This window comes from Lissotriton vulgaris, chromosome 11 (genome assembly GCF_964263255.1).
Source record: "Lissotriton vulgaris chromosome 11, aLisVul1.2, whole genome shotgun sequence".
NCBI classification, from domain to species: Eukaryota; Metazoa; Chordata; class Amphibia; order Caudata; family Salamandridae; genus Lissotriton; species Lissotriton vulgaris.
The window spans coordinates 974,676,995-974,821,173 of NC_141699.1; the positions used below are offsets into that span (position 1 = coordinate 974,676,995).

At 42.9% G+C, this 144,179-nt stretch overlaps 1 protein-coding gene across 2 annotated transcripts; it reads right to left on the reverse strand.

Moving 5' to 3' along the window:
- Positions 1 to 6,245: 6,245 nt before the first annotated feature.
- Positions 6,246 to 110,254, reverse strand: P2RY1 (purinergic receptor P2Y1). 2 transcript variants are annotated; one of them, XR_015300971.1, is made up of 4 exons: positions 110,048 to 110,254; positions 107,421 to 108,605; positions 9,249 to 9,517; positions 6,246 to 8,494 (listed from the first exon to the last, which is right to left on the reverse strand). XR_015300971.1 is itself a non-coding variant. In XM_086944158.1 (2 exons), exon 2 carries the CDS (start codon positions 108,555 to 108,557, stop codon positions 107,454 to 107,456), a length of 1,104 nt encoding a protein of 367 aa, XP_086800284.1. In that variant the 5' UTR covers positions 108,558 to 108,605; positions 110,048 to 110,254; the 3' UTR covers positions 97,436 to 107,453. The 2 variants fall into 2 exon arrangements, 1 of the variants encoding a protein (XP_086800284.1); XM_086944158.1 differs by lacking the exons at positions 6,246 to 8,494; positions 9,249 to 9,517 and having other exon boundaries at positions 97,436 to 108,605.
- Between the last annotated feature and the right edge of the window lie 33,925 nt (positions 110,255 to 144,179).

Consider the following 144,179-nt stretch of genomic DNA (forward strand, 5'->3'; position numbering starts at 1 on the left):
TGCTGGCGGGGCGGAAAAATGCCTTTTTCCACCCGCGAGCTACAGGAAACACGTCTGCCATATTAGTATAGTAAAATATAGGTCAAATCCCGTCTGCAGCGGAGCGACGTGCACCGCCATCAAAGTGCGCTCGCTACGGCGGCGGTGCGACCAATGGAGACTCACTGCCGTGCAGAATGACGTCTGCCCCGCTCCACAAATTAGGATGGCCCAAACAAGCAGACGCACCGCAGCGGAGACACCGCCCAACCAGAGAAGGCGGAAACTCGACAGCGGAGCACGACAGCAGAGATCGGGTCCATACCACCCAGTCACGACCGCCATGGACCAAGCTCTACATGTGTATCCGGTGCTGTACCTGCTACAGCACTATCATCAAATGGGCCGCCGCAGGTACGCAACTACACAAATACAACATACGGGCTGCTGGGGGCAACAACACATCCACAAGGGCACCCACACATGACCCACCTGCCACCATGTCACCCCACTGCATCCTAGACACACATCGACCGCGAACTTGCAGCAACGTCCCGGTCACATCACCGCAGTGGTCAACACATGCACACAATGCAGAAGGTAGGGCCAGTCCAAGGCAAGGGCAGGGCCCAAAGACCACAGGGACATGCCTCCCACAACCACACATCAACACACCCCATCAAGTCACAGGCCAGGTGCCCATCCTTATGCATCCCCATGCACAACAAGCAACAAGCACAGCAACAAGCAAGCACAGTCCACACCCTGTACCACACAACAAACAACCAGGGAGACAGCCACTGCAGGAGTGGCTGCACAGGAACACACAACACACAACACCAGTGCCACACACACTGAAGACTGCAAATACTTGCCAGTACATACACACACAAACAGACACAGACACTGGGTGAAGCCACAAATATAACACACACACATGGATGCCTGAATAGATGCCTGCCCAAAAGCAACACACAAACACAAGAGAAACACACACAGAACTCCATCAGAAACAGACATACCCTGTCAGCTAAACTGTGGAAAGGCAATGGGAACATTGACACAACAGGAGTGCACAACCCCATCACTCAGGAACAAAACGCACACAACATACCACAAATCACACAAGAAGTGCACCATCTCAGAACTACATTGCCACAGAAATCAAAAATGAACAAACACTGCAGGACATCAGGGGATGCACATCAGGCAATGCCAAGGCCACAGGAGAAGCGTGGAGAAGTGTGGCTCAATGGTTAGAGCGGCAGACCCTGATGCAGAGGTCTGGCCCGGGACCAGGGTTCAATTCCCGCCTCGGCTGGTCTTTGCAGATCTTGGGCTCATAATTCCTTGGACCTGATTTCTCGCCTTGGTGCCTATTCTAATCATGGGTCCCACGCTGCAACTTTGGGCAATAGCTTGCTTAGTCTCCACAACGGCCCCCTACAGCGCTGGGTATGGCTGGATGCACACTGGGGATGCCCAGGAGTGGACATTTCACGGGGAAAAACCAGGAAGGGTTCCCTAGCGGTATGAGTACAGCGCCAGGACACTCAGGAGTATCAGTGCGCTTTACAAGTACGGCTACATTTACATTTACATACACACAGCACTGTATGCACAACAAGCAGTGTGTGCACACCAAGCAGAACAGTCAAACACAGACATGACTGACACAACATCAACACACACAATACAAATCAGCACAGCACAAACACAACAGCACACCCAGGAAGTGAAGCAATACCACAGCCAACACACCTACATCCAACACAACAACAACAGATGCACCACTCTGGGACACAAGAGCAGAACCATCTAGACAAAAGCACTGGGCAGCAGACACAGCTGAAGTGCATATGAGCAATCCTCACTGATTAATAGCACAAGAACACCACGCATAAACCATTGGGGCAATTTCCATTTGCCGTGGCCCAAGAACTGCACCACAAAGCACAGTGTGTCAAATGAAGTGATGTGGAGGCACACACACATGTAAACCAAGGGGACAGCTGACATCTAAGTTAACTGACTTGCATGTCAGGGGGTACCATACACAAATAGAGGGAGACCAGACCCACAATGGGTAGGCATAAGTGCCACACATAGGGGATGGCAGTACACCACACACTAGAGTTGTGTATGCAGATGACTGCAGGTTAAGCATGGGCGAATTTTGCGGATCTCGCGTTCGCGAATTTTGCGGATTTGCGGATTCGCAATCCGCAAAATCCGCGAATTCCCGCGAATTTGCGGATTTTTTTTTTTTGTGTTCGCCCGTGTTTCTGCCAGTTCGCGAGGGTTTTTACAATTTTGCAATTTGCGAACTTACCTGTCGGGTCGCAAGTTTTGCGAACTTGTTGTTTCTACGTGTCCAGCCAGTTTGGGACACTCTTCTTCATCACTGCCACTCTCTGTCACCACTGCCACTCTCTGACTACTCATGCAACCCTCTGGCCCACCCATGCCACCCTCTGTTTCTTCACCACACCCTCTGGTTGTCCAGTGTACATTATTTTCAGCAAAGCAAAGCACACCTTCCCTGCCTCAAGTGACCTGAATTAATTTGGGGCTGATTAATGTGTCACAGAATATTTTTTTAGCTGGCACCTGCTTCCTTAGTGCGCCCTGATTAGTGATCTTTTGCACTTGCTAAGTGCTTTCATTGTTGCAAAATTAGTTACAACACCTGCCCTGCCCCAACTGACAATAATGAATTAGGGGCTGATTAATGGATTTTAACTTCCAGCCTGGCTCCTGCTTGTCTCCCTTAGCTGTAATTCAGGACCTTTGTGGCATATGTGTAACTATTCTGAGGTTCAGAGCAGGGTCACATAATAGTTTCAACTGGCAACTGAACTCTGGAGGGGCCCCTCAGGAAGCACTACAGGAAATGGCTACTAATGATGAGCCTGAACTTTTGAACCTGGTAAGTAGTTACTTTCAGTTTTGCTAAGAGCGTATTTCTGCAATTTTGCACTTATTCGCGGGGCGCGAACTCACGCGAACAGTGCGAGCAGTGCGAGCAAAATCCGCTGCTCGCGGATTTGCGGATTTTGCGGGAGATTCGCGAATCTCGCGGATTGCGAATTTCCCGAAAATCCGCAAAATCCGCGAGCGGAACGGATTTTCCGCCCATGCTTACTGCAGGTACATCCCCTGAGGAGGCACACCAAAAATGATCAAACAATATGCTTCACTGTTCATTTAGAGGTGTTATTTATTTTTCATAACATTCTTCTTTTGGTTTCAACGATTTTAACTGATATTAGCAGCATATCAGAAGACAGCGTACATTGGTGAACATTAGTTTATGAACTCTTACTCCAATGCATTTCGGGCAGAAATGCCCTTGGTCACGGAGAGCTGAGGAGGAAGGTAAAATAAACGGGTGTCAGAAAGCGGTACTAGCGCAACGTGTGGGGAAATTATTTGTGCTAAACGTGTGCGGACTGAGTCATCACATACACTGAAGTGCTCAGTACTAGAGTGAAGGTTCAGGGTGTGCAGGAGGATTTAACGATAGTGAACCTTAAAGTTAGAATAACGGGTGACAAGGAACACATTAATGACTATTTACACGAAGACTTACTTCATTGTAACGCGTAGCGCGCGAAAACGCTATCTGCGGGTTTGTCAGGTCGCTGTTACGAGTGCTCGTGTTTGGGGTTGATAAAGTTTGTTACACCACACACACCATGCCATACAAGAGGATAAAGGCACCATGTGCCTGCAATGCATGAGTAACACAACCACAATGGCAGTGTGGAGCAGCAGGGCTACACAGTCTACATAAACACACTCAAGACACATGGATGAACAAACACAACACTGATGTGCAAGTCACACACTTTGCACACACATAAAGGACTACAACTACAAGGAGGAGTCAGACAGAACAGCACAGACACACCAACACACTGCACAGTGCACAACAGATGACTCACACATGTGCATACTACTATATCCACAGGGCAGAAAAATCCAAACAACAGGCAAACAACTCCTGGGTGACACATATGTGTCTTTCACAATCCAGTGGTACAAAAGGGGGTGGTGATGGACGGAGCATCTGAATCAATCAAACACTCACATCCAGTCAAAAGATCTGGGTTTAATCCATCACCGTTCTTTAGCCCACTCTGCCACCCCAGTTCAGACATGGCTATATGCAAATCAGTTTGACCCTGTGCCTAATGGGAACAGTCCAGCCCGAACTGCCAAGCCATGTCTTCCCTGGACCGGAAACAAGCTTCTGATGACCGGTTTCTGGCATTCCAGCCGTCTTCAGCCAGGCTTGCTTGAATCCAGTGGCAAAGTGAGCAAGGGACTCACGTCTGAGCATATCCTGCCACACTTATGGCGGCCAAAAGCGGTACAAAAGGGGGTGGTGATGGACGGAGCATCTGAATCAATCAAACATCTGGGTTTAATCCATCAACGTTCTTTAACCCACTCTGCCACCCCAGTTCAGACATGGCTATATGCAAATCAGTCTGACCCTGTGCCTCATGGGAACAGTCCAGCCCGGACTGCCAAGCCATGTCTTCCCTGGACCGGAAACAAGCTTCCGAGGACCGGTTTCTGGCATTCCAGCCATCTTCAGCCCGGCTTGCTTGAATCCAGTGGCAAAGTGAGCAAGGGACTCACGTCTGAGCATACCCTGCCACACTTATGGCAGCCAAAAGCGGTACAAAAGAGGGTGGTGATGGACGGAGCATCTGAATCAATCAAACACTCACACCCCGTCAAAATATCTGGGTTTAATCCATCACCGTTGAGGCACAGGGTCAAGGCTCATTTGCATATAGCCATTGTCTGACCTAGGGTGGTGTGGAGTGCAAATAAACAATGCATTTAGGCCCAGATCTTTGTACTGGGGTGAATGTAAGACATTGTTCTACATTCTGTCCATCTACTGTGGTTTTTGCTATTTTCATCCCGAGTGGGCTGGGTATGCTCAGACGTGAGTCCCAGGCTCTCCACATCACTGGAGTCAAGCTATCCAGGCTGAAGAAGGCTGATAGCCAGAAACCGGTCCTTGGATGCTTGAATCCGGTCTAGGAAAGACATTACTTGGTAGTTCGGGCTGGACTGTTCCTATGAGGCACAGGGTCAAGGCTGATTTGAATATAGCCATTGTCTGACCTAGGGTGGTGTGGAGTGCAAAAAACCGATGGATTTATGCCCAGATCTTTGTACTGGGGTGAATGTAAGACATTGTTCTACATTCTGTCCATCAACTGTGTTTTTTGCAATTTTCACCCCGAGTGTGATGGGTATGCTCAGACGTGAGTCCCAGGCTCTCCACATCACTGGAGTCAAGCTATCCAGGCTGAGGAAGGCTGATAGCCAGAAACGGGTCCTTGGATGCTTGATTCCGGTCTAGGAAAGACATGGCTTGGTAGTTCGGGCTGGACTGTTCCTATGAGGCACAGGGTCAAGGCTGATTTGCATATAGCCATTGTCTGACCTAGGGTGGTGTGGAGTGCAAAAAAACGATGGATTTAGGCCCAGATCTTTGTACTGGGGTGAATGTAAGACATTGTTCTACATTCTGTCCATCAACTGTGGTTTTTACAATTTTCACAATCCAGAGGCACACACACATCCACACTCCCTACAAAGTCACACCCTTCACACTGCACACCTCTTGACTACCAAAGAGGACACATCTCATGTAGGCCATGCCATGGGACCAGGACTAAGGGCCAACACAAGATGACCTACAACATACATAGCTGGGCACACATAAAAGAATAACACACATACATCATGACATTGCCCAGCCTGCATGAAAACCTGTGCACAGCACCACACCCTGTGCTGGCAGTGTCCCCCAACCTGACATATGAACAATGTAGCCAACAACAGAAAACTACGAAAAAGAGAAATGCATGACAGGTAAAGTAGCCATCACAGATAGCACTAGTATTAGTGTCTGAATGTGATGCGGCCAAAAAGCTTGGCAATGTTTAAGTGACACATAGAGCATGGGGCACAGGCAACCAAATGCACACACCAAAATAACTTTAATCAGCAAAGACAGTGACAAAACAGACAACAGGAGTAACTGTCTTTATTCACATATTGCATAGATGTGACAGTAGAAAAACAGTAGACAAGAGCAAGGCACAAAATGCTGATCATATGCAAGATAATCTGCACAGGTAAACTCCAAACAGGAAGGCCAGTGTCCAGGGCACAGGTGAGAGTACAACATAGCAGAGCAACAGGGCCAGTGTCCATGCCAGGTTGCCCAGCAAGTACTTGAGACGCTGCACAGGGGAGACTCCAACACAGCAGAGCAACAGGGCCAGTGTCCAGGGCACAGGTGAGAGTACAACACAGTAGAGCAACAGGGCCAGTGTCCATGCCACAGGTGGCCCGGCAAGTACATGAGAGGCTGTACAGGGGAGACTCCAACACAGCAGAGCAACAGTGCCAGTGTCCAGGGCACAGGTGAGAGTACTGTACAACACAGCAGAGCAACAGGGCCAGTGTCCATGCCACAGGTGGCCCAGCAAGTACATGAGAGGCTGCACAGGGGAGACTCCAACACAGCAGATCAACAGGGCCAGTGTCCAGGGCAGAGGTGGGAGTACAACACAGCAGAGCAACAGGGCTAGTGTCCATGGTATAGGTGAGACGCCAACACAGCAGAGCAACAGGGCCAGTGTCCAAGGCACAGGGGAGACTCAAACACAGCAGAGCAACAGGGCCAGTAGGCATGGCAAAGTGCAGAGTCGGAACATGAGAAGCTGCACAGGCAAGGGTAGAACTGCAGTGAATGACAAGGCCAGTGGGAATGGCAAAGTGCAGAGTCAGGACATGAGAAGCTGCACAGGCAAGGGCAGAACAGCAGTGAGTGACAAGGCCAGTGGGCATGGCAAAGTGCAGAGTCAGGGCATGAGAAGCTGCACAGTGAGTGTGTTTGACTGTATCATACCATGGCCTGCAACACACCCAGGAGGTAAACAATGGGCAGGACTAGCATACCTGTATGAGAGACAGGTGTATGAGGGGAACTACCACTCACTCTTGGCTGTCAGGCGGACTTGGAGGTGGCTGTGTGTTGGGGACAGCAGGACCACTTGACTGGGGAGACAGAGGCCCAGGTGATGTAGGGCTATCAGTGGCTTGGCAAGTTGGAGGGCTGTTTGGACCAGGTGGTGTAGTGGCACGTGGAAGCGGAGTCATGCAGGCCTGTGACACAGTGTGGGTGGGAGAGGTTTGAGGGGTGCATTTCCACTTCTTCGGAATTCGAAATGGCTTTCCTGTACTGGGGTTAATGGGAACTGTTGTGGACACAACAGGCACACACACCAACAGAGCCGTTTCAGGTGCAGACACTGGCACTCCCTCTGGTGACGTGCTGGATCCTGCGGAACACTTTGTCTGGCTATGCCTCTGCACCACCTTCCCCTGTTTGCCAGGTGTACCCCCTACAGTGCCCTCCTTCCCCTGTTTGCCAGGTGTCCCTATAGTGCCCTCTTTTACCTGTTTGCCAGGGGTAGCCCCTACAGTGCCCACCTTCACCTGCTTCACTGGGCTTGGAATTGGAGTTGATGTGGTGTGGGAATGTGGCCCTGACCCCTTCCTAGGTATACCCTTGTCATACAACAACTCCTCAGTGGGCATAGACACTACACACCTTTGTCTGCGTGAAGTCTCAGGGAGAGGAGAGTCCTTCGCTGGTGATGCCTCTGAGACATGTGAGCCTGATGTCTGCTTCATTGCTTTTTCGGCCTTGCTCTTCCCTGACGGGCTCTTGTCTTTGCATTTCGGGGTGGCTCTGCTCTTCTGTGGGGATGGTGTCTGTGGTCGGGCTCGCTTGGGTGGTTTCTGCTGGGTGCTTCTTGTGCTGTATCGTGACTGGAACGCATAGGAACCGTGGTCACTATCATCCGATGTGGCCACTGACTGAGGGGTGGACAAAGGCACTAGAGCAGGAATGGAAGAATGTGCCTGTTGAAAGGCAGATGCCACTGTGGAAAACAAAGCCTGGACTGTACGGTGTAGCTCACCAACGTCAGAGTGTATGCCCTCCATGTAGGCAACCACCTGGCCTAATTTTTTGTCATGGTCACTTAAGGCATTAAGCAGGGCTGTCTGGCCCACACAAAGCTGGTGCAGGAGATCTACAGACTCAGCACTGAGGGCAGCAGGGGGGACAGGTGCAGGCTCAGAGGTGCCAGGTGTGAATCTAACTCGTCCCCTCTTACTGACACGGACACGGGCACACCAGAGGAAGTGGATGTGATGGTGGGCACTGGCCAATGTGTGGTAGTAGATGATGCAGAGTCCCCATTCCTTGTGCCTTCCAACATGGATGCATCCCCGCTGGCATCAGATGATGTTGTACTCTGTGTCTCAGGCAGGGATTCCTCCTGCATACTACGGTCCCTCTCAGATGCACTGGTGAGCTCTGTGTCACTGGGCTCCAGTGCAGCTGTAGTGCTACTCTCGCCACCACTGGTTTCCGGCTCCTGTTCCTCTGTGTCCACTGGCGATTCTGCATGAGAGAGAGATGCAGGGTTGTGTTAGTGTCATCGGCAGGACAAAGCAATTCAATCAATGCAGTACAGGCGATGCCCAAATCGACATGGTGACCACCACACCCTGCAATCACATTGCAGCAACACACTACATAGACCACAACAGTGCCTGTAACCCTGAATATCTGCCATGACTGAGCCAGTTTACGGCCACACAGCACAATACCCTGCCCGTGGATGAAGTCTACCAGACACAAAACTTGCTCTGCCCACACCTTGGGACATGATGTGGGGACACCACTTATTACCACTGACAGACCTTGAGGGAACAGAAGGGGACAACACACACACCTATTAGGACCTCACAGTCCACAATGGCAAGTAGCCCATAACAAACACCATGTGGTACTCTGGGGCACATTGTTGTCAGATGTGTGGGCCTCAACGATCATGGTGCATGCAAAGTAGGCATACATGAAGTCACACTCAGATAGTGGACACTGCTGTTCACCCCCTAAAACATTGCCCACACTATCCCAATGCTGAATGATCATGTAGATACTAACACATCTTACTATGGGAATTCACAGCAGGTAGGATCAGCTTTGTAAGGCCAGTGTGGGCCAATGCATGACACTGACACCCATTCCAGCAGCCACTCACATGACACAGCACTGCTCTATCCCACAAACATCACATGAGCCACCACAGCCACAGGCCCTGTACACATGCATCTGCTCCCAGCCAAAGTCACTCTCCCCAAATACTCACCCCTGCCTTGCTGCCGATGATCCTTCAGGCGTGCCTCAAGCTCTGGATGAGTCACAGCCAAGATGCGGCCCATCAGTGGTGTCATGCTGCGCCGTGCCAAACGCCCAGTGTGTGTGCAGCACCAAGGTCATATATGCCACATTCTTTGCCAGCCGGCTGATGTCATCCCCCCTCGTGTGGCAGTGGGTGCGTCATCAGTTAGATACCCCCAGGGCTCGCACCTTAGCTGCAATGGCCCTCCACACGGCCTTACGCTGGTGTACCTTGAGCTGCAGGCATGGGAGAAAAGAAGGTGACACAGTGTCATGTACCAACATCTATCACTACAGTTACAAGACACAGGTTCATTACCAAATGTAATCTCCCTCCATCCCAAACTGGGGTACACTTCACAAGGGCACTCTGCATGGGCCAAGCAGATGTGACTGCATGCATTTAAGAGGGCGTACATGGTCCCTGATAATCTCACACACATGGCGGATGACTGTACTGAACCCCCTCTGTGGCTTGCACACATCTCGAGTCCAATGCATGTCTGACCACTACATCACATATCGAGCTGTGTCTGTGCGTAGAATGACTGTGTGCATGACTGGGCAGCATTCAATGAGCATGTCCTGTGTACATATGTGTGTGTTATGTGTGTGGCATCTGGGTACATGGACTCACCAACAAAATATACATCTACACAAGTGTGGTTGTGTGCAATCATACAGGGCTGAGATGGTGCATAATCCTATTTCAGTGTGAATGAACAAGAGTAAGGGCACAGTAAGTGCAGTGATGTGATCTCGTCTTGGTGTACACAGACACAATCAGCTGAGCAATTATTGTCCTGGCACCTGCATGTCCAACATCCTGTGGCTCTGTATGACTGACAATGTAACACACTCCACTCAGACATACAACTGCAAGCAGGGAAAACCGTGACATTGGGACACACACACTCCTTCGCCCTGGAGACAGTATGTTTGTCAGTGTATGACACAACCCCAAACCCTCAGGAATATACTGCAGCAGTACAACCACATGTCTGCCCCCCGCACTACACCTCCCTTTACGATAACTTACCACAACATTGGGGGCACCAAACAGCCTTGGGTACTATGTGAGCACCTCGTCCACCAGGACCTCCAGCTCCTCGCTTGTGAATGGACTGGCATGGATCGTCTCTATCCTTGCCATCCCTGTGGAAATGGAACACCTGTGGTGGAAGTGGGTGGTGAGGGGTCCCAGGCAACAGGCCCTGTAGGCAGCAGCAGGAGAGGATCCCCGGCAGCAGGCTCTGTAGGCAGCAGCAGGAGAGGGTCCCAGGCAGCAGGCTCTGTAGTCAGCAGTAGGAGAGGGTCCAAGGCAGCGGGCTCTGTGAGCAGTGGGAATGTGAAGCTCACTCCCACAGATGTATAGCCCCCTGGGATCATTTCTTTGGTGCCAAACTGCAGCAATTGGTTGTTCAGGTCTGCCTCTTTCAAAAGCATCCAATGACCGCCTCCACGCCTTCCGCGATTTTCAAAACTGCATCATGCCACCGCAATCATCGCTCCCATGGGCTGTAGGCAATGCTCCATGGCGGTGAGGCACCGCAGGGGTCCGGGGTGCGCTACCCCGATGGTGCATAGTTCGAAAGCATCCAATGACCGCCTCCGTGGTGGCGGAGCATGCCTTCTGCGATTTTCAAAACTGCATCATGCCACCGCAATCATCGCTCCCATTGACTGTAGGCAATGCTCCATGGCGGTGATGCACTGCAGGGGCCCGGGGTGCGCTACCGCGATGGTGCATCATTCAAAAGCATCCAATGACCGCCTCCGTGGTGGGGGAGCATTCCTTCGGTGATTTTCCAAACTGCATCATGCCACCGCAATCATCGCTCCCATTGGCTGTAGGCAATGCTCCATGGTGGTGACGCACCACCGGGGCCAGGCGGTAGCTACCGCGAGTAGGGTGACAGAACATGCCCACCGCCATTTGGGCATGTCTTCATGCCAAACGGCCACCGCAGTTGTGTATGGGGTGGTGCTGGTGACACACCGCCGGGGCCAGGCGGTAGCTACTGCGAGTAGGGTGGTGGAGCATGCCCACCCCCATTTGGGCATGTCTCCATGCCAATGACTACCGCACTTGTGTAAGGGGTGGTGCTGGTGACAGACTGCCGAGGTCGAGCGGTAGCTACTGTGAGTAGGGTGGCGGAGCATACCCACCGCCATCTTCCCATGTCTCCATGCCAATGACCACCGCAGTTGTGTATTGAGCGGTGCTGGTGACACACCGCCGGGGCCAGGTGATAGCTACCCAAGTAGTGTGGCGGAGCATGCCCACCACCATTTGGGCATGTCTCCATGCCAATGACCACCGCAGTTGTGTATGGGGTGGTGCTGGTGACACACCGCCGGGACCAGGCGGTAGCTACCACGACTAGGGTGGCGGAGCATGCCCACCACCATCTGGGCATGTCTCCATGCCAATGACTACCGCAGTTGTGTATGGGGTGGTGCTGTTGACACACCGCCGGGGCCAGGCAGTAGCTACCGTGAATAGGGTGGCATGCAATGGGAATGTCCATCAGGAACTGTTGAAAACGTATACAGTGGCAACATGGTGAAGGGCACATCAATCTGCACACAATGCCATTATTCCATTGATTCCACAGGTGCCCGCATGTGCCATGGTTGGGTATGTGGGACGTACATTGGCCTGTAGTCCCTGCAATGTCAATTGTGCATTTGATGGTTGATGGTGCGTGACAGTGTTGAAGTGGACTCAACAATGTGTGCACTATCCAATGTGTTGTGGGTCAGTGATGACCGTGGCAAGGCTTGTCTCACTGTATGATGTTGTTACTTACTTGTGCTTTTATATCTGTACATACACACAATTGATAGTTTGCGCACTACTGTGTTCATTGTGTTGTGGATGTGTGCCAAGTTTACATGATGCATTGAGGTGTGACAGGTACAGCAGATGAGTATGAGACAGTCATGTTCATTTTACACACGTTGGCTAGATGGTACGCTGCAAGGCGTGCATATGTGAAGTGTGGGGTTTAGTATGTGTGCATTCACATCGACCTATGTGTTGTTTGAGGCACTTGTGTATGGTAAATGGAGAGGTGTGCCCTCTGTGTGGCTCAAACGTCCACCCATGTAACCTGGTGTGTCACGCATTTCTCAGGGGAGTGGTTTTTTTTCCGTGACATCCTTAACGGGATGTGCTGTGGGCATCTCTTGATGGTTGTCATTGACATGTGTCCATTTTCATCTCAACTAGGAGAAGGCCTAATCTCCTACGTCACTCGACACTGCTGGAGGACATGGAGGATGTTGCAATCATTCACAAATTCCACCTCGACAGACCCACCCTGAAGACTCTTTGTGATCTGTTGGAGCCCCACCTGCAGCCTCGCCGTTGCGGGCGGTTTTGGTTGGCCCGCTACCACCGCAGTCGGTCTTTTTTGGCGGGTGTTCCTAATTTGACTGCCGGTTTCTCCACGGTCCCGGCAGGCGGTTGATTCTCGCCTCCATTGCGGTTGGGGGGGTGTTCCGTCCGTCATCCTAAGGCTCCAAGTGGCGTGTTCTCAACTGCTGTGGGGTCCGACCACCTTGTGCATCCGAAATAAAGTTCTTGTCAGTGGGGAGAGTTTCTTTGCTGCGTCTTGAAAAGTTCGCTCATGAGTTTGCAACCTGGTTTCCTTATGTCAGCATTTACGGCATTTTGCTTTCACACAGTCTCAGATACTTCACTAGGCAGCAATTAAGTTGTGGATCATTGGGTGCAAAGCATGCCAGCAGGGCTTGCCTCCTGGTACGAATCCCCCGCTGGTTGAAATGTCATTTCAGCAGTTGTTTCCGTTCCTTAAGAAGTTTTTTGCAGGAGCACAGTAAATGCAGTAGATCTTCAAGAGCTGATCCACACAAATGGCACATAGGTCCCGCTTTCTCTCTTAACCAGGGTGGGCGGTGTTGCGTACAGGGTAGCAGCCCAGTCTGTACTTCATGTAAGCAATTTTTATTTTTATTTTTTGCCGTAGCCCAGATTGAAGTAGGCTTGGGTGACCAGCTCTGTGTATGACTTCAATTTCATCCAGCCATGGGCCCTTTTGGCCAATGAGGCTTTGTCCTCCAGCAAGGAAAGATGGTTCACTGTCTTCCACACTAGTTTTTAAAAAAATGGTAGTAGTTGTTGATGTTGCCCAAAGCTAACATAGCCCCATCCTCTTTAAACTGCTGTAGAAGTATTCTGCAGCAGGTAATTTTGCGTATTGTTGTAACTCCTTCCATAACTTTTCATTGAGTGTACCGTGCTGAGCTTTTCGCAGTTTATCCCACGCAATGAAGGCCCCTTGTCTAGCAACTGTTTGTTTTTGTATGCCAAATTCAAGCTTAATTTACACAGGCGAGGTATTATTGGGCGGTAAACACCCAAAATATAGAATAAAAAATATCGAGAGGACATAATATCAAATCAAAAATATCGAGAGGACAGAATATAGAATGGACACAGTATAGTTGGAAATAATATCGACATTTAGGTAAGTAATATGGAATGTCATTATATCGAATGTCATTATATAGTATGTTATAATATAGAATGTCATAATATAGAATGTTATTATATCTAATTGTTTTAAATTATATTATTTGTTAGTGTATGTGTTAAAAGTAAATAATATTTTTTTAATGTATGTAATTAATTTGATGTTAATTAATTTTTATATTAGTTCTGTAGCGGGTTGTGGGTTTATAGGGGAATAGGGTGGGAAGTAATTTAATTTAAAAAATAATAATGTATTAATTATTCATTTTTTGTTTAATAATTAATATTGGTAATTCATTTTTGCGTATATTAGTTCTGTAGTGGGTTGTGGGTTTATAGGGGAAAAGGGTGGGAAGTAATTTAATTTAAATTAAAAAAAAATGTATTAATAATGTATTGTTTAATAATTAATATTGGTAATAAATGTTTGCGTATATTTGTTCGATAGCGTGTTGTAGGTATATAGGGTATAGGGTGGGAACTAATTGAATTAAAATAAAATAAAAAGATATATATATATATATATATATATATATATATATATATATATATATATATATATATATATATATATATATATATATATATATATATAATAATTAATAATTGTATGGTTAATAATTAATATTGCTAATTCATTTTTGCATATATTAGTTCCGTAGCGGTTGTGGGTTTATAGGAGAATAGGGTGGGAAGTCATTTCCTTTAAATTAGAAAAAATATATATATATTAATTAATAATTGTATGGTTAATAATTAATATGGCTAATTAAGTTAATTAATGTATTTTTCAATATTTAAAAAGTTATTAATAAAACATTTTAATTAATTGATAAATATGTAAATTGTGTACAATGCTATTAATTAGTAATTAATTAAATATTGATAATTTATGTATTAATATGTTAATTATGTTAATTTTTGGAGGAGTGTTGAGTGTTTATAGAGGAGTATGGTACTTATTAAAATATTTGAAAATACATTTTTATTAATATTTATATAATATTTAATCAACTTTATTTTATACTGTTAATTGTGTTAGTTTATATATCATTGTTTTTATATTTTTGTTAATTGTGATTAGCTAAATAATTAAATGTTAATTAATTATGTTACTTTATTGAGGTGACGTTTATAGTGGAAAATAGTGGGAGGTAAATTAAATCTAAATAATTAATTAAAAAAAATTATTTTAATTAAATTATAGGACTCGGTGTACTAAATTATTCCCCTATGCTATCCAACACTTTCCCTACTGTTGCACTCTCTGGAGTGGGTATAGTAATTTTACCGCTAGGCTATACAACTCTTTCCCTACTGTTGCACTCACTGGAGTGGGAATAGTAATTTCTACCCCTACGCTATCCAACTCTTTCTCTACTGTTCCACTCACTAGAGTTGGAATAGTAATTTTTACCTACCAGCTATCCAACACTTTCCCTACTGTTCCACTCACTGGAGTGGGAATAGTAATTTTATCCAACAAATTCTCTACTTTTGCACTTGTTGGAGTGTGAATACTAATTTTATTCCCTTAGCTAAGTAATGTTTTCAATGTTGTTATATTTAATGTAGTGTACATTTTTAATTAACATAAAATGTATTACTTCAATTATTTAAATGATTATATATTATTTATTTTTATATTTATATAATAGGTTTATTTATATTTATGTAAATATATTTTTAATAATGTTTTAAATATTTTATAATTAAGATTAAGAATTATTTTATAATATTATTAAGTAAATATATATGTTTTAAAACAAATATGTTTTTTACATTACATTTATTATTTTTACATTTTAAGCTTTTTAAAATTATTTTAACTATGTTTTAGTTAATTGTGTTTATTATTTAACTACTTTTACATTATTTTTAATACATTTAAATGTGATATTTTACTTAACTATATTTTAAATATCGATATTTTGTACTCAATAATTTAGTACTTAATGTTTGTAGATAGGGATTCTATATTCTGTCCCTTGCTGTTTTGAATCAATATTCACTGATCCATTTCGGCAGTCCAAAGATGACCCTATTAACTGTTGTTACTGTGGCATCAAGTATTTTAGATTCTCTGCCTTTCTGGACCTCACTGCCATAGGCGGTTTTTGGCAGCAGTTTTGCCCGGACTACCTCAATCAAGGGAAAGATCGATGGTCCTGTCAACTTTGAATTTAGTGTTTTTAGAGTGGTAGCCAATACTAGGCCTTTATGCCTAATGCTATTCTTCTGTGCCAAACAACGTCCCCCTGCGCCCAGCTTCACTCCCAGATATTTGTATTCCACTGTGTCCTCGATTTTTGTTTCTCCCCCTTAACCAGGCTCCGGTTTGTCTCTTTTTTTTCCTGATTATCATGGTTCTCATTTTATCCAGATTGATCGTAAGATCATTTGCTTTGGAGAAGTCCCATGTTACGTTTAAAAGATATTATAGACCTACTTTTGTTATGCTGATCAGGACTATATCGTCTGCATACAGGAGGCAGGGTATCAAAATGTCTCCTAGTTTTGGGACATGTGAATTACAACTGATCAGGAGTGGTTCTAAGTTGGCTATATATAGGTTAAACAGAGTCGTTGTTAAGACACAACCCTGTTTCAGCCCTTTTTCCATAGGTATGCGCCTTGACAGGGAAGATCCATTGCCCAACTTCACCTGCAACCATGTATCCGTATGCACGTTTGTTAGCAAGTTTAGTAAGGGCTATGGCAGCCCCCATTTGTGCAGTTTGGACCAAAGTTTAAGACAGTTAATGTGGTCAAAGGCGGTCTTATAATCAATAAAGCATAAGTCTTGGGGTGACAGTGAAACCTCAGCCTTATATATGAGCATAGCCATGCTTAGAATGTTGCTTATTGCCCCGACTGACTTTAGGAATCTAGTCTGCTGTAAAGGAATTGCAGATTTTTCTGTGGCCCATTCCTGGAGGTCTTCCAGGAATGTGGCAGCAAAATACTTTGCCTCATTATCTAATAAAGCTACTAGGTGATAGTTCTGTGGTAGCGACTTTTCCCCAGATTTATAGATTGGAGAAATGATTGATCCTTTCCAGGTGCTAGGCAGGGTGTTTAACATCCTTATTTCTTGAAACAGTGGTTCCAATGCTTCTGCCCAGAAGACTGCCTCCTGTTTGTATAATGCTGGTGGGATTCCATTTGGACCAGAAGCACCTTCCCTTCTTCTCTTACGTATCTGCCTTGTAATTGCTGTTACATCAGATCTCTGGAGTTCTTTCATTGATAAGCCTCCCCTTGTTTTCTCAGAGTAGATGGGGTTATTTCCAACAACATCCTTGGTTGTCATTCAGCATTCTGGTTCTTTTTGAGCAATTTGGTCCTGTTCCCTGTGCTCAATACTTGTTTGGAAGTGAGATCTTAGGTATTTTACCCAATCTTCCTCTGCATTATTCGAGGAGATACTGTTGTGATTCTGATGGATGAGTTGATTTATGGTATTCCAGAATCTGGTGCTGTTGTTGTGTTTGACATCAGCAGATCATCAGATAATTTAACCCAGAATTCCTCCTCCATAACTCTGTTGACATTGCTTTCCAATTAGTTAAGATAATTTTTTTTAAAACAAACAATTTTCAGGTTCTTTGTATTTGTACAGCTGTCTAACATGTGAGTGCCCCGAAAAGAATTGTCATACTGAAAAAAGAAAACAAGGGTTTTTTACAGTAGTAAATAAATTCCAAAGAACAGAGCTATTGAAAAGTTGTATGTGAGTACCTAGAAAAATGATTTAATGGTGGACCGTTACTGAGAAACCATTTCATATAAATTATGTAATGGAAATTTTCAGGATGAATGGCATTGACCATTTCACATAAACCAATTCATAGAAAGCCTTTTTCATATAGGTGAATAGTAAATATTATGCCTCGAAACTCCAACCCTTTTGCTACTGTTGCAGGGATCTGGTTTGGGAATAGTAAAGTTAACCCCTTCGAAGTCCAACACTTTCTCTGCTGTTGCACAGACTGGAGTGGGAATAGTAAATCTTCCCCCATCTGAAGTCCAACGCTTTCCCTACTGTTGAACAGTCTGGAGTGAGAATAGAAAATGTTATCCCTGTGCAGCCCAATGCTTATCCTACTGTTGAACAGACTGTGGTGGGAATAATAAGTTTAACCGCGCCAAAATCCAACACTTTCTCTACTGGAGCTCAGACTGGAATGGGAATAGTAAATGTTACCCCTCCGAAGTCAAACACTTTCCCTACTTTTGTATAGACTGGAGTGAGAATAGTCAATTTAAGCTCTCCAAAGTCCAACGCTTTCCATACTGTTGCACAGACTGGATTGAGAAAGGTCAAGTTAAAAACCCCTTAAGTCCCACACTTTCCCTACTCTTTATAGTATTTTTAATAAATGCATTTTTGGGGTTTTGAATTTGTAACATTTACTTTGTCTAAATGAATTCATATATTTTTGCTATTAAATATTTGAGTTTTTATGGTTGTGTTGTGTATGTATTAAAAGGATATATATATGTGTGTGTGTATATTTGTTTTATATTCATAGTAATAAATGGTAAATATTAAAAAACTGTATGTAAAATAAATAATTGTATTAATTATGTTGCAATATATATATATTTGTGTGTATACATTTATATAAACAAATATATGGATCTATATATATATATATATATATATATATATATATATATATATATATATATATATATATATATATATATATCCTTTCCACGAGTGCTGGTAGTGGAGAAGCACTGTCAGCGGGCGGTCCGAGCTGGGCACCAGCGGTCCCGATAAATTCTTTCCACAAATCACCTCAATAAGAAATGATAGCCCGGACACATCTTCTGTGCATTAAATGATAGATTTAATGGCAATAGCAACGCGTTTCAGCGTGATCAAGGCTTAATCGCCGAAACGCGTTGCTATTGCCATTAAATCTATCATTTAATGCACAGAAGATGTGTCCGGGCTATCATTTCTTATTGAGGTGATTTGTGGAAAGAATATATATATATATATATATATATATATATATATATATATATATATTCAACCCAGGTTGGTTCAAGTCTCCTTCCGTGTTTATATATATATATATATATATACATATATGTTTGTGTGTCTATATAAATATATATTTATATATATAGTATTATATATTAGTGGAATTTATTTAATTTACATTATATTATATGTATATATTCAAATGTTTATCATTTAGTACTTGTAACTCTATTTATATTAACAAATGTATATATTTGTATATTTTTATGATATTAGTGCCAACAATATTATTTCCCAGTATTTTTGTACTTACCATTATAATTATAGGGAGATTATGGGCCTGATTAGGATGGCAGACGGACTTCTGTCCGTCCGCCATCGTCCCGGGGATAGGGACTGACAGCGGTGGTCCCACATATGCAATTATAATGCGCTGCCACACGGCAGCCGCAAAAGTTATTTGTTCCATTGCGGCGGGTGCTGCTGGCCACAAAAACAAACTGCCCCTGAACAAGGGAGGCCCACAATGGGCCCCCAAAGGCCATACCCACCAGTCTTTCCATGGCAGGTGAACCGCCATAGAAAGGCTGGTGGGGAGCCAGCATCAAAATCTGACCGGCAGTGCCTGCTAGGCACCGTCGGCATGCATTACATGCTGATGGCCTCTGCAGCACTGGCGGGTTCAAGGATCCCGTCAGATATGTGGTGGTCAGTTTTTCCGACCGCCACGGTACCACCAGCCATCATAATATGGCGGGCGGAAAATGACCTCACGATGGCGGTGAACCCGCGACCAACAGCCGGTCGTTGGTGGGTTTACCGCCATTGTAACGGCCTCCTATATTTTAGTAAACAATATTTGTGTCAAACGATATTGTTTACCTCAATATTGTGTCAGTGATCCTCTGATGGGTTAATGAGTGGTAGAAGATTGTTATACCATTTCTGATTCATACTGATAAGGGACATTTTCTCAAAGGTACTTTTTCCACTCATGTTATAAAAAAGATGATTTCAGCATGAAATCTGATTTTCTAAATTAAGCAGGAAATACCTTTGAAGTAGTTTTCTAGCATTTTAACAGGCAGCAGTATAATATTAAGTAATTTAATCTTTCCTAGGCCTGTGTTATTGAAAATGCTGCTGGATGTACACAATGAAATAGCTTTTAGGTCTTCAGTCACTGGGACAACATACCCTTTAAATATATAGGGGCTTATTTACAAGCTCTTTGCAGCGCCAATGTGTCACTTTTAATATAGAAAAAAGTGGTGTACCGGTGGCGCAAGAAGCTTGTAAATATGCCCCAGAGTGTGGAAGATGTTTATATATTATGTACCCTGCCTTGAATACAGACTTACAATGTACAATTTAGGTAGATTTTTTAATGCATTATTATAGGTATTCCCACTTAGCATTAAAACTTAATCTTGCCAAAAAAGAGCAGTGCTGCTAGAATATAGTGGAGATACTGCCAGAAACATATTTGTGTTATATATGTGACTGGTGTAGGTGCACACAGCAGATCAATTATGATATGAAAACTGCAATGACAGAAGTGCATTTTAGGCACCCTCTACAATGGACCTAGAGGGAACTTAAATAGGCTAAAGAGAGAGTTCCAATTGCACAGCACATGCCTAAGTGGGAAGCATAGGCACTTTACAACTGTTTAGTAGAGATAAAGCACATGCACTTAACCATAACCAGACAGAAGAAAATCTGGGCAGTAACAAAAATTATGCTTCTCCTGGCAGTAACTATATAAGAATTGCATATTGAATAAACAGTGGATTTAATTCCTTTACGTGGTTTGAGCTAGAAGCCTGGGAGTGCACAATAGTCTCTAGCACGAAACACGAACTCTAGTCATTTGGAAGTAAAAGGTGTTGTGAGTTGGGGCACCATGTTAATGCACACACAAATCTAACAAAAATCTACATGTTGGAGACACCTCATCCATAAAGATGCTATTACTCGATTCAACATACTTTCTTATACTACACAGCAGTGAATATAGGAGCAGACCATTTGATAACAGATTAGATCTCCTCAAGTCACATAGAAATGCTACTGTAGTTTCATGACCACTTTTAAATATATTCTTTTACTTCTGACATTCACATGACCTATTTAAAAAATGAATTAAACACTATGGGAACATGGCCTAAGGCTTGCCTGCTCAACATGCAGCTAGAGTAATTTCCCTGTGGCAAATAAGAGACTTCTCATAATTGTTTTATTTTGCAAATGACTGACTGAAATGCACATTCTTTTACTCCACAAGGTCATTACGTTGCTATACACACTGCACTTTATTGAAGTAAACCTCTCATATTATTATTAAGCTATTTAATATTTATGATTTCGTTTTCTTATAAATTAAAAATTGAGAATGAAATTTCCTGGGCAAGTAAGACTTCTTCTTAATTAGAGAAATGTTTCTGAGACATGTTTGCTGCCGTATTGAAATCATAATAATATTAGGGAAAATGAATGTAATTTGTGTACTTGGAAACAAGGAGGGCCTGTTTTACAAACTTTATTTTGTAGTATATAAAGTAATATGGCAGTAGTACTATTCACTTACTATAAAATGCAACTCAAAACCTATGGATTAAAAAGTTCTTGTCTTTTTTATGATGAGATCTCAACCTACTTAAGCATATTACGCTAAGTAAACGTGGGGGGCACTGGGGAAGTCATTGACAAATAGGGAATATTACTACAAAAGTGAATAGATTTGGGGAAAATAAGGAGGAGCTTAAGGGGAGAAAAACTACTACAAATACTGCCACAGGAAAGTACTCCAGCCCAGTCTTAGACTGCCTACTTACAGGTACTGCAAAACACATTCATATATATATATATATATATATATATATTATTCACTGAAAAAACCATAGGTTATAGACCATATATAGTTAGGAATTAGCATTTACAAAACCTTATTTTACTCACACAAAACCATTGAAATTCGCATATATAGTTAGTTGCACTAACTATATATCACGCACCTGCAATCCACTGCTGATCATGTCACATATTATATCATTCATGACATGGTCAGTGACATCACTGATGACATCACTGATGACATCTCAAATGACACACTGATGACATCACTGATGACAACATCCAGTGACTGTATGTTTCTGTAAAGTTAAAAAATGTCTTACATATTGAAGAATGAGTGGATGTATAAGTGTCTGGATGAAGGATTTAGTAGGTGCATGACTGACTGTATGAGTGAGTGATTAAATGTGTCTCATTGAGTGCATGGGTTAGTGACTAAACTGTCTTAATTTGTGCATCATTATGTCTGTTGTTCTGTAAACCGCTGCATGTGTTGATCAGTAGCTGTATGAGTAACTATATGGGTTATTGATTGGTTGCCCAAGTATTTGTATGGGAGACTGAGTGTGTGTGTGGGTGGCTGGGAGGTGTATGACTCTGTGCATAGATGTGTGAGCAGTTGATTCACTAGATGTATGGGTTCAAAAGTGCATGTGGAAACAGCTGTATGGGCGGTTGACTGTGTGCATGAGTGTATTGGTGAGTGAATGGATATCTCAGTGCTACATGTCAAAGTAAGCACATATGTAAAACACAGTACATGTGAGAGTTGACATATATAAATAACTGTGCATAAGAGCCAGTGAATGTGTGAGTGGCTGTATGGATCATTGTGAACTTGTATCAGGGATTGTATAAGAGAGTAAATATGTGTTAGTATATGTTTGAATAAGTAAGGTGTGTATAACTGTATAGTTGAGGAAATGGAGGTGTGATTGATTCTTTGCATGACTGACTAGGTGTGTGAGTAACTCCATGGATGAGTGACAGTCTGTGAGTGTCTGTTTACACTGAGTGTATCTAAGGTTATATTAGAGTCTGAAGAGGTTCATCGTATTATCACATGAATTATGTCATCAGTGATGTGATCAGTAATGTCAAATGAGATGTCATCAGTGATGCCATCAGTGATATCATTTGAGATGTCATCAGTGATGTCATCAGTGATGTCATCAGTGATGTCATCAGTGATGTCATTTGAGATGTCATCAGTGATGTCATTTGAGATGTCATCAGTGATGTCATCAATGATGTCATCAGTGATGTCATCAATGATGTCATCAGTGATGTCACTGACCATGTCATGAATGATGTAATATGTGACATGATCAGCAGTGGATTGCGGGTGCGCGATATATAGTTAGTGCAACTAACTATATATGCGAATTTCAATGGTTTTGTGTGAGTAAAATAAGGTTTTGTAAATGCTAATTCCTAACTATATATGGTCTATAACCTATGGTTTTTTCAGTGAATTTTCAAGGTTTTGTAAATGCTAATTCCTAATTATATATGGTCTATAACCTATGGTTTTTTCAGTGAATATATATATATATATATATATATATATATATATAACATTTCTATGGCAAAATGAAACCCCTCATTTTGTTCCTTTTCAAATTAAATGTTTTAAGAATTAACACTTTATTCCAATCAAGATGACTTCAGGTGTGCCATACTTTTGTCATAAGTAAGACTGTTAGCGCTCTAGTTGTTCTTTAGAACACTCTGGGACATTCTGTCACTGGGCTATAGTTGGGCTACATCTGGCTGATATTTGGGCTACATTTGTTTTTTTTGTCTCTGGTGGCCATCTTTGGGCTACATTGGGCTACATTTGGGCTCTAACATATATAGCCCAATGTAGCCCAATATATATTTTTCAAAGTTAATTTTCGTAAAAACCACTGGAGCATATATCTTGAGACATAGCAAAGGCACATCGGGCTACCAGTCCCTACAATTTTGCCAACTTTTGTGGAAATCCATTCAGCCGTTCGAGCTAAAAGTGAGTCCAACCGCCCTATGGAAAACTCAATGTTAAAAACATATTTTGGGACCCCCCTTTTTTCTCCCCAAACTTTCAGGGGACGCTCAGAAACATAATGTGCCATTTTCCTGAAAATTTCAGCCAATTCCGTCCATCAACGCCAAAGTTATTCAACATAGAATTTTCAGAAATCCCTATTCAAAAAAATCCTAACTATATATACCTACTGGCGACCGCCAGTAGGTAAAAAAAAAAAAATATATATATATATATATATATATATATATATATATATATATATATATATATATATATATATATATATATATATATATATATATTCACTGAAAAAACCATAGGTTTCACACCAGTTATAGTTAGGAATTAGCATTTAAAAAACCTATTAAATTCACTGAAAAAACCATAGGTTTCACACCAGTTATAGTTAGCTGGAAATTTTACTGATATAAAACCATTGAAATTCCCACGTTATAGTTAGTCGGACTCACTATAACTTGCGCGTGCAATGCACTGCTGATGACATCACATATTACATCACTCATGACATGGTCAGTGACATCACTCATGACATCACTGATGACACCATCCAGTGAATATGTGTCTTTCTGAAAAATAAATATTAGTGAGTTATGTTTAAATATTTAAATATATATATTAGTGTTTCACTTTGTGTATAAGTGGCTACATGTGTTGGTAAGTAGCTACATGCGTATGTATATGGGTTATTAGATATTTTTATTAGTATCAGTATGACTGTCTATATGGTTTAGTGGGGGTATTACTTAGCACATAGATGCATGAGTGACTGACTCTTTGTTTGTATGTGTTTTGAAGACAGCATATGTACAGGACTGTATGGGTGGATGAGTGTCTATATGTGTTTGTTAGTGAGTGAATGACTGTCTCACTAGTGTCTTTATCAGTACCTACATATGTTTTAATCTAGTATATATGAATATTGATGTATATAAGTGAGTATATGTGAGAGTAAGAGATTGTAAGAGTTCCTGTTTAAATAAGTATGTGTTTCTATAAGTGATTGTTTAAGAGAATAAATATGTGTAATTTTAAATAGAAGTAAGGTGGAAGTGTGTGTATAACTCTATATTCAAATAAATGGATGTTCAATAGTTTATTTGCACGTGTGAATATGTGTGTGAGTAACTTTTGGATGAATGTCGGTGTGTAACAGGATGTATAGGTGTATCACTTCATATGATGAGTGAGTATATGTATGAGTGACTATATAGAACTGTTGGTGAAAGAGTGGATGTGTATATAGATAGTGGAATTACTGAATTGCTTGTTGTAACTGATATAGGTATCTCCATTTTTTTAAAAATTTCAGTTTCTATTTTTGAATATGTGTCTCAAGGGTTACATTATAGTGAAAGGAGGTCTGTCACTATGTCACAAGGATGGTGTCATGAGTGATGTCACTGACCATGTCATGAGTGATGTAATATGTGATGTCATCAGCACTGCATTGCACGCGCAAGTTATAGTGAGTCCGACTAACTATAACGTGGGAATTTCAATGGTTTTATATCAGTAAAATTTCCAGCTAACTATAACTGGTGTGAAACCTATGGTTTTTTCAGTGAATTTAATAGGTTTTTTAAATGCTAATTCCTAACTATAACTGGTGTGAAACCTATGGTTTTTTCAGTGAATTTCAAAGGTTTTTTTAATGCTAATTCCTAACTATAAGTTTCACTTTATAAATAAGACTGTTAGCACTCTAGTTGTTCTTTTTAACACTCTGGTACATTTTCTCATTGGGCTACAGTTGGGCTACATCTAGTTGAATTTTGGGCTACATTTTCAATTTTTGATCTCTGGTGGCCATCTTTGGGCTACATTGGGCTACTTTGGGCTACATTTGGGCTACATTTTGGCTCTAACATATATTAAGCCCAATGTAGCACAATACATATTTTTCTAAAGTTAATGTTTTTTACAAACCACTTCAGAATAGAGCTACCTGTCCCTACAATTTTCCCAATTTTTTTTTTAAAAATTATTTTGGGGAGCGCTCCCGGAGCGCGCCCCGGGGAGCGCCCCGAAAAGCGTATTTTTACAAAGCGCCCCGGGGCGCGCTCCGGGGAGCGTCCCGTGAGCGCCAATATCGCAAACGAAAACATAATCGTGACGTATCGCGTAGCCGCGACCGCGTGATACGCACGGCGTAAGCGCACCCGGAAGTACTCGAGCGAATACGATCGCACAACGTAAACTTCCGACGCGCTTACGCTGCGCGACCCGGGGCGCGCCCCCGGGCGCGCCCCGGGCGCGTAGCGTAAGCGCGTCGGGTCATGTGAGCAGAAAATAACACTTTTCATTGGTTCATAACAGTTTTGGTTTCATAATGATGAAGCCCCTGGTCTTGTGACCTGAAAATAACACTTCTCATTGGTTCAGGACAGTTTTTTTTTCTAAATGATGAAAGACCCCACCTTTTTTCCTTATTCTGACTTTGTCCTTTGACTGAGGAAGACCTGTTTGTTGCTCTGTCTACTTTTTTGCTCTTTGAGTAATATTTTGTACTATAAAATGGCTTCATTAGTAGCATCAGCTGGTGCATCTGCCCCACCACCACCACCACAACCACCAAGAGGACCAGCTCCAAATTATATTGGTGGTCAAGAACAGGAGGAGGAAGAGGAAGAGGAAGAGGAGGAGGGGAGAAGAAGATGGCTGCCTGAAGAAAACACACCTTATAAACCCAAACCACACTTCATTTGGCAGTTTTTTTCAATTCCAGAGGGGAAAAAAAAGGTGAATGCGCCCAAAGTCACTTGCCTCATCTGCAATGATGAACTTTCATGGGGCAACCCAAATAAGAAATATTCTTTTGGTAACTATACCATGATTCGGCACATGACAAGAAAGCATCCAAACAACTACTCTCGTGCAGAGTTCCGGGAAATGGCCAGTAACCTCCCCCAGTCATCAAGGACCCCCTCCCAAAGAAACCAACCCACTTCCTCGCAACCAGAAACATCTGAGGTGATGCCTTGCATTCAGCCGAGATTTGCTGATTTTAAAATTACTTGCACTGCTTGTGGCAAACTTATCTCCTATGGGGAAAAAAGTGTGAAACTCATCGTCCTTGCAGGTGATAATCACAAGTGCCCCAAAAAGAAGTAATTTTTTGGGTTTTTTGTTTTTTTGCTCCAGTTGAGCCAGTTTCAATTCCCTTTTTTTGTTTGTCCCCCAAAAAAATACAAAAAAATATATAAAACTGTTTTGAAAAGCCAAAAAAAGTACAAAAAGTTCAAAAAACACAAAAAAAATATAAAACAACAAAAAGAAGAAAAAAAAAAGTTCTTTTTAGAACTACCTCCAATTTCTAAATCAAAACTTCATTTTTTAAACACTCTGTCACCTTTTTTCATCATAGTGCGCTCCCAGGGCCGCTCCCCGGTGCGCGCACCGTGCGCTTCCCCCGCGCAAAACGAAAAAAAAAAAATAATTTAAATGCCCCGCGGGGCCCTTTTATAGCCCCCACATCAAACCTAGGGGGTCAAAGGGGTCTATCCCTGACGCCTTATGGTCAGTTCCCACTTTGTTTTAGCCACCTCTTATGTCTCGATTTTACCGAGACACAAGATGGCGACCGCTCTGGACTGTTTCGAATGTTTACAGACACCCGAGAGCCAATCAGCTTTCCATGCGCACCTCGCGTCACGCGCCCGGAGCGCTCCCTGGTGCGCGCACCGGTGCGCTGCTATAGATATATATATTTTTTTGAACCTAAATTACTCAAAATCCACTGGAGCACATATCTTGAGACATAGCAAAGGCACATCGGGCTACCAGTCCCTACAATTTTGCCAAGTTTGGTGTAAATCCATTCAGCCGTTCGGGCTAAAAGTGAAATCGACCGCCCTATGGAAATTAACATGGGGAAAACGCGTTTTGGGACCCCCCTTTTATCTCGGCCCCCGCTTGACGAATCCCCCCCAAACTTTCAAGGAAGGACCGGAGCTCGACGAGGCCATTTTCAGGAAATTTTCAGGCAGATTCGTCAACCGGTGCCAAAGTTATTCCAAATAGAATTTTGAGATTTAACATTGAAAAAAATCCTAACTATAACTACCTACTGGCGACCGCCAGTAGGTAATATATATATATATATATATATATATATATATAATGTGAATCATTTTAATTTAAAAATTAAATAAACTCAAACTTTGGTAAAAAGTTAATGTAAATTAATTCAATACACATTCATACATTTTGACAGAATGTGATGTACTTTTTTAAAAAGTTACTTTGAATGTATTCTTTAAGAAATGTAATTTGCATTCTAAACAAATAATGTTAAATTATATTAATCATATATATTTACAATGATTGTATTTTTAGCTTTTATATTAAGTATATATTTGTTCGAAAGAATAATACATTTGGACCTGGTTCCCTATTCTTTTCATATGGGGTTCTCCACTAAGATGCTGGAGATCTCTACCTAATGTGAAAATTTACTAATAGTAACTTTGCACTTATAAATGCAATCTTAGGTGTCTCTACACCCTGGTTTCAGGAGTTGGAGAGATATAACTCTGCACCTAAGTGTAAATCAACACTTGGAAATTTGAATAGTAAAAAAGTGTAGACTTACACTAGGCACATGAGTAAATTTACGCATGATTATATCTACGCAAATAATTTTACTTTTGTGACTACTGCTCCAACATTTTATGTAAAATATTTTTTGTAGATTTGTACTTTTAAGGGCTTTGGAAAATAAGTAATTTTATGATGGGTGCTTCATTCAAATTTATTTTGAGTTGAGTTTTGTGCTACATTATTGCATTATGATACTGTTGTATTGTACTGTGGTGATCGTGTTGCATTCTGTTTTGACTGTTTTGTTATTTCATGCTTTGTCTTAATTGTGTTATTATGTGGGTTTGTTCATGTTATTGTGTTATGAGCTTTTGTTTACTTTAGATATATCAACAAATGCTGCTTCATTTCCAGCAAATTACATCTCGTTTGTATAAATTCTGTAAATAGGTGAAAAAAAGAGAACTGCCCAGTAAGTACTGTTCATAAAGGGGCACGTATGAATGCTAACAATTAAAAAATATTTCCCCATTCAACCATTACTTATTAATGATTTTCAAAACTAAAATTAGAATACCGTCATTTGAACATATTTCTCACGTTATACATATTTTACTTCATTATTTTAACTTCATATTCTCCACACCAACTAATTGTGTTCACTTTTCTTTGGCACACATTTATGAGATATAGTATGCCTCGTGAAACCACAATTCCATCACCTCAGTGCTACCAGCATGCAGCATGATCTATTATAACAAATATGTTACCACCAGTAATGTTTCATAGTAGCCAGCATAACATATGATAGATTGTGCAACTCGAAAACAACAATCTCCTATTATGTTACCTGAATCTCTCAGTTGAAACTAGAGGTTCTGATGTCATTCAGTCAAAATTAATTATTCACAATGCCTTTCCCATCAAGATATAATGGTTAACTGCCTGCACCCCGTTATCTTTCCTACATTGCACATTTTGACCTTGCTTGATTGAAACATCATATTCGTAGAGGTCTACATCAGGAAATGATCCCCCACCTATTATCCACCCTTACATGTTCCTCCTGGGAAGGGATCAATCTCACACTTTCTGCTCCTATAAGTATCCGATATTGCGTTCATCTGTCTTCCATGTTATGCCATGCTATGTTTAAACATAGGGCCACGACTTCCCTATGCATGTTGGCAAGTTATGGTGGATTTATGGTCTGGTTGTGGGTTGTGGGAGGGTCCTTATTCTGCCTGCTTGTTTTGAGTCAGACCTGTGATCTGCTCTTGATTGATTCTTATCGTTGTTTGGCTGTGTGATCTGCTGGTGCTATCTGATGGTACGATCAATCCAGCAGCCTTCCAGGATGGTTCATGTCTATACAGGGTCAAGGGAAGCAACAATTGTTCACTGTCTAAGGTAGTAAAATAGCACTGCTCAAGTTGTTTAACTATGAAAACAGCACTCAGCCCCACCCAAAAAATGACGGTATGGGGCCGATTACGATGTAGGTCAGAGGCTTTCCAACCGACTCGGTCGACGGATTACGATGTCAGTGGTCGGAATGTAAACTGGCCGGTCATTCTGTCTCAGTTTCGACCAGATCTCGAAGTTTTCCAGCCGGTCAGAACCACACCGTAATTCCCTATGGACAGCGTTTCCGCCATTGGTATTACAATGTTGATTTTCCACATCCTTACCGTGCCAGCCTTTCCGATGAGGAAAGGCTGTCGGAAAGTGAGTTTGGGGTCCCTAAAAGGGCCCCTTTGCTTCTGTGGTCTATGTTCGGTGGTTGAGGAGGTACCTAGGATACCCCCTCTGTAAAACCCTGCACTGTGTGGCAGGCCCCATGGGGTGCCTGCCACAGGGTGCAGGGTTTTACGCACAACCCCATATCTCTATAGAAGCCTGCATTGCAGTTGGTTTATGAAGCTCCCATAGAGATCAGTGGGAATCCGACCGCACAGTGTTCGGTTGCATCGTAATCAGGCGGTGGGTACCACAGACCTCAGGTCAGTCGGTCCCAACTCCGAGACGGTGTTGGTCACAAGCAACTCCAACCGACATCGTAATAAGCCCCTTAGTGTCTTAAATTGGCACTTGCAATGCTCATGTTATGTGATATGGCACATGGTGTACTTTGACTTGTCAGATTTACCAAAGCTTTTCTTCTGTTCTGTGCAGTTTGTGAACACACAACATTAACAAATTAAATTTCCTTGAATAATGCTCTGCATGAGCACAATTTACCTCACACACATGCAGTTTGCTACAATGTAAGGCTTAAGCTCATGAGTGAGGCAGGAGCAGATCCTAATGCATCATTTAAAGAGGGATAGATTTAACTCTGTGCTTGCTGCATTTTCCCTTCACGTCCTGCTTTACCCTGTGGGTGCAGACCTGCTGCAAGTGAAGTGCTAAATCAGACATGGGGAAAATATTGGCATCATGTATTTTGAAGAACCCATATTTCTCTTCTCATGAAATGTGTAAACTGCACAATACAGATTTACGTTCTTGCCTATATCTTAAGAGTGAAAAGGTAAATTTGAACACTGACACGTACGGGTCCTGTAAGGGCCTAACCTGATTTTCATTCCCATAGGTGACATGGTAATGTGGACAGAAGCATGCTGACATTAACAAGTCACCATAACCATGACCAAGTGACTCATGAAAGCCAATGCATAACAAAGTTGCAGGTGCCTAGTACTTTGTTAAGCAAAAAGTGCCAAGTTCAGGTTGTGAATCAGCAGTCCTGTAGGCAAATCACATATAATCTAATGGAAGTTTGCTCCCTGCAAATGTGTGGCGTCATTTTAGTGACTCAAAGTCCAAGAGTGCTCTTCATGCCCATTACTTCAGTGGGGTTCTGTTGCACACAAGGTGGGCCAGACCAATGCTGGAAGGAGCCTAGCAGCACCGCAGGTTTGCTACAGTTAAATGCCACTGAACAGGTATAGATAACATGTCTGCTCAGCCCAGCATGTTCAAAGCAAAACCAAAGGGGATGATGGAAAGAGTGTTGAACAATGCAAGCGCTCACCCCCAGTCAAATGATCTGGGTGTAATCCATCATCATTCTTTAGCTCACTCCGCCACCCCAGTTCACACATGGTCATATGCAAATCAGTCTGACCCTGTGCCTCATGGGAACAGTCCAGCCCGAACTGCCAAGCCATGTCTTCCCTGGACCGGAAACAATCATCCTGGGACCGGTTTCTGGCTAATCAGCCATCATCAGCCAGGCTAGCTTGAATCCAGTGACAAAGTGAGCAAGGGACCCACGTCTGGGCATACCCTGCCAACTTAGGGCGAACAAAGCAACACCAAAGGGGATGATGGACGGAGTGTTGAACAATGCAAGCACTCACCCCCAGTCAAATGATCTGGGTTCAGTCCATCATAATTCTGTAGCTCACTCCCCCACTCCAGTACAGACATGGCCATTTGCAAATCAGTCTGACCCTGTGCCTCATGGGAACAGTCCAGCCCGAACTGCCAAGCCATGTCTTCCCTGGACCAGAAACAGGCATCCTGGGACCGGTTTCTGGCTAATCAGCCATCATCAGCCAGGCTAGCTTGAATCCAGTGGCAAAGTGAGCAAGGGACGCTTGTTTCCAGCAGGATGGACCAGGCTTGGCAGTTCGGGCTGGACTGTTCCCATGGGGTACAGGGTCAAGACTGATTTGCATTCGGTCCATCAACTGTTGTTTTTGCATTTGTCACCCCGAATGGGACAGGTATGCTCAAACGTGAGTTCTGTGCTCTCCATGGCACTGGAATCAAGCTATCCTGGCTGGTGAGGGCTGAATGCCTGAAACCGGTCCTAGGATGCTTGTTTCCAGTCCAGGGTGGACCTGGCTTGGCAATTCCGGCTGGACTGTTCCCATGGGACACAGGGTCAAGACTGATTTGCATATGGCTGGGTTCAAACTGGAATGGCATGGTGAGCAAAAAAAGCTATGCATTTAGGCCCAGATCTCTGTACTGGGGTGCTTGTATGACATTGTTCTGCATTCTGTCCAACAACTGTTGTTTTTGCATTTGTCACCCTGAGTGGGACGGGCATGCTCAGACGTGAGTCCCATGCTCTCCATGCCACTGGAATCAAGCTATCCTGGCTGATGAGGGCAGAAAGCCCGAAACTGGTCCTATAATACTTGTTTCCAGTCCAGGGTGGACCTGGCTTGGCAGTTCGGGCTGGACTGTTCCCATGGGGCACAGGGTCAAGGCTGGGTTCAAACTGGAATGGCATGTTGAGCAAATAAAGATGGATTTAGGCCCAGATCTCTGTACTGGGGTGAATGTATCACATTGTTCTGCATTCTGTCCATCAACTGTTGTTTTTGCATTTATCACCCCGAGTGGGACGGGTATGCTCAGACGTGAGTCCTGTGCTCTCCATGCCACTGGAATCGATTGACTGATTTGCATATGGCTGGGTTCAAACTGGAAAGGCATGATGAGCAAAAAAACGATGGATTTAGGCCCAGATCTTTGTACTGGGGTGAATGTATGAAATTGTTCTGCATTCTGTCCATCAACTGTTGTTTTTGCATTTGTCACCCCGAGTGGGATGGGTATGCTCAGACGTGAGTCCCGTGCTCTCCATGCCACTGGAATCAAGCTGTCCTGGCTGATGAGGGATGAAAGCCCAAAACCGGTCCTAGGATGCCTGTTTCCAGTCCAGGGTGGACCTGGCTTGGCAGTTCTGGCTGGACTGTTCCCATGGGGCACAGGGTCAAGACTGATTTGCATATGGCTGGGTTCAAACTGGAATGGTATGGTGAGCAAAAAAACTATGGATTTAGGCTCAGATCTCTGTACTGGGGTGAATGTATGACATTGTTCTGCATTTTGTGCATCAACTGCTGTTTTTGCATTTGTCACCCCGAGTGGGACTGGCATGCTCAGACGTGAGTCCCGTGCTCTCCATGCCATTGGAATCAAGCTATCCTGGCTGATGAGGGCTGAAAGCCCGAAACAGGTCCTAGGATGCTTGTTTCCAGTCCAGGTTGGACCTAGCTTGGCAGTTCGGGCTGAACTGTTCCCATGAGGTACAAGGTCAAGAGTGATTTGCATATGGCTGGATTCAAACTGGAATGGCATGGTGAGCAATAAAACAATGGATTTAGGCCCATATCTCTGTACTGGGGTGAATGTATGACATAGTTCTGCATTTTGTCCATCAACTGTTGTTATTGCATCAACCCAGCATGTTGGAACTGCCCAAGAAAAATCCACTTTCACATTATTTCTCAAAATAAACCCAAGCTCTCCTATCAAAAGTGTTTAAATAAATGTCTTAGTCAAGGAAAAACTGTGATCATTTGGATATATAATGGAAAAGTATTTACTTCCAAAACATCTGCCAATCCTTGGCATTAAAAAACACCCACAAATGATGGACGGAATGCAGAACAAATTCAACTTTCACCCCCAGTCAAGAAATCTGGGTTAAATCCATCATTCTATTGCTCACCATGCCACCCCAGTTTAGACCCAGCCACATGCAATTCAGTCTTGATCCTGTTCCTCATGGAAACAGTCCACCCCGAACTGCAAAGCCAGGTCCTCCCTGGACCAAAAACAAGCATCATGTGGCCAGTTTCAGGGTATCACCCATCATCAGCCAGGCTCGCTTGAACCCAGTGGCACAATTGCATTGAGAAATAGGTGAGACTAGCAAGGTTACAAATTACATTATGTATGATGGGAACACATTTAATATGAATTGAAGGGATTATCTGTGCTCATCCTAGTCCCATGGGGGGGGGGGGGGGGTATTTGTTCCTACGACTGGCCTAAAATATGCTATATAAGAATTAGGCTGATGTTTTTAGTTGTCCATCACACCAGATTTTTTGTGGCGAGAGGGGTCAGTCTCCACTGACTATAAAAGAATTTTGTCTGCCACCTATTCTCAATAGGATGATGAAATGTCAAAGTATTTTGGAGGGAAAGTCATTCATCTCGTATTCAGTGTGCATTGCATATTAATTCATTGTATCCTTTCGCATACACATAGACTGTCAGAATGGCCAGAAAAAGAGCATCGGCATATTTTTTCATATTTTCACTGTTGCTCATGCACTCACTGTCAACTATAAATAGATGCTCATCACAAAAGTTCCAAACGCCTTTTAAATTGTAATCTACAATGTTTTACATTGATGCCATGTCTCTCTTCGTTCCAGTCTTGGTCTGTTTTCAGCTTGCACACTGACACTTTTGTGGCATATATCGTCACATGGTTCCTCTTTAGGTTTGGTTTAGCGACAATTTCTTTGTATAGCAACCCTCATAGTTTATCCCAAAAAATCATAGTAAAGAAAATGTACATCTATACATGCATACCTTCACGGGCACCCGGTCAGCTCTTTTCATATGCTGTTCTGTTCAACTGACATTCACATTTTGCTTTCACCCACTATTGCAAGCAGCCTTGGCCAGCGGAGTGCACTTCAATGCCTAGGCAGGTGAGTCCCTCGATTATTTTTATTTATTTTATGTTTGACAATTTCTTTTGCATGTTGCCTATTTGTAGGGCAAATATATTAAAATAATGCATGCATTTTAACTGCAGATTTATTAGCGTTGCTAGTGCTTGATTACTAATCATCTCTGTTCAGAGACAGAAAGCAATTTTGGCATGGCTAACAACTCAAGTGTCTTTAAATTTGCTTGTTGTGCTTATCATAACATTCACTCGGGATGTATGTGCTTTTGTTTTCCTCACATGGAAACTTCATATTCATCTAATTCTTTTCTTCTTTTTTTACTCTTTGCTCAATTCCATCCTATAGATATTTCTGATAAAGGAATTTAAAAGTTAGTTGGTGTCAAACGTTTCAATCAACATTGATTAAATAGGTTGGTTATTATGGAAATGAGAAGCCTGGTGAATTGGAAAATTATTTAATGTAGTATCTTGTGGGTTGATTTATCAAAAGAGCAAGTGCACTGCATTGACAAAAAGCAGGAAGCACTGCAGGTGTTCAACCAACAATTAGATTACCTTTAGAAACGTACCCCACATCTGGATCTCTTGAAATGTGGCTTGGTTTGGCAGGCATTCATCTCAGATGATTGTTTGCAATGTTTGAAACATTTATTGGTCATAGATTTACCAGGAATATGGGAAGATAAGTTTTCCAGCATTAAGATGCTGCAAGTTTTTTTGTAGGCCTGCTCTCTGCATTTCTACGTGATGAATAGCCACATTGTTCTACCTAGATGATTTGTTCACTGACTTTTTCCTCAGTGGTTTGTCTGAAGAAGGTGTATTACTCAATTGCACTGGTATTCATTGAGGCAATGTCTTTTATGGTCTCAATGGAACTCTGATTTGAATAAAATGATTCAATATTGAAGTACAACAAAGCATTGCTTATTATATCTCTTTACTTATTCCAACACATGGACTAATGTGGCTGCTTGGACGTCAAATCACCGAAAGAGCGGAAGTGACATTACACCCTATTCTACCTTTAATTTCACTCACACACAGACGCTTACACATATATTCATCTGTTTTAACAACAGGATTAACCCAATTAAAGTTGGCTAGGGACCTTGGGAAACAATTTATTCTAACACAAAAGTGGTCCCTAGTGATAGGAAAATGAACAAGGAGGAAAAGAATACAGACCCGATCAGTGGTGTATTGAGAAAAACTTGCCCAGCCAGGCAGATGTTCAATGTTTAATTTAGAGACAATTTCAAAGGATTCAACACACAAGGATACTGACAGTGGGATAAAAGCCTGTGCCCTGCTACAAAGACATTAGGACATACATTTGGGGACCCACAAAAAAGTGGAGAGGCTTCAGGCAATGCTCACGGTTTGATTTCAGAACAATTGGGTAATTTAAGTAAACAAATCGCAAGGAACAACTCTCCAAAAACAATAATAACATCAAAAGTGTATGTATGAGAAGTTTTTGGTGTCGAGGACGTTTCGATCCGAGAAAACAATAAAAGGATCATCTTCAGGACATTAGATATACATGCCTGTAATTACGTGCCTAGTTGAAGCATAATGTGATCACGTAATCATAGCATAATTAACAACAGGGAAGGAATGGGGGAGAAATAACACAAAAAGAAGGGATGTTAAAAACTGTATGCGGGCTCCACTGCTTATCTGGCTCGGTAAATCCTAAATTGCGGTGGGCCGAGTGGCTAACAGGTAGACATTTCAGTGACAGCGATAAAGTGACCTTGCATGTTAACATTTGTATTGGTTAGGAAGGGGGAGATGTGTGGGTGACATGCGTGGCGCAGGGACATGGTGATTTATGGCAAGTATTGAGGCTGACGCAGTGACAGAGTGTGTATCATAGTGACCATAATAAGGTGTGGGGAGGTTAACAGGAGCAATGATGGGTCTGAGGCGGGTTTACACTGTTGCAATGAAGGAAATTAGGCTTGGTCCCCCACTGGGAGTGATGAGACTCCAGTAACTGCCTACGGAGTGGTGGTAGACTCCTCTTGGTATTCAACTTCTACTGCAGAAGACATGCCCATTTGTCCCTCGCACTACTCACCTGGGCTACTGGTGAGAGCCCGGAGCTACAGATTGGGAGTGCCCGGAGCCTGCTAATTGCAGTGTTGGTGGTTTCAGCTGCGGGCTCACCATGGTGAGTGGGCGGTGGCAGACTCACAGGAACACAGCTGCACTTCTTGAACAGTACCGGACACTCAAATGAGTACCTGAAAGCAACCTGGGGGGCTTTAGCCGCACCCAAAAGTGGCACTGACAGAGTTCCTATTGACGAGACTGAGAGAGACTTTATCAGCAGTATTTAAGGGAAGATGAACATATAAAGGTCCTGATCGCCCTTTAACCATACCTACAACCATCATATTGCAGGGGTAACACTGGAATGAGGAACGCTGCCCCAGGTGCACCATTTACATGGTAGCTAATTTGTGGTGTTGGTACGTTGGCTACCACGAGACCAACGCTGACCGTGGCCACATTGGGAAGTAGAAGAGGGGATTAAGCGGAGTGGACAATCTGGCATATGGAGGCTACTTGGCACACCATGATGGTGTGACAGAAGAGCTCTAAAACTGACTAGACCCCACACTTTTACCCGTCAAATGTGGTATGTTCTTGACAGACTGGGGGACCCCTCAGTGTGGAACTGGTGATGTTCAACATAAATGCCAAATTCACAGAACGTCTCACAGCTGTGCAAAGTCTGAAGATGACACAGAACCAAAGTTAGATGCACTGATCATGAATATTGGGCAAATGCAAGATAGTTCTGTTGCACCTCCCCACTGGGAAGTGTCCCTCGTGTTGCACAACCAAAGATCCAATAAGGATTAATCAAGTCTATAAATCAATGTCCAAATATTCAATGAGTGTTTCAACATGTCGTTTAATTAAAGATGTTTTCAGTCACATCATTTTCATGTAATATGTTGTTTGTCAATTGGTATTCTTCCATAATCACACCAGCTTGTATGTCAGCCCCAATGCCTTTCGGGCGCGTCCTCGCCCTTCGTCGGGGGTTGTTTTCCTAAACAAACCAAGAATGAGTGACGGAACTTGGTCACGTCGCTTTCAGTTTCCACTCCTTGCACAACCACTAATAGTGGTGGCTGCCGGGAGGCGCATCTAGAGTCAGTCGTGTAATCAGTAGCACCCACCATGGCAGATTTTGGTGTCTAAACCCCACAAATTCCCATAGCTTTCTGAGCTACAATGCACGCGTTAGCGTATATGTGAGCGGCTATCTTGTGCGATACACAGCATGATACAACTGTTTGAATCACCAACCACAGTTACGTGCACTTACTTAACTCGGGCACAACAATCTTATCGCTGATAATTTGTTTACTCACAGCACAGATAATAACATGCTGTTGCATCGGTCTTATTTTCACTTGCCGTCACAACTGTTTTACGCTTCTATTCACGTGCACTACGAGCCTGAAATTATTTAAATCACGGACACAGTTCATGTTTGGAGAAAATTCTTTTATTTAACTTTGAGTATCCGTTTTTGATCGAGTTTATTTCAATCACCTTAAGACATTAATACATGTGGAATCATGGCACTTTATATGTTGCACATTAAGAATATAAAGTACAATGTGTACATATGCACTCTTTATTGTCGTCTCATTCGCTCGTTCTTGGTTTGTTTAGGAAATTAACCAGTGAAGAATGGTGGGGACGTGCCCGAAACGCATTGGGGCTGACATACATGTATGCAGGATTTACTGACCAAATAGGGGATGGCATACAGCGTTTCTTAATAGACAAGGTACAGGGACTACTTTCATTTATGTCCTAGTACACATTTGGTCCTGGACTTGGACATAATAGAGCCTACTGTGCATGGCCCTATACCTAGGTTCAAGACAGTGGTGCAACCTCTCATTGGCGTAAAACACTAGTCTACCTTGAGAACATTAATGAAAGTAGTCCCTGTACTTTGTCTATTATGAAACGAGTAGGACTATCCTTTGCCTGGTGATATGTACAGTTTCTGGTGCTTTGTAGTACTAATATGTTTTATGTTTGTAAATTGTAAAGATGTTTATTTATTCTAAATCTTGTTCGTATATAAAAAGTATGCTTTTTTGTTCACAATTCATACAAAAAATAAGTCAAGAAGGTAATTGTCTAGTTTGTCCTGCATAGGGCCAATGTATTTTAGGAAAAGCCACAAAAAAAGTCTCATATATTTAATTATAATCCGGGGATAAATAAAAAACCCAACTGGAGAAAAAGAAAGTTTGGATTTATGGTGTCAGAGGTAATTTGTTTTTGCACGCAGTCTCACGACAGAACACCAACAGTTCCATCGCTAGAGCGAACAGCAGTAGGAATAAAGGGGATCCTGCTTTGTCCCCCTGGCAATGAGAAATTGATCTGAAATTACTCCCCCGTGCGTACTCAGGCAATGGGACTAGTGTACAGCAGTGCCACCTATTTAAGAAAGAACAGGTCTATATCCATGTGCCACACAACCACCATCAGGAAAGGCCACTATAGGATGTCAAATGCCTTCTCCATGTTCAGGGATGCCACCTATTCCTCTCTCCCCATGCGTCTCACCCAGTCCATTGTGTGAAAAAGTGACTTCAAATTGAGGAACATGTTCCTCCTTGGTATAAAAACATTCTGCCCATCCAAAGCGCAAAGATACCCCTTCGGGTGTCGATTCAGGCGCTATATAAATAAATGAAATAAATAAATTACCCTCATCCAGTGGTGCATTAAGCTTGTTGAGAGCCACTCTTTGCCTACCGCTGTCCCATATTAGTTGTGCCAACAGACCTTGTAGGTCCCTAAAGAAGTACTTCCTCAGGACCACTGGGATGACCACAAAGAAGTAAAATAGTCTGGTTAGTACCAGCATTTTAGAAACAGCAATCCTGCCCATTGGCAACAGCAGTAAGCTGTTTAGAAGAGAAGCAAATGGATGCCAATGCTTTACCTTGATTTCCTTCTAGAAAAGCGGCCTCCACGTGAGTACACTTGAACCCCCCAGGTACTTTATAGTGTAAAAGTGCCAGGGTAGCCCAATGTTCGGTAATGCCTCCCTCTGATCATCTGACAGTGGTGTCAGGTGGAATAAGCAGGACTTATCCCAATTAATGCAGAGTCCCGACACACTCCCACAGTCATCTAGCACTGATATGATTCCCAGTAGCAGGGATGGAGACAGAGATAATGGGCTGTTTGTTTCCCCGGAACAGCTATGGTGCATCCTCGATATAGGGAACATCACTAAAAGAACTAGGAACTTGATTAGGTTACAGAAGTTGGCATTGATTATAGCGAAGCGCTCTGTATAACAATGGTGTGGAAATCATACATGGCACCTCTGCTGCACAAATGTTGTGCAAGAGGGCCACAGCTGCATTGACAGTACACAGGAGGCAGTGTAATAAGGGGGGCGAGGGGAAGATCTACTACACCACTGGGTTACCTACTTATAAAACTTAGAGGTACACTCGGATGACCGCCCCCCATGAAACTGCAGAGACTCCATGTAAATTACTGGGCAAGACAGGGAAGATGTGGACCACACTGACCATTTGTTACATGCAGAGATGCAGGGGTGGGCAACCGAGGAGACTAGGGGATGACTGAAGACATACCACCGGGAGTGACAGGCGAAAGGCCATACTTGTATCTGGTTAGGACACCAGATGTGACCTGGAGAGCACATGGGGGAGTGAAAGATGGCACAGGTTGATGCATGTGCCCATATGACTATGGTTGCTGCATCACTTATATTGAACAATGAAACTATAACGAACTTACTACTCCAACACAGAATATTATTAGTATATCTGATATGTGGACCTGTTTTATGTATAAAAATGAAATAAACACATTTTAAAAAAACTAATCGAGCCAACATCTGGTACCTAATTTTCAATAAATCAACTATTGTAAGAAAGTGGTTTCTGATCGGCAAAAATGTGCCCCCCCCAAATATTTCAATTTTAGGCATCCTGGTTTTCCTCCCTACTGTGAGTTTAAAATAAAGGTAAGGCCCATAGCTGCACATCTGGGGTACAATGCCATGCACTAATTACATGGAAGCCCCGATGCCCACATATGCAGGCTAAGGGTAGAGTCTGTAAAGGCCTTATAATGTAATTGTCGATTTCTTATGGACTATATTGTAAACCTGTAACATTTAACTCTATTTACATTTGTTGTGAAATCTGGTTAGAGGATAATCTTGGGTTAGCTCAATGTAGGAAGGGCATTGACAACTTCTTTTATGGTTCCCTGGGGCCTGAGCACATATCAAATATAAGTTTGGCCATATGTGTTTCTTGATGCATTTTGGTATTTGTACTACTTCCCTGACCAGCAGTAGTGAGATTCAGATTTGAAACTACCACAAGGGGCCAAATTAATTACTGTATTGGCATTCTTGAAGCTCAAGTTCAAGCCACCCCCTTGGACAAAAGGCTTATTTGGGAGGGGTACACCTTCTTCAAGAAGAAGGGCAGAAGAAGCTGCAATAAGTGATTAGCTGACAATCACTGACAAGTCTGGCCATGACTTTATTATAGATACAAAGTAGGAACAGGCATAACTCTGGCACCAGTCCCATCAAGGTTTCCTTTGAAATCTAGGAGTGTCAGTGAGGACAGAACCAGGATAAGGAGACAGGGTTTTCTGAAGCCCACTATTTGATACAGGCATGTTGGAAGTATCTATAATGCCTGCAGGTGGTATACTGGATAGTGGGCTGCTTTCAGAAATTGTTAGTTGGGGTGGAGGAGTGAATATGAACCTCTGAATTGGGTAAGAACGCCATCCAACTAGATCTCTACGCCTATAGACCACAGAGGCAGGGAGATGTTGATTACAGATGTGGAACAACTGAAAAGATGTTGGGTTTATTTTTCTAGGACTTTATTTGGTTCTGTCTTCAGAGCAAGTACAACTGAATTCCACACCCTTTCTGGAGGAAAGTCGATGGTGGGTTTGCAGGATTACTACAACCTTTAGGACCCCAGCAAACCCATCCTCAACGTAGACTTCCGTGGACCAATTTTGGCTGCAGGTGTCATAGGAAGTAACCAGAAGACCTGTGGTCCTTGGTAGATCAAGTAGGTAGTGTAGTCTATTTTGAGAGCATTGGCGTGCGGCTGCTGGAAGACTTCACACAACAAGACTACAAGAAGCTTGTGGGGGGTTTAGGTGTGTATAACTTTTCAACAAAAAATGAGTCTAGATAAGCATTCAAATACCTACAGGCTAGAACGCCCTAAATTAACCCTCCTAATGGTTGAAGTGCATTACTAGAGGCATAATATTAAACACCTCCCAAAAAAGGCCCATCATTGCCATAGAAGGCTTTTATTTTCCTTGCAGCTCATGAGTGGCAAATTTCAAATGCTACAGGTGCCTGTTGCCTGGGGTCAGGATTATATTTGGATGTATGACGTTACAACACATACTTTTACAACGCATTCCATTACAACGCATGCCATTACAACGAATTGTCTAAAAACTACCATTACAACGCATTCCATTACAACGCATTCTACCTTTACAACGCATACCATTACATTGCATGTATGGTAAGTATTGGATAGTGTAGGGGTAAAAATTACTATTCTAACTCCAGGGGGTGCAACAGTTGGGTAAGTGTTGGATAGTGTAGGGGTAAAAATTACTATTCTAACTCCAAGCGGGTGCAACAGTAGGGTAAGTTTTGGGTAGTGTAAGGGTACTATGCGTTGTGATGGTATGCGTTGTAATGGTATGCGTTGTAATGACTGCGTTGTAAAAGTTTTGTTGTAACGGTAGTGCGTTGTAAAAGTTGTGTTGTACAGGTTGTTTCCCTTATATTTATGCCCTGGGAGAGTTTGTGAGCTGTGTTCCCCTTGAGGGACCAACCATCTATAGCACTTCAATTCTCTTACGACCGGTTGAGAGGAGTGGGTCCATGGTCAATGTGGCCCTGGGAGTCCAGGTCTCGGATCAGAGGGACTGTGATATAGGAGGCTGCTGAGGCATCTACATGCCACCATGCGTATTTCCACACTCTCCCACAAATTAAAAGGAGAGCAGGAGATTAGAATTCCCAGCCTGCTGTATTCATTAAAGCGCAGGGTCACAAAGGAGGCCCAAGGAGCCACTTAAACTGCATATGCAGTGGATCTCATGTACTATTCACGGATGCGATGTGCAGGTTCCCCATGTGGAGGAGATGCACTTACTCTTGGAAGAAGAAATGCTCCAATTGACACTTTTGTTTGAAAAATTAGACCTCAGCTGACAGAAATATTGTCTCAAAGTGTCTTGAGGAACTGATTAACATATGGCTTGTAACACCTCAGGAGAAGCAGAGACAACAAGTACTGATTCATAGTGGCAGTCTGGACTGTAGCCATCACTTTTATAATGTTCCACCCTATCTTTCCCAGGTAAAAGACTGCAGGAGTTTGGGAGAGGTTTTGTAACTATGGTGTTTGTGGAGTGAATCTGGTGTACATGGACCACTGTTTTGATAATTTCTCTGTAGATGCTAGGTAACCTCATACAAAATAGAAATAAGATTCTGATATGAACTATTCACTGTTTCTAATGCTTTATTATTACAGGAATTGTATGTGGAAAAAAAACTATGGTCCGTACTTATTTTTAGTATCACCTTTGAATTTTTCTTTGAGTGAAATACATCATGATGGAAGGGTTTATGTTCCGTGCTTTCATTTGATGGTAACACAATAGCAATGTCAGTAGATTTGACCTTAACGAAGGCACTCTAAAATGATTGCTGTGCTTGGGGGGCTTATATTTTTAGGGCTTTGGGCCAACACTGGTGCACATACATTCATAGATGCCTCCTCTATAGCAGTTCCAGTTTACATTTAGGAGGTTACTTGATCTGTGTAATGTTTCTCTGTTATGAACTCCTTGTCAGTTATGAAGCCCTTTAAATTGTGCCTGTAAGCATTCATACCTGTCAGTCTGTTTATGTTTGTAAATTTGTGCCCAGTTTGTAAGTTTCAGAGAAAGTGATCACTACCAACTGATTTTCTGTTTCAATATCAAAAAAGCAGAATAGATCCCAGCTGTTGGGCAACCAAGTTTAAGTGGCTGATGGAAAAATCTGAAATGGAGCCTAATTGGCCCTGAAATGTTTAAGGGCTGAGCGAACTGAAGTGTAATCAAGGGTCTATTAATCTAATAAGAAGATCCCACTAAAGTTCTACACATCGGACAACAAGTACTTAGCTCATTATCCGTTCTTTGCCAGTCTGGAAACCAAGAGTCAGTCCGGTCTTGTCAGGAAGCAAAACATTATTGGTACAGAAGCACATTAAAAATGATGAGACCCGGGGCGTGGCTTGGACGCCGGGGAAGAAGGCCGCTTGAACCTTTCTCTCCTCCGTGGCGATTACACCATCGACACTATTGCAGTCTTACCGCAGGTACTGGCGACACCAAATTAGCTGATGTGGTGTCAGAACACATCGGGAACAAAACGATATGTTCAGGAACGCCAGAAAAAAGAGAGAACGGCTGAAAACTGACCGACTCCTGAGACCGGCCGGTCTCCATTACGGGACTCCGCCCAGTCTGTATCGAAGAAGACTACACTCATGGCTCATAAATAGCAATACAAAGGCACACCAACCGAGATCTGGAAGGCTGTGACGAACCAGGCGCCTGACCTTCACTACGGTGTGCAAAACTCTGATTTGCGCCGGAAAAACGATTCTCAGGTACCGCGCTCCTAGCATTTAAAATGGCGGCCGCCACGAGTTATCCCAGCCCGACACCGTGAATTCCCAGAGAAGGCTGACGGCACTCGATCACTCAAGCACAGCTCAGAGAAAGGATCCAAGCGCTTACACGATATGTGGCATGATCTGTGGTCCTGACATAACGCTCCTGTGCATATGCTGTGAATGGGATGTCCCTATTAAATGGAAATACCGGCGGAGCACTAACAATTTAAATACGACCCAATCTTTTCAGAGGGACTGCTCCTATTTGTGCAAATACGTTCAGCAACAGTGATGTGGTACAGAAAATAGTAAGCATGGGCTGAAAATTTGTTCCGCTCGCGGAATTTGCGGATTTTCCGCGATTACGCGATCCGCGAATCTCGCGAAATCGAGGTAAAACCCGAGAATCAGCGGGGACGAATTATCAGCCAAGCACTTACAGGGTTACAGCAGCAGGTGCAAAAGTTGAAGCTAATTTTTTGTAACCTTTTACAAAAGGGTTACAAAGAAATTAACTTCAACTTGGGCACCTGCTGCTGTAAGCCTGTAAGTGCTTCCTGGCACCTCGTTGCCTACTTGCAACTATTCTCTGACCCTGCTCTGACCCTTGAAGCAGGGTCAGAGAATAGTTACAAGTAGGCAATGCGGCGCCTGTCACGAAAATTAAACCTCAACAGGAAGCACTGACAGATATAAAAACAAGCATTTGCAATGCAATAGGTCTCGCATTAGGAAAGTTTGAGCTATTGGTCTTGTAAATGACAATTTTTTTTATTTATGTGTTGGTTTTGAAAATAGCTAAATTAATAGCTTTGTCATTTACAATGCCAATAGTTATAACTTTCTCAAATGTGACACCTATAGCATTTGCAATGCAACATGTTTTGTATTTACGTGACTTAGCTGTATTGATATTACAAATTACAATGGCTTAATTTTTTTAAAATAATTAATACTTAAATAAAATTGATTTTAATTTATAATGGCAATAGCTTAAACTTTTGTAAATAACTTTTGTGAAGATTATGTTCAGTGTATTTTATTGTGACGAACATCCAAGAACAGTAGTGAAATATTAACATCTTTTTGTGACACTTGTAATAAATTTTGAAACATTGAGAGAACATATTTGAACCCGTTGTTGTTGAATGGTGGTGCTGAGTGGGGCTGTGGTGATGAGTGGTGCTGTGGTGGTGTTGAGTGATACTGGGATGGTGCTGAGTGATGCTGGGGTGGTGCTGAGTGGTGCTGTGGTGGTTCTGAGTGATGCTGTGGTGGTGCTGATTGGTGCTGGGGTGGTGCTGAGGGATGCTGTGGTGGTGCTTTGGTGGTGCTGAGTGATAATGTGGTGGCACTGAGTGATGCTGTGGTGGCACTGAGTGGTGCTGTGGTGGTGCCGAGTGATAATGTGGTGGTGCTGAGTGATGCTGTGGTGGTGCTGAGTGATGCTGTGGTGGCGCTGAGTGGTGCTGTGGTGGTGCTGATTGGTGCTGTGGTGGTGCTGATTGGTGCTGGGGTGGTGCTGAGGGATGCTGTGGTGGTGCTTTGGTGGTGCTGAGTGATAATGTGGTGGCACTGAGTGATGCTGTGGTGGCACTGAGTGGTGCTGTGGTGGTGCCGAGTGATAATGTGGTGGTGCTGAGTGATAATGTGGTGGTGCTGAGTGATGCTGGGGTAGCGCTGAGTGATGATGTGGTGATGCAGAGGGCAGAAAGGCACAAAAAGCAGTCTAACAAAGGGCAGAAGGGCAGAAAACAAGGGAAAAACGAGTCTAACAGAGGGCAGAAGGGCACAAAAAACCAGTCTAACAGAGGACAGAAGGGCAAAAAAACAAGGGAAAAACGAGTCTAACAGAGGGCAGAAGGGCACAAAAAAACTAGTCTAACAGGCAGAAAGGCACAAAAACGAGTCTAACAGAGGGCAGAAGGGCACAAAAAAAAGAGTCTAACAGTGGGCAGAAGGGCACAATACAAGGGAATAACAGAGGGCAGAAGGGCACAAAAAAAGAGTCTAACAGAGGGCAGAAGGGCAGAAAAACAAGGGAAAAATTAGTCTAACAGAGGGCAGAAGGGCACAAAAAACGAGTCTAACAGGGGGCAGAAAAACAAGGGAAATACGAGTCTAACAGAGGGCAGAAGGGCAGAAAAACAATGGAAAAACGAGTCTAACAAAGGGCAGAAGGACACAAAAAACGAGTCTAAAAGGGGGCAGAATGAATCCCGCCCTGCGTGTTTGTCCACGAAGATGCCACCTTTTTGTGCAATAACTCTACTCAACTGGAGTACTTTCTACTGTCTAATCAGTAAGTGCTCCCTCGTTGGCTAAATGTATAGGGGCAGATTTACAATAACTGGCGCATCCCCAGGGATGCACCAGTTATTGTGCACTGCAGCTCCGCCACCCATGGTGCTCCGCATTTACAATGCGGCACACCATGTGGCAAAAACGGCACAGATGCGTCACGCATCTGTGCCGTAAAAGCAGCGCATTGCTGGAGCTGAGTCGCGCTTGCGACGCAGCTCCAGCAATGCTCTGGGGGGCCCTATCTCCCCAATGCTGCATCAAGCCTTGCGCCTGCTTCAAGCAGGCGCAGGGTTTTGACGCTGCATTGGCCTAAAAGTGACTGAGTGAATTCTTGTAGATTTCACTCAGCCACTTTTAGGAGGCGTTCCTGAGCAGGAACGCTCTCCCCTGCGCCGGAATGCCTCCTGATGGCGCAGGGCTTTACAAGATGGACGCATAATACCCAGCACCATGGTGCATCTTTTGTGCTGCCGCTGCGTCACAAAAGGTCTCGGTAGAGGGTGGGAGTGGTGAACCAGAGGGTGGCAGTGATGAACCAGAGGGTGACAGTGATGAACCAGAGGGTGGAAGGGATGAACCAGAAGGTGGCAGGGGTGAACCAGAGGGTGACAGTGCTGAACCAGAGGGTGACAGTGCTGAACCAGAGGGTGGCAGTGCTTAACCAGAGGGTGGCAGGGGTGAACCAGAGGGTGGCAGTCATGAACCAGAGGGTGGCAGGGGTGAACCAGAGGGTGGCAGTGGTGAACCAGAGGGTGGCATGGATGAACCAGAGGGTGGCAGTGGTGAGCCAGAGAGTCGCAGTGGTGAACCAGAGAGTCGCAGTGGTGAACCAGAGGGTGGCAGTGCTGAACCAGAGGGTGACAGTGGTTAACCAGAGGGTGGCAGTGATGAACCAGAGGTGCTGTGATGAACCAGAGGGTGGCAGTGGTGAACCAGAAGGTGGCAGGGGTGAACCAGAGGGTGGCCGTGGTGAACCAGAGGGTGGCAGAGCTGAACCAGAGGGTGACAGTGGTTAACCAGAGGGTGGCAGTGGTGAACCAGAGGGTGGCAGTGGTGAACCAGAGGGTGACAGTGCTGTACCAGAGGGTGGCAGGGGTGAACCAGAGGTGCTGTGATGAACCAGAGGGTGGCAGAGGTGAACCAGATGGTGGCAGGGGTGAACAATAGGGTGGCAGGGGTGAATCAGAGGGTGGCAGTGCTGAACAAGAGCGTGACAGTGGTTAACCAGAGGGTGGCAGTGGTGAACCAGAGGGTGACAGTGCTGAACCAGAAGGTGGCAGGGGTGAACCAGAGTGTGGCAGGGGTGAACCAGAGGGTGGCAGTGGTGAACCAGAGGGTGGCAGGGGTGAACCAGAGTGTGGCAGGGGTGAACCAGAGGGTGGCAGTGGTGAACCAGAGGGTGGCAGTGATGAACCAGAGGGTTGCAGTGGTGAACCAGAGGGTGCTGTGCCCATACACGACCGCATGGGTAACTTCGCCATGCAAGCGGCCCACGAACACGCAAAAAGCCCCGCGAACATGCAAAAAACCCTGCGAACACGAAAAAAACCAAAAATCTGCAAATTCGCGGATTTGCGGAGTGCGAATTCGATTTTGCGCGAATTCGCTGAACGCGAATTCGCAAATTCCGCCCATACTTAGAAAATAGTGCTTAAAGCTTGTTGCAGAATACACAGAACTGGCAGGCTGTTTCTCATTTAACTTGCCTGACCTCAAAATGACCCACCTGACTAAGCAAAGCTGTGCTGGGAAAATAGTTGTGCCTTACAATCTGGATCGGAATGGGTGACCTACACAATGCCTGACCCATAATGGCCGACAAATTGAACATCCTGCTCAATGAAACACCATCTTGAGGGGAGAAGAAATGTACATGCGCCCAAGGCCGCTGCCCGCTTGTCCAACACCTGTTTATGAGAAAGCTACTGTCTGAAGGCCACAATACCGCAATGGCTGTGATAACCTTGTAATGGTCCTGGAAGTAGTTAATGAAGCACAAGGTTGGTGGGGGTCAATATAACTAGGTGCCAAGCAAGAAGACTTAAACTAGGATCAACATTAACCAAGGCACTCCTAGTCAGCATTAGTGATTTGAATATTTGTGCTCGAGTTCTAGAGACTGATCATTCATATTTAGACGTCAAGGTCACCTGAAATAACAACAACCGTGTGTTTGAATTAACTCGAACAAAACCATGGGCGAGGAGGAGGCAAAGACTCTTAAAAGACTGAAGGCCGAGCCACCGACTCCAATCTCACCAACCAAAGGGGCACGGGATATTAACGCTACGCTGGACACAATACTTCTGAAATTAGCTGAAGTCCACTAGATCACAAAATCCACACGTGAGGAAATTGCGGCAGTGAGACAAGATATCAAAGACACTAATGTAAGACTGTCTGAAGCTGAATGCAGGATTATCCAACTTGAAGACTCGGATGAAAAGGTGAATAAAACCTTTAAGGACCTCTCCATTTCTACATCGTCTATGTTGCGGCGCCTAGCGGAGTTGGAAAACAGAAACCGAAGAGGAAACCTCCGCATTTTTGGGATTCCGGAAGGAGCAGAGGATAAAGATGGTTCATGTTTAGCATTCTTAGAGTCCTGGTTCCCCCGAGCCACAAACCTTACTTTCAGCAACCCTCTGGAATTCGACTGTGCACATAGGGTTCCAGGTCGTATAACACATCAGCAAAGAGGTACCAGGCCAATAGTTTGCAAACCGCTGAGGTACCAACATGTGGAACAAATCTTGGCATTCATACGCAAACACAATCATATCCTCTGGAAAACCAACAAAATATTTATTTCCCAAGATTACTGTAAAGAGATGGTTAATCTCAGAAACGGCTTCCTTGCTCTTCGGCCACGTCTTCGTTCTCTTGAATATCAACATGGGTTTGTAGGCCCTGCACGTTTTCGAGTAATAATCCGGGTAGTACCACAAAAATTCTCTGATCCAATGCAGCAGAAGAAACTTCTTGATGGTCCAGAAGAGTCAAAAATGGACACTGCCACAGCAACGAATTATCAAGCTGAGGTGCCATGAACAGTCCTGATCAACGATGCCCAACTTGGGTGTGATACTACTCAGTATCGAACATCCGTCGAGATGGTAGGTGTTTTCTATCACAATATGTGGAGAGTCTGCATGCCACTGTGGTATCTCTGCATTGTCCTTTTAGATGGTATATCCGGGATGAAACACAGGGGGCAAGGCAGAATGATGAGACATTGGCTATAGACATAATAATTGATGAGAAAATAATTAGATGCCAACCCTATTAAACTCATACTGGTTCTATCTCATATTGCAGTCATGAACGGAGGTATAACAAGAAGTTGTCCGACTACTGAACAAGTCTTTTGGGGCCCATGATGTCACCCCACAGTGTCCACTATGGAATAATGTAGATTGGCTACACTGTCGCTAGTTAGGTATGATGAACAATTAGATCACAGTCTGGTATCAGAGTGAATTGTTTATCTTTTGCATCACTCCTTAGTTCAAAGGGGGCAGAGCGAACATGTCCTTTCTAGGATGATATTAATATTTGGTTAATGTTGCTTACCAGTTTGATATAAGTTCTGCAATGTTCCTACACACGAGTCACTTGCTGTTGATTTTCCTGGGTCAGTTGCTGCTGTTGATTTACTTGGGTCAGTAACTCTATAGAAGGAATTTATTTCTGTTATCTTTATGGTTCTAAAACCGATAGTAAAAGAGCCTAAGTTACTATTGTATGGCCACGTTCGAATCGCCTTCATGTCCTGGGTAAGCAAGATACTATGCAATTGCCACGGAGAGGTGGAACTGGTTTGGTTACTTCTCCTTTGTCGCCATGACCCTAAGGTACTTTGGGGGTGGGAAGGGTGGGTTTGGGATGGGGTGGGGCGTGGAGGGTTCTTCATGGTATTGGTTTGTTTGATCTTTCTTGTGAATTTTGATTTATGTTTGCTTCCAACCCCCCTTTTGTTTCTGTGTCCTGGCAACAACACACGTTAATGTCAAAGGGCAGATGGTGCTCATGGTGTTTTTGAAGGGTACAAATGCAAGCTCATGTCTACAGTGTGGGATCCCGTCGATGTCTTTGCTACGAATATTATAAATAACTGTCTTCATGTATCGTCTATAATGAGATCTCCTATAATGAGACCCGACACATCATCCACACACATTTAATATGGCGACAAAAAAGCAAGCGATTAAGATAGTTTCACTTAATGTAAAGGGGATCAATCACCCTATCAAGAAGAGGAAAATACTTGACGGCCTTTACAAACAGAAGGGCGACATAATATTATTGCACGAGACTAATATTGACTCACCCCAATTTAATTCAATGAAAAATAAGTATTATAGCGAAGCGATTGGGTCTGACACCTTGGGAAAGAAGAACGGGGTACTTACACTCATTGCCAAGAGAGCAAACTTCGATGTCCTACAGAGTAGTGCCGACAACAAAGGTAGATGGGTCTCAACTAAATTAGCAAAAGATGGGAAAGAGTTCTATGTCACTAATGTATATGCTCCCAACAGGGATGACCAGGATTTTTGAGAGGAACTCGGTAATCACATTGATAAGATGCCGGATTCTGTGACACACATTCTAGGAGGAGACTTGAATCTTCCCATGGATCCTCTTCTTGACAGACATTCACGATGTCCCTTCTGATCATCCAATTCACACAATGCTCTTCTTAACCTCTGTAAGCGTTTCAACCTGGTGGACTCATGGAGACTGATGAGCCCAACAGGCAGAGACTATACATTTTATTCCCCACCACATGGCTCATACTCACGAATAGACTACTTACTCATTTCGGCCCACTCCGTTGCTGACATTGAAGTCACCTCCATTGAACCACGTGTAGTATCCGATCACTCATGCATAACGATGTCTCTAACCATCCATAACGGGGTAAAGAGAACTACTCTGTGGAGATTTAACAATGCAGTACTAAAAAAGGAAGAACATAGGGAGACAATAGAGGATTATCTTATTCATAACAAAAAAGGTGAGACCGCAGATCTAACGAGATGGGAAGCCCTGAAGTCCACAATTAGGGGGGTAATAATTAAGATACGTGCTGCCATGAATAGAGATGCTATCTCGGCCATCTCAAAGCTAGAAAGAGATATTGCTGCATTAGAACAACGACACATACTCCTGAAAGACGCTGAGACCCTTAATGAAAGGATGAATAAAAAGTATGAATACAACAAACTTATAAGCGAAAGGGCAGGAATTTGGCTCCAGCACCAAAAAAACTTCAGATTATGTCACACTAGCAAAGCAGGTAAGTCTTGCGTCTTAATTGAAATTTAAACTTCAGCAAACCTCCATAAAAAGTATCATTGACAAGCTAGGAGCATCGCACTCAGACCCTATCAAAATTGCGGAGATCTTTAAAGATTTCTACAGTGAATTATACAGTAAGAACAAGGACATTGACGGGTCAAAACTGGGACAATACTTAGATAAATGCAAAGTTCCCTCCCTCCCTCCCATTGACCGTATTGAACTAAACCGACCTAAATCACAAGAAGACATTACACAAGCCATTATGTCCCTCAAAACTGGGAAGGCACCGGGCCCGGACGGATTTAGTGCCATGTTTTATAAAAAAAAATTCAAATGCTTTAACCGAACCACTTAAGGATCTGTATGACCAGATCGCCACAAGTGGTCAAATTCACGGCACGCCTGCAGAGGCAATTATTGCGGTGCTTCCTAAAGAAGGAAAGGACCCCACGTTTCCAAAAAACTACAGACCGATAAGCCCGATCAATCTTGACTGCAAGATATATGCCATGATTTTAGTAAAAAGAATACAGAAAGTGCTACCCCAACTGGCACACCCTTCGCAAGTAGGGTTCATTAAGAATAGATTATCGAGCGATAACACGAGAACTCTGACGCATATCATAGAAAAACCTAAATTAACTAATTCTCCCACGGTAGCAGTAACATTAGATGCTGAAAAAACTTTTGATAAGGTTGATTGGGCTTATATGGAAGCAACTCTGAATAAATTTGAACTGGGATCGGATTTCATACGCATGGTGATGGCCCTGTACGCTAACCCCTCAGCTAGGGTGAGGGCGGGCGGTTGCCTATCAACCTCATCTGAACTCAGACAAGGCACAAGGCAAGGATGTCCACTCTCCCCCTTGTTGTTCCTCTTAGCAATTGAGCCTTTCTTATACTCCTTGAGACACAATGACCTCATCAGTGGGATAGGGTTTGGTGATGTCACAGTTAAAATTTCGGCCTACGCAGATGACGTGCTAGTAGTATCTGAAAACACGGACTCAGCTATCCCGGCTCAAATGTCTTCAATTGCGGAGTTTGCTGAAGTATCCAGATATAAACTAAATAAAGACAAAACGGAGGTTAAGCTACTTAACAACATAGGTGATAAGGGTATCCTGGGTGACTCTGGACTATGCTGGCAACCAAAAAGCTTTAAATATCTTGGCATCGAACTTGAAAAAGATTTAATTAGCACTCTTAAAATCAACAAACTTGTCCTATATAAAAAGATCTCCTCCTTATTGGAAGGCTGTTCCCCAAAACTCTTGACCTGGTGGGGCAGAGTGGAAACTCTGAAAATGATGATTACGCCACGTCAATTATTTAATAAGCATGCTACCTATGTTATTATCTGATGACTTTCTCACCAAACTACAAAAAAATCTTTAACGCCTTTCTGTGGCAAAATAAGAAACTGAGAATATCACTACGGAAACTGCAACTACAAAAAGATAAGGGTGGGGTAGGTCTACCAAACTTTAGATGTTATCAGACGGCATGTCTATGCAAACAAGGAGCTAACTGGTTCCACAAATATCAAGACTATACCCCTGTATGAACCCAAGTCGAAAAATCTATCATTAACAATCTACCACTCCCGGCCATAATGACCTTGGACGCTTCCGCCTTCCCACATTCTAAGTATATATTCCTCAACACTAAAAGAGCTCTCCTAAACTTAGAGAGGCACTGTAAAGCCGAAATAAAGTTCTCCAAATCTAACCTAACTTCGTTATGGCTTAATCCGTCTTTAAAAGATGATGGTCATCTCCTTTTCTGGGGAGAATGGTCAAAGAAGGGATTATATCTATTGCAAGATATGTACGAGGGATCCACACCTTTGTCCTATGCCACCTTACAATCACGTTTTGTTCTCCAACCACTTGACTTTTACAGATTCATACGCCTTAAAGCACTAATAACGGCTAAAGACATCACGCCACAGAATCCTACTCTGTGCACTAAATTAATCCAGCTTGCATCTCTGGGCCATGTGGTCTCACGGGTATACAAGATCTTAGTCCCTATGCCTCAGAAAGCGCACAGGAAATGCGAATGGGATTGGGAAAAAGAACATAACACATCCAATATGACTTTGGAATGGGACAGAATCCACCTCACCCCATTCTATTATAAAATTTCACCGATACTGTCACAGACTACATTTATGCTGATAAATAGTACATATTGGACGCCAGAGAAACTCTTCAAATTAAAACTTGCTGATAGTCCTCTCTGCTGGAACTGCAAATCAGAAGTGGGTAACCTAGCACACATGCTTTTCCACTGTCCACTTTTGCAACATTATTGGGACGAGATATATAATTATATTCAACGTATTTTTCACTACAGACCCCCTAGGGAGTTTAGTTATGTTCTCCTTGGAGCAATTGATTCAAATATACCAAATGAGCAAGACAGACACCTCTTAGACCTTATGAAGACTCTTGCATGCAAAGTAGTACTCAGCAAATGGAAGAATGCTTCCGACGTATCTTTCAAAATTTGGCAGGAGTGGCTGGCATCACTGAGGGGTGCTGATAATGACGTCCTTTACTCATCTCCTTGGCAAAAACCCCATACTAAACTATGGAGTCTGCTTGACTCCTTGGAGCTTTGCTATGATCCACCTTAAGCCAGATAACTCGCACAATGTCTTTTATGTCGGTGAGATATGTATTCCCTCTTGGGCCATGAATCTACTGCTCTACCTGGTGCTAAACATTTATTGGCACACAGTTGCTGCCTACACTCTCTCCCCCCCTCCTTCATTCCCTCTTCCTTCCTTACCTCCTCTCTCTTTATTTATTATTATTCTTTACTCTTTATCTTTATCATTATTGGAATCATCAGTCACAATCCGTTATGTTTGGAAGACAGGAAGCGTGTGGAGCGCCATCTGTGACTCAAAGTACCATGTCATGAATACTCTGTGTTTTATGTATATTGGCATGTTAATGATTCAATTTTAGCAATGTATGTAATTGCTCATATTATATTCATTATTCCTTATTCCTCATATGCCGATGTAACACCCCATCTCATATATTCACTTCGTGCTTTATTGTGACTGTCACAGTTTGATGATTTTCTTGTTTTGTAGCTCTTATTCTTCTTATTTTGTATTCTTTGGATTTTTCTGTATTGTGTGTTGTATTAATTTTCAATAAAAAGGATTTGAAATAAAAAAAAAAAATGATGAGACCCAAACTTCGCTCTCTTAAAAGAAGCAACAAGAAAATAGGACCACTAAGCAGGTTAACACGTATATCCCTACTTAGAAAAATGCTATCAAAAACTTGTTTTGAAAAAGAAAAGGAAACACAATTAACAAGTATGGCTAACTCTTGGGCCATATGTATCAAAATCGGATTTTGCGAATCTCAAATTGCGATTTCTTGCGAATTGCAATTTGAGAATCGAAAACACCGATGTAAATAAAAGTCTGCTAATATTTAGCGATTCTCAAAAATTCACAGAAAATAAATGAGAATACCTAAATTGCGATTCCTTAGATGTGACTTCGCAACTAAGGAATCACATATGTGCTAATCGGCAATTCAGGTGCAGCTTGATGACATCACAACCAGGAAGTGTGACTGCCTATGCTGCACCTGATTGCCAGCAGGTGAGTGAGAGGCTGGGAGGGGAGCTCAGCCACTTGTACACTGCATCTGAGTGAAGGAGAAATGGGCTCACAGGAGAAGCAGCAGGAGGAGAATGCCAGTAAAAGAAAACAAAAGTTCAGTGAATGGAAGCAGGAGGTGCTCATCCAAGAAATGGTGGTGAGACATGAGCTCCTGTTTGGCAAACAATCACTGCGTGTACCAGAGGCACAAAAAAGGAAAATCTGGGCAGACATACAGGAAAAGGTTAATGCCATCGGCATAACCCACCGCACAGTTGAAGACCTCAGGAAAAGGTGGTATGATATGCGCAAGAGATCCAAAGAAAAGGGGGCTACAAGGCTGGCTGAGACAAGGAAGACCGTTGGTGGGACGTCCACTGTACAGATTCTACGCCTTTGGAGGAGTTGGTTGAGGGCACCCTGCTGCCGGGGAGTGTCAGTGGCGTGGCTGACCCGGACAGCTCTGACCTCAAGACACCTGACAAGGTAAGAAGCATGCTAACACTCCCCTGATACATGACCACATCACCCACACACCCAGGAAAGACCCAGGCACCAAACATAAATGCAACTCCAGTGCATGCACACTAGCACACCCAGCAAATCATCGTGAGCTACTAAAGGTAGAGCACCTCACACATTTTTTCAAAATGGCCATCAAAGCCCAGCTTCATTGACTTTAAGTCTAATTTCCATGGAGCCGGTATTGTGGTTCAAACAAAATGGTATGAGTTCCATAGAAACACTTATATGAATGAAACCTGATTTGTGTTGTCACTATGCAGAGATTGGCATAAGCATGTGTACCACATTGGTGTCACGACCATTTCGCAAACATGTCACAAGACAGTACTCTCCTCCGAGACATATCTATCAAACATAAATGGTTCCACATCGAATAACACCATAACATCTGTCCATTTCACCTAATAATACATTAGATGTGTATTCTTGATGGTCTCTTCTCTGCTTTTTGGGCATACGTTCCTACCTAGTTGCACTCCTCTGCTAGAACTAAAATTGGTTGAGCGATAGGCAGTGTGTTTGGAAAAACATCTGCCAAATTGGCTGGCCATAAGAGGAATGTGAATGGAGGGTCAGTCTTCACACAATACTATGCAAAGACGCAGGTGTGAGATGTCTTTGATACCACAGTGATAGCCAGTCAGCTCCTGAGGCACAGCCGGGAGCAGTAGCCAATTCAGTGTTTTAATTGTGTAATCCTGAAATTTTTTAACTGTTTTTAATAATTCACTCTCCTTGTCTGCTGCACGATTACTGTGCGCAGGCACCCTTTGGAAGGCAAAAACGAGCGCTGGGTAGGGCAAAATCGCCGGGTACCTCCAGCTGCTTCCTTGACGACAGGACGGGGACACGCCCACTCGAGGCCACGCCCCCTTTGCTAAAACCACTCAAATACCGCGCTGAACCACAAGCGCCCTGATAGCCAGTCAGCTCCTGAGGCACAGCCGGGAGCAGTAGCCAATTCCGTGTTTTAATTGTGTAATCCCGAAATTTTGTAACTGTTTTTAATAATTCACTCTCCTTGTCTGCTGCAAGATTACTGTGCGCAGGCACCCTTTGGAAGGCAAAAACGAGTGCTGGGTAGGGCGAAATCGCCGGGTACCTCCAGCTGCTTCCCTGACGACAGGACGGGGACACGCCCACCCGAGGCCACACCCCCTTCACTGCCCCCTGCTACAAACATGTGCCGGAAGCGCAGCGGGCGCGACAAATGCGCGCATAAGGCAAGCTTGTCTGCGCTCGTCCGCGCCGAGACCGGGCCCAGGGCCACCCGCCCTGTATGCCAGCCACCACCATGCAGATGCTATACTTCAGCAACCCTCTATAGACTAAGGCCTTCCGCCAACATTTGCACTCGACATATTTTTCAGGCCGAAGACCTGCCGCAAACCTGCCCCACCTGTTCCGCCTCGCTTAAATTTAAATCTTGCTCGGCGCCCACTCATGTAGTCCACATGCTCCTACTAAACTGCCGCTCCCTGCCCAAACATAGCGCTGAAATGGCCCTGCTGTTAGATGAACATACCCCAGACATGCTATTCCTGACTGAAACCTGGCTCACTACTGAGTCCGATCCCGCGATAGTAGACGCCCTCCCTGTTGGCTATCAAATCATATGGCAAGAACGACCTAAAGGGAGAGGAGGAGGCCTGGCGATTATCCACAAGGAACAATACCACTGCCGAACCACCCCCGAGACTATCTCGGACTGTGAGAGTATTGGTTTCAATATAAAACTCTCACCCAATAGCTGTTTCTCGGGCACCCTTATATATCGCCCGCCCGGCCCCCCGAAGCAGTTCCATGAAACAATGCCATCTAGGGTGGCCGATCGAGCTAGTACCTCCTCTAATTTCATCGTGCTAGGTGACCTGAATTTTCATTTTGACTCTTCTGCTGACCACACAGCCGCCACCTTACTAGAGGATCTAGCAGCTCTACAACTCATTCAACGCGTTACCACTCCCACTCATGCCAAAGGCCACTTACTTGACCCAATCTTCACTAACTGTCCTGACATCTCAGTGGACCCAGGCATCCCCCTGCCATGGACAGACCACCTTTTGATCCCTTTCAGTTGGACCTCGACTAAAACTCCACCACCCGCCCCCACCACAAGGCTCAGGCGAGCCTGGTCGCGCCTCGAGGTTGACAACTGGTCCATCAAACTTGCCAGCTCACAACCCGAGAAACAAGAGGATCCTGACCTAGCAAACCAGGCCTATGTTAATTGGATTAACCACACCCTTGACACCACTCTCCCTATGAGCAATACTATACTGAAACAGCCCCAAAAAACTGCCCCGTGGTATACGCAGTCTCTTAGGGACAAGAAGCGTCTTTGTAGAAGGGCGGAAAGACGCTGGCGTCTGGACAACTCAGCAGACAACAAAACCCGCTACCGGGAAACTATTAACAAGCATAAAACCAAAATAAAAGCAGCCCAGTCCACGTACTTTGCCGATAAAATTCTGCAGGCCAAATCGAAACCCAGAGAGATTTTCCAGATTATTAAAAATCTAACTAACCCCCCCTGCGTTGCACATCGAGAAATCTGTCACACAGTGCAATAATATCTCCGAGTTTTTCTTTCAGAAAGTAAACAAGATCTACTCAGCATTTCCCTCCCCAAAATCGAATTCATCAATTCAACCCAACATTTCCCCTACCTTGTCTCCTCCCCCAGATCGACACTGCCTAACCAACTTTCCCCCACTGAATCTCCCCACCCTGGAATCACTAGCTCTCAGTGTCAAATCAGGCTCGCCGGACGACCCTGCCCCTCCTGACATCTTAATGGCAGCATCCCGGATCACCCTGCCCGTCATTAGGGAGGTACTAAACGCCTCCATCTCCTCCAGCACTGTGCCAACTGTCTGGAAGCAAGCCATGGTCAGATCATTAATTTAGAAGCCCAATCTGGACCCGTCTGACCTAGCCAACTATCGCCCCATCTCCTTGCTCCCATGGGTGAGCAAGGTCCTGGAAAAATATAATCAACCAACTGTTGGTGAACTTTTTGGAAAATCATCACTTACTAGATCCCACTCAGACGGGTTTCAGACCAAAACACGGGACTGAGACCGCCCTCCTCATGGTTACCGAGGAAACTAGGAAAATACTGGATCAAGGAGGATCAGTGGCAGTGATCCTCCTTGATCTAAGCGCAGCTTTTGACACGGTCTGCCATGACACCTTACTGAACCGCTTGTCCTGTGCGGGGATTAAGGAGAAAACCTGGGCATGGTTCAAATCTTTTTGGGAGAATAGATCCTTTAGGGTTTTTGATGGCGAATTCGTGTCCTCAGCAGACCCCTACAGTGCGGTGTTCCTCAGGGCTCCTCTCTAAGCCCCGCACTTTTCAATCTGTATATGAGAACACTGGCCGATGTCGTCCGCCCTTTGGAGTTAAGATCATCTCCTACGCGGACGACACGCAGCTAGTGGTCTCACTGGCGCAGGAGGCTAGCCGAACTACGCCAGGCGGGCTTAGAGAATGCCTTGAGGAGGTGAGGAACTGGATGTTGTCATCTTCCCAGAAGTTGAACGGGGACAAAACAGAGCTGATGCTCCTAGGCCCATCAGATCTGGCCCTCCCTCCCTCTCTGTGGCCCTCATGTTTAGGCCCCCCCCCCACCCCCAAAAATAACATCAAAAGCCTCGGAGTGTGGCTGGACAATTCGCTATCTTTCAATGTCCAAGCCACAAAACTCTCAGCCACCTGTTTTGGCATCATGAGGGTGCTAAATAAAATATTTCCCCTCCTCCCAATGGAAGCCAAACAGGTAGCCATTCAAGGTCTTATTCAATCACGTCTTGATTTTAATAATGCACTCTATCTCGGCTCCCCAGAATACACCCTACGCAGGCTGCAGATTGTACAGAACTGCGTGGCGCGCCAACTGCTCAAAATCCCCCGCAGAAACTCAGTGAGGGCCGAACTGATTAGCCTCCACTGGCTTCCGATCCAGCAGAGAGTTTTGTTCAAGACACTATGCATAGCCCATCAAGCCTTCTGGGATACAGGACCCAGCATCACACGCGACCTGGTTACTCATTACACCCCAAACCGAAGTCTTCGTTCCAGCCAGACCTTCTCGGCAGTGGTGCCAAGAATAAAAAGATCCAGATCTGGCGGAAGGACGTTTACATACAACACGTCCAAAACCTGGAACACCCTGCCACTCCATCTCAGAGCTAACCCTAACCTCACTGAATTCCGCAAGCAATTAAAGACCTTCTTGTTTGCATCCGCTTACTAACTACCTGCCCTCCCCCCCTGCCCTTCAGTAGGCTCTGGTTATCCTAGCGCTTGGACGCCTCCGGGCAACAATTCGCGCTCTACAAATTCACAAGTTTACAGTGTCTGGCACATCTGGTGCATTGGTTAACTGGGAATTGTATCCAGAAACTGTTGATTCACTGTTAGGTAAGCTTAAAAGAAAAGAACAGAAGTACTCTTAGCAATGCTCAAACTGTTCCCACATCAGGTTCTTGAGAGACCGGCATAGGCTAGGAGTTCCCAGCAGAGTGATGAGTGAGAGACACCCACTTAAAGTTTTCTAGGTCAGCACCTCGTCTTTCTCACTGATCAGGAAAGCACTGTTACAACATTTTTTCCCTACTCATGGCGTTGATATGATGTTGAGTAGACTTTCATCTACTCTGATCAGGAAAGCACTGTTACAACATTTTTTCCCTACTCATGGCGTTGATATGATGTTGAGTAGACTTTCATCTACTCGACACCTCGGGTCGGTAGTTCCGATCACAGTATTTTGATGTAAGGGCCCATGGTGCAGTTGCAAACCTCCATTTCTCAATGAAGCTTCTGTGGCGGCGGAAAAGGCCTACGGTTTCAATTGAGAAATTGAGGTTTTGCAACATTCCTACACTGTGTGGCAGGCACAATGTGGTACCTGTCACAAGGTGTAGGTATGTTTAGGGGGCACCCATGGGCTCCATTGCAGTGGGCCAAGGAGGAAGGGAACCCTACTAAGGGCCCCAATGTTGTTTTTCAACAGCCTTTCCATGCCTAAAAGACCAACATGAAAATAAAAGTACTCTCAACTTGCAACCTTTAGCTGGTCCAAGGGCTAACACTGGTTGTGCTCCCACTACACTGCACTATGCAGCTACAAAGTGTATTGGACTCCTGATATAGGGGGCTGCACCTGCACTCCAGCTGCACATGTTGGCAGTTTTAAAGTGTGGTTCTAGGCAGCAGAAGGCAAGTGTCATAGTTTCCAGTGGACACTCCAATTATGTACATTCCAGGCTTTCTGCACTGACGTCATCTACTCTGCCCTGCGTTTCCCGCTCTATTCATCCAATTCAAGCAGGTGGTTTGGGTGAGAGTGAGCAAGAGCCAAATTTAACAAAACAATGAGGACAGAAATTAAAAGGGCATTAAAAAGAGGCAACAAGCTATTTACAGGGTGTTGGCGAGCTACTGGTAGTTCACAATCGACAGGTAGGAGAGCCGTGGTCTAGTGTCTCTTACAACATCGGATCTGCTCATTTTTTAAGGTTTCTGCAGGCAGTGAGCATCATCTGTTCTTGACAGCTTCTTCAGTTAAACTCAGGCCCTGGTGCGTCCCACATATTTGAGAATAGAACTAATCTGTTATGTTCTCAATCAAAGACACAGATAATAATTCTAAGATTCTGTTATGCTACAAGCACATGCATTTCTTGAAAATTTGAATTGCAAAGCATCCATTGACACACAAGAGAAGACATTTCTGCCTCAGATTCCTTGTTATAAATTGTGTAATCTAGTCAGTAATGGGAGGGATACTTCCTACTAAAAATGAACTTTTTTCAATTTCATTTGGATATATTTCCATACACACTCATAGACGTTCACACGTGGTGGGTTAAGTGTGCATTATGTAACAACTGATGTGTGTGTGTGTTACACCTGGCATCACTGGCGTGAGTCTCCCTTCCATTTTGACAGATTGTCTCCTCTATTTTGATGTTTTTGCTGGTTTTATGCTTTGGTCACTGTGCCACTGCTAATCAGTGCCACAGTGCAAGTGCTCCCTATGCTAAATTGTTGTACTAATTGGTTATTCCATGATTGGGTTATTTGATTTTCCTGTCAGCCCCTAGTACAGTGCACCATATGTGCCCAGGGCCATTGCGAGGACTGTGTGCAGTCTAGCACTGCCATGTCGACTTCGCCAAGTGCACCCACTTGCCAGTCTCCAAACCTTCCCTTTGCTTCATGTTAGACACCCCTATGGTAGGCCCAAAGGCAGGGTGCATTGTAAGTATACGGTTGGACATGCTCTGATGTGTAGCATGTTCTAATAGTGAATTATAGCCTTTTTTGTTTTTTCACTATTGAAGGCTACCTATTCTCCATAGGCCAGAATGGGCAGTAGATTATTACATTCTTATAATCCTAACTGACTCAGACAACATGGTAGAAATTCGAATTTAGTATGCCTGAACTCAGAATAATAAAATACATCTTTTAGTAAAGTTGGTTTCAATATTCTGTGTTTGAAAATACCATTTTTAGAAAGTAGGTAATTTCTTGCCTAACTGTCCAGGCCTGCCTCTGCTAGGTTGTGTATTCCTTGTCTGGGTTTGTGAGTGACAGGGCTGCGGGATTCTAGGAGACATGCTGGGGCAGCCCGGTGGTGAATAGAGAGATCTGCATCTAGATGGGAGAAAGGAGTTGCACCTGGAACCTGAATAGTGCTGGACCATCCCTCTACAATGCTGGCTCCACCTCCTGTGGCTTGTCTGATGTCTCTGCCCTGCACTGTGAAAGGAGAGGAAGAATCTTGTCAACAGTGCGCTCCAGAGCTGTATCTTCCCTCCCCTGTGCTGGCTCCACCTCCTGTGGGGCGGCTGTTGTCTCTGCCCTGCACAGTGAAAGGAAGAAGAGAGTCATGTTAACAAAGTACTCAAGAACTGGTTTGGACTAGGCAGAGGCCTCTCTGCCTTCAGAGAACCAAGGATTTTGGGGTATAAATATTGGGACCCTGATCTCAAGACATTAGATCACTTCTGGAACAAGAAACCTTTTGCTAAGGAGAAGAACCAAGAAAGCTGCAGGAGTTTTACTGCCCCTTTGCCAGTGTGCTGTTTGCTGGGTTGGCCTGCAGTGGTTGCTTCATTGCTAAGGAAAGGAGAAGTAACTTTTAAGGGCTTTCATCATTTACAGAATGTTCTCCAAGGGCTTGAACTGTGCATCCCTCCTGCTGAAGTCTCAGGGAAAAAAGACTTCATCTCCAGCTCCCCTCTGAATTTCCTTGCTGGGAATTCTGACTCCAGACACTTGCGTGCCGCTGTAAACTGAAACCGCGACGCATCGAGAAAAAGCGTGTCGCCGCTGCAGCTGAAATCATCGCATCGCCGGAGAAGCGAGCCTTCGCCGCATCTCCCTGGAAGCATGTGTTCATTGAAGCTACCTACTGTCGCATCACCAGAGAAGCGTGACGCCATCGTGAGAGTCACCATCGCATCACCGGAGAAGTGGGTCACAGGGCCTATCGCGACTCCAAAGTACAGAGTCGTCGCAAGGCTGCCAGGGCCTCATCACATTGTCATCGCATCGCCGAATCAAGGGCGCCATCTTCTTGCATCGCAACCGATCATCGCAACGCATCAAGTCTCCATCTTGCGCACCGCAACGGGCCCGCAGGCCAAGAATCTACACATCACCTCAGCACCGGTAAGGATCACGACGCATCCCCTACTCTGCGCAAGCATTGAGGCCCGACGCATCATCTCCCCCGGATCACGGAACCGACGCATTTCCCCTTTTGCGAGCCTTTTGTTTACTTTGTGTTACGCAGCCAGGTACTTTGTTGAGAACTTTGTCGCATTAATCATCAGCTTGAACTAAGCAACTTTAATCATCTTTTAAGCAATCTTAAGTGTAGTATTGTGGATTTTTGTTGTTTGAGGTCTTGTGTTAAGTCTATATAAAGAATACTTATTTTTTATAAAAACCTGTGCTGTGTCCATCTGTAGTGTTTTCACTGTATTACTGTGTATATTCACAAATGCTTAACACACTGCCTCTGAGATAAGCTTGTCTGCTCGTGCCAAGCTACCAAGGGGGTGAGCAGAGGTTATTAAGGAGTGTAATCCCCTTATCCTGATTTAGAAGTACGGGTTCCCATTTGGACAAAGGTGAATACCATTGCCAACTAGAGACTCCCAGATCTAACAGTGTGTGTATGTGAATATGTTTCTAAATCTCCAGAAATTAGTCATCTCTTTAATTATGTATATTTTTCTGTCATTGTGCTTAGATTGAGTTTGAGATAAACTACAATGGTTCCGTCGGGGTAAGGAAAATTACTTAAATGCAGAATTAAACAAAAAATTATTGCTTAATACATAGCATAAATGTGGCAATTATTTCAAAAGAAAATTAGCATGTAGGTTCAATGATGTTGGAACACAAAATTAAACAGCACTCACTAGTAGATGCTTGCAAAGGTATTGTATTAAATAAATTGAAGCTCTCATGGATATTTACAAGTATTTACAAGGTTGTCAAAGCGAGATACAAAAAATTGCAGTGACAAGAAGTATGGTGACATTTGTTGCTCAGCGATAGTGGTGCAGTGCATATATACAAAGTGAAAATGAAGAAATTAGGAATTGGTCAGGAAAACAGGGAAAAACAATATTTCCGGTGGCTAGCACATTTGCTTAGTGATTTAGACCAGGAGATTTGTTGAGACTGAACCTGGTATTATCGTCGACATTTCGATCCGGACAAGGCTTAGTTAAATTTTCAAAGAGGGGCTTCTTCAGGACATAAAGGCAGTGGCAGCCCAGCATGGGGGTGGGCTCCCTTAGGCGTCCCTCTCCGAAATGTCAGGAAAGTTTGAGTTATTCAGTATTTTTTATTTGGAGTGGTCCTGTGATCAATAAGGTTGAAGTAAGTGGCCCAAATACGTTAAATCAATAATGGCGGTAGTAAGAGGCGCTTGAAAGTGGATCAGTCATGAATCATTTCCTGCTTCTGCACGCTTCTCAGAAAAATACTGAATAACTCCAACTTTCCTGACATTTGCAGAAGCCCCTCTATACAAAACCTTTGCAAGCATCTACTAGTGAGTGCTTTTTAATTTTGTGTTCCAACATCATTGAACCTACATGCTAATTTTCTACTGAAATAACTGCCACATTTATGCTATGTATTAAGCAACCATGTTTTGAATAATTCTGCATTTAAGTAATTTTCTTTACCCCGACGAAACCATTGTAGTTTTTCTTATCCATAACCAGGTTCTCTGGGACACAGGGTCATCCCATTGTGGTAATACTAGATTGAGTTTGAGGCAACTGTTCGTAGAATATGCTTTTTTGGGTCCCAGCATGTAAAAAGCTTTGGTTTGATAATCATGTATCATTGATGGTCTAAACCACGAGTGTTCAGACTCCGCAAACCCCACCACACATGCCATAACCACACATATGCCTTAAACATGCATGTGCTTGGTTAAGGCAATGCACGGTAGGGTTTGCTGATGGATGCAAGCAGGGAGAGATCTGCGGTGAGGTAAGTGGGTCTGGGGTGTGTGTTGGCGTTGTTTTAAGTGGGTTGTGGGGTAGGTCGGGGTACTTTTATTGGCTGGGGTGTCAGGATTGTTTTGTGGGCTGGGGAGTAGGTCAGGAATGTTTTGTGGACTGGGAGGTGGGTCAGAATGTTTTGTGGGCTGGGGTAGGTCGGGGTTAGTTTATCTTCGGACAGATGGAAGCAGGCAGCAAGGAGAGATCTGTGGTGAGGTAAGTGGGGCTGGGGGTTGGTAGGGGTACTTTTGTGGGCTGGGGTTGTTTTTTGGGCTGGGGTGGGTAGGGGTTATTTTAAGTAGGGCTTGGGGTGGGTGGGTTACTTTTATGGAATGGGGGGGGTCAGGGTTGTTTAGTGAGCTTGGGGTGTGTCTGGAATGTTTTGTGGGCTGGTGCGGCGTCCAGAATGTTTTGTGGGCTGGGGTGAGTCGGGGTAGTCTAGGTTCAGATGGACAGAAGCAGGGAGTGATCCTCTGTGATGTAAGTCGGGCTGGGGGTGGATCAGGGTACTTTTGTGGACTGAGGTCGGGTTGTTTTAAGTGGGGCTGGGGGTGGCTTGGGTTGTTTTAAGTGGACTGGGAGGTGAGGTGGGTTGGTTTGTTTTAAAGGGGGCTGGGAGTGGGCCGGGGGTAGTTTGGTGGGTCAGGGTAGTTTTATGGGCTGGGGGGTGAGTCGGTGGTAGTTTCCTGGGCTGTGGGTGGTTTGGGAGTAGTTTTCTGGTCTGGGGGTTTCAGGGCTTGTCTTCAGGGCTGGAGGAGTTTGAGGTAGTTTTTAGGGCAGGGGCTGGGGCTAGTTTTTAGGGCTGGGTGTAGAGAAAGATTTCAGGGCCAGGGGATCAGGGGTAATGTTCAGGGCTGGGGGAGTGTTAGGGTCGCTTTTAAATTAGGGGTTAGGGCTCAGGCCAGGGGAATGGGTAGTCGGGTAGCTTGTAGGGCTATGGGGAGGGCGGGCAGTTCTTGGGCTGGGTCAAGGCTTGCCAGGGTCGGGTTAAGGGACATGGTTTTAGGCATTAGGGCAGGGGGAGGGCACAGCATGGGGGTTGGGAGGGAGTAGGGGTATTTGCACTAGAGGGCGGGAGGGAGGCAGGAGGAAGTTTTTACCGTAGGGCGGAGGGGAGGCCATGCATACTCCTTAACCATGCATGCCTTTACCACAAAAAGTTGTGGTAAAGGCATGCGTGGTAATGCAATACGTTGTTAAGTCTCAGTCGTTATTCAGACCGGGTTGTTTAGGCATGCGGGGTTAGGGATTTCGTTGTTCCATCATACAACCATCATTGATGAAGACTTGCCTGAAAGCAATACATCTATGATAAGGCCTGATGCCATTTAGTGCAAACTCCCTTCTGGGATTCAAAAGTAAACATTGGGCTACTCCTAAAAATACGTACCAGTAACTTGCTTCTAGCTAGGCTTACATGCAGTATATCCACTAGGTGGAAATTGCAGCATGTGTCCTTTCCCACATTCATGTTTTTTTTCTCTTTTTTTTGTTCTTTGTTTCAACCGTGAAGAAAACTGTGACCGGTGTTGCAGCTCTGTTTCCTTCCAATTCCTTACATGAAAAGACAGTTTTTCTGCTCATACAAGGAATTCAATTTGCATTCAAATGTGGTATATTTAACCCACATAAACATGTATGCTACATTTCTGAACGCACATACTGCAAGATACTGGCAGACATTCTGCATTTTGAAATGCCCCTTGAGGTAGTGAAATGATTGTGAACTCAGACTTGCAGATTTGTTTTCTTATGCATCTAAGTGGGACTTCAAAATTGGTGCAGAACTGCCTTGCTCAGCCATGTTCGCCTTCAAGGTATGCGCTGAAAGTAGGAGAAAGACACTTTGAAGGCATGTAATTTTCAAAACAAGTCCAGGCAAATCACAGATAAGTCATGATCGTGCAAGATCACTCAAACAAAACAGCCGTGATGTAACTGCTTGAACAAAATCAGAGTCAAGACGAAAAATGAACTGAACACGGAGGTACCTGAAAATGTCAAATACCAACTGCACATATGAGTCACCTGAGTGAAATTAGCATATAAGGTACTTATGTGAACTTTGGCCTATATGAAGAGAAGTGTGAACATTTCTGTAATGTGTTCAATATCGCTGACTGTACATTGCTTACTTGCTTTATTTGTAGCACTTTAAAAAGCATGACTGCATGTATGCTTGGTTGATTAATGCGCACACCACATTTAATATTGTATTTCTTAATATACTTGCAGTGTGTTCTGTTTGCACATGGGTTTCATAGTGAAAAAGAAACAGATGAAGAATTTCTGAATTTTATAGAAAAATCTTCTACATGATTACTATTAACATTAAGATAATTTAGGCTAAAGAACAGTTGATGATACAGCCAGTCAATTACTTTTTTCTATATATCCAGGAGTTACTAATGGATGTTCATCTGGGGTCTGGTGCCCCCCCCCCCAATACAGTGGAGGCCATGGGCTCAACGACCTGAGGAAGTACAGAGCATCTTATTGAGAGATCCCCATCAGCTGAGACGGGAATTAAGTGTGTTCAGTTGGTCAGTCACAGTGGCACACTTCTGAAGGCATTGAAATTTGCACAGAAGGTGTCATGTTTACTGCGGCTCTGGGGTTGATTGTTATCCCTTCTAAATTGGGTTCACCTGGCAGTTCGGAATAGACTGTTCCCATGAGGAGCAGTGTCAGTACTAATTTGCATAAGGTGGGCCTCTGACTTCAGTGGCACAGCTGGGGAAGACAATGGGTTGGAATGCAACCTGTAGCAATTGCAAGTGGTTTAGACCATGTGCAAGTATTCCTTCCATCACATTTTGTGTGTGATGTTTGTTGCACACACTCAGTAAAGTTTTTCTTTAACAATAAAACAAATTTCAAAACAGGCATTTGATTCTTGAAAACAAAAGAAATAGCTCTGACATATCTTGCAAGGCGGTTCTAGGTACTGAATATGAGAGACATTCACAGCACCCTAAATAGAGTGGGGCAACTGTCACTAATATAAATAGGACCTGATACTCAGGCCGAACGTCTGTGCCATCAGAGGTTCCACTGGTGCAAACCTGGTGCTTTTTCCAACTCTAAAGATAGTAAAAGAGAGGAACCATGAGAGAGGCCAATTTATGGCACTATGCCCACCTCTGCCAAACTCCAAAGGAGACCCTGAATCTCTGATCCTGTATTTGAGTGTCTGGCATGATATAGGTTATGAAAAGGGAATCTGCATGTCATTTTAATAAGCAATCTGTTTAGGCATTAGTTTTATCTTCAAAGGATTGTTTTTGCTCCTCAACCATTTTTAGCAACTTGAAAAACGACATTCTTTTCCTTAATGCCTATAGCTTGCAGCAGATTCCAAGGTGACTACCTTTTTGCAAGTACATAATCACCCTTTGAAGCTGACAGTAGTACTGGAACAGCCAGACTCATGCATATTTTCTATATATTAGTTAGGTGTTCATAGGTATATGTACAACTAATGTGGTCAGCTGTGTGTAGTAGGGGGTTGTTTGGGTGGATGGGGATTTGTGAGCAATTTTTTGTACAGAGATAAACTTTGGGGGTTTGAGTACTTTGACAATCTCTTATGCACGAATAAATAAACTCCACACATGCGCAAATGGAAAGGTCCCCTGTTTCCAATGTCTTTATCGATGTATTGTTTTTATTATTACCTATTCTTTTTTACTTGAAGTGTAAACAACTGCCCATATACCCCAAATGTGCATGTCTTTGTGTATTCTTTCATAATACCTTCAGAGGTAGAACAAGACTTTTGTTGTTTTTGTACCAAAGACATATACACTACATTTCCACAAAGACATACATAATCATACCAAATTACCCTTTGTTCGCCATGTGTAGTTTATTTTTACAAGGCACTAGCACGGTCCCAAAATGTTTATCTTGATCTGTATATTGAGAAGGTTTTTTGTGCATCTATGACTGAAAGGCAGGTCAGACCCCCATAATTAGTAGGAGTGTTTAGCCTGTTTTTTTAACTAAGTAGTCTAAAACAAGGGCCAGGTGATCTCACCACTGCTCTAGACTGATGGTAAGTACATGCACTGGGTATGCAAACACTTACACTGGGCCTTTAAACCAAATCTAAAACAATCACCTACAGGCATAAGTGGTTTCCAAGTTCAACCTACGTGCTCCCACTGACCAAGGACACATTGAAAAATTGTGACCAATTAGGTCAAGATGCAAGTTTTCAATGCTCATCCAGAAACAGTAAGAAATGGACACGTTTTTACTTGTGCCCCTTGGGCTTTCATCTCATCAGTGCCTGTGGGGATTAAACTATTTTTCAATGATGTGACAAAAAACATGTTCAGACTTGCAAAACCACAATAGTTTATTTTTTTTATATCAGTCAGTAGTTTGTTCTTTAGAACCCTTTTTTCAGATTGAGTATTGTTGTCTCAATAGCGTTTGAATATTTATGATTATGCTTTCTTTCTTTGTTTTTAAGATCTGTAAAGGTCAACGGTGCTGAAACACAATTTTCCATATTCTGAGGTATTAAATCCAAAGCAGCAATCTGCTTTCCTTGCTCGGAATCAAAGTTGGTATTTCCCAACAGTAGGTAGAAAAATGTTGAGATGTAGCTATGTTTTATTTCACCAATGTATCTGAAGTAGTTCCCATGCATAGCATTGCTACTTTACATAAGGGACTTTAGATTGAGATCAATTATACAATATGTTTTATAACATATATATTTCACAGTACTAATTAAGTGTGACGTTACATACAGGATAACAACTGCATTTAATTGACAATTAGGGACTTCTGTTTATTCTGGAGTAGCATAAACTCAGAATTCAAATGACAGTGGAAGGATTGAGTGGTTTTGTGTGTTTTCAATAAAGAAGAAGCACACAAAAAAGATGAAAACTTTTAATTTTTAATTATATGTGAATGGTGGTGAAATGGATTTTAGGATCTGGATTTTTTTTTTTTAAAGGTGATTTTAGCATAATAATTCCTATTTGTAAAGCGTGAACATATCACCCCATAAGGGTTTTGTCAGGGAGATTAAGTGAGCTATTGCCAAGAGTCACATGATGTTGAGCTGAGCTGCTGCCGGTGATGGAACCATGAGCCTAGCGCTCCAGAGTAAGCCGCACTGGCTGTTGCGCCACACCTCTCCACCAGCATGTCAAAGGTTTTGACAACCTCCTTTGAACTGATGCACAATCTGTGAGAGTAAACGACGTATGCTATGATCAAATGAAACATAACAAATGGCCCTTAACATAGTAATAATGGTAAATATTTTGTGAATATTCATACAATATTTTCTCACCTATTTAAAAAATGTGTCTGACATGCTGAGTAGAAAATTACTTCCCAAAGGAGTCGTAGGTTAATTACACAGTGTTCTACAGCATCGTGCTGGAGTTCGGATGAAGAACTAGTGTGCTACTGTTTTCTAATAATAACCACTCATTGTTATACTGCTGAGTAAGAGATATTGAATTAACTGTAAAAATGAGTGTGGAAGTGTATATTTTAGTCATTTTTATCATCTACGCCAAATGGCTTAAAGGATTAATGATGGATGCCACTGCCTTTATCTACACTTTTTTCACGTCTCTTTCCTCACACTGCCCATCTTCTCTCCCTCTTCTTACCTCCTACATATTTCAATTTGAAAATTGAAACACTTTGTAAAACACATGCATATTTGTCTCCCAATGCAATGGAGTAGTCATTTTAAGAGTTCAGTTGGTTACTTTTTCCATTTGCATTGTAACTTCCCTTTTTCAGATCCTTCATCTTACTTCTCAATTGAATGAAAGTGCATTGGCCTTTAAATCCTTCTTTTTAAATTTTATGTAATATCTAAGGAAATGCTCACTTGCTTGATTGCAAAAGTTTATGCCTATACCAAAGTATGTCTATAACAATTTTAAAAATTAAGGTAAATTCTAAAACTAATATATCCTTGGCTAAAACTGGGTACATTGAATATTCAAAGAAATGTTGCATTGTTAGGTCACAGAAAAATAGACACAAATGTGGACGTCAAACAATGAGTACCAGTTGTTCTTAAATTATTGTTGTACATTGGGTATTAAAACAAATTATTAGTACAATACATGCTTGCTTTAGCTACTAAATACTGAGGCGGTTTCTGGCTATTCAACAATGCAATATAATGGTTCCAGTTTACTTACAACATTACAGAAAGTAAAATATGACTCAATAAACAATATATAATGAACTAATAAAACAAACTGTACGCAGGCTCAGTGTAACAGAATCATGTGAGCGACAATTGGAACAACATGTTAACTTTTTTCAATTTATTGAATTGCTCAAGTTTGGAAGAATTTTACTTGGCTGGTAGTGTTTTAAATATACACGACTAGCTCATGGAGAGAATGTTTTGGGGGTCTACTATACTTTTAGAACATGTGATGGAAAAAACAAATAAGTTGTGTTCCCTCCACATATTGAGGCATCTGTATCACTAAGTTAATAATTTGAGAACTTGCTTGCTCCCCTGCACAACACGTGTTAGTATATTGAGTAAGTTAAGTTAGCAGTTCAATTCTTCAATATAATGCCCTGACTTTCAAAGATCTGTTTTATAAACCAAAATGTAGCTATAAACGGTATGGGCCTGATTCACCAGTGACTCCTGTTTGAGCTTCTGACTAGGATTCTTACAGGTAGATGACAAAATATGACCAAGCCAAAATGCAGCATCATGTAGCCCATAGATATAGTTTTATAGCTGTTGAAAAAAGTATCTCTTTTGAAAAGCTATCGTAATTTCACAAAATATATAACAAAATGCCACGTATTAAATCATACAATGCCACCTTTATATTCACAAAGTCTATTGTTTCTTAAATCAGGAAAGAGAGATTACATATGATGACAAATCATAAACATTCAAGGAATTGGTAAAAGGTAGAGAACCTGACTTAGTAGAATAAGTATAACCGCATATGCAATATTTCTATTAGGATATCAATCAAATACATTATGATAAAGTGGACAAATATTTCATGGGTTTGCAGAACGTAAGAAAGTACACTAATCTATAATAATGAAAAAGGAATTCTTGTTTACTTTTTCCTTATAATCCAGTGGGTAAAATGGACGGGGTACCTATAGGCTATCAGTACAATGCATTGATTCAGTTGTACTTGCAGTGATATTTCCAAGGGAAGAGAAAATAAAACAACTTTACCTCTTTTGTAAATTCCAAACTAACCAACATCTAACTTCTACCTATTCTCACCTGAAACAGCTAAAAATAAAACTGATTAGATATTCTGATCTATGAGAATGTCCTTATGACCCTTCAGTGACAATGGTTATTGGTTACTGATTTACCAATGAGAAAAAAGTAAGGGTTTGGAGAATGGCGGTCTCTGTTATCTAGATATGACAAAGTTCCTCTTTAAAGATGTATGCCTATGCCTTGGAAGGAAATTGGAGTGGATATGCCTTGAGTCTAGTCCCAAAGCCCTGAGTAATTCAGCAAAGCAGATACAATGATATTCCAGGAAAAAACATTTAAGCAGGTCTTTGCAAACAATACGAATTAAAAGTACGTCTCCAAGTGACATTGTGCCCATTCACACAAAAACTACTAATTAAATGCTGAAGTACAAGTTAACCCATGGTTTAAGTAGATCTTCTTTTTTTGCAAATCCTAACCCACAGTTGGGAATTATGCATTTCCTTGTTAATGTTCCTAGCACTAACTGTGAATTGTCCAAAATGCAGTAGTTCCACTTATATTATTATTTCAATTGACAGAGTAAATGTACAATCATGCTTGCATTGTTTTTTTCCCTATCTATATCTTAGAAACAGATTTCCTTGTGAAAAATGCCTTTTCCTAAACTGCTTCTAAAATGCCAGTGTTGACATTATTTGTAAATACCCACCGAATACTGACCCTGTGGCTGTGCAAACATTATCAATGCTGATGTAAATAGCTCTCCCACTGAAATTTATATTTTCTCACACCGAAACCACACTTAGGATTTTGCAAAACCTGGTCAAATGGCAACTTTTAAGAAGCATCATATGCCACTAGTGCCTGTAAATGAATCAGTATCAGCAATTTGTGAGCTTAAATGCCAATGTTCTCATGCCAATTTCAATTACCTGTGCAGAATATATAAGATTAGGAAGTACATCGAAATATGTAAGATGTATAATTTAGTTCGGCAAGCATTCAGAACAAATCAAAATCATCCAACATAACATAGGAGCCAGGGACATTGTGCAGCTCATTTGCATCAATACTAATACTGATATCCCATCCATTGGCACGATATTGTCTTCTTGTGTATTATAAAAGGACAGTATTTCCCCTAAACTAGCTTTTTTCCCCATCACAAATAAAGGCAGCGAAAACTCAAGAATGATAGAGCAAATTGTGAGGCAAAAATAGTGGCCTCGTTTGCTTAGCAAAGACAGTGAAAAAAAAGGTATAGCTATATATTTACTGCATCATTGTTTATTTGTTAAATGTGCTAATGCTCAGGTCCAATAATCAGACTGTAATCCATGTGTCCTACACAGGGCGCATGCACATTGTAATTATGGAATGTAGCAAAAATGTGTCTGCTGCATTCCCCGTTTCACAAACGGGAAAACAGATTTGCCCTGTTTTTGTACAAGTGCTGTTTTTTGTAACATTGCACTGATTTCATAGCCGTAATTCGCTGTCTAATGGTGATTTGTTTGCCTTCAGACATCTATCATGTCGTAATTAGTGACAGCATACTTACCATGCTGGTTAGACCCATGTTAATGATATTGAAGCAATTCTAATTTGATGTGAAGTGATGCTATTAGATGTTAGTACCAAGCTGCCATCAAATGTAAAGTCAAGTCTGTGAAGAAAATGCAGTTTAATCCATTTACCAATGAAAACCTGTAGGTCCAATAACTGAAAATATAAGTACAGTAGAGTGTTCCTGCTTGACTCAGATTACCACTCTGCTATGGTGGTACAGATTAGTGAACTGAACACTTGCTACTGAGATAAACGGTGATACAGCACTCCTACGTTTTAATCCTGGCAAGGATGACTCAGCCATTGTGTGCCGCTGTATTTGGTCAAAGTAAGCATTGTGATTTACAGCACATAGTACTGTCAGAAATGTGGTATGAAGCACTGAATAAATGCTAGTTATTATTATTAGCATCTCTACCTGTCATGCAAAATGACTGCTGTCGAAACAAGAACAGAAATAATTACACAATCTATGGTTGGTGACAAATGTTTATCATCAGTAACCTGGAAACACTTCCAGTGGAATTTTTTATAGTTGGCCAAATACATCAGTTTTTGTGAGACACTACCTGCTGGCAGTACTCTTACCACTCTTTGCATAATGTGGCCCATTTTATTCAGACTTTCTTTCCACGTTGCACCTATTCCCATGTGATTTATCCAGCTTTAGCATTTTTACTGCACAGTAAGTCTTTTTGCACATGTAACATGTCCATAATAACAGAGAAAAGCACACTTATTGTTGTAGTATTTTATTGGGTCATCTTCTGTTCTAAATTGTTAGATACAATGTCAAAATTCATTGTGGCTGCATTGCAGTAATTTGATTGCTGAGTTTCAGCATATTTCTGCCATGCCATTCACGAAAATTCATGCAAACAACACAGTGTCTAATAGAAAATAGATAATCTTTGAACCTGTGAATAATGCACAGTTAATTATTTGTAGCCAATTCCTAAAGTCACGTACATGACCTGAGGAGCTTAAGTCAAGTAACACTGTTTCCATAAGCAAATCAAATTCAGTGGCACTGTTAGTCACAACAACAATGTGTTTTACAGAACCATATTAAATCACAAATATAGATACAAAAATATATTTTTTCACATATGTACCACAAACACACTGTAATCGAAACACACAAAACACCTAACATGTAAAACACATATGTTATCCCTTCATATTATAATAACATGGTATAAAATAAGTCACAAAACATTGTTTCAAGAAAATATTATACCATGGTATATTTACTGATCAGATTCTCCAAGATGATGACAAATCTGCTTAGAAATGTTATGGGTAGTTTACATACATATTTCCAGTAATTAGTGGTACTAGAGGAGGAACTGAGGGTTCATCATTTATGTTACATGAAGTATACAGAATACAGACATTTTGTTGCACACTGGTCAGTATATGTCTGCTTTTCACATGCAACATTGCAATGCATGGAAAAGGGACACACATAACAATCATAAATGGATAATTTTGTATTTAATGATCCAATAAATAAGTTATGAATAAATATAAAGTTTTGTATGTTATCATTTAAATTTCTGTGTGATGTCACCATGAGACAAAACTACCCATGTTCAGGTGGACACAGCCCTTGCAAATTTGAAAACAGGATACAACTCAGAAACATGAACAGACCCTTGCTGCAGTTGTTTAGTGTTTCCTATGAGGACTGCTTGATTAGTAAAGAAGATTGCTCACCTATTTGATTCTGTAAAAAAGTTTTAACGGCCTACAGCCATCTCTCACACTGGAAATGTATATCCATACAGTACTCTAGTTCTTCACATACGTTTGACACAGATTCCATACTAAGTACAAACAACTTTGTTCACTAAATATCTTATTTAAAAAAGTTCACAACATGTGCAGTGCCAATCCTGTTGGACTTTAGATGAATACAGCGCATCACGCTCAATTCATTTCACTAACTGTCAATTACAGAAACTGGGAATGACAATATGCAGTGTAGATTTACACAACCTTAATCCTAGGAGTAAATATTTCCTGTTTTAAATTTAGCAAATACCTCCTCTATTGGTAGTCATACCTCAGTCACTCCAATGTAAGACACTCTATATATTATTACAATTAAACTATTTACTGAAAAAATAACTACACTTTCTATGTTTAACACTTTCAATTGTCATACGTAGCACAGCTAGAGCGCATTATTTTATGTGCAGTAGTTAAATGTAGTTCACAGTAAACTGCAATACATTGCTATTGATAGGAAAAATAGCAAAGAGGGAGTTCACTACAGATATTTTTTAAGTTGGCATGTTCTTCTTTGTTCAGTGCAAGGCCATCCATAATAGCTGTGTTGACACTGGCATGAAAAGATGTAAGCCTGGTATTAACCACCAAAGTTATGATCTCCGAAAGGCACAGCTTTGCTTAATGCATTTGGGAAGAATCAGAATCGCATCTGCCTCTTTACATTAAGTAATAGTATCAGAAAGTATGACCAGACTCACGGTCACTCTCCTACATCTTGAATCCTTGATGCGTTTGATTCCATTCTGGTAATTTCCAATGTTTAAAAGTGCTAAACTCACATAGGTCTTATGTTTACAACATACATAGTTTTTACTCTATTTTTAACATGCTGTTTTATATCCTTGGGATTGCTGCTGAATTCCTTTATTCTTCTAAACTTATCTGTAAGGCGAAATGTGTGAATCTATTTGTCATTGTAACATAGACCTTCATGAATATATATGTTTGAAAACCTGATTTTTTCCTGCTGTTTGGACAATTATGTATATTACATTTACTCTTATTATATGATTATTGATTGGCAATTCACTGTGTAATTTCATCGGTGAAACTATAGAATAACCTGTTTTACTAAATACAAGTCTTTTTCAGTAAAAGGCTCTTATAGCACCATAAATGGAATTCAAAGTTGAAAGGTATGTTGCTGTTCAGACCCTGTTTGATCACTGCAAAAATGAGTAAAAGGAAGGAAACTTACTTTTATGCAAACCTCTTCTTTATATGCATGGTTATTGCTTTTTTATTTTTCAACAATTTAAATTTCGGTCCATTTACCAATCAAATGTTCTCTTCACCTCTCCCTTTCTCTGACTCTACCTTTACCCTATTTCTCTCTGTCTTATCTCCATCACCTTCTTCTTCTATCTCTCCATAACTATCGCAGTTTAAAAATATATAGGCACACAAGAAATATGGTTGATAGATAGGTAACACAAATTAATAAGATAAAATAGGACATATATAGTTAAGGTGGGTGAACTCATTTTGAGACACAGGAGAGAAAAGTTGAGAAGAGACAAACAGAGTACAAAGTTTGTTTGTAAAAGAAAGGTTGCTAGGTAAAGGAGACAAATGAGATAATGCAGAAGAATGGCAAATGGGAAGAGAAGTGGCCAGGCCAAAACTGATAAGAAAATGCACATTAAAGTAAAGATATTGAGAGAAAAAGAAAAGCAAGGATAAATTACAGAGCGAATGGATGGTATAATACCTAGGTTCACCAATGATTTTTCTTAAAATATATGGGTTTGAAACAGAAGTTTACATTATAGTGCAAGATCTTCCAATTGGGCTTTGCATTATTGTTCGCATCAGATATACTTTTATATACTTTTAGTAATATGGGGGGAAAGGATGATCTACGTTCAAGCAGGAACATTGACTGCATTGGGGAGCATACATGCAAAGAGCTGAGAGCACATCATATCAGCTATATCTTCCATTTGTTGGGACATTTATTACTAAGAATAAAGTACCAGCTAGCCTGCAATGGTGCTTGGGGCTCAAACTTTCAGACACCAGGTGGGATCTAAAGAGTGTCCTATTCAGGTGGTCATCTGGCTGGTATTTTTGGAGGGGATAGATTCCGACAGGTGCCTTTGAGCAAGTGGACATGCATCAGGGGAAGGAGAGGCAGCTCTCTAACACAGTTCACCACTAAATGATTTTTAAGTGAATCACATGTCGCACCTCAAGGCGTTTTTGCAGTGCTGCACTAATCTGGCCTTACCTTATGTAATTTCAGTCAATATATCACTATATATATATTAATTCCAGGCACAGTAACAACCTGAGCCATGCTTTTCTTTCAAAAGTCAATGGTAATATATATATATTATTCCAGTGCTGAGACACATAACAAAAGGTATTTTATTGTCAGCATGATAAGAATGGCTTAAAGCATGTGGCCAACTATAATTACTGCCCATTTAAAAACAAAAAAAAAGAGTTTTTACTATTTTTACAAGCAATACTTCTCCAAATTAAATATTATTCTTACTAAAAGACAATCAAAGCCAATTTGAAATTAGTTAAATAATTTCATGTCCCACATGTCTTGAAAAGTTTGGAAAATAGCATGAGTGACCCTTGGTTTTATGTTTATTTGTTTACAGTATTGGTGGGGAAATGTCTATTTTAGGGCTGTGTCAATAATATATTTCAACATAAAAGTGGTTACATTTCTTGTGAAATTTAAAATAATTAAGCAAGTAATTTTCCAGAAAATGTACCAACATTCTAAAGAGAGGGGAGATTAAGTACTCGTACAAACTAAAACAATTTTAAGCATAATTTATCATAGTATATTTAAAAAAAATTGAGAAAATCAAACAAAAATTATGGAGCAGCAAACTTTTCCTGAATCTGCTACCCTGGACAGTCAAAGGAAGTGACATTTGTATCCACGGTTTGCAAGGAATTGATAAATTAGTATTAATATAAGACAACAAGATTCCCTACTCCCCTGAATGACTCAACCACCTTTTTTAGATATATGTCTTAGTTTATTAAAGGTAGGATATGTGGAGGTTTGATAGGACAGTTCCATTGTTTTTTTATCGTGGTACTCTAATAGAGGAGGATTTTTTAACAGGTTGTTTATGTTAGTTTAATTTAAAATTACAAGGCTTCTTAATATAAATTCTATAGCAGAAACATTTGAAAAGCTAAGATATACATTATGAAAAACTATTAACAGTTTTGTTAGACTTCCAAAAGTCAATGTCTTTCACTCACTATTACCCATTAGAACTGGGACTTAGGCTTTATTAATTAAGTAAAGTAAGAAGTATTTGTCCCAAGATGAACGGTGCCCATGTCCCATTTCTACTATACGCTGATGATTTTGTGATAGTGGACATGATGGAAAGGGGGTTACAAAAGAAACTGGGCGTCTTCTATAATTATTGTTTGAATAAAAGTCTCATTGGTAATCTAGACAGGACTAAAATAATGGTGATAGGTAAAGGTAAGGGAGAGTTTAATTGGAACCTCGGTGGAAATAGAGTGGATGTGGGTAAAAAATATATATACCTAGGCATGTTTTTCGATACAAAGTTAAATTGAAGAAGTCATGTTGAATCACTGATAGCAACTGCATTGACCTCGGTATAGGGCTTAACACATGTTAGCCAGATGTATGTTGGGCCCTCCCTAAGACCCATACTCTTCTTTTAATGCAATGGTATGCACCCAATTCCAGTTTAGGATGGAAGTATTCACTTTAAGTGGCAAAAGAGATTGGAATCCCGAAGAGGGCAAATGTGTGAAAAGACTCCTTTCTTTATCGCCGTCAGCTATGATTCAAGCTATAAGGGTAGAGGGCCAGCTCACAATCTGGAGCTTACTGGCGGTACTTGCCACTCTGAAGATTTTGCAGAGTTTAACAAGGGAAGATCCCTGTAAAATATTGCAACTATGCAAACCCGAAATAGTGAATTGAAATGGGCAACTCGGGTCAGGTATATGTTAAAAGAAACTCTGCACTAGGCTGACAATAAAGCCAGATCAGTGGAAGCAACGACTGCAGTTCTACAAACAGGAGCTATGCACTCTTGCATCTAACTTTTCGAAAGACATGGATTTGCGGTATATGAGGGGAAAATTCTCTACTTTTTTGTTTATTAGTTGTAGCAATGAGGATAGCTTTCCCTATATCAAAGCCCTACCTAACCTCATGATCAGGGGTGCAGTTTTAAAATTTAGAGTTGGGTTAAACCCATGTCATAAAGATAAGAAGACAATAGAAGTAAAGAGAGAAGAGAAGGGTATGTGCACAGGTCGGTGGCAGACAAAATGTAATGGGGTACACATTTTATTAGATTGTTTATGGTTTTTAGATGAGCGGAAACCATTTTTAAAACCACTATTTATTAATATGGAATCACAAACCATGACCAAGCCTGCAGATTGTTGGTGAATATGAGGTTCATGGATGTTACATGTGCAATTGAGAGATTTTTATTTGTGATGTAGGGGATTTTAAAAGGTTTCTTAGGTAATATGTAAGGGAATAGGTCGGTTTTTAGAGATTTCCCTAATCACGATATGTTTCTCTTATCTCATTATATGTATTATGTATTGGATGTGTCTCTTTTTAACTGTTTTATTGTATGTATTTTAGGATGTATTTGTGGGAGTGATTCATAGTCCACGGTCTAAATAAACACATTTTCGGATCTGACCTGATCTTAGACTTATACAAAAGATTCACAAAATGCACTTTTACTGTAAAAAGTAATAACCAAAGAGTTAATAAATTTATATCACTGACTTGTGTCAAGCAATGTTACAGAAATGCTTTTGCCATGCACAAATTTGAGTCCAAGCTGCAGGACATTCATCTTCTGCAATATTCAAGAACAAGACCAGAGATACTTCTCATTGTCAATATGACAAATTAAAGCCATCTGACATCATTAAAACCATATCAGCTCTATGTGTTTTATAATATTATGGGTTTTATAATGTGCTTTAATGCAAGATAAGTCATCAACGTGCTACCCCTCTGTGACCTGAACCATGAATGGATAGTTCCATTGTGCACTGTTTTAGTGTGCTAATTGTAATCAAATGAAAGGATTCTGCACAACCTTTTCAAAGATGTGTGCTGCATAGAACGTCATTTAATCAATTTGATTATCAAGACGTAGAGGCAAGCTTATGTAAAGTCACTGCAATGTACACCCATACTATGGTTACATTTGTTATGATACATTCTAGCTTGTAATATTAGTGTAGATTGTAGTACCTCAGGCTGAATTATTTCAACATACTTCCTGGCATGATGGACAGTAGCACTGTGGAATGTTTCTAGGGGTGGACATCATTGTCTTTAAGTGTGCCAATTCCACAAACTTTCTGTATATCACATTAATGAGATTTTAACAACATGAAAGGTCATGTAATTTTCTTTCTCTGGATAATGAATTGAAAATAAAACCTTTTGTAGGATGAATGTAATCACAGCGAGAGGTAGCTTCTTCTTTAACCAGTCTCCAAACAGTATCTTGGGTGACTTTTATGTGTGAAGTATGTCCTTATATTCAATTTTCATGGCAGATACGACCATGGGAAATTTCATGAAATGCAAATACTTTTGCTTAATTTTCGCCAACATTAGGGACATTTCGCAATTAAATGCTATTTTAGCTACATCGCAAAAGATTCCTTTAACTACATTTTTCTAGAGAAGGTTTTCTACAAACCTAATTTTGAGTCTCAGTATTATTGTTGTCCTTCTTTATATAAATACCACCAGAATATTATACACACCTGATATTCCATCTATTACGTTGTGTTATTTAAGGTTTTTTTTCCACGTTGGCCTTCAATTTTGCTCTTAGTTGTATTAACAAATGCAATGCTTCTACTTAACATGCAGGGACTTTCAAAAACCACTAGCATCAAAAAATTCAACAAGCAAACAGACTCACTTAAACAACTGGCACAGAGAGGAACTCAAACTAATGGCACTGACTACAAGTACTATAGAATGAAGATGTATAAAATGTTATTTGAAAAAAGCACATAATTCCGTCAGGATGGTAATAGGAACGGCACATAAGTGCGGGATCGTTGGATTTGACTCCATAAAAAATATCATCCAAAACCTTCCATCCTGACCTTAAGAGCATAACTCTAAGATAAAATAAATATAATACCTAGCTCTCTGCAGGTTACTGATAATCTGTACAAGCTCCAAACATTACATAAATAGGCAACCAATTTGAGGTCGGGAATTTCCTTCATAAATTAGAGAAAACAGACATGTCAGTATAATTCTGCCCCCTATTTTCTCCCTAGCAAATACATCTATCATTCATTTTCCCTTGAGAAAGGTGTGGCTACATCCAACTTGAAAATAGAGCTATTGGGCCATTGCTTAAAAATTCAATTTGGACTCAACTTTTGGTCAATTGCATGTTTTCCTTTAGTTAGCAAGTTTTGGAGAACAAATAGTCACACATCAGTTTTTACTCCATCTTGAGAAATGGGGATTACTTGGTAAAAGCAACAAGATTTTTGTGGAATTCATGCACTGAACCTTTCCTAGCAGAAACGATAGATATTTTGAGAAAATGGATAAAGGAAAACAAAACAGCCCATTCATAATCCGTGAACTCTTTGCAGCCCTTGGCATGGCACAGTATAAATTTGTCTAGCACTTGAATATAGTCGCCATCTGAATGATCAAAGTGTCATGCAGTTCTCCTCCTTTATTAGTTGTAGAAGTCAGTGTGTACAAATTGATACCTTGATCTAGCCATCTACCAAAGGAATCTCCACGATCACCTGTCTTTTCAGTACAATTCCTAATCCTCTTGTGAATGTCATCAGAATGCACAAACTACAATTGGATTACTATACTGTGAACACCCAAAACCCGTCTTAAGTATAGGAGATTAAATCTGAAAAAGAAGTGCTCTTATGCTGTTGCAGTGAAGTCTAAATTTGGAAGAAGCACAATTTTGTTACAACCTGGGGACCAATTACGATGTTGTGCAGAAACTTTTCGTCTGACTAGTAGTTGGATTGGACTCCGACCAACTTGCGATCAGCGGTTCCACGCGACCGATTATGATGCTCCCGCACACTGTTTGAAGGACTCCCATCGACTTCAATGGGAGCCTGTGTTCCGACCAACAACACAGGCTCCTTTGGGGAAAATAAGTGTCTGCAAAAAACCTAGCACCCTGTGTGCCACACAGTGCATGGTTTTACAGGGGGGTCCCTTTGGTACCCCCTTAGCCCACAACCTGAGGCATCAAGATGAAGGGGGGCCTGATAGGCCTCCGCCAAGTCAGTTTCCGACAGCCTTTTTGTGTCCGACAGACTGAGTCGGAAAGGCCATCAGAATCCAACAGTCGGTTGAAAAGGCTGTCCGTAGAGCTGTCCGAAATGGCTCCAACTGACTTGGATCCTCTGAGTGCTGGTGGTAACCAATTTGGAATGACCGACAGGGATGTGGAATTCCTATAACCCGACGCCCAGGACATATTGTTTGGGGTCAAGGGCAACAAGTTTTCAAGTGTATTTTGTCCTTCGGACAAGTCGGCCCAACCCCCTGCAGCACAAATCCTTTGGCTGCCAGTTTACAAAACCACATTATGTATCAGGGAAGGGCACGGTTTGCAGTCATGGTAACATTTTGGCCCATATGTTAATGCTGTTCAAACTTGTATTTAAGGTTCATGAATTGAAAACCTTTATTATTAGGATGAACGCTCTAAGTAAATGTTGTAAGCTCTGACTGCACTATAACAGTTGTTCCAGTATAAAAATTTGTACACATGTCTTCAAAGTTTAGCAATATGAGGCTACGTATAATTCTCCCAGAATGCTCCCTGATTTGACGCAAATATTTGCAGAAGCTTGAAAGCAAGCTTGAGGATTCTTTGCTTTCAAAATTAAATGTTTATAAAAAAATGAAAGCAGGTAAAAAACATTTTGCTAAACTACTGTAAAATTTCAGGTGCCATTTCTTTGCATCATCATTCGCTAGTATTTCCCAAAAATAGTCATAATGGAAAATCAGTGTAACCAGTTTAAATAAGATTATATGGGAACACAAATAAACAAGCATTGGCAAAGACAGTGTGTCTGAAATTGATGGTCAGCGTTTTAGTTCTCAATGTGTGCATTGTTTTGGCATGGTTTCTGTAAAACCTTATTGGTGTGGGAGCTTCTGGGTCCTCACCATTATAACAAACATTGGCAAAAGCAAAAATAGTTTTGGTCTCAAAAAGCACACACTGGCACAGTAGTTACTGGTAATGTACAAAACTACTTTGTGTGCCGATATTCTCCTTGTGAAAGAGCAGAATGCGGTCACTCACAATGAAGCCAGCCAATACAGAGAGAGTCAGAATTTTAATAACTGCAAAAGGTTATGGTCAAAGCTAGACCAAATTGTGGGCCCAATTATTAATGAAAGTCTCAAAAGTGCACCCATGGTATATGTCCTTGCATTAAGTGAAGCTATACAGCTTTCATGAATTCCCAAGAATTTACAGAAGTAGGACAAGAAACAGTACTCCTAGAAAATATTTGTGAACTGTATTTTAGCATGAGCAAATGTGCATGTGTAGATTTGCTCATGCGAAAATCTGACTGCAAGTTCACTTTCTCTACAACCACTTTTTTCCCATCGCTGGAAAAAGGTTTACATTGTCAGGAGTAAATTTCCAACATTTCTCAGTATGGGAAAAGATTAGCGAAGAGTTGTTGAAAACCCTTAAAACATGCAAGTTAGTAGGTTTGCACAGATTCAAAGGGCATTCAACCCCTGAAACTATTGCTTACCACTATCTACAGCCCCAGTATGTAGATCTGCGGAAACGTGGCAACATAAGGGGATTGCACATATTCAAACACTACTATGGTATGAGCCCTGCGATAATCAGAGAGACTATATCAGAGCTCTTATATAGTGAGATTGCTCCCATAATTTGGTGCTGCACCACATGGCAACACAGGGACAAGTGGATTTTGTTACAGGACAAGTAGATTTATGAAGCAACCTCCCCCATGGACAAGTAGATATTTTCCTAAATTCCACACCCCTGACCGAACTGTTTCCCTTCCGACCGCGAGCATCGTAATCGGCCTGGTAATGGGAACAATTAAGAGATGTTCTTGGGATGAACATTGCTTGGGCAATTATCTCTTGGTGTAGTCCAAGGGCCATTTGAGGAGGCATGCTATCATTTTCATCCTCTTTTTGAAGAACACTTTGACGCTGATATTAGAGCTGTGATCTACATCAGGTTAGAATACTGAAATATCTGAGGAATAACGAACAACAGGCTAGCCCTACTGTAATGATCCTAAAATATGGATACGTATATTTAATTTCAAAATGGCGGGCCATGTGTTCCATCCTTTCAAAGTAGAGATTTTCACAAATGCTGACCAGTGCCGTCTAAGCCAAAAATAAAAGATGTAAAGCTAAGACGGGTTGAAAAGAAATAATGACACTCAGAAAAAAGAAAATAGACCTGCCAGAAATGGAAACATGCCAAAGAAAACATGCATATATCCATTTACATCTAAAGAGATGGCCCTACACATGAAATAAATTGATGATGAGATATTAAAAGCTCTGAGAAAGCATATAAGCAACATTCCGACAAAAGCTTATGCACCTAGCCAGCATCCTATTGTCCAGCTGCAGACCCCAACAAATTATAATATGGAAGGTTGAAACGCCAAAGGAGGGAAAAAGTGTACTCCATCAGTACACCTATTTAGAACCAAGAAAGATCCCCCACAATAGCAGTTGGAGGCTGCACAGAATATGCATTCCCTCTCCCTCTCAGTGGAAAACGCTACAAACCACAAAGAAGCATGAAACATCAAGAAAAATACCTAAACAGAAACCATCCCCTGTATAGATGAATGTCTGATTGCTTTTAGCCGATTTATTTACCTAACTGGATTTTGTTATCATGTATTTTGTTTTTTAAGATCACAAAACACATTTGTGAGGACTATTGGTGATGGGTAGACACACGGTCAAATACAAGAGATAAGACAACTTTGTTTAGATCTGCCCAACTCTTATAACAAAACATAAAAACAACTAAGTTTTACTGACACAAAGCATTGAACAGTTGCTTACTTTGGGTGACTATTTCTTGTATGCTGTAACACAGGGAGAAGATGTAACATAATGTAAAATAATGGCAAATACCAGGCATATGTGTTTCCTATAACTGGATGTGTGGTGTATATAACTTTTTGGCCCTTCCTCCAGCAGCTTAAAAGTGGCTATAACTCATAATATAAAATAATACATATAACACTATCATAAAATGCACATATCTTTCCCAAATGAAAGCAAAATAATTGGGTTGCATTATTCTAATGTGCATACATTTCAATATGTTTTTAAGTGAAGAGATTTAAATAGTTCACAATATGGGCAAATCAGCTATAGGCTGTCTAAAACGTGCTTTGCCTGGAAGGAGATTCCGGGTATTTGCTGCACACACAAGGATTAATTGTAATGTTGAAGTGATGGTTGCATTACAATCCCATCATCAGTAGTTAAGGCATGTTTAAGAAGTTTGAATCTGTATTTGGACTAGAGTATGAGTTGGGCAGAGAGCTATCAAGTATGAAGACAGGAAGTCTTGAATTATGTTCTACTCCTACTCTCAAACCCTGTTGCATTCCTTTTTACTGAGCCTGGGTAAGGCCCGTCGGTTCATTTACACAAGAAGCTTCATTCCAACCTAAAATCCCTTAATTCACAATAGGCATGAGTCACAAAAACACTTAACAGTACAGGCAGATATTTACATTTCTAGTTGAATGTAGTTTTACTGTTTTTTCAGTTTACACACGGTCCAAGAAGTATACCTGAAAAGCTATAGCAGGCACAGGTTTCTAGGTTTACTACTGGGAATATCATGTGATATCTTCCTTTGATTCCTACTTCCCTAGTGTAACATTCCACACAGAGTAGATTTCAGCAGAGGCGCATTAAAGCCCACTGGGCAAATCCACATTTTTTTTCTTTTACTCCACAGGCAAAATATTTTCTCCGTGGTGAAAGCCTTTCCATGTCACTGAGGTAAATGTACTTTACTGGACTAACCACTACAACCATGTGGGAAGAGGCTGAAGGCAAATTTGTGAATGCCCATCAATGTACTTGTTTGTGGATGTTGTCAATACTAAAAGCAAACCAATCCTTGTAAAACACACATTCAATCCCTTGAGTGGAGTTACTACTGGAGATGCCTCAACACTCATGGCCAGAGAAATCCGATTTAGCAAATCCATTTTCCAGGATTTGTTTTAACACTTGTCAAGTACAAAGGAGGTATTTTCTGCCATTAACATTCTAAAGCAAAAAATATCTTTGTGCCTAGGTCCCAATGTATTCGTTAGTTATTCATTAGTTTGTTTATGTTCCTAAGTTTATTGCAAACAGTACACACCCACCCCAGGTCTTCATTAATTGCTGGGGAATGAAAGAGTAAATTTCACGGATATTGAGATAAAAATGTTCAAGTATTTTAGGTGAAGCTTGCTGAGTACATATTAGAATTCTATAATAATTGCCTTGATACTGTCATTGAAGTTATGCCCTATACATGAAGTTGAACAGTTGGAGAACTCTTTCTCATTGAAAAGTGAACTCATCTAAGGTGCTGAAATGTTCTTTGAACAGACTATCAGCTTACCAGAGGAGCGCTCTTCTGCCCACACTAAATAAATAAACATACCCTGCCTTAAGCAGTGTCTGGGCATCATGTTTTATCTCGTGCACTGCATGTAGACCACCAAAGGGCAGTCCCTGAATACTGCAACAGCCCATTAAAAATGAGTGTTGGCTTCCTTTTACCATATATCTTTCAGTATTGTGATATACAACATGTTGTACAGCTAAGGAACTATCGTAGTGCTAAAGCCATGGTGCAACATGGAGGGAACACCACTTGCCATCCTTAAGAAATATATTTGCTGAAATCTGGAACTACTCAGCCTGTTTTAGCAAACTTTGACCAAAGAACAGGAGAAGTACTGAAACATGTGTGCACAAAATATCTGACAATTCCCTATTTTTCCACACAGTTTCCTCAAAGTTTTTGGCTGTTTTGAAAATCCTAAAGATCTGGTCAAAATAAGAGAGGTCTGTGAAGTTTTCAGGGACTTTATATTTCTGGTGGGTCAGAAACTCTTGTTACTCAGCTCTTAAGAATTAGCAGGCCACTCATAAAAAGGACATTTAACAGTGATTCTTAGCACCTTTAATGACATTCATTAACTGTGGATCTTTGGCCCAGATAGGTTGGCTCTGTAGGATTTTGAGTACTCCTGCATCTGTTTATAAACAGATCTTTAACTATGGAGAAAATATCCCAATCTATACAGGCCAACAACAAATGGATCTGTTTCTAGCCCAATTTTAGATTTTAATAGTTCCCCATGCTTAATCGTATTCATTTTTACACTGTAAAGATGTCTATGTATTTCTCCATCCCATCCGGTGACACTTTGCTTCAGTGTTCTCATTTATGTCTACTCTTAGAACAATGTGATTATAGTAAGAATTTCGTTATTTTTAGCCATTAATATTTATGACCATAGATTATTCTTCCAATAGATAACAATGTTATGTTTATGGAATGCTGCTGCTGTATGACCTCTACTTATTTTATTTGTGTAACTTGTTTTGAACTGTGTGGTTATCTAACCATGATAAGCATTTGACCTTCAAAGGGGCCGTGTACATGACTTCTCACAGTAAGGCCAAAATGTGTTATGTTATCCAATACTGCTCAATCCTTATGCCTGACAATTTCTAGGTATAGGGTGAGGGCAGACTTGTCAAACCTCTCTCTTGCTCATACATTCACAATGACATCTTCTTATATTTATGTTTATATATATTTTTTTAAATCAGGGAGCACCATATTAAGGTTTTCAATCTGTGTATCACTCATTATTTCAATGACCATCTCAGCCCTATAGTTAATAGCCACAAAACTTTTAGAAAAATATGATGTTGAAATGTTTGAACAGGGGCAGCATTGCTGAAAAGATTCATGTCATGTATACCACAATAATTCTTTTGATTTATACACATTTTTGGTCTACATGGCCCGCTTAACATTATCATCCTCAAAAATGTTATAGGGGCACACTGGTTTTAATTCTACTCTTTTTGCATTTCTAGCCGAGGGGAAAAAACAATGCTTTGATCTATCATGTTTTTTTCAACTGATAGTAGGGAAGAATAACTGATTGAGATCCATGGCAGTGGACATGAACAGTAAATGTACATATGCTGGGGAGCTATACCTCTATGAAAACATTATGGATTAAAAAATAGAAGTAGCAGAACTAGTATTTCAATGTTCAGGCTTGATATACCTGTGACACTTTGAGGTGAACGTTTTTGTCTTAAGTAGCTTGTATGTATGTAGAAGCAGCGTGACGTTACCCTGGGTGTTTAAAATGGATAGAGACAGGACTGTGTTGACATATGCTCTTTTGGTCTTCACAAAGTTCAAGGCCCGGAATGATTTTGCTGGAAAAATGAACTATGCATTTAATTAAATGTGTATTCGTTAATGTTTTTTGCCTGGGTTTTCCTTTTATGCAGATAGTAAAAGTTAAAACTGGAATCTTCTGTGTGGATGTCTAAGACACTCTAGCAATCTCTTGAAATATTATGCATGTGATCATATTTAAATGAAATACTGCCACTTCAAATGTTATAACTGGTAAAAACAAGCATTATTGGTGTTCCATTTTCAGTTTGAAATTACAACCCTTTTGCTATTGGCTAATCTATAAGGGTATTGACTAATCTATAAAGCTGTATTTGTTATCGGCTTCAAACATAATTTCGCTGGCACTGGCAGTTTTTTACATTTAAATCAAAAAGTATGTATTTTATGTTGCCTTTCGATTATGCTTTTTGTTAGTATTACTTAAAGCAGCTAGTCGTTGACGTGTTATAAAATGAGTTTATTGGAAAAATTATTACCAAGTCTGCAAAATTTGATAAAATGCAGGAGAGAAGCACCATATTTGAATCGCAAAATGCAATTTTATGAATTGATCAACCTCTGAAATAAGTACAGCCAGACAGAATGCGCTTCTTTTTGAAAATTGATAATTGAATGTTTATTTGAATACTCCTTTTAAGGTGTACTATGGTCACTGAAGAGGCACTGGGGACTAAATAAGTTTCTAGTGTATCTTGTGAATTATTCAGTGGGGTACATTGACTTCAAGCAAACGAATTAAATAATCCCCAGTATTGAAACTTTTCAGCGATTCAGGTGCATTAGAGAATAACTTGAGTAGGTACCACTACACTAGTTGGCAATCTCTGCTGAAACTCACGCACAGAACTTCAGGGCACGTCATCAATGCACAGTAAGGGGGTGGTCGCCGTGTTTTAACTTTACTTATGAGAAACACAGATTTTTAAAGAAACCGAATGCACTTTTTTCTTCAAAACCCTTAAAGATTGTGAGTAAATATTATCCAACATAGCTCACTAACTCTATAATATATGACATGGGTGTGTGTGTGCATGTGTCTGGGTTTAACTCGCTACCTACGTAAACTATGTACTTAGGGCCTCGTTTATGAGAAGTGACGCATCGCTGTGTGAAAGCAGCGATGCATCACTTCTCAGTGCGCCCTCCTTGCAACATGATTGATGCGTCATATTTACTTTATGGAGCATCATGTTGCAAGGAGTCACAAATACGTCAGTATTTCTGACGTATCTGTATGGCGCAAAAGTGAGGCATTGCTGGAGTGTGTCACAAAAGTGACGCAACTCCAGTAATGTGTCCTTTCAAGTGGGATAAGCCCCATGTGAAAGGGCCTGCGTCAGTCTTACGCCTGCTGTGAGGCAGGCATAAGATATTGACGCATTTGTGTCCTGGAAGTGGCGCAGTGAAATCTTAGAGAACACTGCGTCAGACCGCCCCCTCTTGCATACATTATACCTAGCGCACGTATAATGTGGCGCAGGGGTTTACAAAGTGACGCATCTACCTAGATGCGTCACTTTGTAAATATGGTGCATCAAGGCACATTTTTTACGCCGCTGGTGAGTCACAAAAAGTGACGCTCGAGCGGCGTAACAGTGGCTCATGGCCTCATAAATAAGGCCCTTAATTTTTTTTGCAAAGCTCACATGAGAAGGTTGCTCTCATAGTGAAGAAGGTGCAGTATGCTGACTGAGTAAACATAGAAACAAATCAAATCAGCAAAAAATTGTTATTTGTTGTTTTCGGTGAAGTACATGACCTAGAGGTAATGTAGAAAAACACCTTCTGAAGCTAACCAAGTACATGAAGGCCTTGCTTTCATACTCTGAGTATATAAAACCCTAAACATCTGGTCTAATATCGAAGACAAATGAGAGCCTTTTCTATTTTGTACAACTAATCCATGAATCTTACTTCTCTTTTGTTCCTGTCATCAGTCTTGAACATGTATGCAAAGCTGTGAATGTTTCATAAAACACAAGCCTCCTTTTGAGCCCTGCCACATATCAACTATTGAAAGAAAACATGTCTACTCTTGCACAGGATATCAAATTTATGTTCCACTGAAAGAGGTAAACATCAAACTATAAATCCTCCATTCAAGAAATCCTGCTTTGGTAGCACGGTCCCTTTTAGAGCTGCTGTGCCTATCCTAAGGAATATGCTTCAACTATCTACATCATCTAGTGCACATTTGCATGTAATTAGGAACATGGTAAACATGCATTTGCAATGTAATAGGTCTTGCATTTGTGAGAGTTTAAACTATTGGCATTGTAAATGACAATGACTTATTTATATGTTTTGATAATAAAAACATAAATAAAAGGTATTTTCATTTATAATGCCAATAGCTCAAACTTCTTTGAAATGAAATATGTCTCGCTTTTACAGAAGCGGCCGCCATTGCCCTGGGCTGCTTAAAAAGTGAAAGCACGCATGGCGCGCTGAATGTTGCAGGAAAGCATGCTGTGCCTGCAGTAGGAGAAAAGCATGAAGAAAATAGTGCTTCCATACTAACTAAGACATACTGTGTAACAACAGAAGTAAAAGGGCCAGTCCTCATGGTAGGTTAGAAATGACGACAAGGCAGTACTAAGGAGGGGCAAAGAAGCCTATTAACGAATCAGAAGGCAGTATTTACAAAGGACAATGACACAAGCCAATGAAAAATATGGGCGGAGAATGGGCAGAGTTTCAAGTCCATACTCAAATACAGCATGCCTTGCAGAGCAGTGCATGCACTGTCCAGGCTTGACCTAAAACGTATTCAATCTTCCAGAATGACAACTCTCAAAATCTATGTTTGCGCCTCATCCTCAACTGCAGTAACCAACAATTATGATGTGCACCAGCCAGTCACTGGTAAGGCTACCATATTCTGAACCTCTAGTTAATGTCTAAATTAAGAAGCAGAACGGTATAGTCCTGACTGCAACCACTTATACATTTAATACAGTCTTGTTCTTTTTATACTTTTCAGTGTCATGCAGTTAACGCCTCGATTGGCAATAGTGCTATAAAAAAGTGCAAATGGATGGTTTATTATGATTTCAGTGTATTTATAGCTTTGGATAATGGATTAATCTCACTCAAATATCTACCTCATCATGTTTACCAGACGATTTGTTGCTATAGAGCAAAGAAGTTCTGTTAACAGGAATTCTAGGACTAATTAGATTTAAACATGGAAGTCCAGGACTGTTTTGGCTTAGATCTCTCACTAAAAAAGTGTTTTAGTAGAACATCTATCTAGGTTTGTGGGAATTATTAGATTAACTAGTGGACGATAGTCGCTAAAATCAACTGAACTCCAGTGTACTAATGTAATCATTTTAGGAAGTTTTTGGGGATTATTTGGGCAGCTGTCAATAGTATGGAAGAATGATAGGTTTGAATTAAGTACCAATGTTTAAGGTATATGCAATAATCTCTATCAACCAATAATTAGCTTGATTATAAATTGCGGATAAAAAAAAAAAGAGTTAAAATACAAAGTAAAAAGCAACTCATTTATCAGTGGCCATTCACTGACAAGGCTACAGACTGCCACAAGTTGCACTACAATTGGTTGCTCTCCTCCCTTTTATTTCTTTTTATACTTTGTGATCTTGGTGTGGCAGTATGAAAATGACAAAAAAAAAAAATCAAATGATCAGGTATAATTGTCCTATACAAAAAAAGGGAATTAACATTGTATTGTATACAAGACGTTCCTATAACATCAACCTCCTACAGCATGTATTTAAACCCATCTTATAAACACATAGGCGATATACTATTTACAAGTGTCTTTTTACACAGAACAACAATACATTTTGGCAAATACTGATATGTAGGAAAAATAAATAAGGGTATATACAGACAAAAAGGTTATTAAAAAAACTACTAGGAGTTGAGAATGTTAGCCACCACATTACAAATGTATCATTTCAGATCAGTCTGGCAGATGATTAGCAGAAGTACCTTTATCCTTATTTTTTTAGACTGATCGAAAACAAATGTGTCAAATGTTATAAGCCAATGCTTCTTTTAACCTCACAGTAATGGCTGGGCTTTATAAGCAATAGGCTAGCATAATCTTAAACAGTAGCCTCACTGCCTAATGGGAGGTACAGTTCCAACTTAAAGAAAAGACTTAGGATTGGTCTCTGTTGGTGTAAATGAGCTGCCAGAGCTCTAGGGGAGTGTTATCCCTATATCAAAGACAAACCTGCACCGAAATGCCTGTTTTAGCACCATGATAAAGGAAAGCAATGGTTCCTGAAGGGGGAATTGTAGCCTCAACTTCCTCGGAAAACTAGTCAATCGTCATCAAAAGATTTGCTTTACAAGAACTCATACAATTTTATTCACATACAAATTATTCATAATCACAGGAAAGAGAGCTCATTGAGCTCCAATATCATATACAATTCAAAGTGGCGTTTCCTATATAACGCAACGCACAGCTGATGTAAGGTAAATGAGTGTGAAGTGCGCTTGTGCTATATATATATATATATATATATATATATATATATATATATATATATATATATATATATATATATATATATATATCAATAGTGACTGTGGAGGATGCAAAGTTGTATAATCTCGACTCTAATATAAACTTTTAGGCTAAGTGCACTACATATACACAGTACTATATTATAGTGTTAATATTTCGACCATTTAGTGTTGTTTGTACAGGGTCGTCATCAGGATGGGACAGAAGGGGGGGGAAGCACCTTTTGGATAGTGTTCATGCAGTACATGTGAAACATTAAATAATGGAGAGGATCCACAGATCATTGGTCATAGAACCTTCAACTAAATAAAAGTCTCTTATAAGTGTATGTTGTGAGAAGGCTCTACAGTCACTTGACTATTAATGGACCCTTCTCCCAACATACACTTATAGGAGACTTTTGTTTGTTGTTAGGTTCTATGATCTATGATCTGTGGATCCACTCCAGTATTTAACGTTTCACATTTACTGCATGAACACTATGCAATTGGTGTTTCCTCCCCTTCTGTCCTAAAGATGACCATGTACAAAGAACACTTAATGGTCGAAACATTGACAATATAATAGAGTACTGTGTGTATGTAATGAAGGAGCCTACAACTTTATTTTAGAGTCTTAATTATACAACTATGCTTCCTCCACAGTCACTACTGATATATATATATTGTATAGCACTAAGCACTAGCGCACTTCTCACTCACTTACCTCACATCCACTGCGCTGTTGCATTGTTTGGGAAACACCTCTTTAAATTCTACATGATATCAGAGCTCTATGTGTTCATTTTCCTATGATTATAAATAATTTGTATGCGAACATAATTGTAGGTGTTCTAGTAAAACCAATCTTTTGATGGCTATTGACTAGCATTCTGAGGATGTTGAGGCTACACTTCCCCCTTCAGGAACTATTGTTGGTGGATGGCAAATACCTATGTCATTCACTGTGCCAGGAACTAAACAGTGGTGAAATTATGAACTTCTTGCTTATGCCATATGAATATTTGAGGATGCTTATAAAAAAAAGCCTAGACATGGATGTTTTGCTTTGCTAATAATGTAAAACTTTATTTAAGATTATATACATGCCTCTTGGAGGAAAAGGTCCATGTCCAAATTTTGAAGGGACTTAAAAGCCATGGTAAATTAAGGTAGACTATTTACATAATGAAGAAGAAACTGGCTATTGACACTCCTTTAGGATACTGTGAACAGGTTATCTACTGGCAGGATCCTTTCATTACAGATCGTTGGTGCAACTGTTTTCCTGGAATCCTGGTATATAGTTCTTAAATTTGTGGTGTGTTGATGGGAATGTGGAAGTGCTTCCAAAATATCCACATAAAATAAGTTCTACAAGTTTGAAAATGTGCTGACTGTATTGGAAATACTGATGTGCCCTATCAATGAATGTCAAATGTGTTGCAATGTAAGAATGTGTCTGCCTTTTTTGCTTCACTGCACTTATTCAGGAAGGCAGAATGTTTCCCTTCTATTTGATTTCACTCAAAACAATTTGGCAGTTTCAAAGAAACCAAAAAAAGTAGTTCTGTGTGATATCTGCTATAAGGAATTCTTATGGCATTTGGTGTAGTCTCAGGCTTTCGCTGCTTGGGGCCTTCAATGACAGTTAAAAAGGGCGGGAACGTTAAGCTACATGAATGGCAGCACACACATGGGTTTTCAAAAAGACCAAAAAAAGGGAAAAATTCTCACTGGGATTATTTTTTATGTACATTGGCCTCATAGATCTTCATTGTGACAATCCTGAAGTCTTAGTTTTTATTATTTGGTGGGTCTACAAGTCCAGTCGTAACTGTAAGTTAACAATCAAACTTTCAATTTGATAATGTCTCCAATGGGTTGCTTCCCTAAGGCAAATTCATTAAAGTTCCATAAATCTATCAATAGTCTATTAAGTCAATCTTGGTATGCTCAGTCAAATATGAATAGTCAAGACAGGGAGGAAAGGAAAGGAAAGGAAATGGAATCTTGGTATACTCAGTCATATAGGAATAGTCAAGACAGGCAGGAAAGGAAAGGAAAGAAAAAGAAAGAAAAGGAAAAGAAAGGAAAGGACATTTTAAGAATTATTGATCCACTTTAATAAGTTGCAAATGAGTCAGCCACAAGTGACAGATGGGATAATGCAACATCTAATGAGTTTTTAATGGATAGAAAATCTACATGAAATGTATGTTTGCACTTTTAGGAAAAATGTATTCTTCCTTCATAAAGTCCATGATTACAAGTGCAGAGATAAATCTCGGTTATGGTGCAAACACGTTTTTGCACATGAATTGAAAGTACAAGTTATGTGATTTTCATTACACCCGTGGGGTTCCACCTGATAAATTCCGGCAGGTCAAACCTGCCTAAATTAGTCATGGGAAACGGGTTGTATAAAAGACAAAGCATGCTGAATTTGGTGTGTTAAATATCAATTCAGCATGTTATGCCTTTTTTGCAAGTTAAAAATTCATAATAGGAGATTTTTAACACATGTGATGAATACCTCACTCTGGGCTTATGTTATTAACCACCTGTGGTAAACACCTTACCTGTTCCACATAAGTTATATTGAGGGTCTAAGTGAGGGTTCTCCAACCGGTCGATCGCAAGCTACCAGTATCTCGCTCACACCGCGAGTAGCTCACTGCCTCTTTTTAATGCCCCTTTAATTGCTGTCCTTATTGTTTTGTTAATTTTGGCTATGACTCTCTTTCACCCAAACCAGCTGCTCCCATTGGCTGAATAGAGTAGGCAGGGTAGAGCGGGTGATGTCAATGCAGAAAGCCCAGCATGTACAGTACTGGACTGCCCACTGGATACGATGCCGCCTGCCTTCTGCCACCTGCAACCGCACTTTAAAATTGCTATTCTGTGCGGCTGGATCGCGGGCACAACAGCCTTTATCAGGGACTCCTGTGGTCTTTGTATCTGCATACTGCAGTGCAGGAAGGGCACAACCAGTGTCAGGCCTGGGACCAGCTAAAGGTTGCAAGTTACGAGAGGTACTTCTATTTTTCTTTTTGTTTAATGGCCCCTGTGAAAGTTTAGAATTACAGTTTTGGTATTCAACATATATATGTGTATGTGTGTTTGTGATAGCTAAACTGTCTGCTTTTTTTTGCCCTCTTTCAAATCTATTCAATTGGATTTATTTGCTGCATTTTAATGAACCCACCCTTCCTTGCACCTTGCGTGGTCCATGTTTCAGAGATCATTTTAAGACCACTCTTGAGTATTGTTATTCAGTGTCAGGAGGGCTCTGAGAGAGGAAGGCATTCCTTTTCCACATAACAGACGACAGCTGAGTAGGGAAAGGCCAATTGTAACAGTGCTTTCATGGTCAGTGAGAAAGGAGAGTTCCTGACCTAAAACACTTTAATAGGGTGTCTCTTACTCATCACTCTGCTGGGGCCACATCCAGCCCAGACTGTTCTCCCAATAACCTAACATGTGGAGCAGCTTGACATACTGCTCAGCATTGCTAAGAGTACCTCTGTTCTTTTCTTTTACCCTTACCTAACATTGGCTCAACAGTTTCTGCATACAATTCCCAGTTACCCAATGCACCAGATGTCCCAGGCGCTGTGGTATCAAAGACATCTCACGACCCCATCTTTGCACAGTGCTGTGTGGCGGTTGACCCTTCATCTACTGTTCTACGGCCAGACAATTTTGTCAGGTGTTTTTCCAAACAAACTGCCTATTGCTCCACCAAATTTAGTTCTGGCACAGGAGAGCAACTAGGGAAGAGCATATGCCTGAAAAGTAGAGACCATCTAGAATACACAACTAATGTATTTTTAGGTCAAAGGACAGACGTTGTGGTGATATTGGATGATGCACCATTTATGGTTGATAGATATGTCTCAGAGGACAGTACTGTCTTTTGACATGTTTCAGAACGGGTACTGACACCCATGTGGCATCAATGCTTATAACAATCTCTGCATGGTGACAACGCAAATCATGTGTCATTTGTTTAAGTCTTTCTAGGGAACTCCTACCATTTTGTTCAAACCACAATATCGACATCATGGAAATTAGGCTTAAATTTAACTAAGCTGGCCCTTGTGGGCCTCTGGGAATATTGTGTGTGTTGCATGGCCTTTAGTAACTCACGATGATTTGCACTGATCAGAAGAAGTTCTTACTACTGAAAAGGTTGGAGGCCACTAGTCTAAGTGTTACTTTCATTAGATCTATCTGCCTCTGAGAAATGGAGCGAGATTTTCTTTAAGATATCAAAACAGCACATAGTGTTTATGTCTTATAATTCCACACTAATTTAAAATGGTATGTTAGTAAAGTAGAAGCTAATCGTGCTTGGTTGTAGTTGACTTAAAGGACATAGGCAAGTTTGTAACTGCATTTCCAACAAAAACAGGCATTTAGGACTTAAAAGTAAAAAAAAGTGAAGATTATGCTTTTTTGATGTTCGAATTAAATTTAATGTGGCTGGAAATCATTCATATGTGTGGCAGATTAGCCTAAAGGATGTAGATTTAGCACTGTCAATGAAATATTTTAAAACCCAAAGATGGTAGGAAGAGACTGCCCTAAAGAGGTGGAGAATGGTGTGAAGGCCTGACTGGGGTACACTTTTCTGTCCAAAATTTTTTAAATAACAAATCTAGAAATATGAGGTATTTGTTTATTTTCAAAAATCTATATTTATTTGGGCATCTAACTTCTAAAGACAAAAAAGTGACTTAAAATACAGCAGAATGGGTTCCATTGTGTATTTCAAGCCATGGCTTCTGAAGTGTCTGATTGATAAAGATCGAGATTGACATCACCTGGAACTGTAAAGGAATTAAATGTGTTATCTTTCAACACATTCTAAGGTAAGCTTTGCTAGCTTTCACCAAAAATGTGATTTCTGAAAGAATCTTCAAATAGAGATGCCCAGTTTTCTCGCTGCTGCCGTTCAGTTGTCATTTACAGGTTTTTGGGGTCTCTACAGGAATAATTACTATTTATCCACAAATTGCACCTCGCAATTTACTAAACAGGGATAATGTGAAAAAGTGTGTGTGGGGCTATACCCAAAAATTCAATGACAATTTCTGTATTTTTTATGAGAAAGTCTATAGTCTATTCTTATTTCCAGCGGTGGCCGGCACAGGTAAGCGAAGTGGGGAGGGGGGGGGGGGGGTGGGAGTCGATGGACGATGGAATAGGTACAATTAAATAAATACATACATAATGCCCATTTTGTTGTCAGTCGACTTCCCCCTGCCGTGCCCCGCCACACTACATTTACTTGAGCCAGCCACCACTGCCTATTGGAATTCTTTATCAGGTGTATTTGGGCACAGTGCGAATTCTGCTGTGACACTGCAGCACAGACTCCCATAGACGACCTGTGTTATATTTCGTTTCAAAACATAAGCTAGCTGGATTTAAATTAAGGCTACTACAAGCAGCTGTGACCCAGTTCTGAATAAAATCACCTAGAATACTTTTAAATCCAGGTTTTGGAGTGGGACTATGCTGCATTGTAATCTGCTTGTCTGGCGTGGTCAGGTAAGGACATGAAAGCTGGGTGGGGGTGTGACTGAATGAGTGCATTGTACTTTAAAACATTTAGAAAACACATGCTGTTTTTAATGAAAGACAGGCGTAAATCAACCTGTAGGTGGGGGCAGTAGGCTAAGCAGATTACCAGCTCCAATGTGCAGGAATTTTAATACGTGCAAGCACTATTTATTCGAAAATATCCCCATAGCTACAAGATTTGTCATGAAATAAGGGCCAGTTCTTTCAAGATAATCCCAGTTTGGAGTGGGTGGGGTTCATAACAAAGAGGTCTATAATTTTTGACAATTCTGCATAGTACTTCATATGTGGAAAAAAACGTAAGTGAGCAGAACCACCGTTTTCTTTAGAAGTCCACCGCTGTTAAATGCTGGTGTTGAGGGATACCAAAGCTGTAATGCCTAGATTCCACCTCAGCCCCCTTTCTTCTATCACCTTATACTTCCTGACTCGTATCACATTCCTGTTTATCATCCCTGATTTCTTTCCTTTGCCACTGATTATATATCTTTCTCCTACTCCTTCTTTCCCACTTGTCTGCCCTTTCCGTCTTGCTCTGGATAAGAGTCAGATGATAACTATGAATCCAGGTCCCCAATAATAAGTGCTGCTGCCCACCACCACCAGCACAAATTAAGCAATGGTTCTCTGAAAAAAATATTTCGGTGGGACACGATCTTTTCTCATACATGGATCTCTTAAAGTTGTTTTGGCACTAGAATTGTAAGGTGCTTGAGATGAGTTGGCAGTGCAATTCAAGCTTTATTTGCCAAAGTTAAAACAGACATGAGTTGTTAAACACAGGCACAAATATTGCTTCGGTCCAAGCTTTTTCAAACATCTTCACATTTTAAATAACACTTAACAATGTCAATGATTATTTATTGTCCCTGCGCCACTATCGTTTTTTTCCCTGCATAGTAAGGCCATCAGAAGGATGCTTGTCAAGGTAATTGAACAACCAAAAATCACATGCCAAAACGAAAGGGAGCTCGTTCTAGAACAACGCTTGCGCCCACTGTGCTGCGAAACACATCTGTTCGCACAGATTTAACTGAGCCATGGCTGCTAAAAAGCATTAGGCCAAATCTGTCGGCTACTCAGTAAGCAGAGAGGAATGTTTACGTTTTGGCAGACATCCAAGGAACATGGCTGAGCGCATTCCTTCAACCTGACAGAGATCAAGAACGAACCAGAACCAGCCTACCACGTGGCCAGACCACGCACTCCTACAGATTTCGTGCAGGGTCAGAAGTAATTCTATAGGAGGAGGGGTGGGGGGGGGGGGGGCGAGCTATTCAGAGAATTCGAGCAATCCTCCGAAAGGGCTCTGCCCAGTGTGAAGAGCAGAGAGAAACGCGCTGCAGTTTAAAAGTGCCTTTAGCAACTGATTAGCTGCTCTCTATAACAAAGGAAAAACACTTTTCTGCAAAGACTTATCTGAGTGGGGAAAGCAGACCTAGCCGTTCCAGCACGTGATCGGGGGCAAACAACATACTTTTGGAAGAACTGAATGGTAATGTATGTTTTATATTTCCATCATGCCATTGCCACATTTAACCGTAAGCATTTGCAGGTTTTTGTGTATCTTGCTTAAGCACCATTTTTTGTTCTAAATGTCCATAAAGATTTTAAAACAAGAACTTCCTTGTTATTTGCCCTCTGGGCGTTAATTAATGGAACTCATATGAGTTGAAAACCCCACTATGACAGCTGAAAGGCTGAACCTTCTCACTGAGTGTATGTGCATAACTGGAAATGTTGGATTGCACATTGGTGTCTGTGTCTCTCGAGAAATGGGTAATTACTGACGAATCTGGAATATCATAATGGATTCGCACAGTTATTCCCCATTATCTGCCAGAATTCCTCCTAGACATATCGTCAATCTTCAGCAGGAGGAGAGTCAGGGTTGAACCCTCCGAAGTCAATGTGTTCCTGCTAGATATTTAATTCCAATTGGGCCATGGTAAAAAAACACAATAGAGACAGTAGTGACAAAGAATAACGAAACTGGGGAGAAAACCAGAGAAATTGAAAGAAATTGTGAAATAAGACAGAAAAGTTTGAAAAACAGACACAGGTGGAGAGTAAGAGCCAACACATTCCATTTTTTGTTGTTGTTATAATACCTGATAAACAAAATGAGCAAAGTACAGCGATTCCACCCATTTTTGCAGATTTTGCATCCGCCTATCACAAATTGAATTAAAGGTAAAATGCACTGCGGCCCAAAAAATCTTCATTCCGCACAGTAAAGGATGCATGGTATGAGGAATTCCTCTACTGTCCAGCACTGTTAGGGCACAGACAGTGTAATTACCTAAATGGTAATTGCATTAAGCCAATTAAACTGACACCCAATGTCAGTGCTTGAAAACAAGTTACCCATCAGAGGAGCCTGCTCCTAGTGCCTGCCTGCCAGAGCCTCAGGAGGATCTTACAGTCAGGTGTTACACACACCTTTTACTCCAGGGAAAGTAGTTTTTATGAGCACTGTTAGAGATGAATTATCATTAGGGTAAGTACAATGCTGACCCCACAGAGTGCTCCAGACAGAAACTGATTCGTTATGTGTTTATTTTACGCCCATGGAGCAGCAGAGCAATCCTTATTCCACTTTGTAGGAGGAGAAAAAAAAGATTCAATTTGGCCGGTTCCGAAATTCGCCCCAATATTTCATCTACCCCTAGTGGTGCGAGAGAAACTGAAAAAATGATGTGGAGCGAAGGGGTGGAGAGAGTGAGAGGGAAAAACTGGCAGAGAGTGAGGGGGAGAAACAGCGAGAGACGCAGAATGAAGAACTAGAGAGCAACAGAAAAACAAGAAACTGACAGAATAAGTGGGAGGAGGAGCATAAGTGAGAAAAAAGAGGGAGAAGACATGTTGAAAAATGAAAAACAGAGAGCTAAAATATAGAGAAAAAGAGAGAGAAAAAATAAAAAGCAGACAACGAGAAACATGCAGCTAAAACCAGAGAGACTGAGATTACCTTGCTTAATAAGGTTGTGTGCTATGGTCTTCAAGTGCAATTGAATTGCTTTGAGGGAATGATAAACGTGGCACTAACAGCCAATTGATTTCAGATGCTAACAGGGTCACCAAAACAGCACTACTAGAATATAATATGAAATAAACTATTGTGTAATTTGCATTTCACAAAATTGCATATTTAGTGTTTTATTCCACATTTCACCAATGAAATGTACCACACAATAAATGGATAGGACACCAGACCTGTGCAGTCTACAGGAGTGATCTACAAGAATGATGTCTCACTAATGCATTACAAGGCATTAAACTCTGGCAAACATGAAAACATGTATAAAACATGCAATATATAGGTTATCCTGGATATTAGTATGTGATTCTCTATTGAGATGGGGATAGCTCTGCTAAAAAAAAAAGAAATAACCTTGAAATGTCGCTTCTAGCCTTTCTGCGACTTCATACGATTTTTTTCATCCACAGTATGGAAAACCTGTTTGCCTTCTATGGAGATGGGAGTTGGGGAGAACTGGTAGTTTTGTTCGGTGCAACCATTTTAGGAAAGATATGTCTGACTCCCTGTCTATTCTTATAACAAATATCCACGTATGCTCTTGTTCATGTGAATACAAGCAGATATTCATGAAAATGTGCCACTTTTCTTTGAAAATCATTATGTATGTGAAATACTGAACTGAATAAATGTCAAACCTGCAATGCTTATTAAGTAACCTGAACAGTGTTGCTACCGCTGTCTGAAAGGATGCCATGTTGTTGTCGGAGTTGGTCTGTACACCGTTTCCTTTTTCGAGTTCTGTTTGGGAGTGGGATTTAAACGGAAAATAATTATGTTTTGTTGCACACCACTTAAGTTAAGTCTACGAGTGGTTTCAACATTAGTTAAACACCTTTCCAAAATGTCTAAAGAAATGACTCAATAAGGATATATAAAATGAAAATTAAGATGGGTAAATTATCAGATGTATCTCACTGTATAACCAATAAACAGACTCTTGACTCACATATTTTTATCACCCGGCCGGACCCATGGTCATCCAGTACGCAAGCACTGATATAGAAGCAAACCGACACCTTCATGTAGAAGCACAGAGTGAAATATGATATGTACAACCATTGTTGGGTGTGGGGAGGGGCCAGGGTATCAGGATGCAGAGTCTTGAACAAGCCATGATGCCAATCCACCCCTCACAAACTGCAATGAATAGCATCTTACAATTAGTGAATGTGCATGTATGGTGTATTCCATGCTGTTTTGTTCAAGTGTGGTGGTTATAAAAAAATATTTAGCATTGCACGAGCACAAGGGGTTACATGTGTGCAGTGTGGTGGAGTTGCAATTTTTATGACTCATCAGTATAGTACCACTTGTTTTCTTCTGTGAAATGAATCTAGAATGTAATATGTGATTCATTAAATTGGGTTTTCTGAGGCAGTTAAGCTCCAATGTGCTAACAACATGGAATGTAACCTTTGCGCTGTAGTAATAATTGAACAAAATTGGTGTACACTAACTAATGAGTTACTTGGCTACATTTATTTGCACTGATGTTCTATACATATATCTATTTATCAGACAGATAAATAGGTAGATAGATAGATAGTCCTTTAGATTGTTAAATGTAGGGTGGGACCAACCTTGAGAGGGGCATGATCCCCCTTCTCCCTTTTAACCATGGTGATAGCACATTAAAGTCAGTTAATTTTATGTCTGGTTTATTAAAGACTTTTTTCATGAGTAAGGCTTTCAAACACCCGGCTTTAGTATTTAACCAGAAAAGGAGCGCAATCTCATGAAATGTGCCTTCTACGTGTGAAGCATGAAGATGGCTTGATTGGTACAGATTCGTAGACTGTACTGTGGTAATAAGCAACATATTAGTCTTCGGGGGATGTCTACATAGGATTTATGCCAACATATTTTATTTGTGTGTGTAAGTTATAAACACAAATATTTAATCAGAACTAGAGCACAGAGTCCAGTGAGCTAAAATCTCAGCCATTAGGCCTTACATCCCTTGGACCAGTAGAGTATTAATGCGGTCTTAGCTGTTCTATGATAGTAACATTCAATCTGACCATTGTACTAGTTATAAATATAAGAATGTTGCTGCATTCCTATACATGCTTCCTACAACATGTTTTATTGCTCACATTATTATATTTGACAGATACTGATGCATTATCGACCTATAGAAGCACTAAGGTTTTAATGTGGCATGATAAAAATCTAACAAGACCTAAGACAGAGTGGTTTGTAAACATCACAGGAGGTCCAACATGCAATTGTTGGGTTATAATACATTTCACTGTAATTTGTTTTCTGTCAAGTGATCAGCTCAAAACAAAGGGTAGAAAATAGAGTAAGCCCTAAGATGAGTAATGGACTTTATCAATCAATCAGCATTTATATAGTGCAGCACTGTCACCCTTAAGGGTATCTGGGCCATGAAGATTCTCTGACTCCATTGAGAAGTGAGGTCTTGAGTTTATAGGTCACTTTACGGCGTGGTAGGCTGCAGACTTAGCCAAAACGAAAATAAACTAGTGGTTAACTATTTCAATTTGATTGATTTTAATACAGGTATTAGAAGTTGTTTTGGGAGCATCTTTTTTCTGTAGAAATTAGGGGTTTTGCAGCTGCTCTCTGCAATGTTCAGCATTCAATTGGAAACTGATTTTACAAAAGAATATGTTGATGTTTATGTTTCCTGGGGAGAATAACCATCGAGCAAATACCCTCCATAAAGATGGACAGTTCCTTTGGAAGTTCTGTTTATTCCATGTCAGGGTTAGAGATTAATTAGGCTGAAAGATATTAGTCTTCTCAGAGGTTGAAATCCAAATTTAACAGAAAGGCTTTTCAATGAGTGAGTTTTTCAACATGGACGTCTATTCACCAAAATGCCTAGGGTAGCGGAAATGACATCACACCCCCTTTGACCTTTACTTTCACTCACACATAGATGCTTACACATGCATATACATTCACACATGAACAGTCTCTTACATAAGCACACTCTCACCCACAAGCATGTACACAACATACATTTAAAACCATGCTTTATTGCCTGAGCTGCAGGACAGGGTCATATTCCAGCTATTTGTACTCCATTTTTTAATACATCAATAGTGAATAATATAACAGTTTTCACTATTAGTGTAAAAAAAATGATGGAAAACAAGTAAAGTGGAGCCCCAGCTGAAGTCCATAAGGAGGAGCTGCCCCTGTGTTCCTGGCCAGGCCAAGGGTTGCAAAGACTGTGCTAGGGGTGGCAAGTCAAGAATCGAACCGTAAATGACGTCCATGTTTCTCAAATATTTCAGCAGCAGGGCATCACTGACATTAGATAGATAGATAGATAGATAGATAGATAGATAGATAGATAGATAGATAGATCCAATGGGATCCCGTTCCTATGAATTATCTTTCTGAATTCATATTTATTACGTAATTCCTGTAAATTACAGATTTTAAACACAGAGAAGTCTAGAAAGGTGACATAGTCGTTCCAATGCCCTTTTTTCCCCTTGAATTATGTAATAGCCTAAAACATATTTTACGTAACCAAATATACTATGAATTCGCATGTAGGTCTAAAGAATTAGACCATGCGTGGGAGGGTATGGCCACGAGAAATGCGAAGCAAACGAAGGAGACGTAGGGATGGGGGTGGCGGGCTCAAAAAGTGTTATGGAAGGGGTGGGCGGCAAAATAAAATGTGAGAAATAGTTAGTGGTTGGTGAATGAATAGATTACAAAGCGAATGAAAGAAGTGGAGAGAAGACGAACACAATGATTTAGGAGAGCCTCACAAAACCGATTAAAATGCCTTTTGAATTAAATAGCTGCGTAATGTTCTCAGCCCCTGCCCCCTCCCACTTCCAGCAAGGCCTCCCGCCTCACTATGCAACCCATCTTCGGCCTGCTAGCTTAACCCGTCCCTTCCCAAGTTAATCACTCCGGGAGCTGCGGTTATCTCTTCTTACATAAAAAAACAAAGTATTGCACATCCTAAAACCTGCCTGCCTCTCTAGCAATTATGCAACAGTTAAGTCCCTCGCTGCGGTTTTAGAGTTTACCCATCCTCAAGCGTGTCTGCAAAATAAGCCTCGGGTGTTAAGAGGGGTGAGCTGGCTGCGGAGGCCCCCTTCCCCCCGCCAGTCAGCCTCCGTATGATGACCAGACTCCTCAGCACGAGGGTGACATTTTAAAAGGACCAAAGTAGTGCACAACCATTTTTTTTATAAACTACTGTGCTTTAATTAGCACGCCGGAGAGGGCACAAACTGTCAGCAGGAAACACACTCCTTGCGATTTTCTTTCGAGCAAAAGCTGAAAGGCAAGTGCTTGTCTGTGACCCTGACAGCCCGCGCGCCGCCCGCTCTCGCACGCGCGCACGGGGCGGCCAGCGGGGGGCTCCGCGCGGGCTTCAGCGCGAGCTACTTTACCCGTAAGAAGCCAGGCAGCCCGGGGGGGGCCCTTCACAGGCTGGTGTCCCCGTTCTGCTTGTACTCGGACAGGATGTTGAGCGTCATCTCCTCGCTCTTGGACTGCACGTTGGCCTCGCTCCTCCGAGACGCCTTCCGGGTGGCCCGGGACAGCCTCCGGCGGAAGGTGTCCCCCGCCAGGAAGTAGAGGATGGGGTCCACGCAGCTGTTGAGGCTGGCCAGCCCCCGAGTCACCTGGTACGTGGCGTAGACCCTGTCATTGAAGGAGCAGAGCTCCGGGGCTTGGAAATCCAGCCGGGCTCGCAAGTTGAGGTTTTTCATGACGTGGAAAGGGAGGTAGGAGACGGAAAAGGTGGTGAGGACGATGATGACCAGGTAGATGGACTTCTTCCTCAGCGGCGCGTTGTTCATATCCTTGAAAATCAGCGCCTTGATGATCATGCAGTAGCAGCCGAAGATCAGAATGAAGGGGATGCAAAAGCCGCACACGGTGGTGCACATGCTGTAGATGAAGTAGCTCCGCAGGTACTCGTCCGCGGAGGTGTCAAAGCAGGTCACGGTCTTGTTCTTCCGCGTGGCCGTGCCGGAGAAGAATAAGATGGGCGAAATCCCAGCGATGACGATGAACCAGACCAGGGCGCTGATGTAGATGGAGTTCTTTTTCTTCAGCCTCCCCAGGGACTTCAAGGGGTGCACCACCCCCGAGTAGCGGTGCACGCTGATGCAGGTGAGGAAGAGGATGCTGCCGTAGAGGTTCACGTGGAAGATGAAGCGCTGGAGCCTGCACATCACGTCCCCGAAGATCCAGTCGGTCTTGTTGAAGTAGTAGAAGATGAGGGCGGGCAGGGAGAGGACGTAGAGGAAGTCCGCCAGCGCCAAGTTGAACATGTACACCGAGATGCTGCTCCATGGCTTCATGTGGAAGATGAACATCCACATGGCCACGCTGTTGCCGATGAAGCCGGCGATGAAGACCAGGATGTAGACGGCCGGCAGGTAGTAGAACTGGAAGCCGGTCTTGGTCAGCGAGCACTTGGCTGTGGCGTTCCCCGCCGACGAGCCGCTGGACAGGAAGGTGCTCTCGGTGACATTCAGGAAAGCTGAGGCGAAGACTTCCTCGGTCATGGTCCTCAACATTCAGGCGGATCTGCGGGCGAAGTGGGTGTCTCGCATGGCCGGAGTCATCTGCAAGGGGAGAGAAAGCGCCTGGGGTTATCGTGCGCACGACTGTTCGTGTAGCGCGTGCCATTCATTCATTTTTTGGGGGGGGAAGGCGCGCGGCGAACAGGTAAACAAGGCCACCTTGCCTAGGGCTCGTGGATGGACTACATGCATTTTGCAGTGTGACCTTGGGAATTCGATCTACTTTTTAGAAGGCACTTACTTAACAGTGAAGCAGAGAAGTTTATATGTAATAAAAAATAAGCCTCCTCGCTATTATTACAACGTTTGCAAGTGGCTGGCTCTAGCCTGGGTCATTCGCTGCCCTCCCCTTCTGTTTGTCTACCCCGAACACCTGCTTAGCATCTAGCATCACTGTATCCTACCAGCAACCCCCAAAGGACGTCACAGCTTCTCGTGCCTTAGCTCACCAGGGTGTCATCTTCGACCCGCACGTGCTTTTAGTGCAGCCCATTCCCTACCTCCCTTGGACGTCGCTGCTTCCAGTGCCTTACCTCCCACTTGTGTACCCGCTCCCCGCGTACTGCCTCAGACGAGCATCACTGCTTTCCATGTCCCTCTGGCGTGGCAAAGATGTAATGAGCAACTGTGCAAGCTAAAAATTATGCCGCCATCTCTCCAATTAACGGGTAGGATGGAACTATACTTCAGGTTCTGTGCCCCCCTCCCCCCCCCCCCCCCCCCCCGCGGAGGTCACCGGTGCCACTGCACCTGCTACACTAGTCTCTGCTCCTATGTCGTAGCTCAGAGAGACGTCTCTGCGTTCAATGCCATTCCAGACACGAACGCCCTTGCTCGCTTTCAGTTCATTGCCTCACACAGAACCCCTGCTTCTATAACATGCTTTAAACGGGCTATCTGCTCCCGTGTCCCTACCTCACACGAGCGCCTCTTCTTCTCGTGCCCTACCTCAGACCAGTGCTCTTTCTTCTAGTGCCCTAGCTCAAACCAGCGCCCCTTCTTCCCATCCCTATCTTAATCCAGTGCCCTTTCTTCCAATGTCCTTCCTCAAACCATCGCCCCTTCTTCCCATCACTACCTCAAACCAGTGCCCCATGTCCAATACTTTACCTCAAACCAGTGCCCTTTCTTCCCATGCCCTAACTCACGCCAGCACCCCTTCTTCCAATGCCCTACCTCAAACCAGCACCTCTTCTTCCAATGCCCCACCTCAAACCAGCGCCCCTTCTTCCAGTGCCCTACCTCCAACCAGTGGCCCTTCTTAAAATGCCCTAAATAAAACCAGCAGCGTCACTTCTTCTAATGTCTACCTCAGACCAGCGTCCTTTCTTCCAACGCCCTACTCCAACCCATTGCCCCTTCTTCTCGCCCCTTCTTCCAATGCCCTACATGAAACCAGCGCCCCTTCTTCCAATGCCCACCTCACACGAGCGCCTCTTCCCCTAGTGCTATACCCCAAACCAGCGCCTCTTTCCATACCCTACCTTACAGGGTCGTCCCTCTGATCTCGTAACCACGATATCCCTCGGGCTGCCATTTCACACTCCGGTAACAAGCGGTGAAAAAAGTGCAGTTAAAGTTGCATTCTTCAGAACCTTCCGTACAAAGTGCAAGTCGCTGCGTTTCCCACATTGAAAGCTTCCTCCAGACGAGCCGAGTCTGCACGCCTCCTCCAGAGAGTGAGGGAGAGGGGGAAAAAACAGAGGCTGCGAGAGAAAAGTGGGCGGGGACGAGATAGAGAGTGTGGCGGGCTGGAGGGAGAGGGATTAAGAAGTGTGTGTGTGAGAGAGAAAGAGGACGAGGAGCAGAGTTCAACCTCTTGGAAACTGTCACTGACAGGCGTGGCTTTCCGGCTTTGCCCCTTAAAACAACACACATGTTGATAAGGCCACCAGCAGGGCTGCGGGGAGAGCGCTGCCTCCAGGCTCTTATTAGCCAGAAATTTAAAACATGATTCATTGCCATGCGAGGACACGGACACTGCCTGGAAGCTCTTTTACATGTGGTTGAATTGAAATGCTAATTTACGCTTTCTATAATTTGACTATAGCGAACCAGGAAGAGTGGAGGTACACCGGCAAATACTTAATTTTTTTGGCAGTTTTATGTATGGTGTGATCTCGACTTGTTACACAATCATTTTCTATTTTGAAACACGGAAAGGTTATTTGATGTGCCCAGGATCACAGAAGGTTGTACCGCCGCCGCGACTCGAACCTGGGCTCCCTAGTTTCAACGTCCGCAGCAGTCTAGCCGTGGTGCCACAACCACTCCCAGTTTAGTGTGTGTGAGAGGGCGGAGGAGGGGGGATTTGGAACAGCTTCAGGTTGCTCAAGATTCATGTACAGTTGTGCGAGGACACATGTTCAAACACGAACAAACACACACAAGCTGAAAAATGCAAGGGGATCAACGTGCTCGCAACGGTTTACTAAGTGTCCAAGGGAAGCTGGAAAGAAAGCGCATGCCTTGAAAACCACACTGCGGGGATGGATTGGCTCGGAAATTGTGGCAGAGGCAAACGGGCCACCAGGTGTTGTGTAATATTTGGCATCCCCTAGGGGCTAGGGCTCGTGCATGTCCTGCTCTTCGGAGGTCTTGCCTGTTGGACTGCTCGGTCGGACTGCACAGTATCCCCGCCCACCGAAGGACAGGCGAACCTCGGCTTTAGCAGGCAGAGAAGCAACAGCAGAGCCCCTGCTAGCAAGACACCCACCCCTCCGAAAGGGTCTGCTTAACTTTCGTTTGTTTATCCTGCTGGACCTGCTCTGACCTCTGACTATTTCAACTGACAGCCTCAAGATATTAACTAAATGTAAAACAAAGGAGAAGAATAAACGGAGTTCCCGATTGCTAAAGGAAACGAAAAGATTAGTTTAAGGAAGTGGAACAAAATGAATACGAGTTCAAGAGAATTGAAAGGGGAAGGAAAGCATCACAGTAATAGAAGAAGCAAAGAAAGCTCTTCAAAAGCAAAATAGGGATTAAGGAATAATTTCAGGATTGAAAAAGAACTAGAGAGAACTCATAAGAGGAAAATGGAAAAAGACAACATTTTGGCTTTTTAATAATAAAACATATCGAGATGCTACATAGACGGAGGCAGCAAAAGCCTTACATATTTGCATGAAGATATGCCTGGTGGTGATATCTCATATGACTTGGGAGGGAGGGGTGAGGGGGGGTGAGCCGACACCAGACAAAATTGAGAGTGTGTAAAAGGCCGCTTTTATTGAAACAGGTGCATATTCACAATAATACAACCCTGGCAAAACGCCTCACAAAACTAGACCTCACTAATTAAAATATTTCCTTACAACCCCAAACGTCAGGCCCGCCCCTAATACGTCACAAGCCCCGCCCCCACCCAGTACAACATCATTACAATTCAAACAATACAAAAACCATCATAATCATTTAAACGTCATCCCAACCCAAAACATAACATTACATTCCAAAAATTGCCCACCAACAACTTACGTTACCCAAACCGTTTAACCACCCCACGAAACAACTATTTAAACTTTTCCATCCATCACCCAATTTACCAAAAACCCAACAACCTTCATGAACCGTCTGACAAAGAATCCCCAATTTCCGCACGGCACCTGTTCCAAGCGACAAGTAACAAAATGACAAAACCCCATATCCACCTGTTCCGGAAAAACGACCCGAAAAAGAAATAAATAATAAAAGACCCGAGAAGAATGAAAAAAGATCAAGGAATACTAGGGAGGGAGGGAGGGAACATTTTTCCAATTAAACTAATGAGCTCCCGGCCACCAGGTCATTCAGCCTAAAATGGTGGCCGGGAGGAGGAGTCAGGGGAATATATAACTGGGCTCCTTCAGTAGGAACCAAGGGAGCCCAAAAGAAGCCCAAAAGGAGCCCAATGCTAGCGGTCCGCAGACCCCCCCCACTAGCCCCTCCCAATCAGCCCGGGGGGGGGGACCTCCCTGCGGTCGGCTGCCCCCCCAAGCCCCCCTTGGGAGGGAGGGGTGAGGGGGGGTGAGCCGACACCAGACAAAATTGAGAGTGTGTAAAAGGCCGCTTTTATTGAAACAGGTGCATATTCACAATAATACAACCCTGGCAAAACGCCTCACAAAACTAGACCTCACTAATTAAAATATTTCCTTACAACCCCAAAGGTCAGGCCCGCCCCTAATACGTCACAAGCCCCGCCCCCACCCAGTACAACATCATTACAATTCAAACAATACAAAAACCATCATAATCATTTAAACGTCATCCCAACCCAAAACATAACGTTACATTCCAAAAATTGCCCACCAACAACTTACATTACCCAAACCGTTTAACCACCCCACGAAACAACTATTTAAACTTTTCCATCCATCACCCAATTTACCAAAAACCCAACAACCTTCATGAACCGTCTGACAAAGAATCCCCAATTTCCGCCACCCAGAAAAGAGGGGGGGAAGGAATACCCTCCCCTCTTTCTGCCCCGCAAAAGGAACCAACAGAGACCAAAAGGCCTCAACCCAGGAAGTTCTGAATCTTCAAACACCGTGAAAGCACCTCCCGCAATTCCAATAAGTACAAATCCATCCCGATACGAGACAGATGAACACCATCACCACGGAAAAACTCCACAGTGTCATAACGGATGTCCTTATGGGACACCCGCCCAAAACCCAGATCTCTACAAAAACGGGAAACCTCCAAGTTCAACTTCCTGCGCGCCTTATCAATTGCCCTAGGCTTCAGCGCACCCCTCCAAGTCCTCCTAGGGACCAATTCTGTCCATAACACATGGCAGCCCGACCACTGTTGACGAATGAGAGAAAGATCCTTCTTCATGGCTCTCAAGAGAACCACCCCCTTCACCCCGCAGAGATCATTTTCCCCGAGATGTAAGAGCAAAACGTCTGGACAAATACCCCCAACCAACCAGGAATTCAAGGCCGGAATGAGCTCCCTCCAAATCATACCCCCTTTTCCCCTCCATACAACATTAAACAAACGAGAATTAAAACCAAGTGTGGGACCAAAATAACTCTTTATAGCTTGGGCTTCCGCACGTCTAATGAAGGAATGTCCCACAATCCAAATCGTCATGACCGATGCACGGGGGCCAGCCACCGAACCTGGAAAAGAAAAGCAGCATCAAATTCAAGAAAGATTAGCATCCGCAGGCGCCGGAGCATGAACATTCCGCACATAGCGCCTAAAACAGTTGGAGGACCAACGGCCTAAAGACATAATGTCCTGCTGCGACCAACCCCTATTGTGGGCCTCAGTAGCCGCCCCAATCCTGAAAGAATGAGTACCGTACTGGCGTTCATCCAGGCCCAAGAAACGCAGCGCTTTACGTAACACCATGCGCAGCTGGTACTCAGTCACCCTGGAACCATCCTGGTGCTGAAAAACGGGGCCCTCAATGGCGGCCCCCGAGCGTTCTCTCAAGTTCCTGGCCCACCTAAAAGGACACGTCTCAGAGGGAGAAGGTGCCTTCAGCCAAACGCCCCTCCCCCTGCTCTGTTGGTCCGTTTTTGCCCGAGCCAACCAAATGTGCAGTCCTGAGTCGTGAAAACGAACATCCCCCCACCCCACCCCAAAACCAAGTTTAGAGCCCAACAACTCAGAAACTCTGAAAGCACCAAAAAACATCCAAACCATGAGGGTGGAAAAAAGACACGCCTCAAACTCGTCCACACAAACTGAGGGCAAAACCTGTAAAACTCGTGCTAATGTCTGCCAAGACAAAGGTTGGCGAACCATCTGTTCCCGACCCCTCTCCCTAGACCAACCCTCCAACATACGCCGACCCACCTCCCCCGCTGAAGGAGAATAACCCCACAGTAACTTGCCCATGAATGCAATGCCAGCCAATTTCCCAGCAATGGTCACGCGTGTCAAACCCCTGTCCATCAAGAGCAGAATAAACTGAACAACGTCTTCACATCGTCTCCAACCCGGAGCACGCCAAACGGCCCCAGATTCCAGAAACTCCTTCCAGGCTAACTCATACGTCGCCCTAGTAGAAACAGCCAGTGAACCTACCACCAACTGCAAAACCCTGTCTCGCCTACAGTCCACAGACGTTCTGGCATGGGGGTCGGCATCCTGTCCGCCTCCGAGGCTAGCCCATGGAATCTCTCCCACTGTGAACGAGACAAAGCATCCGCAATGTCATTGTCCACCCCAGGAATGTGCAAGGCCTTAAAACTGATGTCATACTTCAAGCACCCCAACACAAAGACCCTCAAGAGCTTCAGAATTTGAGCATCCCTGGCCGACTGCCGATTGATAATGTCCACCACAGCTTTATTATCAATTCGAAACAGCACTTTTTTGTGAGCAAACTCATGGCCCCACAAAGTCAGAGCAACCACTACGGGGAATAACTCAAGGAAAGCAATACTCCTGCCTCCATTCTTCCATGCAGCAGGCCACTGTTCAGCACACCATCTGCCCTGCCAGTAGAGACCGAAACCATCACTGCCTGCAGCATCTAAAAAGATTTGAACGTCCCAAACCCAATCTTCTTCTCTGTACAGAGGAATGCCATTGAATGAGTGTAAAAAGGAAACCCACATCCTCAAGTCTTCCTTAACACCCGCTGACAGACGGACGTGATGGTGAGGTAAAAACTGACCAGATAGCGCCCTACCCAGGCGCCTGCAAAAGGTTCTCCCTGCCCTGACCACCCTACAAGCAAAGTTAAGATGGCCTAATAGCACTTGGACTTCCTTGACTGTTACCTTCGTCTTACGCAACATAGCATGTAACAGGTCTATCATCTTTGCTTTTTTATCCTCTGGTAAACGTGCCTCCATGACATTAGAATCAATCTCAATACCTAAAAAAGACATGGTCGCGCAGGGGCCCATTGTCTTTTCCGGTGCCAACGGCACCCCCACAAAATCCATTAGAGTCTGGAAGGTTCTCAAAGCGTTCTGGCAAGCCAAGGAATTGGGAGCACCCACAAAAAAGAAATCATCCAGGTAGTGGGTCACAAGCTGGTGCCCTGAAGTATTGGTGAAAAACCATTGGAGAAAGGTGCTGAAAGTCTCAAATAATGCACAGGACATGGAACAGCCCATTGGTAAGGCCTTATCAACATACCACTTCCCATGAAATTGAATACCCAACAGCTCCCAATCCTCAGGGTGTACTGGCAACAAACGAAATGCAGATTTTATATCACACTTAGCCATTGCCGCACCAGTGCCGGCAGATACAACCAAGGCCATAGCCACATCCACCGAAGAATAAGATACTGAGGCAGCCTCGCCGTCAATGAAATCATTAACCGACGAGCCCTCCGGCCATGACAAATGTTGAATCAACCGAAACTGCCCAGGCTCTTTCTTAGGGACCACACCAATGGGAGACACGATAAGGTTATCCAAGGGCCAATCATCAAATGGTCCCGCCATCCTTCCTTCACACACCTCTTTGTCCAATTTGTCCTGTACCACAGTGGGGTGTTCATTGGCCGACAACAGGTTTTTTGACCACCGCCGCACCCGCGGCCCATTGTAACCAAGACGAAAACCCTTTTGAAAACCATCCAACAGTAACTTAACGGCCTCGGCATCCTCATAACCCCTTAAGGCCACTGCCAAGTGAAAGTGATTAACTGGCGTACGAGCCTTTGGGCCCAGCCCCAGAATTGTTCTTCCCCCCCCTGTTAGGCTGAGGTTGCTGGGCAGGACCCGGGGAATTCCCTGACTGTTGTGACCATTGCCTGCCCCCGGAAACACGGGGCCCCCAACACCTTGCAAGAGGGTGTGTTCTACCACATTGGGAGCACACGTGCTTAAACTTACAATACTCCCTGGGGCAATAACCTCTGTTAAAATCCCAACATGTCCCATCTGCAGGGAGGGCTGATGCTGTCGAACCCACCCCCCCCCCGGGTGGGCTTCCCCTGAAAGGGCCGAGAAGGTAAGGGATATCCACTGGCCGTAAAAATCGTCTTCCCACCAGCAGAAGCCCCCATCGTGTGTTGCCACAAATCATTATCCAGCTCCCCCCATTTTGCCTCAGGATCCCAAGCCATCCGGGCTCGAAATTCTTCGTCATACTTGGACCAGGCATACCCACTACCCGTAATCTGTGCCTTTCTGATCACATCCATATATTTAAACAGCGCCACACAGCGCTTCGGGAACTTCTCACAGTACACGCTGGCATATATAAGAAATGCCGCAGTCCAATTTTCTATGGTCAAAGGCACCTTGGGGCGCTTGGCCAACTCGTACTCCTCCTCCTTAGACCCTTCCTTGGATCGAACCTCCCTATGTAAGAGCTTGAACAGTTCCACATATTCCCCTTTCCAGATCCTCTCCTTAGTAGATAGCATTAAATGGGCGCCCAAAGGTTTTGTGACACCCATGTAAGGCAATTTCTTTATTTTAAGTTCCTTACTGTGTGGGGGGTCTTTACCTACCCCCATGGGCTCAGTAACAGTGCCAGAATCCACCTTAGAACCCGCACCCCTGTCAGTGGTACCCACTCCACTGATGGGAGTCACAGGTCCACACTCTCAGAAGGAGGCTCCCCCCCCGTACCCACAGACACCATCATTGGTTTTGCTCGCGGCCCAGTAAGCTCACCTGGATTCAACAACGGAGGCTGGGCCTGCCTCACTCTCCATGCCAACTGTTCCACATTTTCACCCGTCCGAGGAACCCTCACCGCGGGGCCGCTCTCTCGATGAGGTCTTGATACTGTAGTTTCCGAATGTACCACCACCGGTGTCTGCAAAACATCATCAGAAGCGTGAAAAGCCCCCCCCTTGTACCCCCAGCACGTATCTCGCCCTCCTCAGGGCTCTCATCATCATAATCTAAAACCAAGGATTCCTCCAACCTCGGAGGGGCCAACACCTTCAACGGGCTTTTGAAACCAACTTGGGCCTTACCAGCCCGTACCGACACCTGAGGCGGGGGAGCAGACTGAACCCGTCTGTACTCCCCCGAACGTTGACCAGTTTTTTACACATTAACCAACGATGAATCCCTTTTTTGATGAGATGAAACATTTGGGGCCAGCGAGGACGCGCCAGTCCTGCTTCTGCCAACCCCGCCGATATCCAGAGATCCTGACACTGGGGCCAGCGAGGACGCGCCGGGTCTGCTTCTGCCGACCCCGCCGAAACCTGTGGAAAGAGAAGTGGAGGCCAGCGAGGACGCGCCTGACCTGCTTTTGCTGGCCGCGCCGAGATTTTGAAACGAAGACGTTGGGGCCAACGAGGTCGCGCCCGACCTGCTTAAGTTGACCACGACGGGGTCCCTCGCCGGTACGGGGTATGCCGCGCCAGGCTCCACCCTCCCTTCTCCTCGGTGTAACTGGGCCGCGCTCCACCCTACCAAGTCTGCCGTTCCATGACGCTCGTCAACCTGTGAAGAGAAAGGCCGAACTGATGTGCCGGGACCTCTAGCACCAAAACGACCCAACCTATCAACCCCAGTAGCCACACAAAGATTAGAATCCTGCAACTGCAAACTGCCAGAATCTTGCGAAACGGCCATATCAGACTGAACAGGTAACCCCCGCTGAAGGGGCGGCTGCACATCCTCGCCCCCACTACTCCAGTCCAACATTTCTTGAACAATCTTAGACGCCGGACCCGAAACCAATCCAACATGACCCCCCTGCCGAGTAGCAGGCCGAAGCTGCTCCAACCTCCTGACGGATCTGTCCCCAACAGGCAAACCCGGAAAACTCAAAGTACCCCCAAAACCACTCAACATATCAGTCCCCTTAGTAGTGGGAGCCCTGCCTGCATCCCGTATCCCCTCAGCCCAAGAAGGAAAAACATCCAGACCTTCCCAAGACCTGACACCCACCTGCCTACCACCATCCTCTTGTAGAGAAGAAAACCCTCCAACCGTCCCAGAAACCTCCTGCTGTACCCCCAAAGAACCCCGATCAGGCTCCTGCCCCCGCAGACCTACCCTCCCCTCCATCTGCGCCCACTCCCCTTCCCCCACCGAACCACTGAGTACCGACAACACCTCCCCCCGGGTAGAGGCAGGGGGGGAAAACAACAGGGGGCTATAAGGCATAAAAGCAGACCCAGAAAACAACGGCCCGACTGTACCCCACCTCCAGAGACAACTCGAACAGGAACCGTATCCCCAGAAACGCGGGCCGGAGTCGAGACAAGATCACCCCCGGCCCCCGCTCCCGCCTCTACTTGCACCACCTGTTCAACAACACTCTGACCCCCCCACACCAGTCAAATCAACAAACTGAGAAACATGCCCAGTAACCAGCAAACCGTCGTCACCGCCAGCACGAGGCACGATGATGTCGGCGTGCGCATGCGCAACAACCGCCGGCCCGCCAGCTAACGGCTCCACGTCAGGAAAAACGGAGGCAGAAGCGGAACGTTTCCTGCCTCCACGCTTTCCACCCCGCTTGCCCCTCGCTGCGGGGACCGAAAGCGACCTCACCGGTAACCCTTCGGTCACCAGAGGCGCCGCCGCCCTTCCCTCTTCTAAACTCGCTTCGCGCGCCAAAACCGTTCCTCCCTCAGAATGGGCCCCAACCTCGGGGACCACTCTCCTAGAGCGTGGGCGACCCCTCTCACTTACCGCCTCCCGGCGAGACCTCTTAGGCGACTCGCAAGCCGCGACCGCCGCCGCAACACGTGCCGAGGCCTGCCGCCGAGGACGCGACACCCCAGGCACATCACCCAACACCAGGTCCAAACGCCCAGCTTCACTAAGGAGACGAATAGCCTCCAAAACGCGGTAGTCTTCTCCAGACATGACTAAGAGAACAACAAACCAACAAAATTTTTCCAATTAAACTAATGAGCTCCCGGCCACCAGGTCATTCAGCCTAAAATGGTGGCCGGGAGGAGGAGTCAGGGGAATATATAACTGGGCTCCTTCAGTAGGAACCAAGGGAGCCCAAAAGAAGCCCAAAAGGAGCCCAATGCTGGCGGTCCGCAGACCCCCCCCCCACTAGCCCCTCCCAATCAGCCCAGGGGGGGGGGACCTCCCTGCGGTCGGCTGCCCCCCCCCAAGCCCCCCATCTCTCTGACTCCCTATACAACCCTGAGATGACCGATCCAACAAATTATCAACGGACAGCCAAGCCAAGGCTCTGCCTTGGCTCTTGGAGCTTGTGCACGAGCCGAGCCATGAACATTTTGCATTAACACGTGGAATTGTTGACATTAATATATCAAATGATAGCTGCACTGAGAAGTACATATTAAAAGTGGTAGTTTTTTAAACATGGGCATAGAACCCTTCATGCTCAGAACCTGCACTAGTGACAGTGCAATTAGTAAAGTAAGAGGCAAGACAGTTGTTATGGGAACCCTGTATGCGTCCCGGATCAATATCGAGCAGCATTAAGGTTTTTTAAATCAAACACAGTACGTTTGTGTACAGCTGGTATTCTGAAATCACATATTTGAAAGTGCTTGTGAAATAAAATATATGCCAACAGTCACACAATTTAAACAGCTAAGACGTAATTAATTGAGGCTTTCTGGTTTCACTTTGTAAATATCAGTCACTAAATGGGTATGTATTGGTCTCCTTTTTATCTTAAGGCTTTGACCTCTTTGTGCATTTTTCTTCAATTTTTATATAAAATAAACTCAACCATAAGGCATTGGAGCGCTTTATAGCAGCAATATTTACATTACACAAGTTCACATTTTTTAAGCATGGGAACGTTAAGTGAATTGCCCCGAATAACAGAATGTTGAACCGACGTTGAGACTTGAGTATGGTTACCCAGTTCCAATGTAGACAGCAATGTCAGCGGTGACGGCTCATCATCTCCAGCTGAAGGCGGCCAGAATATACCCAGGCTGTCAGGGAAGGCACCAGCGGATGCAGGAAGCCAGAACATCAACACAAGACGGCCTCTGGGGATCCTTTTATACTTGAGCCCCTCCCAACATCGCCATTGGGCTAGTGAGGTTGGGTACTGTAGTTCCAATGCACGCGCGAAGAAATACAATGGACTAGAATTGTCTGCTGCAAAGAAACAGCAAGACACAAAGAAAACAAAGGTACTGAAGGCAACAGTAAGGCACAATACTTAGATACCTATGGCAATACAAATGTTTGGCTAATATCAAATAGGGCAGCAGAGAAAGTCCTCAGGGTCTCGGGGCAGACATCAGGGACAATGCCACCAATACTTGGTGGAGGCAAAAGCACCATGGAGCATGCAACACAGCTTGCATGGACAAGAGAGGTGTGAACCCCTAAAGCTGCATGCCAGGACCACAACAACATCAATAAAATTCCAATTAATAGCCTAACACCTTTGGCTACACAATAAGGACTAGGAATTAGTAGCTAGGGTTTAGACAGGTAATTCAAAGTTTAGAATCAAGTTAAAATACACAACTCGTAACACCATGCTATAAGGGTACATAATAAGAACAGAAAGGACCAACCTCTGAAAGAAATTGAGGCATAGCAATTTTAGGCAAACAAGAAGTTCAGTCACAGCAGTACAAAAGATTAGTAGAAATAGTAAGGCCCCCATTAGGATGGCGGGCGGACTTTGCCCACCCGCCATCCCCGTGGAAAACGGGACCGCCCGCGACCTGAGCGGCAGTCCCGCCATGCCAATTATGATGCGCCCGCCAAACTGGCGGGCGCATCATGCATTTATAACATTGCGGTGGGCGGTGTTTACACCAGCACCCGCCGCAATGTCATAAATGCATGGTATGCATTTGCATACACAAAGCAGCAGGCAGGCACCTCGCGGTGCCTGCCGCATTGTGTATGCAAATGCAGGGGGGTACCACAGGTACCCCCCATGTGAACCCACCGCCCTCGCCTTCACCATGGGGGCCTGCAATGGGCCCCCAAAGTGAAGACAGCATGCTTTTCCAAAAGGCATCTCCAAGAGCCCATCATAATATGGCTGGCGGTGTCTAATAGACACCGCCACCATATGAACCATTTTCCGCCCGGCCGCAAGGCGACCGGGGCGGAAAAGCGTCGGACGGTGTTTCCATCCGCCGCGGTCCACCCGCCATAGTAATATGGCGGGGGCAAGGATGTCGGGCGGATCGCAGTGGAAAGGGAAAATTAAATAAATAATTCCTTGTCCCTCTGCATCGTCCCTCGAAATCTCCCCGCCCTCACGCAACCTCACTGCTGGTACCTGCACTGACCGCGGCTGAACGTATTCAAAGCTTTGAGATGCTACATAGACGGAAGCAGCAAAAGCCTTACATATTTGCATGAAGATATGCCTGGTGGTGATATCTCATATGACACCTCTCTAACTCCCTATACAACCCTGAGGTGATCGATCCAACAAATTATCAACGGACAGCCAAGCAAAAGCTCTGCCTTGGCTCTTGGAGCTTGTGCACGAGCCGAGCCATGAACATTTTGCATTAACACGTGGAATTGTTGACATTAATATATCAAATGATAGCTCTACACTGAGAAGTACATATTAAAAGTGGTAGTTTTTTAAACATGGGCATAGAACCCTTCATGCTCAGAACCTGCACTAGTGACAGTGCAATTAGTAAAGTAAGAGGCAAGACAGTTGTTATGTGAACCCTGTAGGCGTCCCAGATCAATATCGAGCAGCATTAAGGCTTATTAAATCTAACACAGTACGTTTGTGTACAGCTGGTATTCTGAAATCACATATTTGAAAGTGCTTGTGAAATAAAATATATGCCAACAGTCACACAATTTAAACAGCTAAGACGTAATTAATCGAGGCTTTCTGGTTTCACTTTGTAAATATCAGTCCCTAAATGGGTATGTATTTGTCTTCTTTTTATCTTAAGGCTTTGCTTTGACCTCTTTGTGCATTTTTCTTCAATTTTTATATACAATAAACTCAACCATAAGGCATTGGAGCGCTTTATATCAGCAATATTTACATTACACAAGTTCACATTTTTTAAGCATGGGGACGTTAATTGAATTTCCCCCAATAACAGAATGTTGAACCGACGTTGAGACTAGAGTATGGTTACCCAGTTCCAATGTAGACAGCAATGTCAGTGGTGACGGCTCATCATCTCCAGCTGAAGGCGGCCAGAATATACCCAGGCTGTCAGGGAAGGCACCAGCGGATGCAGGAAGCCAGAACATCAACACAAGACGGCCTCTGGGGATCATTTTATAATTGAGCCCCTCCCAACATGGCCATTGGGCTAGTGAGGTTGGGTACTGTCGTTCCAATGCATGCGCGAAGAAATACAATGGACTAGAATTGGCTGCTGCAAAGAAACAGCAAGACACAAAGAAAACAAAGGTACTGAAGGCAACAGTAAGGCACAATACTTAGATACCTATGTCAATACAAATGTTTGGCTAATATCAAATAGGGCAGCAGAGAAAGTCCTCAGGGTCTTCAGGCAGAAATCAGGGACAATGCCACCAATACTTGGTGGAGGCAAAAGCACTATGGAGCATGCAACACAGCTTGCATGGACAAGAGAGGTGTGAACCCCTAAAGCTGCATGCCAGGACCACAACAACATCAATAAAATTCCAATTAACAGCCTAACACCTTTGGCTACACAATAAGGACTAGGAATTAGTAGCTAGGGTTTAGACAGGTAATTAGAAGTTTAGAATCAAGTTAAAATACACAACTCGTAACACCATGCTATAAGGGTACATAATAAGAACAGAAAGGACCAACCTCTGAAAGAAATTGAGGCATAGCAATTTTAGGCAAACAAGAAGTTCAGTCACAGCAGTACACAAGATTAGTAGAAATAGTAAGACCCCCATTAGGATGGCAGGCGGACTTTGCCCGCCCGCCATCCCCGTGGAAAACGGGACCGCCCGCGGCCTGAGCGGCGGTCCCGCCATGCCAATTATGATGCGCCCGCCAAACTGGCGGGCGCATCATTCATTTATAACATTGCGGCGGGCGGTGTTTACACCAGCACCCACCACAATGTCATAAATGCATGGTATGCATTTGCATACACAAAGCAGGAAGGTGTCAGCATTTCAGAAGCTCGGTCAAGAGACTTCTTGGGTCAGGGAAGTAAATATTAGCTTACGCTACACTCAGCAAAGAATCAAGTAAAGCATAGAGGTCTAAACCTCTCAAAGTCCAAGGGACAAATGCAGTAAGGGAACCTGAAGGGATCTGCAAGGAATTTGGTGGGACTCTGCAAGAAATCTGAACTTACCAATAGTGTGAACATTAAGTTATAACACACAAGTGTCTCCTTGGGCAACATCCCTTTGCACGCATCATCAGGGGTCTGTTGTCTTTCTCCACTTCCCACATTGTAGACTGCAACAATTGCCAAGAATCCTACACTGAACATGGGAACATCGTCTTCTCACACACAGGCCAGGCTGTAACATTGCTGACTAGGCCTTTTAGTTAACACTAAGGCTCTCAATGTTCTTTCATCAAGGTCTTCTCAGGCTCCTTCCCTCTATCACTTATACAGTAATGCATTTATACTTCAAAAAACAATGTGTCCTAATACCTGGAAGTAATGTCATGTCAGCAAAAAAAAAATACCAGTATTTATGCAGCATGAAGAATTATAGGCTTAAAATGTAATCCTAAAATAGTCGCAAGAGTGCATATTTAATATGCATGTGCACATTTAAACATAAACAAGTTTAAGTTCAGGGATTTATATAGCGCACTACTCACCCAGAGGGTCTCAAGGCGCTTGGGGAGGGGGGGGGGGGTCATTTTTTGTCGAATAGCAAGGTTTTAAGTTCTTTTCTGAAGGAGATGTGGTTCTGTGTAAGGCAGAGGTGAGTGGGGAGTGAGTTCCAGGTCTTGGCCGCCAAGTAGGAGAAGGATCTACCTCCCATGGTGGATCTTCGGATACGCGGGACTGCGGCGAGGGCTTGATTGGAGGATCTAAGTTGGCGGGTGGGTGTGTAGAAGGACAGTCGAGTGTTGAGGCATTCGGGTCCTAGTTTGTAAAGGGCCTTGTGTGCGTGGGTGAATATAAATATAAAAATATATAAATATAAAAATATAAATATAAAAATATAAATACTAGTATATTAGATTCAGATTACATAGGGCATACAGTAAATTCTTTCTAGGACTTGTAGTGCAGTGGGCGAAATTAAACACATGAGAGTCTGACTCACAATGCAATTTGCACATATGTGGGACAACATCAATTTGTACTGTATCACAGACATTTATCATTTAGTGTCATTGCTATAATCATCACATTGTACCTGGCACCACATTAAGGTCGACTGTAACAGGCAGCCCATGCAGCACCTGGGGGTGAATAGAGGAGAGGTCATTACTCTTGAGTTGGGTGAGACAGAGGCGGGGTCCAGTTTTTCCACCAGGGAGGGCTCTGGTCACCTCCATCCTGCTGTACTTCTCCTTCACCCGCCCCACCTCACCCTTCCACTTCTTCTTGATGTCTGGGACAGTACGGACTACGGACATCCTCCCTCAAAGCAGTGTCTGCAGTAGCCAAATGTTTCCGTAGGCCTGCCTTCTCTATAGCACTGCTGCTGTAGGGGTAGACCCAGCAGTCTTTTGTGGTGCCTCACTATTAACTTGGTTATCATGGGGTCTCCTCCTCAGTATAATTCCTCCTCAGAGGAAGCATGGTGGAGGCAAGGCGCAGAGCAGGCAGGGGAAAAAAATGTGTGGCCAAGCCAGGGCCTTGATTGTGTGCTGCTTTTATGCGGTTTGTAGTGCTGGGATTGCAGGTGGTTTTGATAGTTTGCGGGTATATGTAATTACAATGACTCTGGCCCGAGTGCAGAATCTCCGCCCTGAGTCCAAGGCTGGGATTGGCTGTTGAGCTATGGAGTTTCCCCAGGAGTTGGTTGCAGGATGATAGTCATTTACACAGGTGTGTCAGGTTGAAAGCAAACTTCATCTGCTCCAAGTTTGGAGATTTCATCTGAATGTGGAGATTCTGGCCCGAGTGCAGAACTCCACCCTGAGTGCGTATATTCAAGCCCGAGTGCAGACGTAAAGATACTCCTCGTAAATGCCCTTTGTGAATACCGCAAGTCATAAACCTAGAGTTTTGGTCTAAGTTTACCTGTGTGGATACTGAAAAGTAGTAAACTTACACAAAGGTCTAAGCATACCTCACTCCTACTGTTGCTTAGACTGGAGTCTTAATAATAAATGTAACTCCTCCAAAGTTCAACACTTTCCCTACTGTTGCTTAGCCTGGATGATAATCTAACACCTCCGAAGTCCTACACTTTCGCTACTGTTGTTTAAACTGGAGTGGGAGTAGTAAATCTAAACACTGCAAATTCCAACTCTTTCCCTACTGTTGCATACAGTGGAGTGGGGCTAGTAAATATTAGCTCTCCTGAGTCCAACCCTTTTCCTACTTTGGTGTAGCCTAGAGTATAAAGAGTAATTTAACCCCTTTCCATAAAATTTAACCAGGAATGGGAATAGTAAATCTATACCATCTGTAGTCCAACCCATTCCCTACTGTTTTTTAAATCTATACTACTATTATAAAGAGAGAACACAAACCTTTTGGCAAGGTAAACTCGGGAACCACAGCGCCAATCCACACACCCAATACATTGTTGTAATCCTCAGGGTGTGCAGATGGACATAGGCTATAGAAAATAAAAAAAATTAAAATGTAAAAATATAGCTTAAAAAAAAAGTAGGGCCCTCAAAGTAGTGCCGGCCGCGATGCTGGCGGCCACGACGTAGCGCTGGCCGCAACGTACGTGATGATGAGGAGGAGCGGCGGTGAAGTGAGGAGCTCGGGGAGAAGTGGCGGCTCAGGTAAGGCTCTTGGACACGGGACGGGAGGGAGCCGGTGCGGGAGGTTGGCCCGGAACAACTGCGGTAAGGCTCAGGGTGTGGGGGCAGCATTTCAGGCTTGCGAGGAGGAGCGGCGGTGACTTGAGGAGCTCGGGGAGGAGCGGAGGCTCAGGTAAGGCTCTGGGACACGAGACGGGAGGGAGCCAGTGCGGGAGGTTGGGCCGGAACAACTGCGGTAAGGCTCAGGGTCTGGGGGCAGCATTTCAGGCTTGCGTGCACTCCCACCCCGGCCGCCGCTCGCCCGACATTGTCCGGGACACAGACAATGTCGTGGGGGGGCGGGGGCCGGGGCGGGAGTGCACGCAAGCCTCAAATGCTGCCCCCAGCCCCCTTCTGCCCCAGGCAACGCTGGGGCGGGCTGCTAGTTATTTTATATATTGGTTAATTATTTAAAAAATGTTTTTTATCGTTTATGCTGGTTATTTTTTTGTGATCAAGCCCACTGAATGGGCAAAACGCGTAATCGACCATGCTGAGCATCAGCTAAATAAAAAGGAGAAAACATTTTGCACTTACCTGGTGTCCGTGTCCCGTATTTCGACTGGAATGGTCGAGGGAATCCTGGTGTACCATATATATATATATATATATACACAGAATAAAACCCTGGAAAGAAAGGAGAAAAAGACAAATGATGAAACAATCCGCATGGTTTTAACATACAGCAAGGAGAACTATGAAATAATAAAGGTTCTAAAAAAACACTGGAATGTCCTAAGGAAAGATCCGGATATAGGACAAAAAATAGGTGAACAACCAAGTATCTCCTATAGAAAAGCACCATCTCTCCGAGACAAATTGGTCAATAGTCATCTAACCTCAACAAAATCAGAAAAATCGAATTGGCTAGTAAACAAGCAAACTGAATTCGTACATTACAATAAATGCAAGGCATGTAAGAGTGGGATACATATGAAAGAAGTCAAAGATCACATGGGAAGAACGTTCAAAATTATAGAAAGGATAACGTGTGAATCAACATATGTAGTCTATGTAATCATGTGCAACTGCGGGCTCTGGTACATAGGTAGTACCATCTGCCCTCTCAAAAGATCATACTGGAGCACCTGCGTGCAATTCAAAATGAGGACACAAACTACGCAATTGTTAAACATCTGAACATGCATGAAAACCATAACAACAAAAGGGAAATCAAGTACTTTGGCCTGATAACTTTACCAAAAAATGAGAGAGGAGGGAACAGAACTCTAAAATTACGAAGACTAGAATCACAAATGATTAAAGATTCAAGACAAAGGCCCCTATTGGGATCAGTGGGGACGAGGAAATACACAGTAATCTGTAGAAACACAAAAGGGGGAACTCTCATGTGTAAATCTATACTAATATAATAAAGAGATAGCACAAACCTTTGAGACGGGTAATCTCAGGAACTTCAGCACCAATCACAACACCCAATACAGCGTTGGAAAGGGCAGTTGCAGCAGAAGGACATAGGCTATGCAGACGCCCACCATACACATTTAAAAGGTAAAAGAACTGTGCCAGCAAAGTAGTCCCTTGTGGGCGTATCTGCGTTGTGCTGTGGGCGTGTGCTGGAGGCGTGACAAACGCTGGGGGCGTGTGGTACGTTCCGCCCTTCATGCCATGTCTCATATCATGTGCTAATCCCACCCTGCTCCCTTTAAATACCCCTGCACCCCATAATCATAACCCACCCCATAATCATAACCCACCCACCCATCCCTAAACTCTAAAAATACCCCTGTACCCCAAAACCCAAACCTAGCCCTGAACCCTATAAATACCCCTGTACCTCAAAACCCAAACCTACCCCTGAACCCTAAATATACCCTGTACCCCAAAACCCAAACCTAGCCCTGAACCCTAAAAATACCACTGTACCACAAAATCCACACCTACCCCTGAACCCTAAAATACCCATGTACCCCAAAACCCAAACCTAGCCCCGAACCCTTGAAATACCCCTGTACCCCAAAACCCAAACCTACCCCTGAACCCTAAAAATACCTCTGTACCCCAAAACCCAAACCTTGCCCTGAACCCTAAAATATCCCTGTACCCCAAAACCCAAACCTAGCCCTGAACCCTATAAATACCCCTGTACCTCAAAACCCAAACCTACCCCTGAACCCTAAAAATACCCCTGTACCGCAAAACCTAAACCAAGCCCTGAACCCTAAAATACCTCTGTACCCCAAAACCCAAACCTAGCCCGGAACCCTAAAAATACCCCTGTACCCCAAACCTAGTCCTGAACCCTTAAAATACCCCTGTACCCCAAAACCCAAACCTACCCCTGAACCCTAAAAATACCCCTATACCCCAAAACCAAAACTTAGCCCTGAACCCTAAAAATACCCCTGTACCCCAAAACCCATACCTATCCCTAAACCCTAAAACTACCCCTGTACCTCATAACCCAAAACTATATCTGAAACCTGAAAATACCCAAACACCCCAAAACATATACCTCAGTACCCCAAAACATATAACCCTATACCCATACTTACCTTATCCAAACATTTAAAAAAAAAAACATGCTTTTACCATTCATGCATTTACAACGAATTTCGTTGTAAATGTATGCGTGGTAAAAGCATATAAAATGTAATGCCATGAGTTATAATGGCATTGCGGAGTCATGGTACTTTCGTAATGAAAGTATGCGGAGTGATGGTATGCGGAAAGAAAGTTGCGGAATATTGGGTGTTTACCCTGCCCCGGTAAGTACATTGGTGGCACGGCGGCCCACATCTCCAGCAACATACTCATATTTTTTCACTACCCATTTGAAAAATGCACAGGCCTCTCTTACACTTTTAGACACACCTCCCGCCACAAGTTCTAGAATTGCAAACTTTAGAGCTGGGGAGCTACGTTCGAATCTCGGCATCAGCTCAACATCCTGTGATTCCAGGCAAAACGCTTTGTCTCCACGTGCCTACCACAAATGAATGTGTTCTTCTGTAATGTAAATTGTGCTCATGCCATGTTGTCGAGTTCGCGCTATATAATATTGCAAGGAAAAATAAAGTAGGGAAACTCAAGTTCACACACTACTGAACGCGTACTCTTAAGTGCATCAGCAGTGCACTGTGAATCGGAGCGTTTCACAGGCCTGTCACAGATAAGAAATGCTATCAAAAGGAAATCCTACAAAACAATATACTACTGGCCGGCAGCAATTCATACCCGGACAACGTCGGGACGGGCTGCTAGTATTGTATATAACAATAATTCCAATTGAAGAATAAAGGACAATGAAGTACATTAAATATTCTTTATCAGTAATCAGACATGACGAAAAAACCATTGAAATGCACTGAGCATCCCAAAAATAAACAATATACAATGTAAATATTGTAAATAATGGTCGTCGAATTAGAATATACAAGAGTGCTGATTAGAAATGAAGGAGCACTGAGCTCTGAAAGGACCTCGACACAACTGTGTTGAAAAACTGCAACAGATCGCTTTCAAGACACTCCGCTTGCAAAAATCTGATACAGGAATTCAAATGGCCCAAATTGAGGCAACGTCCTTTTAACCCCTTCAGCGCGGTGCGAATTCTCGCGCTGTGCTGAAGGTTCTATTGAGCCAATGGACTCATGACGGAACCGTTCCGTCATGAGCACCGAAGGGGTTAAAATGGAATTAGTGACAATGAACTGTGACCTGCACTGAGATTAACAACATGTAAATAATCACCCGTGTTTAATTCTGTTTAAAAATGGTAACATTTATGTTGAACTATGTTTCCCATAATGCCTCTTAAATGGCATACAAGGGAACCTTTAAAAAGTGAAAGCGATGAAGTAGGTAGTTACAGTTAGGACCTATTTCCCACAGGAAATCCGCAACATTCTATTTGGAATACCTTTGGCGCCGGTTGACGAATCTTTGCGAAATTTTCAAAACTGGTGGCCCGCTCCGGTCCGCTCTTATCCTGAAAGTCTTGGGGTGGTTCGTCAAGCGGGGGCCGAGAAAAAAGGTGGTCCCAAAACGTGTTTTCCCATGTAATTTTCCATAGGGACCTTTAATCGCAGCTACAGACCGAACTGCTGAACGGAATTACACCAAATTTGGCAGAAAGGTAGACCTTGGTTCAGAGTCGTGCCTTTTGGTTAAATGGTGTAAATCAGATCAGTAGTTCCTGAGAAAATCAAAATCACATATATATCTATGGCCGCGGTGGATCCTCGCACCCTAAGCGCACCCTGCAGAGCACGAGCTGTTTTCTAATTGGCTGTCAACACTCCAAATCAGGAAGTGTTGGCAGCCATCTTGTGCCTCGGTAGAACCGAGGCACAAGAAACCTAATAAAAAACTCGCAAAATGCAAAAAGGGGGCAGGGTAGAAACACCCTGACCCTCTAGGCCTGCTCAGGGGGTCCCACAAGGTCCCCAAGGCCCCAAAAAATAAAAATAAAAAAAAATCAGCAAAATCCGCGGAGGGTGAAGGATCTTGCGATAAAAAAAAGAAGCGCGGACTCCCGCCCTTCAATGCTAATTAGCCAAATCTCGGGGGCATGTTAAAAATAAAGTGTGGGGGGGCCCAATCCCCCCAACACTGCCCAGGGGACCTCCACCCCCGGGGCTTAATAGTTTAATGTGGGTGGGCCTCTAAGGCCCCTCGAGCCCCGGGGACAGCCACCCCCTGGGGCTCGACTTTATTGACATTGCGGGGGCCGCCACCTGGGGCATTTTTTTAATGTACAAATACACTGTGAGGGTGGGTTCAAGCCTCACCACACGCCCTAGGGACCACCACCTCCCTTGGGCACTAAAGATTCAAATTGGTGGGTCCGTGACAGCCCCCCCAGCCCTGGGGACCACTACCCCCGGGGGCTTTGTAAAATATGGGAATATGGTAGGGGGGCCGCACACCCCCCCTACTGAAGCCTTGTCCTGGCCCTGGGGACCGCAACCCCCCAGGCCCAGCTCCTGCAGTGTCCCGGGGTGCCCACCCCCGGGACGCTGCTGTTTGCAATGACAGGGCGGGAGCCTCGTGGCTCCCGCCCTGTCATTGCAAACTGCTCTGCTTCATTGAAGTGAGAGCAGGGAAACCTGCTCTCGCTTCAATGAAGCAAAGCAGATTGCTTTTCCACATGGGGAGCATGATGTTATCTGCTCCCCATGTGGAAAAGGAATGCTGGCTCCCGCAGGACGCGGGGAGCCGGCTGGGACCGTGGGGGGATTGGAGACCCCCCACGGTCCCGAACGGAGAGGGCCAGCCCTGGGGGATGGGGTCCCCGGGACTACAAATGGCCCGGGAGGGGGGCCACATGGCCCCCTTCCCAAAAGTGAAAAAAATTGTATTTTTAAAAAAAAAAGAAAGGCCAGCCCCGGGGGATGGGGTCCCCAGGGCCATAAGAGGCCTGTGAGGGGGGCCACGCGGCCACCCTTCCCAGCATTTGAAAAAAAAGGAAAAGGCCATGCCCCGGGGGATGGGGTCCCCGGGACTGATTAAGGCCTCAGAAGGGGGACCAAGCGGCCCCTTCCACATTTAGAAACAAAATAAAAAATTAGGGGCAGGCATGGGGATGGGGTCCCCAGGGACAATAAAATAGAAAAAGAAGGTGGGCTTGACAGCCTCCCTTCTTAAAAAAAAAAGACCAGCATTGCGCTGAGGGACACGCCCCCTGCTTTCATAACTCTGCAAAAGCATTTGCATAGGGCGAACGAATTCCCCTTGAATACTGAGGGTCCCTTGGGGCCAACTAGCCCACCAGGAACCTCCAGGATGCACCAGGGGATGCGTTGCAGAGAGGTGTTCTAAGGCCACGCCCCTTTTTACACTTCTCTGCAATGCAGCTCTATGGCGCTTACTGGAGGTAGCTAGTGAGCTAGTTGCACCCCTGGGACCCTCAGGATTCAAGGGGGGTAATCCCCCAACTTAAAATGCACCACGGGGAGTGTTTGCACAGTGGTGAAGGCATCCTACCTGATGGTCAGGAAACATTTAATGGCTCTGCTGTTCTAAATTCCTCTTCTACCTTCCGTGTTGCCTGCTCATCAGGTTGTCCTAGAGTTAAGCGCCGCGATGCCCCCAGGTGATTTGTGCGCTATACAAGAGAGAGTAACATAACATAACATAACATAACATGGACGCGGCCTGAGGTGATATGTGTACAAACACGCCCTGTGGCGCGTTGTAAGTTCAGGAATTAATTCCTCTTCAATTCTGAGGGTCCCTGGGGGCAAAGTAGCCCACCAGGTACCTCCACTAAGCGCCACGGAGCTGCGTTGCAGAGTGTTGTGAAAAGGGGCGTGGCCTCTGAACACCTCTCTGCAATGCAGCTCTCTGGCACATACTGGAGGTACCTGATGGGCTAGTTGGCCCCTAGGGGCCCTCGGGATTGAGGAGGAATTAATTCTCCAACTTAAAACGATCTACAGGGCGTGTTTGCAGACATGTCACCTCAGGCCCTGCCCTCTTCCTTCACCATTGTGCAAATATTCTTCCAAATTCAGCCGAACTACGAATTCCAATTTACTCTCCTGTTATTAGGAGAGACCTCAGAGCGGAACGGATTTTCCGCCCATGCTTAGTGCTGCATCTTTGAGCCCAGTACTGATCCTGAAAAGTAATCCTAACCGTACTTTCCAGTAACTTGAATTTACTTCCATAGGATAGCTTTGCCTGCTTTTTGCTGAATAGGTCTCGGTGCTGAAACTTGGAGTCCATTACAAAAGTAACGTGAACATACTTTACCTGCAAATTGAATTTTCTTCCATAGGATAACATTGGTAATTCCAACTGAAAAAAAAAATAAAGAAAATAATATAAATATATTAAAATAAAAATATTAAACAAAAACATTTCAGTTTCAATATTTAAAAAAATGTTTTTTTCCATTTATATTAAATATATATAATGTAATTTAAAAAATAAAATATGAAAAAATAAACAGTTAAAAAACTGTAGAAAATCAGTATTAAAAAATACATATAACTAATATTACATTTAAAAATGATCATTTAAAAAACCTTCGAAATTCACTGAAAAAACCATAGGTTTCAGACATGTTATAGTTAGAAATTAGCATTTAAACACCTTAGAAATTCACTGAAGAAACCAAAGGTTTGAGGGCTGTTATAGTTAGCTGGACATTTCACTCATACAAAACCATTGAAATTCCTCCGTTATAGTTAGTTCTGCTAACTATTTATTTATTTATTTATTTAAAGTGTTTTATATAGCTCTGGCTAGACCCGGAGGCATCAGAGCGCTTTACATGAGGTTCAACAGAATTACAAGATTACATCCATTTCAATATACAGTTGCTAGAAAAACAATTACAAGATCATAGAGAACGAGATAAGTGGAGTATAGAGGGTAAGGGGGTAAGGGGAGAGACAGCAGAAAGACGAAGGAAGGTCTGCCCAAAGTCCGGCTGGGTAGGTGAAGGTCGAGGGGAAGTCCCAAAACCCATCTCCTCTATAGCGATCAGGTAGTTCCACTGGGCTTTGGCCATATAGCTAGGTCTCAAGGGAAACATAAAACAAGCATGGAGAAGGAGGAGGAGAGACATAGAGGGAGGATGCGGGAAGAGATGACAGGAGAGATGAAAGGAAGTCTGGCTGAAGACCGACTGGGTAGCTGACGTCCAAGGATGGAATCCCCGACCTTTCTCCCCTATAGCTAAACCAGGTAGCTCCATCGGGCATCAGGCAAAATAGATAGATCTCACATGCCAAGGGAAAATTCATGGGTAAGCAGGGTGGGGACTAGGGCCAGGACAACGTGAGGGTAGAGGTCAGTAGCAGGTAAGTGGAGAGGAGATACAGCAGAGAGACGGAGGAAGGTCTGCCCAAAGTCCACTGCTGATGATGTCACATATTACATCATTCATGACATGGTCAGTGACATCACTGATGACACCACTGATGACATCTCAAATGACATCACTGAAGACATCACCCATGTGACAATCAGATAACCTCATCATACAGTAGTATAACCATTCATAACTCACTGTAAAATACAGAGTACCATATTTGAATCCATTGACACACCAATACAAGTTTCTAAGAACCCACTCAGTGATTCCTAGATCTACACTCACATCTAATCACTTACCTATAGATTCACTCATACATGCTGTCAATGATCAATAGAACACTATCAAATATACCTATACAACTATATCGACCATACACACCAGCACACATCCTATTCACTTATGCAGTCATCCGACTCACGTATGCAAACAATGGATCATACTTACATTTACTCAGCTACACACTTATACAAACACCACTACATTTATTCATATAGATCTTAACTATATTTAGTGTGTTATAAAATAACTATTACAAGTATACAGTTACCCATACAGTCACTCATACAATCAATGAGTCTTATGTATACTTATTTATAGACAACTGTCACATATACTGCCTTTTATTTTTCTAGTTTGTTGGTCATGTACCATTGAGAGATATATTTATCATCACCACACCCATAAAGATATTCACTCACCCAAACAACTGTTATAACATGTAGTCTTAACCTCATATACCTACTGAATCAACTATTCACACATCTTTGGGCAGTCACACTCCCCCCACTGAACCACACACACATTCACTTTCCTATACAAATACTCAGTAAACTAATCAATAACTAATATAGACTTTCACATAGCTAGTAACCAACTGTTACAGCAGTTTACACAACAACTGACAAAGTGATACAGATATTCACCCAGTTTAGTCACTATCCAATATATTTAGTAAGACACTATAAATTAGTCAAGTAAACAGTCAATCACACTGCTACTAAATCCTCCATTTCGTTATTTATATTTATATATTCACTCATTCTTCAATGCACATTGCTATATATATAATACATATTTATTGACTGATGTCATTTGAGATGTCATCAGTGATATCATGAGTGATGTCACTGACCATGTCATGAGTGATGTAATATGTGACGTCATCAGCAGTGCATTGCACGCACAAGTTATAGTGAGTCCAACTAACTATAACGTGGGAATTTCAATGGTTTTATGCGAGTAAAATTTCCACCTAACTATAACTGGTGTGAAACCTATGGTTTTTTCAGTGAATTTAATATGTTTTTTAAATGCTAATTCCTAACTATAACTGGTGTGAAACCTATGTTTTTTTCAGTGAATATATATATATATATATATATGTATATATATATATATATATATATATATATATATATATATATATATATAATATATATATATATATATATATATATATATATATATATATATATATATATAAATATATATATATATATATATATATACATACACAATTTCTATGGCAAAATGAAACCCCTCATTTTGTTCCTTTTCAAATTAAATGTACTAAGTGTTACCACTTTATTCCAATCAAGATGACTTCAGGTGTGCCATACTTTTGTCATAAGTAAGACTGTTAGCATTCTGGGACATTCTGTCATTGGTTTATAGTTGGGCTACATCTGGCTGATATTTGGGCTACATTTGGACTGAGTGATGCTGAGTGATGCTGTGGTGGCGCTGAGTGATGCTGTGGTGGCGCTGAGTGGTGCTGTGGTGGTGCTGAGTGGTGCTGTGATGGTGCTGAGTGGTGCTGTGATGGTGCTGAGTGGTGCTGTGGTGGTGCTGAGTGATGCTGTGGTGGTGCTGAGTGATGCTGTGGTGGTGCCTAGGGGTGTTGTGGTGGTGCTGACTGATAATGTGGTGGTGCTGAGTGATGCTGTGGTGGCACTGAGTGGTGCTGTGGTGGTGCTGCGTAATGCTGTGGTGGTGCTGAGTGATGCTGTGGTGGTGCTGAGTGATGCTGTGGTGGTGCTGAGTGATGCTGTGGTGGTGCGGAGAGATGCTGTGGTGGTGCTGAGTGGTGCTGTTGTGGTGTTGAGGGATAATGTGGTGGTGCTGAGTGATGCTGTGGTGGCACTGAGTGGTGCTGTGCTGGTGCTGAGTGGTGCTGTTGTGGTGCTGAGTGATGCTTTTGTGGTGCTGAGTGATGCTGTGGTGGTGCTGAGTGGTGCTGTGGTGGTGCTGAGTGATAATGTGGTGGTGCTGTAGCGCCAAAATGAATTGTAAGCAAAGGTGCTACATAGAACTAATGAAAAAATTACAAGCCAAGGAAGAACTTGTTATAAAACATTCTGACAAGGGGGGCAATATTGTCCTTTGGCCTAGACTCATGTACATGGAAGAGGCCTACAGCCAACTTAATGACGTTGCATGTTACAAGCGTAGCAATTTTCAAATTATGAAGTCATCTTGGTTGGACTATTATGGCAAACTATTAGCATGGAAAAGTAGTGGTTTAATCAGCAATGATGAATATTTGTTTTTGCATAATGATTACCCTGCGGTACCTTCTATATATTTCCTTCCCAAGGTGCATAAGAATATGGTAAAGCCGCCTGGTAGGCCCATAATATCGGGCATAGGTAGTTTAACCGAGAACACCTCCAAGTACGTGGACTATTTCCTACAAGAATGGGTGCTCAAACTCCCATCTTATGTCAGGGACACCTCTGATTTCTTGAGGAAAATTGGTGACATCCATTGGTCTGATGATCTAATACTGATAACCATGGATGTTACATCCCTTTACACTTCCATTAGTCACAAGGATGGGATCAGGGCGATTGAATATTACCTAAATCGTAGACCTGCATGCTTTTCTCTCCATAACAAAATGTTGGTAGATATGGTGAAAATATGTTTAGAGCATAATTATTTTTCATTCGACAACACCATTTTCCAACAAATAAGGGGGGTAGCTATGGGGGCCTGCTTCTCCCCCAGCTACGCCTGCCTCCATATGGGCTGGTGGGAGGAGCAGGTCCTAAAGAGGGAGCATGAAATTACTTTGACAACACATGTTCCCTTATGGCTGAGGTATATTGACGACCTCTTCATCTTATGGAGAGGGTCAGAAGAAGGAGCTAGGGAGTTTATTGAAAGACTAAATGACAACTTGCTGAATTTACAGTTTACTGCCCATATGAGTAAAGATTCTGTAATCTTCCTAGATGTGGAGGTATATGTAAACAATAACAAAATATGTTCCCGCCTTCACCGTAAGCCTACGGCTGGAAACTCTATTCTTCATGCCTCTAGCCATCATCCCCAGCATCTGATCAACAGCATCCCCTACGGGGAGATGCTGCGGATCAAACGCATTTGCAGTGACAATGAGGAATGTAAACTGGCACAGAAAAACTGTAAAGAGCGGTTCCTTTTTAGGGGATATAAACCGGCGATTATTGATAAAGCGATTAAGAAAACTGAATCTTTAAGCCGGGAGAGTATATTATCCCCTAAAACCCCTGCCATGGCCAGCGATGAAAATAAAAAGGTACGTTGCATTGTAACCTACAATAAACAACAGGCGGCCATTAGAAAGATCTTCAGAAGGCATTGGGATTTGCTGTTGAAAGACCCTGTCATAGGCAATGATTTGCTTAAAGACAACCCTACCCCTCTTATAACTTTTCGAAAAGCCAGAACCATGGGTAACAGTTTGGATAGATGTAATCCGGAAATCAGACCCCCGTCCAATTGGCTCTCTAAGCAAAAAGGTTTTTTCAAGTGCTCCCACTGTAAGGCCTGCAAAAATGCCAAAAATGTGAAGGAGTATAGTACTCCGTTTTTGCCCCAACCAGCAAAAATCAAGCGACGTATTACGTGTAAAACAGAATACGTCATTTATGTGTTGGAATGCCCTTGCGCTTTGCGTTATATTGGCAGTACTAAGCTACCGGTACATATGAGGATCCTGCAACATCTCAGGGCCATCAATAATAAGGATCAAACCTATCCGGTAGCCCGGCATTTTGAAGCCAAGCACAATAGCGATAACACTCTGCTACAGTACTTTGCCATTGACTGCATACCTCCAACTCGCAAGGGAGGCAATAGAGACAGTGCCCTGAGAGTGTTAGAGACAAAATATATTCTGGAATTAAATTCTAAGGTCCCGAACGGTCTCAACACCACAGAGGATTTATACACCTGCATATGAATGATATCTCTAGATCTTGTTAAAAATTGTATAAATTACAATATGTTTTGACAGGCCTTACGAGAAGTAATAGATTTTAATTACTGCTGCATTGAATTACCTTTTGGCACTATCAAGAATCTCCATCTAGTGTAACAAATAAGGCCTAGATATATGTCTCTCTTATGTACATCCGCGCTACTAGATAATCTCTAGCATTGTCTTTTTTAATTCACGCAACACACTAATGGTTTTTTTAGTGATCAAATGGAGTATTTTGGGTTATAACTTCATTTGTAATTTTTCACTGAATCACAGTTTTTGTTATCACATAATTTCTCGCCTACATATTTCAGGCAGCTGATAAATCGATCTATCCAATATAGGATCCTTTTGCCATGATGTTGTGAAAGTGTTTGCCCACTTGGGCTATATTAATGTAAACAGCATATTGCAGACTGTGCATGAACCCTGTACAATATAGGACCTATGAGTTGATTTTATATTGGGGATCATGTGGGGAATGCTTCTTAGGGAGCTTAGTACTCAGGATGTCCTAAAACCTATTAATGGATGTATATATATATATTTTTCTATTTAGATTTATGTATATAACACATTTATATTTTTTTATCAACTAAGATGTACATTTATGAAATTACTTGTAAATACGTGGGGTTTTAACTGTACATTTCACTGACCGTTATTGTTTTCTTTGTCGGCAGTTTGGTCCACTTACATTGTGTTCATTGCATAGTCTGTCTTTTAGTTTCATTTCTGTAATGTTGCAGCTGTTTACAATTATTGGTTACTGGGCACTTTAAATTTGGCTTGGGTCCGTTGTAACGCGTCATGTGATCAAGGTCCAGGTCGGACCGAAACGCGTCATGGCGGCATACGGATGCGTGGCGAAATAATTCTGAATAAATAATGAAGCACGAAAAAATGGGTCCGCGTTTGTCTATCCGAGTCCTTGCTGGTGATTGGATTCTGTGAGATAGAGCACTGGAATATATATATGTATATATATATATATATATATATATATATATATATATATATATATATATATATATATATATATATATATATATATATATATATATATATATATATATATATATATATATATATATATATATATATATATATATATATATATATATACACAATTTCTATGGCAAAATGAAACCCCTCATTTTGTTCCTTTTCAAATTAAATGTACTAAGTGTTACCACTTTATTCCAATCAAGATGACTTCAGGTGTGCCATACTTTTGTCATAAGTAAGACTGTTAGCTGGGACATTCTGTCATTGGGTTATAGTTGGGCTACATCTGGCTGATATTTGGGCTACATTTGGGCTGAGTGATGCTGAGGGATGCTGTGGTGGCGCTGAGTGATGCTGTGGTGGCGCTGAGTGGTGCTGTGGTGGTGCTGAGTGGTGCTGTGATGGTGCTGAGTGGTGCTGTGATGGTGCTGAGTGGTGCTGTGGTGGTGCTGAGTGATGCTGTGGTGGTGCTGAGTGATGCTGTGGTGGTGCCTAGGGGTGTTGTGGTGGTGCTGACTGATAATGTGGTGGTGCTGAGTGATGCTGTGGTGGCACTGAGTGGTGCTGTGGTGGTGCTGCGTAATGCTGTGGTCGTGCTGAGTGATGCTGTGGTGGTGCTGAGTGATGCTGTGGTGGTGCTGAGTGATGCTGTGGTGGTGCGGAGAGATGCTGTGGTGGTGCTGAGTGGTGCTGTTGTGGTGTTGAGGGATAATGTGGTGGTGCTGAGTGATGCTGTGGTGGCACTGAGTGGTGCTGTGCTGGTGCTGAGTGGTGCTGTTGTGGTGCTGAGTGATGCTTTTGTGGTGCTGAGTGATGCTGTGGTGGTGCTGAGTGGTGCTGTGGTGGTGCTGAGTGATAATGTGGTGGTGCTGAGTGATAATGTGGTGGTGCTGAGTGATGCTGGGGTAGCGCTGAGTGATGATGTGGTGATGCAGAGGGCAGAAAGGCACAAAAAGCAGTCTAACAAAGGGCAGAAGGGCAGAAAAACAAGGGAAAAACGAGTCTAACAGAGGGCAGAAGGGCACAAAAAACGAGTCTAACAGAGGGCAGAAGGGCAGAAAAACAAGGGAAAAACAAGTCTAACAGAGGGCAGAAGGGCACAAAAAACGAGTCTAACAGTGGGCAGAAAGGCACAAAAACGAGTCTAACAGAGGGCAGAAGGGCACAAAAAACGAGTCTAACAGAGGGCAGAAGGGCAGAAAAACAAGGGAATAACAGAGGGCAGAAGAGCACAAAAAACGAGTCTAACAGAGGGCAGAAGGGCAGAAAAACAAGGGAAACAAGTAGCAATCTGTTTAATTATTCAGGGTGAAACAAGTTTGGCCCATATGATCTATAAAGTGTTACTCAGTCACAGTCATGGCGTGAGTCAAATGTGCAAGAAATAGTGCTATTATAATATAAGTGCAGCTCATTTAAAACAGCAGTGGCAGTCAAAGTGACTACAAGGGCATATAATGGATTCACAATTCAGTCATATGCCTCCAGATGAAATAAACAGGTGGAAGTTAAAACAGTCCAAATTAAGATGTTGATGTGTTGATCCCAACATTATGATTTATAGGGGGTCATTATCAGGATGGTGCCAACAACATTTTAAAATTAGAAACCCTATAAAATGAGAAAGAAGGCATGAGTGAAAGTATTCGGGGGTGTGGGAACTATTAGAGTTGGGTCCAGTTATGAAGCAGACGTACCTCAAGTATGAAATAAAGGAATACCATAGCCAATTTGTGAAGTTAATGGGGTTTCTGGGTAAGCAAAAATGATAGGGTAATGAAGACACTCACACATATAAATGCCAATTATATCAGACTATCCACGGCTTACCGATTCAGGCAATAAATTGGAGTAAATCACTGACTGGCAAGGCCTGAAGAAACAATTAATGGAAAACAATAAGAAAACAATAAGAAGAATAAATGGTTGCTGCAAAGGCTCAATCTAGTTTGAAAGAGAGTTAAACACATTTGGAATCACAAGGCAAAGGAGTGAGACCAGGGGCACACCCACTTAGGGACAGTGGTGTGTAAGAAACCCAGGTTTAAGGAAAAGCAAACAAGAATGAAAATGTAATTAGGGGGTAGCACCAGCAGGAAATTTCACATGCTGGAGAGGCTTAGTAGTGCATAGAAGAGTGAGTCATCACAGAGCAGCCGCTGCCCTTCTTTGGCTCAAGGGAAGAGGATGCATTGGCAGTGCAAAACCTTCACTGTACGAGGAGAAACTTCAGCTTAGAGGCAGGTGTTTAAAAACAGCTACAGCAAGCAGTAATAGGTCACAAAAGTCCTGGCCAACAACAAAGGCTACATTTCAATTGTAATAAAGAAAGGTAATTGAGGAATAGAAACTACACAAAAAATAAGTATAACAATTTTAAATCATGTTGAAACGTGGATTACTGGCACCCCAGAGCTGACCTGGCTGCCGATGCATCCGTGTGCCATCCCTGCCCCGCAGCTCCTTCGTCTAGCAGCATGCTTAGCAGCTGCTCATGCCCCCTGCAGCCCTCCACGCTTTCAATCAATGCCGGCGGCATCGCTCCCAGCAACCTTGTAAACAATGGTCACATGGTTGCTGGGAGTGAATCATGTGTCACTACCGGGCCATTGCGAATGGAAGAACAGGCAGCTGGAGAAGTTTGTATGCCTCGCTGTGCCCGCCTCTGTATCAGCCGTGGCAGGGGTAGAAGGGAAGAGATAGGTGTGTGGCCACCAAGAATACTAAGCTTGGTATTCCACTCTTTATAAAAACAAAATACATTTAAAAAGAAAAGCATTTTGGCCATGAGCACGATGATAAAGTTGCGCGGCCGTCATATGCACGTTATAAAACCGAAAGAAAAAAAAAGCGGCCGGGAAAGGATCCCTTTGAAGTGGCCGTGAAAGTGAAAGTAATTAGGGGGGAGGAGAATTGAGGCCAGCGCGCACTGCGCATGCTGGGGAAACCTGTGGGAGGGAGGCTGATGGCTTTGATGTGGGGAAATGCGTGTGCTTGTGGTTCACGTGAACTGTTTGAAATCTGCCCGATGATTTGAGAACTTTTTTGCCTCCTATAATTCTCGACTATCCATTCCTTGTGGAATGGGATAAGCGAGACCTAATAAAAAGGCTATAAAAAGATCACAGCTAAAGGCGATGCTCAGCAAGTACAGCCAATAGGGCACAGCAGAAGGTCAGAGCCACTGGGGTGCAGGGCATAGATACAAGACAGATTTCAACAACATGTATTTGGGGCACTTATATTGGGGTAAGTGTATTGGACACGCCCTGTGCCCGGAGCTCACTCGGCATGTATGTAGTCTGTGCATGCCTATACATCGGGAGGGGTAATGGCCACAGGAAGTGGCCACAATGTCATGCCTGTGCCCAACATACACTGGCATTTTCACAGGTTAGGTAGCAGGACGGGGGGCAAAAAAGGCATTGCACCTTTATCTCTGATTGCAGGGTTGGGGGCAAAATCCAGGCAGTTTTTAAGGTTTCTCACAACGTAACTCACAAAAGGTACTTTAAACCTCATGATAGCATAAATTATGGTTTTTACTCATCATAATATTAAGTAGCAAATATTATCAGAAACATTCCCTTAAAAAAATCCCAACTGAAATGGCATTATTTTCACAGTACGAAACAGAGATAACACAAAAGTTCCCCGGTTACAGTTAGTTAAGCAAACATATTGCTTGTGTAATGACCTGCTCATGACACTACATAGGATAATGAAAAGTATAGAAGCAATGTACAGATGTTAGCACATCACATATGTTGGATTATTGGACAAAAATGGGGTAGCTTTTTGCCTTCTGTCACTCTTTCTGGAAAGGCATGAGGGAAAGGGCTTGTCGGAAACTGATGAGTTGTAATGTAGTTCCTATATTCCCAATAGGCTCTGCGCATTGGAATAACATAAACAGCAGTGTAGACGTAGGACTGAGGTCATCTAGGTCTCTACTGACTATGTTAGACTTAATTAGGTTTTTGCCAGCTAGCTCTGAGGTCACTAGAAACCTTCTCGAATGTTCAGGAAAGGGTTAACCATCCTGATTTAGACAAGAAGGGATTAGTTTCTGACAACAGCATAAACATGACAACTTTGCTCCCTCAGAATAAAGAGTGTATCTCTAGAGTCGTGTGAAAACAATAGACAGATATTTCACTCAGTCAATCGTGCATGCTTAATTTCACCAAAGTGCAGAGAAATAGAGAGACGGGCGTTTTCAGTAAAAGGTGTTATTTTATTGAGCAGTCTTCTTTCTCATGCAAGAGAAATGAAATGCCACAATTGCAATACTTATTATTAAATAAAGTGCGTACCGTAAAAGTAGTATTATGAAATAATACTGTAAAAGCATTGATATGGTTTCTTAGCCATATGATACTTTAAAATGGATAACATATATACATACATAAAAGCATTGACTAACAAACTCAACTGGTGCTTCTAAGATACGCCTACCCCGGTGTACCTGACCTAAGCCTAATGCGTGGGAAGGAGTAAGTAAGTTGCAGGTTTAAGTTAAGTTAGGTTTTTGCCAAGAATCGGAATCAAGAATTCTCTCTAAGGTTTTAATCAGCTCCGTACCTTGGTTATTGAATGAAGGAGGTCTTGTATCTCGCTTCTCAGGACTCGATCTCCCAGCAACCCGCGAGGGTGACTTGGGAACACCGGAGCTGGATTTCCTCGGCTGGAGAAAAAGACAGCGTCTCTCTCAGTGCGTGGAAGGGAGGGGCGTTTTCCTTTGGCTCTAGCAATAGCTGGGCTCTCGGGCAAGTAGAACGTCGCTCTGCTCCCCACCACCGTGTGTTTCCTTAAGGCA

Coding starts and splice junctions, on each gene's coding strand:
- P2RY1 (XM_086944158.1), bottom strand. CDS start 108,557: ATGTTGAGGACCATGACCGAGGAAGTCTTCGCCTCAGCTTTCCTGAAT.